The sequence below is a fragment of the Rhinoderma darwinii genome, chromosome 6, assembly GCF_050947455.1.
Source record: "Rhinoderma darwinii isolate aRhiDar2 chromosome 6, aRhiDar2.hap1, whole genome shotgun sequence".
NCBI lineage: Eukaryota > Metazoa > Chordata > Amphibia > Anura > Rhinodermatidae > Rhinoderma > Rhinoderma darwinii.
Genome location: NC_134692.1, coordinates 45,109,598 through 45,224,321, shown reverse-complemented (window position 1 = coordinate 45,224,321; position 114,724 = coordinate 45,109,598). Strand labels below are relative to the sequence as shown.

Sequence of the window (114,724 nt, the reverse complement as noted above, 5' to 3'; positions counted from 1 at the left end):
CCTTCCTTTCTCTGTCTTCTTGAATTTCATATCCCTGTCAAATCACGTAGTATCACTCAACTTATTTGCAGTTTTAACTTGAAATCTAATTTCCATTAAAGGGTTTTTTCCAAGGGTTTTTGCTCGACCGCAATGAAAAGGACATTGAGTGGAGTGGCGGTCGAGCAGGCGCACTGTCGTTCCATTCAAAGTCCATGGAATGATGGAAACAGCCGATTACAGCACTCGGCTGTTTCCATCATTCTCATAGACAGTGGATCTGGAGGTTCGGGACACCTGTTCTAACAATCGGTGGTGGTCCCAGCGGTGGAGCCCCCAGCGATCAGAAAATTATCACCTATCCTAAAGGTATATATACACACAAATTATTTTTTGCCACAATTTTTGCAATTGCAGCAAAAGTGTGATAGATTTCGAAATATTGTCACGGTTTTGCTTTGGTTACAAAGACTGCGGTAAAAACCATGACAAAAAACATGAAAATAAAACCGACTCTAAATACACCCTAAGGCCTTATTCACACAAACGTATTTTACGTCTGTGAGCTATCTGCTTAAATAACTGACAGCACATTGACCAATGCACTTCAATGGGAGTATTCATATATCCGTGTTTTTCACAGATCTTGTGTCCATTGCGAGAAACTCATTGCATGTCCTATTCTGTTTTGTTTTTGCAGACCAAACTTAAAGTCTATGGGTGCATAATATGAAAAAACAGCACATGAACGACATCCGTGTGCGGTCTGTTCTTCCCACATCAGTTGGTAAAGAAAAGTGAAACCAAGAAGTGCTTGCAGAGGAGAAACACAATCGAGAAAGACGGATGACACACAGATACCACACTGATGCCACATGTACAGTCATATGTATGAAAAAAGGCCAGTTTTTGCAGACGCAAATTGGACAGGCAAATTGGACACTTGTGTGAATAAGGCCTTAGAGCAGATTTGCGGCAGTGTGTTAGAGCTGTTGTCCTGCCCTTGATCTGGACCAAATAGCTACATTTCAGAGGTTTTAAAGGCTATGTACACTTCTGAAAACCTTTTTTTTTATTATTATTATAAAAATGTGTATCAGTGTGTTTGGTTCAACTTTCTAATTACTTTTTATTAGAAAATATTTTTACTTTTTGAGATACATCTGCTTTGTATCCTTTATACCAGGGGTGGGGAACCTTTTTTCTGCCAAGGGCAATTTGGATCTTTATAACATCATTCGCGGGCCATACAAAATTATTGACTTAAAAATTTGCCTCCAATATTTGGTCAAACATTTAATCAACTCGCCCCCTAATGTGATGGCTGGAACTGCTTCTCTTTGGTGAGGCGTGTGATGTTAGCCGGCATTGATGATGTTGCTGCTGCCTCGGTCAGTCTGGAGTGCAGTCGACTCTTTGGTAAGTTTTGAAAAGAACACCGAGCAGTAAGTTTTTCCGACTTACTTAAAGGGGTTTTCCCATCAGGGACATTTATGACATATCCACAGGATATGTAAAAAATGTCAGATAAATGCGGGTCCCACCTCTGGGACACGCACCTATCTCTAGAACGGGGCCCCCTTAACCCCGTTCTACCTCTCTGTGTTCCGGCTGATTTCTGACCATGAAGAAGAAAACAGCTGTCTCGATGAGCTGCGTTGTTTTCATAACTCCCATAGTAGGGAATGGCAGTTATGGAAACAGCGTAGCATGCAACTTACGCTGTTTCTGTAACTATTATTCAGCACTACGGGACTTACGGAAACAGCATAGCTCAGCAAGCTAAACTGTTTTCTTCTTCATGGTGGGAAATCCCAAGCTTCATCCACAATGCAAAGAGGTAGAACGGGGTTTAGAGGGCCCCATTCTAGAGATAGATCTGGGACCCAGAGGTGGAACCCACATCTATCTGACATTTGTGACATATCCTGTGGATATATCATAAATGCCCTTGATGAAAAAAAAAAACTTTAAGTCACCTGACCTCATTTCGAGTGAGTAGGGTGGGTGAACGGAGCCAAGGAGGGAATGACACAGCCTCTTGTATATAGCGCCATACAGCCCAACTGTAGAGAGCGTCATACAGCCCCCCAGTAGATAGCGCCATACAGCCCCCTTCCTGTATATAGCACCATACAGCCCCCCTGTAGATAGCACCATACATAGCTCCATGTATGTAGCACCATACAGCCCCCTGTAGATAGCGTCATACAGCCGCCTCCCTGTATATAGCACCATACAGCCCCCCTGTAGATAGCGTCATACAGCCCTCCTGTAGATAGCGCCATAGAGCCCCCTCCCTGTATACAGCACCATACAGCCCCCCTGTAGATAGCGCCATACAGCCCCCCTGTAGTTAGCACCATACACAGCCCCCTGTATATAGCACCATAGAGCGACCCTGTAGATAGCGCCATACAGCCCCCTTCCTGTATAAAGCGCCATACAGCCCCCGTGTAGATAGTGTCACACGGCCCCCTCCCTGTATATAGCGCCATACAGCCCCTGTAGATAGCATCATACAGCCCCCTGTAGATAGCGCCATGCAGCCGCCTCCCTGTATATAGCGCCATGCAGCCCCCTGTAGATAACATCATACAGCCCCCTCCCTGTATATAGCACCATACAGCCCCCTGTATATAGCACCATACAGCGACCCTGTAGATAGCGCCATACAGCCCCCTTCCTGCATAAAGCGCCATACAGCCCCCGTGTAGATAGTGTCACACGGCCCCCTCCCTGTATATAGCGCCATATAGCCCCTGTAGATAGCATCATACAGCCCCCTGTAGATAGCGCCATGCAGCCGCCTCCCTGTATATAGCGCCATACAGCCCCCTGTAGATAACGTCATACAGCCTCCTCCCTGTATATAGCACCATACAGCCCCCCTGTAGATAGCGCCATACAGCTCCATCACTGTATATAGCACCATACAGCCCCACCTGTATATAGCACCATACAGCCCTCCTGTATATAGCACCATACAGCTCCCTGTATATAGCACCATACATCCCCCCTGTATATAGCGCGATACAGCCCCCCTTTATATAGCGCCATACAGCCCCCTGTATATAGCACCTTACAGCACCCTGTATGTGTCACCATACAGCCCCCTGTATATCGCACCATACAACCACCCTATATATAGCACCATACAGCCCCCTGTATATAGCACCATACAGCCCCCTGTATATAGCACCATACAGCCCCCTGTATATAGCACCATACAGCCCCCCTGTATATAGCACCATACAGCCCCCCTGTATATAGCACCATACAGCCCCCCTGCATATAGCACCATACAGCCCCCCTGTATATAGCACCACACAGCCCCCCCAGCTCTGCCGTAGTGTTTAGTGGCGTCGCACTGTAGCAGACATAGCGGCTGCTAGCAGAGCCTCCGGCCATTGGGAGGTCCGTGGGCCACGGCACTGGCCCCCTCATGCCGCGGACCCCGTAGCAGCCGCTATTGCTGCTACAGCGGTAGTTACGCCACAGGTGGTCGTTAAGGGGTTAACATTTAAATCCTGGTGTTTATAGCATGCTGCTGACACAGATATCATAGACGTGATGTCACTCATTGTTTTGCATATATATAATTGCTAATAATAGTGGCACAAATCTTGGTGTTTTCAAGTTATATAGCACCGTTATGCTTCAGTCTGTGACCAAGTTTTTTCATTTAAAGAAACATAAAAAATCCAACAGTGCAATCAATCAAGGCATTTTCAATTTGCGATGAATTTATTCAGAACAAATCTTATCTGATGGCAGGTTTGACCAAATTGGACCAGAAATGAATTTTCGGACATTTGCTCATCTCCAGCCAAAGCCCATTTTCTTATTATGTCAAGAAACCATTTTTTTCCTTTGTTTAATCCTTTGCCTCAATATAGTTTGATATAGAGATTGATATTAATAAGACGGGGCACATGAGGTTGTGCTCATGTTTACTCGCCAAATATTTTGAGTGGTGACAGATCAAGATTTCGTTCATGTAATTTGTAATCCACGTGGCCACAGATCTTGTCCTTTCCCATGAACAATGAACATTTAGGTTTAATGGGAACATGTCGCTAGATTTTAGGTCACTTAACCACCAGCATGTTGTTATACTAAACATGTTTCTCTCAAAACTGTCTGTTTTAGCATTTGGTCTAAAAACAAGTCACAATACAGCGTGCACTGCATGTAAATTACCAGAAAAAAATCTTGAGATGAGCTCAACGGCTACCTGCACATGCTCAGATGAAGTCAACAAGGCCAGTACACCTGGACTAATCTCAGGACTCATCTCTGGTCATTTACGTACAGCACACATCGTATTATAACTTAAAATGCTAACACGGACAGTTTTGAGCTGGCATGATTAGGGCGCTATTTCCCAGCAGAATAATGACATGCTGGTGGTTTAGTGCCTCAAAATCTAGTGACAGATTCCCTTTAAACATAAATGTTCATTGTTCATGGGAGAGGACAATATCTGCGGCCAGATCCATTATAGATAACACTTCTTCAACATACACCATTCAGTCATAACATTAAAACTACTGACAGGTGAAGTCAATAACATTGATTATCTTTTTACAATGGCGCCTTTTAAGGGGTGGTATAAATTAGGCAGCAAGTGATCCGTCAGTTATTGAAGTTATTAGGGGGAATTTGGAAACGTCTATTCTTCCAGCACAGTGAACACAGTGAAGAAAAAAAAAAAAAAACGATGCCAGAATCGCTGTTTTTTTGTCCCCCCCTCCCAAAACATAGAATAAAAAGTGATCAAAAAGTCGCATCTACCCCAAAATAGTACCAATAAAAACTACAACCCGTCCCGCAAAAAAACAAGCCCTTACACAGCTTTTTTGACTGAAAAATAAAAAAGTTATGGCTCCTAGAATATGGTGACAGAAAATAAATTATTTTTAAAAAATTTGATTTTATTGTGCAAAACATAAAAAAAACCTATTATACATATGATATCACCGTAATCTTATCGACCTGCAGAAGAAAGTAAAAATTACATTTATAGCACACGGTGAATACTGTAGAAAAAAATAAAAAACCTTATCAGAATTGCTGGTTTTTGGTCACCTTGCTTGCCAAAAATGTGAATAAAAGTGATAAAAAAAAATAATAAAAAATCGCATGTACCCCAAAACGGTACCAAAGAAAACCACAGATTGTCCTGTGACAAATAAGCCCTAGCACAGCTCCGTTGGAGAAAAAATAAAGTTATGGCTCTCAGAATATGACGACGCAAAAGGTCCAGAGTGTGTTTCAAAGCGGATAAGATGGGGCACCATTTATCAGTCCGACACAGGGCACACATCTGTGGATTATTATTTATTTACTGCATTATTATACCACCTTATTATGATCTGATGTACTCTGCAGAGCTTACATATACTCTGATGTACTCTGACCAGCTTATACATGCCCTCACATCATAAATTAAAATTCCAGTAAAACGACTACCAAGCAAAATCTCCAAAAGCCTAATAGCGCTCCCTCCACTCTGAACACTACAGTGTGCCCAAACAGCAGTTTACATCCACATATATGGCATCGCTATACCCGAGATCAGGACCGGCCTTAGGGGTATGTGACCTGTGTGAGTGCACAGGGCGCTGCACCCTACCAGCCTGTAGGGGGCGCCACTGGGCTCTGCAATTTCCTCTGCTCCTCGTTACACACACGGAGTAAACAGTAGCCGATGAGCAAGTGAAGAGGAAGATCTGCCCACAGCCCCTCCTGCAAGAAGCCTGTGATCCTGTCTGCAAGGGGTAGATGGTAAATGTGTGTGCGTGTGCGTGTGTGTGTGTGTGTGTGTATGTGTGTGTGTGTATGTGTGTGTATGTGTGTGTGTATGTGTGTGTGTGTGTAAAATAAAGATATCTGTGCAGCCCCTTATCTACTCTGCTGCCCCTTATCTACTTTGCTACCCCCTAAATACTCTGCTGCCCCTATATACTCTGCTGCCCCTATATACTCTGCTGCCCCTATATACTCTGCTATCCCTTATACAGGGGCGTAGCTAGGTGGGCAGGCGGGACATGTGCCCCGGGCGCTGCTACAAGGGAAGGAAGGGGGGGCGCCGACCAGGAGAGTGGAGGCATGTGCCCTCCGGGCCGGTACCCCTATAGACATTTAGTGCCATGGGCAGTGCATGGGACAGGAGTGGGAGCTGTGTAAATGTAATGCACAATGTTCTCCTGCACAGGCAGAGTGTGTGTGCTCCTGGCGGCTGCATTATACATCACATGTGACGTAATATAATGCAGCCGGCCATACACTCTGCCTGTGAGGAGAACACCATTGAAGTGTTCAGCCCCAGCTAGCAGACAGGCAGATAGGATGGAGGAAGAGAGGGCTGGGGAGGAGCGGTCTTACACACAACTCTCCTCCTGCCTGCAACGTGTGACCCCTCATAACATGAAGATCCCTCCACAGAGCTCCAGACTGATAAGTACAGCTGCTTATGTGCAAGTAGGGGGAGGGGTTTGTGTGTACATACAGTGTGCGTGTATATATACAGTGTGTGTGTGTATATATATATATATATATATATATATGCACAGTGTGTGTGTATGTATACAGTGTGTGTATGTGTGTGTGTGTATATATATATATATATATATACAGTGTGTGTGTATATGCGCAGTGTGTGTGTGTGTGTGTGTGTGTGTGTGTGTGTACAGTGTGTGCGTATATACAGTGTGTGTGTATACAGTGTATGTGTGTATATACAGTGTGTGTGTGTGTGTGTGTGGGGGTGGGTGGGTGTGTGTGTGGAGGTGTGTGTGTGTGTATATATATATATATACACAGTGTGTGTATACAGTGTGTTTATATACAGTGTGTGTGTATACAGAGTGTATGTATATACAGTGTGTGCGTGTGTAGGTGTGTGTGTGTGTGTGTGTGTAGGTGTGTGTGTGTGGAGGTGTGTGTGTGTGTGTGGAGGTGTGTGTGTGTGTGCGTGTGTGTGTGTGTGTGTGTGTGTGTGTGTGTGTGTGTGGAGGTGTGTGTGTGTGGAGGTATGTGTGTGGAGGTGTTTGTGTGTGTGTGTGTGTGTTTATAAATAGTTTTTGTGTGGGAGGGGGGATTTTACTGTAAATATTATGTGTGGGGTGAGGGGATTCAGTATAAATTGTTTTAGTGGGGAAAAAGGATTTGACTGTATGGCCTTATGCACACGTCAGCCGTTGTACTGCTGCTAATGACGGTTCCGTGACTCACGGATCTCACACGGATGGCTTCCATGTGCAGTCCGTTGTTTCACGGACCAAATCAATGCAAGGACCTGCCCTATTTTTGAGGGAATGGCGGCATGGTTCCGTTAAAATAACGAAAGTGTGCTTAGCCCCTTTGAAATGAATGTGTCAGGGTGCTATCAGTTCAAACAACGGATAGCCCCCTGATGAAAAAAACTGAAGTGGGCATGAGGCCTAAGGCCTCAAGCACATGTCCGTTGCCATTTATATGGCTGCATATCACGGATCCGCAAAACAAGGACCGCACATAGAACTATACTGCTTGTAAAATGTACAAATGGCTACATTAAAATAAAAGTTAAAAAAAAAGTTACACCTCATTGATTGGTTGAGAAAACAAACATGGTGAGTGGAAGGAATATGTCGGGAAAGAGTTTGGAGGATGCACCAGGCTGAATCTTTGCCCCGGGTGCAGGAGAACCTAGCTACGCCTCTGCCTTATATACTCTGCTGCCCCTATATACTCTGCTGTACCTTATATACTCTACTGCCCCTTATATACTCTGCTGCCCCTTATATACTCTGCTGCCCCTATAGACTCTGCTGTCCCCCATATACTCTGCTGTCCCCCATATACTCTGCTGTCCCTTATATACTCTGCTGTCCCTTATATACTCTGCTGCCCCTATATACTCTGCTGTCCCCTATATACTCGACCTCTCCTTATATATAGTTTACTACCCCTTAGGGGATTAACTCATGGAAATAATCTTTTTAAAGTGTATCTCCAGTTTGTAGGTGCATTGCATAATATATATATATATATACTACCGTTCAAAAGTTTAGGGTCACTTAGAAATTTCCTTATTTTTGAAAGAAAAGCACAGTTTTTTCAATGACGATAACATTAAATTAATCAGAAATACACTCTATACATTGTTAATGTGCTAAATTACTATTCTAGCTACAAACGTCTGGTTTTTAATGCAATATCTACATAGGTGTATAGAGGCCCATTTCCAGCAACCATCACTCCAGTGTTCTAATGGTACATTGTGTTTGCTAACTGTGTTAGAAGGCTAATGAATGATTAGAAAACACTAAAACCCTTGAGCAATTATGTTAGCACCGCTGTAAACAGTTTTGCTGTTTAGAGGAGCTATAAAACTGACCTTCCTTTGAGCTAGTTGAGAATCTGGAGCATTACATTTGTGGGTTCGATTAAACTCTCCAAATGGCTAGAAAAAGAGAGCTTTCATGTGAAACTTGAGTCTATTCTTGTTCTTAGGAATGAAGGCTATTCCATGCGAGAAATTGCCAAGGAACTGAAGATTTCCTACAACGGTGTGTACTACTCCCTTCAGTGGACAGCACAAACAGGCTCTAACCAGAGTAGAAAGAGAAGTGGGAGGCCCCGCTGCACAACTGAGCAACAAGACAAGTACATTAGAGTCTCTAGTTTGAGAAATAGACGCCTCACAGGTCCTCAACTGGCAGCTTCATTAAATAGTACCCGCAAAACGCCAGTACCAACGTCTACAGTGAAGAGGCGACTCCGGGATGCTGGCCTTCAGGGCAGAGTAGCAAAGAAAAAGCCATATCTGAGACTGGCTAATAAAAGGAAAAGATTAATATGGGCAAAAGCACACAGACATTGGTCAGAGGAAGATTGGAAAAAAGTGTTATGGACAGACGAATCGAAGTTTGAGGTGTTTGGATCACACAAGAACATTCGTGAGACGCAGAACAACTGAAAAGATGCTGGAAGAGTACCTGACGCCATCTGTCAAGCATGGTGGAGGTAATGTGATGGTCTGGGGTTGCTTTGGTGCTGGTAAAGTGGGAGATTTGTACAAGGTAAAAGGGATTTTGAATAAGTAAGGCTATCACTCCATTTTGCGACGTCATGCCATACCCTATGGACAGCGCTTGATTGGAGCCAATTTCATCCTACAACAGGACAATGACCCAAAGCACACCTCTAAATTATGCAACAACTATTTATGGAAGAAGCAGGCAGCTGGTATTCTATCTGCAATGGAGTGGCCAGCGCAGTCACCAGATCTCAACCCCATAGAGCTGTTGTGGGAGCAGCTTGACCGTATGGTACGCAAGAAGTGCCCATCAAGCCAATCCAACTTGTGGGAGGGGCTTCTGGAAACATGGGGTGAAATTTATCCCGATTACCTCAGCAAATTAACAGCTAGAATGCCAAAGGTCTGCAATGCTGTAATTGCTGCAAAGGGAGCATTCTTTGACGAAAGCAAAGTTTGATGGAGAAAATTATTATTTCAAATAAAAATCATTATTTCTAACCTTGTCAATGTCTTGACTATATTTTCTAGTCATTTTGCAACTCATTTGATAAATATAAGTGTGAGTTTTCATGGAAAACACAAAATTGTCTGGGTGACCCCAAACTTTTGAACGGTAGTGTTTATATATATATATATATATATATATATAGTGTTTCTGTGTGTGCTTACATGTGCCTGTGTGGGTATAGTTCTCAGAGTGTATTATCTCTGGTGTTACATAGGACTGCAGGTAACATCTACTACATTATCTGTACTCATAGGTATCACTGTGTTATCTATAGTGTTACATAGAACTGCTGGTAACACCTACTACATTATCTGTACTGTGTATATATGTTCCTGTGTAGGTATACATGGTCTGTATGTGAATGTGTCTATGTGCTTGTATATATGTGCTTTTTATGTATTTGTATATGTTTCTGTCTGTGTATTTATGTGCCTGTATGTGTCTGTATATATAAATGTGTCTGTATGTATGTGTCTATATATGTGGTTAATTTTTGTTTTTTGGAGGGTGGCAACAGAGAGTCCCACACAGGGCGCCATCCAACCTAAGGCCAGCCCTGCCCGGGATAACCCGCTTAACAGTTTATGAGATATTTGTCTTCAGTGGCACAAACTGGGCACAACATATTGTGCACTAAAATGGCATATGAGTGGAAAATGTTCACTTTGTACCATCTGCTGAGCGTCCATTTCTAATGGAAAAATACCTGTGATGTAAAAATGCTCACTACGCTCCTTAAAATGACTTAAGGGGTGTAGTTTCCAAAGCAGGGATCACTACTTGGGGGTTTGTTTTACTTTTTGACCTCAGAGCCCTGCAATTGTGGGCTAATGCTGTGAAAATCACCATAATAGGCCTCAAATGCGCATGGTGCTTTTCACTTCTGAGCCCTGTCATGTATCCAGGGAAATTATAATTGCCTTGAGTAGTGTAGTTTCCAAAATGGGGTCACTTCTTGAGGGCTTCCGCTGTACTCTGGTACCTCAGGGGTTTTGCAAATGCGACATGGCGCCTAAAAACCAATCCAGCAAAATCTGCATTCAAAATTGCGCTCCTGCCTTTCTGAGCCCCGCCATGTGTCCAAACAGCAGTTTATGACCACATGTGGGGTATTTCCATACTCAGGAGAAATTGCTTCACAAGTGTTGGGGTGCTTTTTCTCCTTTATTCCTTGTCAAAATAAAAAAATTCAATATTTTAGTGGAAAAAATGTTGATGTTCATTTTCACGGCCTAATTCCAATAAATTCTGCAGAGGACCTGTGGGTTCTGAATGCTCACTATACCCCAAGAAGGATTCCTTAAGGGGTATAGTTTCTGAAATGGGGTCACTTTTCGGGAGTTTCTACTGTTTTGACCCTTCAGGAGCTTTGCAAATGCGACATGACACCCGAAAACCATTCCAGCTAAATTTGAACTCCAAAAGCCAAATGGTGCTCCTTCTCTTCTGAGCCCTGCCGTGTGTCCAAATAGAAGTTTAAGGGTATGCGCACACACACTAATTAAGTCCGTAATGGACGGACGTATTTCGGCCGCAAGTACCGGACCGAACACAGTGCAGGGAGCCGGGCTCCTAGCATCATACTTATGTACGATGCTAGAAGTCCCTGCCTCGCTGCAGGACAACTGTCTCGTACTGAAAACATGATTACAGTACGGGACAGTAGTTCCACGGAGAGGCAGGGACTCCTAGCATCGTACATAAGTATGATGCTAGGAGCCCGGCTCCCTGCACTGTGTTCGGTCCGGGTCTACCGGCCGAAATACGTTCCGTACATTACGGACGTAACATGGTCGTGTGAACCCAGCCTAAGACCACATACGGGGTATTGCAGTAATCGGGAGAAATAGCTTTTTCAAATGTTGGGGTGCTTCTTCTCCTTTATTTCTTGTAAAAATTGAAAATTTCCAAGGCTTTATCGGAAAAAAATTCGATTTTCAATTTCTATTTCCGCTAAATTCAGCAAAAAATAAAAATGCTATACCCTTTGATAAATTCCTTCAGGGTGTAGTTTCCCAAATGGGGTCACTTCTGGGGGGTTTCCATTGATTTGGTCCCTCAGGGGCTCTGCAAATGTGACATTTCCCCCAAAAACCATTCCAGCAAAAATTGAGCTCCAAAGGCCAAATGGTGGTCCTTCACTTCTTAGCTCTACCGTGCGTCCAAACAGCAGTTTATGACCACATATGGTGTATTGCCGTAATTGGGAGAACTTGCTTTTCAGGGTGCTTTTTCTCCTTTATGCCTTGTAAAAATTTAAAATTTCTACGTTTTATTGGTAGAAATGTAAATGTTCATTTTCACTACCTAATTCCACAAAATGTATCAAAAAACCTGTGGGTTCAAAATGCTCACTATACCCCTGTACAAACTGTCATGAGAAAACAATCTCACAATCGCTTGAAATAATAAAATCATTCCAAAGTTATTACCACTTAAAGTTATACATGTCAGATTAGAAAAATTTGGCCTGGTCCATAAGGCCAAAACAGGCTGTGTCCATAAGGAATTAAAATGGGAATATCCCCCTAATCGTAAAATTGTTTAGTGTTACAAGTTGCCAGAGTCCAGAGGAAGAAATCCACGGCTAATGTGTTTCAGCACTAGAAATTAGTGTGAAAGGTAATTGTTAATTAAGGGTATCACATTTTTTTATTTATTTGTTTTTGCTAATATCAATGCAATCATCCAAAAAAACTAATAATATGAGACGAAAATTATAACATTCAGAAAACTTGCATGGAACATGGGTGACTGCTAATTTCTGGTCCAAGGATTCTCAACTGCGATGTTTCGTCTTTAAAGGTTTCATCATTTGTAAGATCTTAGCCAGAGGGGTAACTTGGATCTCCTGGGCCTCAATGCAAAATCTGTGACACGGCTCCTACCTACCATGTGCCATTTATAATACGGTTTTATTTATAGGGCAAAGGAAAGTTTGGGCCTATTCAGGCAGCAGCACCTGAGTGCAACAACTACCTCTGCACACTCTATAGCTAAATCCCTAATCTCAGCCACTTAACATTTTTTACGCTTAGATTTTTTGTGATTCTTATTGTAATGGATTTGTTATGATAGTGTGTGCTATTATTTATGCATCTTGCTTGTATTTCTGTTACTGCAAATTACTTTTTGGCATTATTTTGGAACTCGAAAGTATGTAGTATATGTAGTCTGAGATAAAAGCTGTTTTTAAGAAACCAATTTGTGGGACTTCTTCCAACTCCTTTTATAAATAACCCCATACACACGGCTCTAATCAATTGAGTGACCACTACAGGGCTAATGTACCGTAGAATTACACATTGACGATTCAAATGAATTGGTAACCACATGATAAATTACAGGACTGTGTCTACCACAGTCAGAGCTGCTCTTATTTACCAGCTTTTTGCTCTGGATAATAAAGGGGGTCCTCAGAAGAGGACTCTCCTCAATGAGGTTCATATGCCCTAATAGGTCTCATGAATAATGGCTATCTTGACAAAAGGTTCCAACCCCTAGGTTTTGACCTCCTGTCACGATCCTGGGGTATGTGGACCCACTAGGCCGCTCCACCGAAGCGAAGTGGCAGCCGGCCAAACAACAGTATATGCAAATGTCTTTAGCACAAGAGTATCTGTGGGAGTCCAGACAAACACAACAACAGGATAAAGGATACGGGTACACTGGGAGCAGGATACAACTAAGGGACTATTTGCAATGCGAACATGGGTAGACAACAACAACGCTCAGACAAGGAGTTGAAGGGCAGAGCCCTTTTTATAGTCCAGGGTGATCTGGGGACAATTAGACAACTTTTTGCATGTGTGCGTGCTGGCTGTTGAGGGCCGCACCTTAGAGGGCCCTTCAGAAAAGAACGGCCTCGTGTGCTGGCATCTCCGAGGTGGGAGCCACTGGCAAGAAGACAGAGTTCTGCAGTTGCGGCCGTCGAATGGTAAGGGACGAAGGCAGCCCGCGACCTTCTTACTGCTAACACAAAAAGTTTGAAGGGTTGTCCAACATTGATGTAAATGCTGATCAAAATTCTAAGAAACCGTTGTTATTTTTTTGCCTAAGGAGATTATGAGAGGTGTACGCAGAACCTGTAGTATTTTTTGAAAAATACGTTTTACTGAAGTGCCAAAACTTGTTCCATCATCCTTGAACTGTATGTGTGACAGCATATATAAATAGGAAGCAGGTGCATCAAGATGCTTATGTTATTCGCAGGGGATTTTCTGGCAGTTGACAAGGTAAGAGATACTTACAGCTATTGATTTTAGGCATGTGAAGTTGACCTTTCTAGTTTCTTTTCAGACAAACAATAAGACTTTAGCTGGTAAGTGAACATTTTTTTATTTATTTTTATATTATGATATATTTGTGCTTGATCAGTTAAAATTGGTCCATAAATAGGGAAATATTTGAATCAATGTGAGGTAAATTACATTGTTTTCCTGATAATTTCCGTTGTACACTTACACTTTTTTTGTGCAATAGCTGCTTTGTCGTTAGGAAGAGGAGCTTTACACAAGGACATCAAAAATGCCCTTAAAGAGTCTCTGTCACCAGTTTATAACTGCCCTATCTCCTAATCTAATAGGCGCTTTAACCCCTTAATGACCAGCCTATATTAGACCTTAATGACCAAGCTATTTTTGATGTTTTTCCATCGTCGCATTCCAAGAGCTATAACTTTTTTATTTTTGTGTCGACATAGCTGTATAAGGTCTTGTTTTTTGCGGGACAAGTTGCATTTTTTAATAGCACCATTTCGTGGTACATATAACTTATTGATTAACTTTTATTAACTTTTTTTTGGGGGGGGGAAACAAAAAAAACGGACATTTCGCCACTCTCTTTTGCTTACAAAATCTACGCCGTTTACCGTGTGGTATAAATAACACAATAACTTTATTCAGCGGGTTGTCACAATTCCAGCGATACCAAATTTGATAGATTTTGTATGTTTTACTACTTTTACACAGTAAACACTTTTTTTTCAAAATTATTTGTTTTTGTTTCTCCGTATTTGAAGAGCCATAACTTTCTTATTTTTCTGCCGATACAGTTGTATGAGGGCTATTTGTTTGCGGGACGACTTGTAGTTTTTATTGGTACCATTTTGGAGTAGATGCGACTTTTTGATCAGTTTTTATCAATTATTTTTTTTTAAGGCAGGATTCACAGAAAACAGCAATTTTTCCATTGTTTTTTATTTTATTTTTTACGGCGTTCACCGTGCGGGTTAAATAATGTAATAGCTTTATAGTCTGGGTCGTTACGGACGCGTAAATACCAAATATGTGTAACGTTTTGACTTTATTTTGTTTTTTAAAAAATAAGGCATTTTGTAAAGGGAAAAAGTGGATTTGTAATTTTTAAAAATATATATTTTTTATTAACTTTATTAAACTTTTTTTTAACGTTTTTACTAGTCCTACTAGGGGACTTTAATATGCGATCCTCCGATTGCTTTTATAATACACTGTATTGCGGTGTATTACTGCTTGTCCGTTTAAAAACGGACAGGCATCTGCTAGGCCATGCCTCTGGATCTTATCGGAGGGTGTCGGTGGGAGAGAGAGGTAGCTCCCACCCTCTCTCCAAAACAACTCAGATGCAGCGCTCGCTATTGAGCGCCGCATCTGAGGGGTTAAACGGGTGAGATCGATACGGATATCGATCTCACCCGTTCGAGCAGGGATGCCCCCAGCCCTCAGCTACCTCTGGTAGCTGAGAGCAGGGAGATTTAATGGCTCCCTGCTCTGTTTATTTATTCTGATGCAGCGCCGTGAAAAGGTGTATGCATCAGAATAAAGCCAATCAGTGCCCGCCGTGAAAGGCGTATTGGCGATCACTAACGGGTTAATGTAGATAACAGCAGATGTTTTTTTTTGTTTTTTTAAAGTTTCTTTTTTACCAAGTTATGATAATTTTTTGTTTTATGCTAATTTGTTCTAAATGCCCAACTGGGTGTTCTTTTACTTTTCACCAAGTGGGCGTTGTAAAGAAATGTGTATGACGCTGACCAATCAGCATCATACACTTATCTTCATTCATGCCCAGCTTGTTTCACAGCTCAGCGTGATCTCGCGAGATCACGCTGTGACGGGACTTCCTCCCGCAGGTCCATCACCGGAGCAACGGAAGACATCGCCTCCAGGCATGCCAGGACATTTATCCAAATCTGCAGTGGCTGGAGGCGATGTCTGTTCAGTCTTCCATGGCTCTGGTGAAGGACCTGTGAAGGATTGGTCAGTGTCATACACTATTCTTTACGATGCCCACTCCACTGGGTGAAAAGTAAGAAAACGCCCGGTTGGGCATTTAGAACGAATTAGAATAAAACTAAAAATGATCATAACTTGGTCAAAAATAAACATTTAAAAAAATAAAATAAAAATTGTTATCTACATTAAAGCACCTATTATATTAGGTAGGAGATAGTGCAGTTATAAATTGGTGACAGAGCCTCTTTAAAGTATAAAGGAATTGGGAGCTGAGAGTGACCACTATACTATATAACTGTAGTTTGGGGAGGGGTGTTTACTTACCAGGCTATTTATCAATTCTAGTTGACAAAGAACTGACATAGAAAGCACCTCTTGTACTACACCACCCAACCATTCAATGTGTCCAGTAAGCACAACAGTACAAGTTCCCCTTTCTGAACTCCAGATTGTGGGACTACAGAGCTGTATTCTCAGTGCCCACTACCTTAACCCCCTATATCTTGTGGATACCCTTGTTTAAAGTAAAATAACCTCATTATAATTCTAAATGCCGTTTTCACTCTGGCCACTGAGCCTCATAATAGACTGACACTTCCTGTTCTGTAGAGATCACTTCTCAGCAGTCATCTCATTATCATCACAGGCATGATTACAATGAAAGGTAATACCTATATATAGATTACACAAAATTCACCATTAATAGGTGATGGACACAGTTTCCCTCCTATCGCTTCCTGCACAACACAGTTCACAGAGCAAGCCATGAACACTCTCCTATAGAACTCAGTGGGTCAGCCCTATACTAATGTTTCTTTTGGCCCATGTTGCTACTGTAAAGCATATCTCTAAATGCTGTTAGCAGCAGCTTGGGCAAGATGGCTGCCCTATAATCATGTGCAGAAAATAGAATTAACAAAAATATGCCAAAAAAAATATTAGAATACGTATCACTATCTGGTTTTAATTAGTAAAATATATCGCTATCTGGCATTAACACATTGCATTACCTAGATTTATTAAAGTTTATTGCCACCTCAAACTTAGTACAGTTGTGTAGAAAAATTTGTTGCTTAGGTGAGGGTGTATTTACGGAGTTATTTTTCGATGCTGTTTTTACAAAATTGGTGTAGTTATGCCGCAATTACAAAAATTCCGGCCAGAATTGTGAGTAACAACAATTTATGTTAACACAACCGATGTTCAAATCGTGGGGATGGTGAAGCCCTTTAAGGCACCACAGGGGGAGGTAGCCCCAGGGCAATTGCCCCCTTTGCCATCCCTATAATCCAGGCCTGCTTATTTGCCTTCCAGTACCTTTGTGCCCTTTGCTTGCCTCAAAATGTCAACTTAAATTAGGTGTCAAAGTATTGGGATTATACATAGCAGGAATTTAAAAAAAATGGTCATTTTGGTAAACCATCTAATTTATGTTTTAAAAAAGGAACCATCCTTACATTGTGAAAATATTCTTCAAAAGATATTCACCATGCCTGTCCAACTATTCAAGAAGATGACATTTTCTTCAGTATATCAAAAGTATATGATCCCAGTCTCCAATGAAATCATCAATATGGTTTTATCCTATGTGAAAGTAAAAGTAAGTATAATGATGAAGTATGCTACTGAGTGATTTATTCCAATCCTATTTATATGTGAAGCTTATATTGGAGCTGTCAAATCTCCTGGCATTTTTGTTTTAGTAAATTCCCCGTAAAATCACATTTCTGGGGCATCTTTTGTTAGAACTCTGCACTGTGAATGAATTGACAAGTGGAAAATACCATTCTCGCTATGCTCCTATGTTTCCAGATCTTCTATTCATTTTTATGGGAGTTACAAAAATCGCTGGCACGGCGAGCTCAGCTGTTTCCGTAATCACACTTACCTCTCCATCCATTCTGTGCCCGGATGCGTGGCCAGCGGCTGTCTCACCAAGCGGGACACCCATTCTGAAAATTGGTGTGGGTCCCAGAGTTGGGACCAACATCTCTCAAACATTTATAACATATCCTGCGGAGATGCTCTGACAGAGAGGCTCCGAATTCTAGCACGTAGAGTAGATACCCCTTTATGACTTCCATACAGGCCCTGCCCTACGGATGTACGACTTCTCCTTCAAGCTGGCTAGGGTAGGAAGTTGGTACAGTTGTCCACCATTCTATCCTCTGCTCCTGTCCATATGCATGAGACAGGATTAGAGGCAGCAAACCATAAACTCCAGCAAGAGCAACCAGTGAGGAGAGAATCTCTGCCCACAGCCACCCTGTGCAAACCTGTGGGAGGAGGTAAGTGCCTACTGGGGAAGCTGTTTTGCCTATATGTGTGTGTGTGTGTGTGTGTGTGTGTATATATGTGTTTGTGAGTGTATATATGCAGGGCCAGCTCCAGGTTTATGTGGGCCCTTGGGTGACACAGACTTAATAGGCCCCTTTACGGGGGAATCAACAGTGGCAGTAAAATGGCAGAAAATGGCACTTTGTGCCCTCATATAGACGTTAGGCTCTGTTTATGCCCCATATAGAAGTTAGGCCCCCAGTTTTTACCCCCATAAATTTAGTGCCCTCTGTAGATAGTGCCACACAGCCCTCCTCCCTATTCGTGACACACAGCCCCCCTCCCAGGTAGTGCCACACAGCCCCCTCCCAGGTAGTGCCACATAGCCCCCCTCCCAGATAGTGCCACACAGCCCCGCTCGCAGGTAGTGCCACACAGCCCCCACCTCCCAGGCAGTGCCACACAGCCCCCCACCTCCCAGGTAGTGCCACACAGCCCCCCCCCTCCCAGTAGGTGCCATGCAGCCCCCACCTCCCAGGTAGTGTCACACAGCCCCTCCTCTCAGGTAGTGCTAAATAGCCCCCCTCCCTGGTGGTGCCACACATCCTCCCTCCCTGTAGGTAGCGCCTTTGGGGTTCCCTCTAGGAGTGGGCCGATGCTCTGTCTAGGGATTCCTCTTCAGGAGGAACCCCTGACGCCACTGTCCATATATGGACAGTGTTGTCTGGGGCAACCCCGAAGCCATAGTCCTGGGCAGAACACCACAAACACTCTGCCTGGGACACTGCTCTGCTCCTCACAACACTGTGCATATAAGTACAGTTTTGTCAGGGGCTTCCCCAGAGACAGAGTCCCGGAGCAGAGCCACTTTTAGCGCTCTGCCTGGGACTCCTTTTCTTCCTCTGACATCACTGTCCATATATGGACAGGGATGCTTAATAGAAAAACAAAAAGAGAGAGAACAGCGCTCCTCTAAGATAATACCTTAGGGGATATTCTGTGGAAAAGATAGGTGAATCTGGTTTGACTCACCTGATGGAGTTGTGTGGGTTCGTCGGCACAACTCATCTTTGGAGCAGATCGGTATGCTGTCCTACTATTTTCAGCACTCTCAGCAAGCTTCCGGAGTTGACCCTCGGTATATGGCTCCGTAGATGGAGATTTCCCCCGTGGTCCAATGATATGTAGACAGTGTGAAAAATACTCCTTTGTGGGGCGCTCTCGTGCAAGATTCTTAAATAATCCACCATAGGTATTCAAAATTTTTTTGATTTATTCGCATACATACATAAAAAAATACTGGTGCTACGCGTTTCAACCCCGAACTGAGGTCTTCATCAGGCATGTAAAGAACTTTTGCTACAACTGGACTTAAATACCTGGCTGAACCCAGTAGTCAACGCCCGGTCTGATTGACAGGGGTCAGAGTTCGTTGGGAGTGTTATAATACAGGTACTTTCAACCTCTTCAAAATGTGTTACTGAACACCATAAAATTGTGTTACTGCTTTATTTCTATACTGAAACGTATATTTTTCTTTCCTAGTTTCTGTCAAAAGATGTTAAAAGTTTAAAACATCGCTATATCTAGTTTGTTGCGATTTTCTGCTTTCACTTGTTTTTGTTTTGATTTCCCATGGCTACGTCTGTCTTATATCCATTGCCAATTGGCTATTTAGCTTTCCCACGCCTACCTCACTACTAGGCTAGTAGCTGGTAGGCTATTGTATATTATTCTTATACTAGAGTGTTTCCTTTTAGTTCCTAGATTTCTGTTAAAAAATTATAAAAGATTAAAACATCGCTGTGTGTAGTGTTATTACGATTTTGTACTTTCACTTGTTTGTGTTTTGATTTCCCACGCCTGGAGTGTATCCTTTTATTTCCTAGGATCCTGTCAAAAAATGTTTAAAAGATTAAATCATCACTATGTGTGGTTTGTTACAATTTTCTACTTTTACATATGTATGTTTTGGTTTCTCACGGCTACGTCAGTGTTAGATCTGTTGCCTATTGGCTGTTTAGCTTTCCCACGTCTACGTCAGTGTTAGGCTGGTCACTGATAGGCTGTTGTATTTAACTTGTTGCTGATTGGATGTAAACATTTATGGTTCTTGTTTATTGCCTGAAGAGGAATTTAACGTTTATTCTGCGGTAATCTAGTGGAATCAGAGCTAAAGTTGGATGTACCTCGGATATTATTTGCCTCCATATATCACATCTTCGTCAATAGCTGGAATACAATTTAATAGAACTCGGTTGTCTTTCAAATTCCCCTGTTTATTTTTGTCAATATTTTTCGAGGATCTGTCGCTTTGAAACCGATTGGATAACAGTGGAAAAAAAAAACAGGGTAGGAGGAATCCACCACCTCATAACAGAATGTGTGTAATCCAAACTGCGCTCGGGTACACGTGACGGCAAACGGTAGCAATTATCGAAGAACAAGAAAAAACTGTGATCGAGCGCTAAATAATTTTAAAAGGAAGCGAAGTTCCAATTAGGCACAACTGTTATTGCAAATCACCCCTATATATTATGGAATTTTTAAACAACCAATATTGAAATAAAATTGGAACTTCGCTTTCTCTTGGATCACAGTTTTTTCTTGTTCTTCGATAACAGTGGACAGCTGTATTTGTTTAAACTGTTTCTAAGTTCTTATTTTGAGCATTGGGGATAAGGGTTTCAAACGTAAAGGTCCAATAGGATTCACGTTTGTTTAGCACCGCAGATCTGTTTTGTACACTAGGATCAATTTGTTCAATTGGTGAAATTTTAAGGTTTGTAAAGTTGCATTGATGATTGTATAATAGGTGTCTGTTTTAGGAACCAGTTTTTGGTATTAAAACGGTGCCCATTTAGCCTGCATCGTAAAGATTGTGTGGTTCTTTCTATGTACTGAATTCCGCACTCACATTTGATTAGATATATAACAAAATTTGAACCGCAATTCATGAATGATTTAATTATAAAGACTTTTGGTCACATTTGATGAGACACTTTTGCTCCCTGCATTGATATTTAGACAATATAGGCAGTTTTTATTTTTTTGCTGCATTTGTATATGCCCACTAGTTTGGGAAATAGACTGGGGATAGTGGAAGTAGGTATATTTCTTAGTTTGCTTGGCGCTAATATATTTTTAATAGTTCTTCCTTGGCTAAATGTTATCCCTGGTTTCGATGGGATTAATTTGCAGAGAATCGGATCACTTAGAAGGATGACCCAGTGTTTGTTTAATGAACCACTAATGATGTTATTGTCCGAGTTGTAGGTTGTGAGAAAATTGCTGGAGTACTTATTCCTTGATTCTGTTTTTTGTTTAGATTTATTTAAAAATGTTTCTTTTGGACACACTTCCTGTGAAATATTTAGATTATTCTGGTAGGCTTTTTTTAATGAGGTTTGCCGGATAGCCTTTTTCCCTAAATCTTTCACTCAGAATTTTTGATTGTTCTATATAAGATCTGGCAGAGGAGCAGTTTTTCCTGATCCTTCTATATTGGATGTTTGGGATGTTTGTGGTTCATTTTTTATAATGCGCGCTTTTGAAATTTAAAAAGTTATTTGTATCGACCTCTTTAAAATGAGTTCTGGTTGTGAACTCATAGTTGGTGCGGCCTATCTCTAAATCTAAAAACACAATGCTGTTCTTAGATGGGGTATACAATTCACACCGATTATATCTATTACTGTTTAGGATATTTACAAATTGCGCAGCCTCATCTATGACCATACAAAGACAGGGATGTCAGGGGCTTCCCCAGAGATGGAGTCCCGGAGCAGAGACGCTTGTAGCGCTCTGCATGGGACTCCTTCTCTCCCTCTGACATCACTGTCCATATATGGACAGTCAGGGCCGGCCTTAGGATAGATGGCACCCCATGCAAAATGATCTTTCAGCGCCCCACCCCAATGATAAAAAAAAAAATGCCCCATAAATTTTTTTAATGTCCCTTTAGTGCCCCCATACAGTATAATAATAATATTTAACAATATAATATATTACAACCCCTTCAAGGACATAGTATTTTGTTCTCTAATTGTGCCCACAGTATTATGCCCCCTGCAGTACCCCTACACAGTATAATGTCCACTTAGTGGCTCCCACACAATATAGTGCCCCCTGTAGATTTTTCCATACAGCCTCCCTGTAGACAGTACCATAATCCCCCACCTCCTTGTAGATCATGCCATACATTCCCCCCCACCTTCCCCTTGTAGACAGTGCCCCCAAACAAAAACAAAAATTGTACTCACCAAAGCCCCATTCCCACGACGGGATCCTTGCGTGGGCCGGCGTGATCCTGTAGCCTAGTACAGAGTTTCCCAACCTTTTCGGACTCGAGGTAGCACTGGAAGAATAACATTTTCTCAGGGCACCCCTACCAAATTTTTGTTGGAGAAAGACAGAATACGGCTAAAAACAAGCACTAAACTCGTAGGGTATGTTCACACCGCGTTTTTTGTAAGGTAAAAAAAAAATCTGCCTGAATTTTTAAGCAGATTTTGTATTGACAGCGTTGTTTGACCTTTTTTTTTTTTGCGTTTTTTCTTAAGCCGTTGAAGCTAATGCAAAAGACGCAGGCAAAAAAGCACCAAACGAGCGCAGCAGTTATTTTCTTCCTCCTATTCATTTCAATTGGAGGTCAGAGGCGGAAACCACTTGAAGACCATCAGCCCCCCACTCACAGCAAAATAATCATCAGCCCCCCACTCTCAGTAATATGACCATCTACCCCCACTCACAGTAAAATGACCATCAGCCCCCCACTCACAGTAAAATGACCATCAGCCTGCTACTCACAGTAAAATGACCATCAGCCCACCACTCACAGATTCCCCATGTAGCTAGTGCCACACAGCCCCTTGTAGATAGTGCCACACAGCCCCTTGTAGGTAGTGCCACAAAGCCCCCTTTTAGGTAGTGCCACAAAGCCCCCTTTTAGGTAGTGCCACACAGCCCCCTTTTAGGTAGTGCCACACAGCCCAGAGCCCCCTTTGTAGATAGCAACCCACCCTTCCTGTAGATAGCGCCACTGTAGCTCCCTGAAGGAGCGGAATCCTCGTGTGGCCAGGGATTCCACTCCTGGAGCGCTCCCCTTGATTTCTCTGTCCATATATGGACAGTGACATCATGGGAAACACCTGAAGCGGAATCCCTGTCCACAGCGACATAGTGTTGCTGACACTATGGACAGAGACATCATTGGCTTCTCCTGGAGTGGAATCCCTGGTCACAGCATCTGCAACGCTGTGGACGGGGATTCCGCTTCAGGAGTTTCCCCTGATGTCACTATCCATATATGGAGATCAAGAAACCTATAAGCACTCCAAATGATTGTGTAGATTCCCAAGAAGAATTATTTAATTTTTTATTTTTTATTATTTGTTCATTCCATAAGGTTCAGTATGTACAGAAACAGAGGAAATTAAATGCAAGCGATAGGTATTAGACGTTTCGGCCCAACCAGGGCCTTTCTCACATTCGCTGCAACTAGAAACAAAAGTACAAAATAACATATAACAATTTGTATTGGACTGAGAAAGAAAAATAAAAAATAATATGTATATAAATTCAAGCATTCAAATACATTTAAATATAAAATCATACATTAGAACAATATAGTGATATACATGGTATTCTGTATAAGCAGTGAGGTATATACCATTTAAATCTGACCATTTCAATGATAATCCAGTATGTTAGACAGTCATCTCCTAAAGTAGAGTATACAGATGCAAACAAGGGGGATAGGGCCTACAAAAAATAGATGCTGCTCTATACGTTATGATACATAGTATAGGTATAGTAGAAATATATAGTAGGAGAGGTATTATGGAAATACCTCTCTAGACCATACCATAAAATACCGGTGTGGAAATGACTGGTGAACAATAATATAGGTATAAGGATATAAGGAAAGAAAAACAGGAATCAACAAACAGTAAATGAAGTAATCTGTTATCATAGTATCGGAATAGAGTAGTATCGTACCTGCATATGGTCAAGAAAGAGGGTGTAGTGTATAAATGGCGTCTGCATATGGATCTAATGTTTCAAAGTGAAGGGATATAGGGAAAGAAAAGGAGCGATAAATAAACAATAACCGAAGTAAGCTGTTTGTCATAGTGTCGGAATAGAGTAATATCATACCTGTATATGAGCAAGAAAGAAGATGTAAGGTATAGTTGGCGTCTGCCAGACGCTCCAGAGTGTGGAAAAAATCACCAATGCGTCTGTTTTTAAAGAGCCTGTCTCGAAACCGGATATCCGGTACTTGGCACGCAAATAAATATCGGTGCATGCGCAATATGGGGGATAGTGTCCCCTAGTGGAACGCAAGCCATCCTTGTTGTTATGACGCCCAGTGAAGTTGATAATGACGTATATGAATCTAATGCTTCTGTAAGTAAAACATATGATGCAGTGTCCGATATATGTTTAATGTTGGCTAAATACCGATCCAGCGATCGTACTAGTGGATGTGTGTATTTACGACATTTTCAAGTTAGTGTGTTATAAAAATGAATGAGTGAGCACGTCAGGAACAACGGGCTAAAGATAAATTTTGCGTAATATATTGGAGGTATCTATATATATATATACATCAAATATATGGATAAATTATGTACTATAAAATGAAAGAGAAGGCTATGTATTGGTCAATGACATATCTGTAATTTGTTGTCAAAAATAATGAAGGATATGAAAGTCAATTGCGACAGAAAACAGATAAAGCAAGTCAAAAAGAGATAACAAAGAAGGAAGGGGAAACAGAGACAAAGAATGGGTGAACCGGTTTTATGGTACCTGTATCTGGTCGTCAGTTCAATTTAGCGTGCCTGGGAAAAAAATAAATAAATAAATGGTGTTAACAACATGGATCACTGCACAAAAATAAATGATAATGTCAACATAATAAATACTGTGTCTCCAGTGCCTGGTAGGAAGATACCTGGCCTTGTCAGAGACTGCATTTGTGTATATATTTGTGTGTGTGTGTGTGTGTGTGTGTGTAAGTATATATCACACTTGTCAACTCTACCGAAATGTTCGGGAGGCTCACGGAAAAGAAGAAGCCCCAGTCAAAACTTCCACCTGTCCTGGTGCCCTGTAATTCTTCTCTCTGGAGCACGGCCAGTATATTTCTCTTGGAGTCAAGCGCTGAATCAATCTGCATCCTCAAGACTAAGGGTATGTGCACACGCTAGCTACCTTTTACGTCTGAAAAGACAGACTGTTTTCAGGAGAAAACAGCTGCGTCGTTTCAGACGTAAAAGCTCCTCCTCGCATTATGCGAGGCGTCTTTGACGCTCGTAAATCTTGAGCTGCTCTTCATTGACTTCAATGAAGAACGCCTCAAATTACGTTGCAAAGAAGTGTCCTGCACTTCTTTGACGAGGCAGTCAATTTACGCGTCGTCGTTTGACAGCTGTCAAACGACGACGCGTAAAATGACAGGTCGTCTGCACAGTACATCGGCAAACCCATTCAAATGAATGGGCAGATGTTTGCCGACGTATTGTAGCCCTATTTTCAGACGTAGAATGAGGCATTATACGCCTCGTTTATGTCTGAAAATAGGTCGTGTGAACCCAGCCTAAAGCAAGATTGGCCTGAACAGTTCACCTGTAACTGACAGTACAGAGGAGAACAAGCGTCTTCTTGAAAAACGGGGAGTAGAAAGAACTCGTCCTTCTCAGTAACTAATGTGAGTTCAATGCCAATTAACCTAATTAGCCTTTGCATTGGCTTTTGAAACACTGGTGATGCGAGTATCAAACAGCTCAAGGGCTGGTGACAGAACCTGGCATGCCTGTGTTTTAAGTTTGTGAGTTGAAGGTCTTTAAAGTGCACTGCCATTATATATATATATATATATATATATATATATATATATATATATATATATATATATATATATATACAGTACATAATATAGTACATAATATAGTACATAATATAGTACATTTTATAGTACATAATTTATCCATATATTAGATGTATATATATAGATACCTCCAATATATACCATATATATATATATATATATATATATATATATATATATATATATATATATATATTAGAGATGAGCGAACCGGGACGACCGCAAGTCACCACCCCGCACAAGATCCGCACGCTCATCTCCTGAAATACTCTGTGCTGCTGTGAACTCTGCTCTTACCATTACGTGGTGACTTGCCAATCATATGAAGGTGTTATTGAGGACAGGAGTGGAGGAGAGGTAACAGACTGAGAGCCACGTAATGGTAAGAGCAGAGTTCACAGCAGCACTGAATCTGCACACTCCTCTCCTGAAATACTCTGTGCTGCCTTAAACTCTGTGGACAGGTCAGGATCCTGTTTCTTTTAAATGCTGCACTGTAGCGCAGCCTTATATAGTGGATCGAGCGGGTTCCCCAGCAGCACTTAAAAGAAACAGGATCCTGACCTGTCCACAGAGTTTAAGGCAGCGCAGCACAGAGTATTTCAGGAGAGGAGCGTGTGATTGGCTGCAGAGGCCGGTGCAGCCTGTGATTGGCTGCAGAGGCCGCTGCAGCCTGTGATTGGCTGCAGAGGCGGTCACGTGGGATGAAGAGTCATCCCTGGAGGCCGGCCTTCTGACGTCATCCTGACGTGCGTGACCGCCACTACAGCCTGTGATTGGCTGCAGCGGCGACATGAATGAAACGTCATCGCTGGAGGCCGGACAGGAGGAATGTAAGTATGAACGTAATTTTTTTTTATTTTTTTTATTACATTCAAATTGTATTTTCCGTGCGCCGAGCATATACTGTCAAGGTTGCTGAAAGAGTTAGTGCAGTCCATTAACTCTTTCAGCACCCTGGACAGTACCATGCTCGGCGCACGGAAATTACAGGTTCGGTCAGAACTAGTTCGGTCCGAATCGAACTTTTTCGTGAAATTCGGCGAACTAGCTGAACCGAACTTTTCATAAGTTCGCTCATCTCTAATAAATATATATATATATATATATATATATGAGAAGTTGCCCTTGTGCTGTTTGATGCTCGCATCACCAGTGTTTTAAAAGTAAATGCAAATGCAGTGGTTAATTAGCATTGCACTCACATTAGTTACTGAGAAGGGCGAGTTATTCTGCTCCCCGTTTTCCAAGAAGACGCTTGTTCTCCTCTGCGCTGTCAGTTACGGGTGAACTGTTCAGGCCAATCTTGCTTTAATCTAGAGGATGCAGATTCATTCAGCGCTTGACTCCAAGAGAAATATACTGGCCATGCTCCAGAGAGAATAATTTTATATATATATATATATATATATATATATATATATATATATATATATATATATATATACATACACACACTACCAATCAAAAGTTTAGGGTCACTTAGAAATTTCCTTATTTTTGAAAGAAAAGCACAGTTTTTTCAATGAAGATAACATTAAATTAATCAGAAATACACTCTATACATTTGGTTTTTAATGCAATATCTACATAGGTGTATAGAGGCCCATTTCCAGCAACCATCACTTCAGTGTTCTAATGGTACATTGTGTTTGCTAACTGTGTTAGAAGGCTAATGGATGATTAGAAAACATTTGAAAACCCTTGTGCAATTATGTTAGCACCGCTGTAAACAGTTTTGCTGTTTAGAGGAGCTATAAAACTGACCTTCCTTTGAGATAGTTGAGAATCCGGAGCATTACATTTGTGGGTTCGATTAAACTCTCCAAATGGCTAGAAAAAGAGAGCTTTCATGTGAAACTCGACAGTCTATTCTTGTTCTTAGAAATGAAGGCTAGTCCATGCGAGAAATTGCCAAGAAACTGAAGATTTCCTACAACGGTGTGTATTACTCCCTTCAGAGGACAGCACAAACAGGCTCTAACCAGAGTAGAAAGAGAAGTGGGAGGCCCCGCTGCACAACTGAGCAACAAGACAAGTACATTAGAATCTCTAGTTTGAGAAATAGACGCCTCACAGGTCCTCAACTGGCAGCTTCATTAAATAGTACCCGCAAAACGCCAGTGTCAACGTCTACAGTGAAGAGGCAACTCCAGGATGCTGGCCTTCAGGGCAGAGTGGCAAAGAAAAAGCCATATCTGAGACTGGCTAATAAAAGGAAAAGATTAATATGGGCAAAAGCATACAGACATTGGACAGAGGAAGATTGGAAAAAAGTGTTATGGACAGATGAATCGAAGTTTGAGGTGTTTGGATCACACAGAAGAACATTTGTGAGACGCAGAACAACTGAAAAGATGCTGGAAGAGTGCCTGACGCCATCTGTCAACGATGGTGGAGGTAATGTGATGGTCTGGGGTTGCTTTGGTGCTGGTAAAGTGGGAGATTTGTACAAAGTAAAAGGGATTTTGAATAAGGAAGGATATCACTCCATTTTGCAACGCCATGCCCTACCCTGTGGACAGCGCTTGATTGGAGCCAATTTCATCCTACAACAGGACAGTGACCCAAAGCACATCTCTAAATTGTGCAAGAACTATTAAGGGAAGAAGCAGGCAGCTGGTATTCTATCTGTAATGGAGTGGCCAGCGCAGTCACCAGATCTCAACCCCATAGAGCTGTTGTGGGAGCAGCTTGACTGTATGGTACGCAAGAAGTGCCCATCAAGCCAATCCAACCTGGACGCATGGGGTGAAATTTCTCCCGATTACCCCAACAAATTAACAGCTAGAATGTCAAAGATCTGCAATGCTGTAATTGCTGCAAATGGAGCATTCTTTGACGAAAGCAAAGTTTGAAGGAGAAAATTATTATTTCAAATAATAATCAATTTCTAACTTTGTCAATGTCTTGACCATATTTTCTAGTCATTTTGCAACTCATTTGATAAATATAAGTGTGAGTTTTCATGGAAAACACAAAATTGTCTGGGTGACCCCAAACTTTTGAACGGTAGTGTATATATATATATATATATATATATATATATATATATATATATATAAAATTTATCTGTGGGAGGAGGGAACATTTTCTCTGACCCCGGCAATGTCAGTCCTGGTAAAGCCGGCAAGTCATTCTGGCGCTGCAGAAATCTCCCTGAAGAGAACGCTCCCCAATCAGACCCCTGTAATACTCTGTTGGAACTCAACATGCAAGCTACGGGTAGGAACACATTAGGTGTAAACACTGTGGATTTTCCACAATGGATTTCAAATCTCATCCACACACAGCGGAATAAATCTGCTGAAAAAAACATTCAGAAATTGACCTTTGTTTTTTCAATCTGCAGCATGTCAATATATGCTATTCTGTTGCGGGTTTTCCCCAGTGGATTCAATGGGAGGTAAATCCCACAACAAAGAGCCATTTGTTGAGACATTTTCAGCAGAAACACTGGGATTCCCCAGCAAAAATGTAAATAGTTTATACTTACCCCGGGCATAGTCCTAGCAATCCGTTCCTCTGTTCTTAGCGTAGCTTTACCTCCTGGGATGACGTTTCATCCCATGTGACTGATGCAGCCAATCAAAGGCTGCAGCGGTAACACAGACTAGAGCGTTATCCCAGGTGGCTGGGCTACTCTCAGAAGAGAGGAACGTGTCGCTAGGACAATGCCTGGAGTAAGTATAAACTTTTTTTGTATTGCTGCAGGATATCTGCAGCAGACGTGCCGCCCCAAAAACTGGCCCACAATGTAGTGCATTTTTTCGGATGGAATTCCCTGCGATTACCAGGATGAATATGACTAATAAGATTGTGTGCTAATCACTGGCATGCTTGAGGAAGTTTGTAAACTAATAGGAGTGTGATTGGTATATTAAAACTCAACCCTGCTTAAAACCGAATGATTCAAGTTCAACAGAAGATATCCCCAACATCACACTCTCCTATGTCATATTCCCATTTTAGGGAGGCTGATATAGGGGGAAATGTTTGGTGACCTTTCATATATGGACAGTGAAATCATGGCCTACTCCAAGAGCAGAATCCCCGGCCAGAGCATTGCCGAGCTCTGGCCAGGGATTCCGCTCCTAGAGGGAGCCTCTGACATCACTGTAGTGATGTCAGGGGCTCTCTCCAGGAGCGGATTCCCCTGCTACAGTGCTGCCAGCACTCTGGCTGGGGATTTCGCTCCTGGAGAAGCCACTGGCGTCACTACCTATATACGGGCAGTGACACCAGGGGCTACTCCTAGAGCGGAATCCCCAGACAGAGCATCGGCAGCACTCTGGCAGGGGAATCCACTCCAGCAGGAGCCTCTGACGTCACTGTCCATATATTGACAGTGACGTCATAGGCGCCTCTTGGAGCGGAATCCCCGGCCACAGTGTGGACTATACTCTGGCTGGGGATCCCACTCCTATAGAGAGCCCCAATAGCACGATCTACAATGGGGGGTAGCGCTACCTACAAGGGGTTGTAGCACGATCTACAATGGCACTATATGGGCACTATCTACAGAGGATACTGTGGCGCTATCTACATGGGCACTGTGACATTTTATATGTGGGCACTAGCACTAGGGGCAGCTAAGGGAACATTATACTGTATGGCGGCAGCTAAGGCAGCATTATACTGTATGGGGGCTGCTATAGGGAATTATACTGTATGGTCGCATCTAAGGAGACATGATACTGTATGGTGGCAGCTATGGGGGCATTATACTGTATGGGGTGTTATGCTGCATGGCGGAAGCTATATGGGCATTATACTGTTTTTTTAAAACTCCTTTATACCTTGTGCCAACAGAGCAGTACACAACAAACTTATCACATCAAAGACACAACACGCTGTAGATATACAGTATGGGGGCATTTGTAGGGGCATTATACTGTATGGGGGCATCTGTGTGGGTACTACTGTATGGGGCACCTGTGTGGGCATTATACTGTGTGGGGCATCTGTGTGGGCATTATACTGTATGGGGGCATCTATGGGGCATTATACTGTATGGGTGAATTTGTGTGGGCATTATACTGTATGGGTGCATCTGTGTGGGCATTAAACTCTATGGGGCAATTGTGTGGGCATTCTACTGTATTGGGACTCTGTGTGGACTTAATACTGTATGGGGGTAACTGTATTGGGCAACTGTGTGGGCATTATACTGTATGGGGCATCTGTGTGAGCATCTGTGTTGGCTTTATACTGTATGGGGCATCTTTGGGGGCATTATACTGTGTTTGGGGTTCTATGGTGCATTATACTGTGAAGAGGCACTATGGGAACATAATACTGTGTCGGCTGAACCAGGTGCATATGGGCAGGCATTGGGCAGGGTTAGAGGCGTGGCTTAAAACGGTAAAAAATTATCCCTTTTTGCGATACTTGGGAAGTATGGGTAAAGTATGAGGAGATATTCAGATTTTTGTGCCATATCAATCCAGTTTATGGCTTTCTAGGAAATATTTTTATAAAGTGACCAACCCCTTTAAAGATGCTCATGTATGTCAATTCTTCAGAAATGTGCCCCAATGTTTTAAGTGAAGGTACAAAGTGGGCAAAAAAATAAACAAATCAAATTTTATTGTATACACCTGCTATTTACAACCACCCGTATAATAAACATACTGTATTTGGAATGAATTTTGGCTTTGCTAAATGTATTCTGACTTTTTCACTAGACAAATGGGCAGCCTCTTGAAATGGCGGTGGATGTTGGCTGTGGGACTGGACGTTACACTTTGCCTCTAGCTCCTCACTTTAAAAATGTCCTGGGAACAGACATCAGTGATTCCCAAATACATGTGGCTAAACAATATAATTCAGCACACAATGTGTCATACATGTGAGTATTATTTACTGTATCAATTCTGCTGATATAATGAGTGGACTAGATGGCATCAATTACACTGGCAATTATCTCTCTTCTGTTTATAGGGTCGCCCCGGCTGAGAAGTTACCCCTGAAAGATGCTTGTGTGGACCTGGTAAATGCTGGTCTGGCTGCTCATTGGTTCACAGTAGATAAGTTTGTCAATGAGGCAGCTCGAGTGCTGAAGACAAATGGTTGCTTGGCTGTACATGCTTTCTATCCAGCCACTGAGATTGAATACAAGGAATTGTCAGGTGATCTGACCGCATTAATGATAGAGGTAACACTCAGATAATAATTTTATGCAATGTAGATAGAACTGCAAAAGAGAAATCTTACTACCATTTCCAGTTTCTATTTGATACCCACTTCCTCTGAACTACTGTCCAACAATGGCAAAGCTATATTTTTCATAGTGTGATTGGTATTTGTTATATTAGTTATTTCGGTGGAACCAGAGGACCGTAGTTTGCTTCTATTTGAACAATTTCAGACTAAGGTAAATTGGTCCTATGAAAAATATGTGCATATCCACTTTTAACCCCTCAAAGGACACAGCCTGTTTTGGCCTTAAGGACAGAGAATTTTTTTCAAATATAACATGTCACTTTATGTGGTAATAACTTAGGAATACTTTTATGTATCCAATCGATTCTGAGATTGTTTTCTCGTGACACATTGTACTTTATGTTAGTGGTAAAATTTGGTCAATATATTCAGTGTTTATTTGTGGAAAAACACCAAAATTCTGGAGAATTTGCAAAAATCTGCGTTTTTCTAAATTTAAATGTATTTGCTTGGAAGTCAGATCGTAATATCATACAAAATAGTTACCAGTTAACATTTACCACATGTCTACTTTATGTTGGCATCGTTTTTTAAAAGTCCTTTTATTTTTCTAGGACGTTACAAGGCTTATAACTTTAGCAGCAATTTCTCACGTTTTCAAGAAAATTTCAAAAGGCTATTTTTTCAGTTCTGAAGTGGCTTTGAGGGCCTTATATATTAGAAAGTCCCCATAAATCACCCCATTTTAAAAACTGCACCCGTCAAAGTATTCAAAACAGCATTCAGAAAGTTTCTTAACCCCTTAGGCGTTTTACAGGAATTAAAGCAAAGTAGGGGTGACATTTACAATTTAAATTTTGTTTTTGCCAAAATTAATTTGTAATACATGTTTTTCTGTAATACAGAAGGTTTTTCCAGGTTAAAGTACTCAATATTTATTGCCCAGATTCTGCCGTTTTTAGAAATATTCCTCATGTGGCCCTAGTGTCCTAATGGACTGAAGCACAGGCCTCAGAAGCAAAGAAGCACCTAGAGGATTTTGGGGCCACCTTTTTTTTTAAAGAATATATTTTAGGTACCATGTCAGGTTTGAAGAGGTCTTGTGGTGCCAAAACAGTGGGAACCCCCAAAAAGTGACCCCATTTTAGAAACTACACTTAAGAAATTTGTCTAGGGGTATAGTTAGCATTTGACCCAACAGGTTTTTTGCAAAACCTATTGGAATTAGTCTGTAATTAGTCTGAATACACATCCCGTCCTGGCTGGAGGTGATGCCTATTCATTGTCAGGACACTTGATTAACATTAATGTGTGTGTATGTGGCTGCACATCGTGTTCTAGTAAGAACACGATGCTGCTGTGTAAGTGAATAGGGAGAAGTGTATGATGCTGATTGGTCAGCGTCATACACTTCACTCCACAACTTGGTCAAAAAGTAAAATAAGCCCAGTTGGGCATTAAGAGACTCATTAGCATAAAGCTAAAATAGGCCATAACTCCGTAAAAAAATGATCGTTTTTCTAAATAAAAAAACACTGCTGTAATCAACATTACAGCGCCGATCACATTATGAACAAGATAGGGCACTTATAATGTGGTGACAAAGCCTCTTTAAGGGGTTAATTGTAATCTTTGTTATTATTATTATTATGCACACAGGACATTCCATGAATAAGATTAACCCCTTTCCGCTTTGGTCACTTCTTGACAGAGCCTCATTTTTCAAATCTGACATGTTTCACTTTGTGGTAATAACTTCGGAATGCTTTTACCTTTCCAAGCGATTCTGAATTTTTTTTCTCGTGACACATTGAACTTTATGTTACTGCCAAAATTTGCTCGATACATTCAGTATTTAATTGTGAAAAACGCAAATTTAGCGAAAAATTGCAAAAATTTTCATTTTTCTAACTTTGAATGTATCTGCTTGTAAGACAGGCAGTTGTACCACACAAACTTGTTGCTAATTAACATCCCCATATGTCTACTTTAGATTGGCATAATTTTTTGCACATCCTTTTATTTTTCTAGGTTGTTACAAGGCTTAGAACTTTAGCAGCAATTTCTCACGTTTTCAAGAAAATTTCAAAAGGCTATTATTATAGGGGCCAGTTCAGTTGTGAAGTGGTTTTGAGGGCCTTATATATTAGAAACCCTCAATAAATCACCCATTTGAAAAACTGCACCCCTCAAAGTATTCAAAACAGCATTTATAAAGTTTCTTAACCCTATAGACGTTTCACAGGAATTAAAGCAAAGTAGAGATGAAATGTACAAATGTCATATTTTTTTTTTAATCAGAAATTCATTTTTAATCCATATGTGGTAATGTGGTAATAAACTGCTATTTGGGCACATAGTAGGGCTCAGAAGCGAAGGAGAGCCATTTGGCTTTTGGACTGCAGATTTTGCTGGATTGGTTTCTCTCCGCTATGTCGCATTTGTAAAGCCCCTGTGGGACCAAAACAGTGGAAACTCTCCAGAAGTGACCCCATTTTGGAAACCACACCCCTCAAGGTATTCACCTAGGTGTGTAGTGAGCATGTTAACCCCGTAGGTGTTTTGCAGAAATTAGTGTGCGCTCGATGTTGCAGAGTGAAAATTAGATTTTTTTCTATAGATATGCCAATATGTGGTGCCCAGCTTGTGCCACCATAACAAGACAGCTCTCTAATTATTATACTGTTTCCCGGTATTAAAATCACCCTACATGTGGCCCTAATCTTTTGTCTGGACATTTGACAGGGCTTAGGAGTGAAAGAGTACGATGCGAAGTTGAGGCCTAATTTGCAGATTTACAAAGTATTGGTTCACAATCGTAGAGGCTCTGATGTGAAATGATAAAAGAAACCCCTGAGAAGTGACCCCATTTTGGAAACTGCAGCCGTCAAGGCATTTATTAAGGGGTGTAGTGAGCATTTTCACCCCACAGGTCTTTTCCATAAATGATTGCGCTGCGGATGGTGCAAAGTAAGAATTTTAATTTTACTAGATATGCCATTTCAGTGGCAAATATGTCTTGTCCAGCTTGTGCCACTCGAGACACACACCCCATGGTTCTCCCGGGTATGGCGATACCATAATTGTGGAAATAAACAGGTGTTTTTGAGCACACTGTAGGGTTCAGAAGGGAGGGAGCGCCATTTGGCTTTTGGAGTGTGGATTTTGCTTGGTAGTAGTATTGTTTGGAGTTTTACTGGTATTTAATTTTATATTGTGGGGGTAAATGTAAGCTGGGCAGAGTACATCAGGGGCATACTCCGGGGGTATAATAATTGGGTATAAAATAACAATAAAATAATCCATAGATGTGTGTTACGCTGTGAAGCAATCCTTTATTCGCAGGTCAATGTCACACTAAGAAATGCTGTTGTTTCTTATCCCCCTTTTGGTCCACACTCCGCACCTTTGCAGTTTGGGGAATTTTTCTGGGACTGTGTTTTGGTATAATACGGGAACCCTCGCTTCCAGCAGATATGTTTGGGCCCTACCCTTCCTGGTTCCCTAATTTTAGGGCCCTGATAAATAACCTCTTGAAACAGAAGAAATGTTCCACTCGGGCCTGCACAACTACATATTTTTTTTATTTCCTGACTTATTGGAGCCTTAACTAAATTTTATTTTTTCATAGACTTAGTAGTATGAGGGCTGTTTTTTTGCGGGACGAGCATTAGTTATTATTGGTACCTTTTTGGGGTACATGCAACTTTTTGATCACTTTTTATCCTATTTTTTGGGAAGCAAGGTGATAAAAAAACATCAATTCTGGCATAATTATATTTTTTTATATACAGCATTCACCATGCTTTATAAATTACATGTTATCTTTACTCCGCGGGTCAGTACGATTCCTTCAAATAGTTTTTATTAAAGTTTCACACACATATACAAAAACTTGTCGGATAAACCCGCATTATCACACAACATTGGTACATTGCAAATGAATAGAAAATGCCAATGACATTGATGTCGTACCATATAATCTATGTAATCATATATTCCTTACAGAGGATGTATATGCTGTTCTACAGATGATGATAATGCAAGCATATAAAATATTACACAAACAACAAACAAACCAAACAAACAACAGTGATTGCAGAATTAATATTATGGATAATAACAATATTAATATGAATATGAATAATCCGACATATTTGATCTATCTTGCCCCAACAGGCTTTATGTAATTACTACCTCTCTGAGCAAAGATGACATTTTGTCCATGTTATCCAGTATTTCTCAAAGGATGAAATTTAAAAATTGCCATAAGCTATAGCCCTTTCATAAGCATATGATGTGTTTATAGCCGAGATTAGTTCGGAGAACGGAGGGGTTTCTACTTGTTTCCAATAACGTGTTAGGACCAGTTTTGCCATAACTAAGACTTTACAAAACAACCTCCTATGAACAACAGGTACCTTATCTAATTCCAAGAATAAGAGAATTCGCTGTGGATTAGGTAAAACCAACATAGAAAACATGTCAGACATTAAAGTAATCACCTCAGACCAGTATTTCTTAATAACAGGACATTCCCATAAAACATGTATGAGTGAACCCTCCCTACCACAATTACGCCAGCATAATGGGGATACGTTTGGAAACATAGAGTGTAGACGATCTGACGTGTAATACCAACGCAGATATGTCTTGGTCGCAGCTTCTACATGTGAAACGCATCTGAATGAGATATGCATCCACTTAAAGGCTAAGGTCCATTGGTGGTCTGCGAACGTTGTTCCCATCGAACAATCGGTCCAGTTTTCTGGAACTCCGAGGGGGAGGAAATGGAGTTATATATATATTTCAAACCCTTCTTCCCATTATTAAATCCACTCAATACTGTGAGATTCCCGTGGTAATTAAGATCTGCGTGGCTATGCATAAAGTGTTTTATTCTAAGGTATGTAAATACCTCTCTCTGAGAAATATCGAAAGCAGACCATAACTGTGCAAAGCTTACTATTTTGTTTTCTTGGAAAAGCTGGTCAGATGTGTCCAAACCTCATGTTTTCCACCCCTGAAGATTCATATGAGGTATAGAAAGTTCCAAAAATTCTAGTGGGAGATAAGACCTAGATATTGGTAGGCGTTGTGATGCATGAAAGTGTAAGTATGACCAACATGTCAAGGTGGTTCTGGTGAGGGGGGAAATTTCAATTGGGAGTGGTATATCCCAAAGTCATATGAAGAGAAGGGATTTCAAACTGCCTGATCCCAAGTAAGATGATTCTGTATATTAACCCAATGTTTCGAGTTGTCTTCCTTCCACCACGCTTGTGCCTGTGCTGCCACTGAAGCAACATAATACCCAAATATATTGGGGGCCCCAGGCCACCTGCGCCTTGTTCCTTAGTGAGTATATGAGGTGCGACTCGCGGTTTCTTTTTATCCCAAATGAAGTTCATCATAATACGAATACGTTGAATGCGAGAGAAATAAGATTTGGGAATATTTATGTGGAGAGTTCCAAACAGATATAATAATTTCGGTAGTTGACTCGGTGAGAGTTTAGATAAAGGAATGTCGTTTAAAAAATTCCTGATGTTATTTACAGTTGGTTGGGCTGTGAAGGGATCCCTTTTGATGTTATATAAGGCTTCGTAAAAATCCTTAAATTGATTAGCAATATCCACCGGATGGGAAATTTGTGCACGAGTGTTCGGGTCTATGAGATATGGAATTCTAGATTTTTGGTGATGATGTTTTAGTCGGGCTGCTAGTAATTTACCCGCTTTATTATTTTGAGAGTAATATCTCGTTTTAGTTTTGCGCAAATTTTTTTCATAATCAGAGAGCATGCTCAACCGTAATTCCTGGCGCAAATTATGTCAACTAGTGGCTTGTGTAGCGGAGGGGGCTGTTTTATTTAACGTTTCCATTGCATGGATTTGTTCCGTTAGCTTCGTGATGGTATTTAGACGTCGTTTTTTGGCGATGTGTCCCATACGTATCAAGGATCCCCTTATGAACGCCTTATGAGCATTCCAAAGCGAGTTGATATGAATACCCATCATTAATTTCAAAGTATTCCCCCAGGTCTCTAATTATATCCTGTTTAAATTTAGAGTGGGACAGTAAAAATGGATTACATCTCCACATGAAAGCGGGCTTAGAGTTATGATGTTCTTTTAGGGATAGAGTTATAGCCGCATGGTCAGACCATTTGATAGTTTCTATGGTAGAGTTTTCCATAAGAAGTAATAATTCTTTATCTATGAGAAACATGTCAATTCTGGAGTAACAATTGTGTGGGCAAGAAAAAAAAGGAAAAATCCTTCTCCGTACCATGTTGAACCCTCCAACTATCATATAATTCCTTATTCCATATCAGTTTCCTCAAGGAAGATTGGTCGAGTCTATTACTAGATATGGAATCCAAGGATGTATTCATTACCATGTTAAAATCCCCGCATAGTAGCAGTTTACCTTCTTTAAATTTATCTATAACCCTGAACAATTTATGGAAGAAATGCATTTGACGTGTGTTAGGTGCATATAATGCCACTAAGGTGTATTTGACATTATTAATTAAACATACCAGCAAGATATATCGTCCATTGGGATCCATGTGTACTCGTATCTGTTGAAACGCTACTGAATTTTTAATAGCCAGCATGACCCCCCTGGACTTGGTCTTATAATGAGATTGATAGACATGTGGGAAAGTGTGACATTTGATGCGATGAGCATCCTTGGAGATGACATAAGTCTCCTGAGCACAGAAAACATCGCATGCTAAGGCTTTGGCCTCTGCCCACATAAAACTACGTTTCTGAGGAGTATTGAGGCCCTTGACATTTAGGGATGTAAGTTTAAGAACCATGGCTTAAAGCAAAAATCGTGTTCTCAGTTGCTAGTACTTCCCCTATACCACAATATATGTACAAATGAACCAAATATTTCCATAATGAGACTGTGGGAACCAACGTAATAAATGCAAACGTATACATTACATGTGCAAGCACTGGCGTAGCTATAGGGGTCGCAGCGGTCGCAATTGCGACCGGGCCCCGAAGCCAGGGGGGCCCACGGCCCCCCGCACCACATCAATAAAAAGTTACTATAGTAACTCGGGCCGCGGGCCCCTGTTACTATAGTAACATACTTTACTTACCTTCCTGGTTCCGGATCGCAGCGGAGGTCCTGACGTCAAGCGCAGTGCGCAGCGCATGACGTCACAGCGCTATGCGGCGCGCACAGCATCGAGACGACAGAACTCCCGCCGCGGCCGAAGAGGAAGGTAAGGTTAGCCCTGACTGGCGGGGTCCGACTCCCGGGACCCGCCAATCAGCTGTTTTGAAGGGGCCGCATCACTCTTACGAGAGCTGCTCCCCTTCATTCCTGTCACTTCATTCCGGTCACACTGTGAATCCGTGTCGGCGATTCACAGTGTGAGCGAGTAGTGAAATGAAGGAGAAGCAGCTCTCGTAGGAGTGCTGCGGCCCCTTCAAAACAGCTGATTTGCGGGTCCCGGGCGACACATCAGCTATTGATGGCCTATCCTGTGGATAGGCCATCAGTGTTTAGGGACTGCACAACCCCTAAGCCTACGATGTATCAGGCTTAGGGGGCCCATGAGACAGGATCACAGATTGTGTGATCCTGTCTGCTCTGGCCATGTATCTAAGCCAAAAACATGGTAGGCTTAGATACATGGCCCATGCGTGATCCTGTCTGCTGGACCCTGTATCTAAGCCTACCACACTGTAGGTTTAGATACAGGGCCCCAGCACACAGTAATCTTATACTGTATAAGATTACTGTCTGCTGGACCCTGTATCTAAGCCTACGTTGTGGTAGGCTTAGATACAGGGTCCCACAGACAGTATCACACATGGGCCCTGTATCTAAGCCTAACACATGTGTTACTAATCATTTTTTGTGTGTTTTCTTACAGGTTCAGTCGTTGGACTACGGCGGATTCCAGGACTTCGATGACAGCTTTTTTTTAATTATCAATAAAATGGTTAATGAGGGCTGTGTGGGTTTTTTTTATTTCAATAAAATATTTTTTCTATGTCTTTGTGTTTTTTTTTAAACTATATTACTACCGCCTTAGTAATGGCCGCCGGCTGATTGACAGCATCCATTGCTAAGGCGGGGCTTAGTGTTAGCCGATGCAGAGGCAAACACTAACTCACATTATTACCACAGTACCCACCGCCACCAGGGGTGCTGGGAAGAGCCGGGTACGATCCAGTACCTGACCATCTGTAGTGATGGTCGGGCACTGGGGTGGCCGCAGGCTGGTATTATTAGGAGGGGAAAGGCCAAAAACAGTGGCCCTTCCTACCCTGGTGATGCCAGGCTGCTGCTGCTTTATTGTCTCTGGCTGGTTATGAAAAATGGGGGGGACCCCACGTCATTTAAAAAAAAAATAATAATTATTGGAAAGCACGATGTCGGGTCCCCCCCAATTTTCATAACCAGCCAGATACAACACAGCAGCAGTAGGCAGCATTACAAGGGTGGGAAGGGCCACTGTTTTTGGCCTTCCCCAGCCTAATACTACCAGCCTGCGGCCACCCCGGTGCCTGCCCGTCACTACAGATGGTCGGGTACTGGTTCGTACCTGGCTCTTCCCAGTACTCCTGGTGGCGGTGGGTACCGGGGTAATAATGGGGGTTAGTGTTGGCCTCTGCACCTGCTAACATTAAGCCCCGCCTTAGTAATGGAGGTTGTCAATCAGCCAGCGGCCACTACTAAGGCGGTGATAATAAAGTTTAAAAAGATACAAGCTCATAGAAAAAATATTTTATTGAAATAAAAAAACACAACCCTCATTAACCATTTTATTGAGAATTAAAAAAACACCGTCATTATGTTAGCACCGCTGTAAACAGTTTTGCTGTTTAGAGGAGCTATAAAACTGACCTTCCTTTGAGATAGTTGAGAATCCGGAGCATTACATTTGTGGGTTCGATTAAACTCTCCAAATGGCTAGAAAAAGAGAGCTTTCATGTGAAACTCGACAGTCTATTCTTGTTCTTAGAAATGAAGGCTAGTCCATGCGAGAAATTGCCAAGAAACTGAAGATTTCCTACAACGGTGTGTATTACTCCCTTCAGAGGACAGCACAAACAGGCTCTAACCAGAGTAGAAAGAGAAGTGGGAGGCCCCGCTGCACAACTGAGCAACAAGACAAGTACATTAGAATCTCTAGTTTGAGAAATAGACGCCTCACAGGTCCTCAACTGGCAGCTTCATTAAATAGTACCCGCAAAACGCCAGTGTCAACGTCTACAGTGAAGAGGCAACTCCAGGATGCTGGCCTTCAGGGCAGAGTGGCAAAGAAAAAGCCATATCTGAGACTGGCTAATAAAAGGAAAAGATTAATATGGGCAAAAGCATACAGACATTGGACAGAGGAAGATTGGAAAAAAGTGTTATGGACAGATGAATCGAAGTTTGAGGTGTTTGGATCACACAGAAGAACATTTGTGAGACGCAGAACAACTGAAAAGATGCTGGAAGAGTGCCTGACGCCATCTGTCAACGATGGTGGAGGTAATGTGATGGTCTGGGGTTGCTTTGGTGCTGGTAAAGTGGGAGATTTGTACAAAGTAAAAGGGATTTTGAATAAGGAAGGATATCACTCCATTTTGCAACGCCATGCCCTACCCTGTGGACAGCGCTTGATTGGAGCCAATTTCATCCTACAACAGGACAGTGACCCAAAGCACATCTCTAAATTGTGCAAGAACTATTAAGGGAAGAAGCAGGCAGCTGGTATTCTATCTGTAATGGAGTGGCCAGCGCAGTCACCAGATCTCAACCCCATAGAGCTGTTGTGGGAGCAGCTTGACTGTATGGTACGCAAGAAGTGCCCATCAAGCCAATCCAACCTGGACGCATGGGGTGAAATTTCTCCCGATTACCCCAACAAATTAACAGCTAGAATGTCAAAGATCTGCAATGCTGTAATTGCTGCAAATGGAGCATTCTTTGACGAAAGCAAAGTTTGAAGGAGAAAATTATTATTTCAAATAATAATCAATTTCTAACTTTGTCAATGTCTTGACCATATTTTCTAGTCATTTTGCAACTCATTTGATAAATATAAGTGTGAGTTTTCATGGAAAACACAAAATTGTCTGGGTGACCCCAAACTTTTGAACGGTAGTGTATATATATATATATATATATATATATATATATATATATATATATATATATATATATAAAATTTATCTGTGGGAGGAGGGAACATTTTCTCTGACCCCGGCAATGTCAGTCCTGGTAAAGCCGGCAAGTCATTCTGGCGCTGCAGAAATCTCCCTGAAGAGAACGCTCCCCAATCAGACCCCTGTAATACTCTGTTGGAACTCAACATGCAAGCTACGGGTAGGAACACATTAGGTGTAAACACTGTGGATTTTCCACAATGGATTTCAAATCTCATCCACACACAGCGGAATAAATCTGCTGAAAAAAACATTCAGAAATTGACCTTTGTTTTTTCAATCTGCAGCATGTCAATATATGCTATTCTGTTGCGGGTTTTCCCCAGTGGATTCAATGGGAGGTAAATCCCACAACAAAGAGCCATTTGTTGAGACATTTTCAGCAGAAACACTGGGATTCCCCAGCAAAAATGTAAATAGTTTATACTTACCCCGGGCATAGTCCTAGCAATCCGTTCCTCTGTTCTTAGCGTAGCTTTACCTCCTGGGATGACGTTTCATCCCATGTGACTGATGCAGCCAATCAAAGGCTGCAGCGGTAACACAGACTAGAGCGTTATCCCAGGTGGCTGGGCTACTCTCAGAAGAGAGGAACGTGTCGCTAGGACAATGCCTGGAGTAAGTATAAACTTTTTTTGTATTGCTGCAGGATATCTGCAGCAGACGTGCCGCCCCAAAAACTGGCCCACAATGTAGTGCATTTTTTCGGATGGAATTCCCTGCGATTACCAGGATGAATATGACTAATAAGATTGTGTGCTAATCACTGGCATGCTTGAGGAAGTTTGTAAACTAATAGGAGTGTGATTGGTATATTAAAACTCAACCCTGCTTAAAACCGAATGATTCAAGTTCAACAGAAGATATCCCCAACATCACACTCTCCTATGTCATATTCCCATTTTAGGGAGGCTGATATAGGGGGAAATGTTTGGTGACCTTTCATATATGGACAGTGAAATCATGGCCTACTCCAAGAGCAGAATCCCCGGCCAGAGCATTGCCGAGCTCTGGCCAGGGATTCCGCTCCTAGAGGGAGCCTCTGACATCACTGTAGTGATGTCAGGGGCTCTCTCCAGGAGCGGATTCCCCTGCTACAGTGCTGCCAGCACTCTGGCTGGGGATTTCGCTCCTGGAGAAGCCACTGGCGTCACTACCTATATACGGGCAGTGACACCAGGGGCTACTCCTAGAGCGGAATCCCCAGACAGAGCATCGGCAGCACTCTGGCAGGGGAATCCACTCCAGCAGGAGCCTCTGACGTCACTGTCCATATATTGACAGTGACGTCATAGGCGCCTCTTGGAGCGGAATCCCCGGCCACAGTGTGGACTATACTCTGGCTGGGGATCCCACTCCTATAGAGAGCCCCAATAGCACGATCTACAATGGGGGGTAGCGCTACCTACAAGGGGTTGTAGCACGATCTACAATGGCACTATATGGGCACTATCTACAGAGGATACTGTGGCGCTATCTACATGGGCACTGTGACATTTTATATGTGGGCACTAGCACTAGGGGCAGCTAAGGGAACATTATACTGTATGGCGGCAGCTAAGGCAGCATTATACTGTATGGGGGCTGCTATAGGGAATTATACTGTATGGTCGCATCTAAGGAGACATGATACTGTATGGTGGCAGCTATGGGGGCATTATACTGTATGGGGTGTTATGCTGCATGGCGGAAGCTATATGGGCATTATACTGTTTTTTTAAAACTCCTTTATACCTTGTGCCAACAGAGCAGTACACAACAAACTTATCACATCAAAGACACAACACGCTGTAGATATACAGTATGGGGGCATTTGTAGGGGCATTATACTGTATGGGGGCATCTGTGTGGGTACTACTGTATGGGGCACCTGTGTGGGCATTATACTGTGTGGGGCATCTGTGTGGGCATTATACTGTATGGGGGCATCTATGGGGCATTATACTGTATGGGTGAATTTGTGTGGGCATTATACTGTATGGGTGCATCTGTGTGGGCATTAAACTCTATGGGGCAATTGTGTGGGCATTCTACTGTATTGGGACTCTGTGTGGACTTAATACTGTATGGGGGTAACTGTATTGGGCAACTGTGTGGGCATTATACTGTATGGGGCATCTGTGTGAGCATCTGTGTTGGCTTTATACTGTATGGGGCATCTTTGGGGGCATTATACTGTGTTTGGGGTTCTATGGTGCATTATACTGTGAAGAGGCACTATGGGAACATAATACTGTGTCGGCTGAACCAGGTGCATATGGGCAGGCATTGGGCAGGGTTAGAGGCGTGGCTTAAAACGGTAAAAAATTATCCCTTTTTGCGATACTTGGGAAGTATGGGTAAAGTATGAGGAGATATTCAGATTTTTGTGCCATATCAATCCAGTTTATGGCTTTCTAGGAAATATTTTTATAAAGTGACCAACCCCTTTAAAGATGCTCATGTATGTCAATTCTTCAGAAATGTGCCCCAATGTTTTAAGTGAAGGTACAAAGTGGGCAAAAAAATAAACAAATCAAATTTTATTGTATACACCTGCTATTTACAACCACCCGTATAATAAACATACTGTATTTGGAATGAATTTTGGCTTTGCTAAATGTATTCTGACTTTTTCACTAGACAAATGGGCAGCCTCTTGAAATGGCGGTGGATGTTGGCTGTGGGACTGGACGTTACACTTTGCCTCTAGCTCCTCACTTTAAAAATGTCCTGGGAACAGACATCAGTGATTCCCAAATACATGTGGCTAAACAATATAATTCAGCACACAATGTGTCATACATGTGAGTATTATTTACTGTATCAATTCTGCTGATATAATGAGTGGACTAGATGGCATCAATTACACTGGCAATTATCTCTCTTCTGTTTATAGGGTCGCCCCGGCTGAGAAGTTACCCCTGAAAGATGCTTGTGTGGACCTGGTAAATGCTGGTCTGGCTGCTCATTGGTTCACAGTAGATAAGTTTGTCAATGAGGCAGCTCGAGTGCTGAAGACAAATGGTTGCTTGGCTGTACATGCTTTCTATCCAGCCACTGAGATTGAATACAAGGAATTGTCAGGTGATCTGACCGCATTAATGATAGAGGTAACACTCAGATAATAATTTTATGCAATGTAGATAGAACTGCAAAAGAGAAATCTTACTACCATTTCCAGTTTCTATTTGATACCCACTTCCTCTGAACTACTGTCCAACAATGGCAAAGCTATATTTTTCATAGTGTGATTGGTATTTGTTATATTAGTTATTTCGGTGGAACCAGAGGACCGTAGTTTGCTTCTATTTGAACAATTTCAGACTAAGGTAAATTGGTCCTATGAAAAATATGTGCATATCCACTTTTAACCCCTCAAAGGACACAGCCTGTTTTGGCCTTAAGGACAGAGAATTTTTTTCAAATATAACATGTCACTTTATGTGGTAATAACTTAGGAATACTTTTATGTATCCAATCGATTCTGAGATTGTTTTCTCGTGACACATTGTACTTTATGTTAGTGGTAAAATTTGGTCAATATATTCAGTGTTTATTTGTGGAAAAACACCAAAATTCTGGAGAATTTGCAAAAATCTGCGTTTTTCTAAATTTAAATGTATTTGCTTGGAAGTCAGATCGTAATATCATACAAAATAGTTACCAGTTAACATTTACCACATGTCTACTTTATGTTGGCATCGTTTTTTAAAAGTCCTTTTATTTTTCTAGGACGTTACAAGGCTTATAACTTTAGCAGCAATTTCTCACGTTTTCAAGAAAATTTCAAAAGGCTATTTTTTCAGTTCTGAAGTGGCTTTGAGGGCCTTATATATTAGAAAGTCCCCATAAATCACCCCATTTTAAAAACTGCACCCGTCAAAGTATTCAAAACAGCATTCAGAAAGTTTCTTAACCCCTTAGGCGTTTTACAGGAATTAAAGCAAAGTAGGGGTGACATTTACAATTTAAATTTTGTTTTTGCCAAAATTAATTTGTAATACATGTTTTTCTGTAATACAGAAGGTTTTTCCAGGTTAAAGTACTCAATATTTATTGCCCAGATTCTGCCGTTTTTAGAAATATTCCTCATGTGGCCCTAGTGTCCTAATGGACTGAAGCACAGGCCTCAGAAGCAAAGAAGCACCTAGAGGATTTTGGGGCCACCTTTTTTTTTAAAGAATATATTTTAGGTACCATGTCAGGTTTGAAGAGGTCTTGTGGTGCCAAAACAGTGGGAACCCCCAAAAAGTGACCCCATTTTAGAAACTACACTTAAGAAATTTGTCTAGGGGTATAGTTAGCATTTGACCCAACAGGTTTTTTGCAAAACCTATTGGAATTAGTCTGTAATTAGTCTGAATACACATCCCGTCCTGGCTGGAGGTGATGCCTATTCATTGTCAGGACACTTGATTAACATTAATGTGTGTGTATGTGGCTGCACATCGTGTTCTAGTAAGAACACGATGCTGCTGTGTAAGTGAATAGGGAGAAGTGTATGATGCTGATTGGTCAGCGTCATACACTTCACTCCACAACTTGGTCAAAAAGTAAAATAAGCCCAGTTGGGCATTAAGAGACTCATTAGCATAAAGCTAAAATAGGCCATAACTCCGTAAAAAAATGATCGTTTTTCTAAATAAAAAAACACTGCTGTAATCAACATTACAGCGCCGATCACATTATGAACAAGATAGGGCACTTATAATGTGGTGACAAAGCCTCTTTAAGGGGTTAATTGTAATCTTTGTTATTATTATTATTATGCACACAGGACATTCCATGAATAAGATTAACCCCTTTCCGCTTTGGTCACTTCTTGACAGAGCCTCATTTTTCAAATCTGACATGTTTCACTTTGTGGTAATAACTTCGGAATGCTTTTACCTTTCCAAGCGATTCTGAATTTTTTTTCTCGTGACACATTGAACTTTATGTTACTGCCAAAATTTGCTCGATACATTCAGTATTTAATTGTGAAAAACGCAAATTTAGCGAAAAATTGCAAAAATTTTCATTTTTCTAACTTTGAATGTATCTGCTTGTAAGACAGGCAGTTGTACCACACAAACTTGTTGCTAATTAACATCCCCATATGTCTACTTTAGATTGGCATAATTTTTTGCACATCCTTTTATTTTTCTAGGTTGTTACAAGGCTTAGAACTTTAGCAGCAATTTCTCACGTTTTCAAGAAAATTTCAAAAGGCTATTATTATAGGGGCCAGTTCAGTTGTGAAGTGGTTTTGAGGGCCTTATATATTAGAAACCCTCAATAAATCACCCATTTGAAAAACTGCACCCCTCAAAGTATTCAAAACAGCATTTATAAAGTTTCTTAACCCTATAGACGTTTCACAGGAATTAAAGCAAAGTAGAGATGAAATGTACAAATGTCATATTTTTTTTTTAATCAGAAATTCATTTTTAATCCATATGTGGTAATGTGGTAATAAACTGCTATTTGGGCACATAGTAGGGCTCAGAAGCGAAGGAGAGCCATTTGGCTTTTGGACTGCAGATTTTGCTGGATTGGTTTCTCTCCGCTATGTCGCATTTGTAAAGCCCCTGTGGGACCAAAACAGTGGAAACTCTCCAGAAGTGACCCCATTTTGGAAACCACACCCCTCAAGGTATTCACCTAGGTGTGTAGTGAGCATGTTAACCCCGTAGGTGTTTTGCAGAAATTAGTGTGCGCTCGATGTTGCAGAGTGAAAATTAGATTTTTTTCTATAGATATGCCAATATGTGGTGCCCAGCTTGTGCCACCATAACAAGACAGCTCTCTAATTATTATACTGTTTCCCGGTATTAAAATCACCCTACATGTGGCCCTAATCTTTTGTCTGGACATTTGACAGGGCTTAGGAGTGAAAGAGTACGATGCGAAGTTGAGGCCTAATTTGCAGATTTACAAAGTATTGGTTCACAATCGTAGAGGCTCTGATGTGAAATGATAAAAGAAACCCCTGAGAAGTGACCCCATTTTGGAAACTGCAGCCGTCAAGGCATTTATTAAGGGGTGTAGTGAGCATTTTCACCCCACAGGTCTTTTCCATAAATGATTGCGCTGCGGATGGTGCAAAGTAAGAATTTTAATTTTACTAGATATGCCATTTCAGTGGCAAATATGTCTTGTCCAGCTTGTGCCACTCGAGACACACACCCCATGGTTCTCCCGGGTATGGCGATACCATAATTGTGGAAATAAACAGGTGTTTTTGAGCACACTGTAGGGTTCAGAAGGGAGGGAGCGCCATTTGGCTTTTGGAGTGTGGATTTTGCTTGGTAGTAGTATTGTTTGGAGTTTTACTGGTATTTAATTTTATATTGTGGGGGTAAATGTAAGCTGGGCAGAGTACATCAGGGGCATACTCCGGGGGTATAATAATTGGGTATAAAATAACAATAAAATAATCCATAGATGTGTGTTACGCTGTGAAGCAATCCTTTATTCGCAGGTCAATGTCACACTAAGAAATGCTGTTGTTTCTTATCCCCCTTTTGGTCCACACTCCGCACCTTTGCAGTTTGGGGAATTTTTCTGGGACTGTGTTTTGGTATAATACGGGAACCCTCGCTTCCAGCAGATATGTTTGGGCCCTACCCTTCCTGGTTCCCTAATTTTAGGGCCCTGATAAATAACCTCTTGAAACAGAAGAAATGTTCCACTCGGGCCTGCACAACTACATATTTTTTTTATTTCCTGACTTATTGGAGCCTTAACTAAATTTTATTTTTTCATAGACTTAGTAGTATGAGGGCTGTTTTTTTGCGGGACGAGCATTAGTTATTATTGGTACCTTTTTGGGGTACATGCAACTTTTTGATCACTTTTTATCCTATTTTTTGGGAAGCAAGGTGATAAAAAAACATCAATTCTGGCATAATTATATTTTTTTATATACAGCATTCACCATGCTTTATAAATTACATGTTATCTTTACTCCGCGGGTCAGTACGATTCCTTCAAATAGTTTTTATTAAAGTTTCACACACATATACAAAAACTTGTCGGATAAACCCGCATTATCACACAACATTGGTACATTGCAAATGAATAGAAAATGCCAATGACATTGATGTCGTACCATATAATCTATGTAATCATATATTCCTTACAGAGGATGTATATGCTGTTCTACAGATGATGATAATGCAAGCATATAAAATATTACACAAACAACAAACAAACCAAACAAACAACAGTGATTGCAGAATTAATATTATGGATAATAACAATATTAATATGAATATGAATAATCCGACATATTTGATCTATCTTGCCCCAACAGGCTTTATGTAATTACTACCTCTCTGAGCAAAGATGACATTTTGTCCATGTTATCCAGTATTTCTCAAAGGATGAAATTTAAAAATTGCCATAAGCTATAGCCCTTTCATAAGCATATGATGTGTTTATAGCCGAGATTAGTTCGGAGAACGGAGGGGTTTCTACTTGTTTCCAATAACGTGTTAGGACCAGTTTTGCCATAACTAAGACTTTACAAAACAACCTCCTATGAACAACAGGTACCTTATCTAATTCCAAGAATAAGAGAATTCGCTGTGGATTAGGTAAAACCAACATAGAAAACATGTCAGACATTAAAGTAATCACCTCAGACCAGTATTTCTTAATAACAGGACATTCCCATAAAACATGTATGAGTGAACCCTCCCTACCACAATTACGCCAGCATAATGGGGATACGTTTGGAAACATAGAGTGTAGACGATCTGACGTGTAATACCAACGCAGATATGTCTTGGTCGCAGCTTCTACATGTGAAACGCATCTGAATGAGATATGCATCCACTTAAAGGCTAAGGTCCATTGGTGGTCTGCGAACGTTGTTCCCATCGAACAATCGGTCCAGTTTTCTGGAACTCCGAGGGGGAGGAAATGGAGTTATATATATATTTCAAACCCTTCTTCCCATTATTAAATCCACTCAATACTGTGAGATTCCCGTGGTAATTAAGATCTGCGTGGCTATGCATAAAGTGTTTTATTCTAAGGTATGTAAATACCTCTCTCTGAGAAATATCGAAAGCAGACCATAACTGTGCAAAGCTTACTATTTTGTTTTCTTGGAAAAGCTGGTCAGATGTGTCCAAACCTCATGTTTTCCACCCCTGAAGATTCATATGAGGTATAGAAAGTTCCAAAAATTCTAGTGGGAGATAAGACCTAGATATTGGTAGGCGTTGTGATGCATGAAAGTGTAAGTATGACCAACATGTCAAGGTGGTTCTGGTGAGGGGGGAAATTTCAATTGGGAGTGGTATATCCCAAAGTCATATGAAGAGAAGGGATTTCAAACTGCCTGATCCCAAGTAAGATGATTCTGTATATTAACCCAATGTTTCGAGTTGTCTTCCTTCCACCACGCTTGTGCCTGTGCTGCCACTGAAGCAACATAATACCCAAATATATTGGGGGCCCCAGGCCACCTGCGCCTTGTTCCTTAGTGAGTATATGAGGTGCGACTCGCGGTTTCTTTTTATCCCAAATGAAGTTCATCATAATACGAATACGTTGAATGCGAGAGAAATAAGATTTGGGAATATTTATGTGGAGAGTTCCAAACAGATATAATAATTTCGGTAGTTGACTCGGTGAGAGTTTAGATAAAGGAATGTCGTTTAAAAAATTCCTGATGTTATTTACAGTTGGTTGGGCTGTGAAGGGATCCCTTTTGATGTTATATAAGGCTTCGTAAAAATCCTTAAATTGATTAGCAATATCCACCGGATGGGAAATTTGTGCACGAGTGTTCGGGTCTATGAGATATGGAATTCTAGATTTTTGGTGATGATGTTTTAGTCGGGCTGCTAGTAATTTACCCGCTTTATTATTTTGAGAGTAATATCTCGTTTTAGTTTTGCGCAAATTTTTTTCATAATCAGAGAGCATGCTCAACCGTAATTCCTGGCGCAAATTATGTCAACTAGTGGCTTGTGTAGCGGAGGGGGCTGTTTTATTTAACGTTTCCATTGCATGGATTTGTTCCGTTAGCTTCGTGATGGTATTTAGACGTCGTTTTTTGGCGATGTGTCCCATACGTATCAAGGATCCCCTTATGAACGCCTTATGAGCATTCCAAAGCGAGTTGATATGAATACCCATCATTAATTTCAAAGTATTCCCCCAGGTCTCTAATTATATCCTGTTTAAATTTAGAGTGGGACAGTAAAAATGGATTACATCTCCACATGAAAGCGGGCTTAGAGTTATGATGTTCTTTTAGGGATAGAGTTATAGCCGCATGGTCAGACCATTTGATAGTTTCTATGGTAGAGTTTTCCATAAGAAGTAATAATTCTTTATCTATGAGAAACATGTCAATTCTGGAGTAACAATTGTGTGGGCAAGAAAAAAAAGGAAAAATCCTTCTCCGTACCATGTTGAACCCTCCAACTATCATATAATTCCTTATTCCATATCAGTTTCCTCAAGGAAGATTGGTCGAGTCTATTACTAGATATGGAATCCAAGGATGTATTCATTACCATGTTAAAATCCCCGCATAGTAGCAGTTTACCTTCTTTAAATTTATCTATAACCCTGAACAATTTATGGAAGAAATGCATTTGACGTGTGTTAGGTGCATATAATGCCACTAAGGTGTATTTGACATTATTAATTAAACATACCAGCAAGATATATCGTCCATTGGGATCCATGTGTACTCGTATCTGTTGAAACGCTACTGAATTTTTAATAGCCAGCATGACCCCCCTGGACTTGGTCTTATAATGAGATTGATAGACATGTGGGAAAGTGTGACATTTGATGCGATGAGCATCCTTGGAGATGACATAAGTCTCCTGAGCACAGAAAACATCGCATGCTAAGGCTTTGGCCTCTGCCCACATAAAACTACGTTTCTGAGGAGTATTGAGGCCCTTGACATTTAGGGATGTAAGTTTAAGAACCATGGCTTAAAGCAAAAATCGTGTTCTCAGTTGCTAGTACTTCCCCTATACCACAATATATGTACAAATGAACCAAATATTTCCATAATGAGACTGTGGGAACCAACGTAATAAATGCAAACGTATACATTACATGTGCAAGCACTGGCGTAGCTATAGGGGTCGCAGCGGTCGCAATTGCGACCGGGCCCCGAAGCCAGGGGGGCCCACGGCCCCCCGCACCACATCAATAAAAAGTTACTATAGTAACTCGGGCCGCGGGCCCCTGTTACTATAGTAACATACTTTACTTACCTTCCTGGTTCCGGATCGCAGCGGAGGTCCTGACGTCAAGCGCAGTGCGCAGCGCATGACGTCACAGCGCTATGCGGCGCGCACAGCATCGAGACGACAGAACTCCCGCCGCGGCCGAAGAGGAAGGTAAGGTTAGCCCTGACTGGCGGGGTCCGACTCCCGGGACCCGCCAATCAGCTGTTTTGAAGGGGCCGCATCACTCTTACGAGAGCTGCTCCCCTTCATTCCTGTCACTTCATTCCGGTCACACTGTGAATCCGTGTCGGCGATTCACAGTGTGAGCGAGTAGTGAAATGAAGGAGAAGCAGCTCTCGTAGGAGTGCTGCGGCCCCTTCAAAACAGCTGATTTGCGGGTCCCGGGCGACACATCAGCTATTGATGGCCTATCCTGTGGATAGGCCATCAGTGTTTAGGGACTGCACAACCCCTAAGCCTACGATGTATCAGGCTTAGGGGGCCCATGAGACAGGATCACAGATTGTGTGATCCTGTCTGCTCTGGCCATGTATCTAAGCCAAAAACATGGTAGGCTTAGATACATGGCCCATGCGTGATCCTGTCTGCTGGACCCTGTATCTAAGCCTACCACACTGTAGGTTTAGATACAGGGCCCCAGCACACAGTAATCTTATACTGTATAAGATTACTGTCTGCTGGACCCTGTATCTAAGCCTACGTTGTGGTAGGCTTAGATACAGGGTCCCACAGACAGTATCACACATGGGCCCTGTATCTAAGCCTAACACATGTGTTACTAATCATTTTTTGTGTGTTTTCTTACAGGTTCAGTCGTTGGACTACGGCGGATTCCAGGACTTCGATGACAGCTTTTTTTTAATTATCAATAAAATGGTTAATGAGGGCTGTGTGGGTTTTTTTTATTTCAATAAAATATTTTTTCTATGTCTTTGTGTTTTTTTTTAAACTATATTACTACCGCCTTAGTAATGGCCGCCGGCTGATTGACAGCATCCATTGCTAAGGCGGGGCTTAGTGTTAGCCGATGCAGAGGCAAACACTAACTCACATTATTACCACAGTACCCACCGCCACCAGGGGTGCTGGGAAGAGCCGGGTACGATCCAGTACCTGACCATCTGTAGTGATGGTCGGGCACTGGGGTGGCCGCAGGCTGGTATTATTAGGAGGGGAAAGGCCAAAAACAGTGGCCCTTCCTACCCTGGTGATGCCAGGCTGCTGCTGCTTTATTGTCTCTGGCTGGTTATGAAAAATGGGGGGGACCCCACGTCATTTAAAAAAAAAATAATAATTATTGGAAAGCACGATGTCGGGTCCCCCCCAATTTTCATAACCAGCCAGATACAACACAGCAGCAGTAGGCAGCATTACAAGGGTGGGAAGGGCCACTGTTTTTGGCCTTCCCCAGCCTAATACTACCAGCCTGCGGCCACCCCGGTGCCTGCCCGTCACTACAGATGGTCGGGTACTGGTTCGTACCTGGCTCTTCCCAGTACTCCTGGTGGCGGTGGGTACCGGGGTAATAATGGGGGTTAGTGTTGGCCTCTGCACCTGCTAACATTAAGCCCCGCCTTAGTAATGGAGGTTGTCAATCAGCCAGCGGCCACTACTAAGGCGGTGATAATAAAGTTTAAAAAGATACAAGCTCATAGAAAAAATATTTTATTGAAATAAAAAAACACAACCCTCATTAACCATTTTATTGAGAATTAAAAAAACACCGTCATTGAAGTCCTCGAATCCGAAGTCCAACAACCGAACCTGTAAAAAAAACACAAACACACAAAAATAATCAGTAACACATAAAGAAGCAAAATAATTATTCTTACCTATCCTGGGTCCAGCGCTGGAGCCGCAACGTCAGCGAGCTGGGCCCTGTATCTAATCCTATCACGTGTGATACGGTCTGCTGAGCCCTGTATCTAATCCTATCATGTGTGATACTGTCTGCTGGGCCCTGTATCTAATTGTATCTTGTGTGATACTGTCTGCTGGGCCCTATATCTAATCCGATCATGTGTGATACTGTCTGCTTAGCCACTGTATCTAATCCTATCATGTGTGGTACTGTCTGCTGAGCCACTGTATCTAATCCTATCATGTGTAGTACTGTCTGCTGAGCCACTGTATCTAATCCTATCATGTGTGATACTGTCTGCTGGGCTACTGTATCTAATCCTATCATGTGTGATACTGCCTTCTGAGCCACTGTATCTAATCCTATCATGTGTGGTACTGTCTGCTGAGCCACTGTATCTAATCCTATCATGTGTGATACTGTCTGCTGGGCTACTGTATCTAATCCTATCATGTGTGATACTGCCTTCTGAGCCACTGTATCTAATCCTATCATGTGTGATACTGTCTGCTTGGCCCTGTATCTAATCCTATCATGTGTGATACTGTCTGCTGAGCTGTGTATCTAATCCTATCATGTGTGGTACTGTCTGCTGAGGCACTGTATCTAATCCTATCATGTGTGGTACTGTCTGCTGAGCCACTGTATCTAATCCTATCATGTGTGATACTGTCTGCTCAGCCACTGTATCTAATCCTATCATGTGTGGTACTGTCTGCTCAGCCACTGTATCTAATCCTATCATGTGTGATACTGTCTGCTCAGCCACTGTATCTAATCCTATCATGTGTGGTACTGTCTGCTGAGCTGTGTATCTAATCCTATCATGTGTGATACTGTCTGCTGAGCCAATGTATCTAATCCTATCCATAGTTTATAGGGTCGTAGTGCTATAGATATGCTATGCTGTCTCATATACACACTTTTTTTTGGGCGGACACATATGTATTGGGGCTATTCCCCTGACATTTTAAGCCCTGAGGGTATGTTCACACGGCAGCGTCTGTTACGGCTGAAATTACGGTGCTGTTTTCAGGAGAAAACAGCTCCGTAATTTCAGCGGTAAAGGCATGTGCAGGCGTCTTTCGATGCGTCCATTACGGCTCCATGGAAAACTGCTCCATTTACGTCTGAAGAAGTGACAGGCACTTCTTTGACGCGGGTGTCTTTTTTACGCGCCGCCTTTTGACAGCGGCGCGTAAAAAAAAATGACCGTCGGCACAGAACATCGTAAAACCCATTCAAATGAATGGGCAGATGTTTGCCAACGTTTTTGAGCCGCATTTTCGGACATAATTCAATGCTAAAACGCCAGAATTACGTCCGTAAATAGGGTGTGTGAACCCAGCCTTAGTGACGCCCCCGGCTGCTAGTGCTGCATTGTTGGGTCACTTAGGAGACCCAGTGATGCAGCTGAAAGCTGCGGACCGTCGGCCATGAGAAGTTTGCGGAGGGGGGGGCCCAGTAAGAATTTTTGCATCGGGGCCCATGAGCCTTTAGCTACGCCCCTGTGTGCAAGCAATAGGGATGTACTCCAGGTAATGAGGATATAGCAGTTTATGCCAGGTAGTAGGAGCTGTAGAAGTCCAAAGAGAAGATCATGTCGGATCTTATAATTATAGCTTAGGTCTGCAAAGCAAAAAACAATATAACAGCAATAACTGTATAACAAGCAGATATGGGGGGAAAAAGTCAGATTGAAGTTGAACCAAGATGGATGCCTTATGCACAAACGAATTTCCGGTCACCTCAATTTACGGAGTCGTGTGTCCATCAGCGATGTGTGGATCTGTGCCGAGACACCTTATACCATTCTTCCGTCAGATGTTGTGGAGGGTTACCCATCGGTTTAGTTGGGTGTTTAATCGCGATATTCCACCGGCGTAAAATATCAGTACCTTCCTCCAGTGATCTAATAACATGCATAACATTCTGGCATTTAACCAACATCTTGACTGGGAATCCCCATCTATAGAGGATCTGATGTTCACCGAGTGCCAGTGTGATTAGGGTCAGTTGTCTACGCAGTTGTCTACGCAGTTGTAGCGTCGCTGCTGAAAGGTCGGCGAAGACAGAGATCATTCTGAATTGCTGCGGGATCAATTCCTTCTTTTTAGTTGCTTCCATCAGCTTTTCCTTGATATGGAAGAAGTGTATGCACGCCAATACATCCCTAGGTATATCTGCAGCAAGATGTTTCGGTCTAGGTATACGGTGTATACGATCTATAAACAGGTCACTCAGTGAGCAGTCTGGTATCATGCTTTTAAGAAAGTGTTGCGCAAAATTGTTAAGGTCTTGCAGTAGAATATCTTCAGGTATCCCCCGAAGCTTGACGTTATTGCGTCTCGACCTATCCTCCAGGTCAGCCATTTTAGCTTTAATTTGAGTAACATCATCAGCCAGGCCATAGTGAGCGTCCACCATCTCATTATTGGAGGAAGTGACTTCCCCCATTTTATTTTCCACGTGAAGGACTCTTTGTTCTATTTCTTGTATTGAAGCAGATAATGGATGAATAAGGCTTGCTAAGCTAGTGTGCAGAGAGTGATGTAATGCCTGCAACATGTTTCTCATCATCTCTACGGTGACTGGAACTGTAGATGAGGGTAAGTGTCCCAAGAAATCAGGGGTCTCTACCAGGGATATTGTATTGTAAGTTGGAGAGTTTCCTACCTTGTCCAAGAGGTCTCCCGACCTGTGTTGTCGCTGCTGCAGGCGTTCTGGGCTCCCGGCCAGGGGAGAAGATGGCGCCGATACCACAGCGCCACGTGGAGTGAGGCGCTGCGGGCCCACTGCTCCCGTGTCTCCGTGCACATCCGCCTCTTGCTGCCTAGGGCTCCTGGTCATGAATCCTAGTCCCGGATTCACTGCCGGTTCAGAGCTGCATCTTGTACACGTGGGGATCTCCTGTCTCCGACCCTGAGAGTGTTCTGGCGGCACCTCAGATGCTGATGAACCCGCGTCTTCCGCGGGGGTAGAAGTCCATCAATTTCGCCGGTCTTGCCACCGACCTCTTTCTCCTTGGCATCTCAGAAGTGATTAGAGGTACTTAGGATAGCTGATTAGGCTGTGTGTGAGGTCTTACTGTCACTTTGTTGGCGTTGGGGTGCAGGAGCTCACCGTTCAGACATCCATCTTCTTCAACAGCCAGGCCATGCCCCCTTATAGCACTTTTTTATGTTTTACAACTTTTTGCACAATAAAATTACTTTTGTAAAAAGAATGTATTTTTCCTATCTCCATGTTGTGAGAACCATAACTTTTTAATATTTTAGTCGACGGAGCTGTATGAGGGCTTGTTTTTTGCGAGACGATCTATAGTTTTTATAGGTACCATATTTGGATACATGCAATTTTTTTGATCACTTTATATTCCAATTTTCGTAGGGCAAAGTGACCAAAAAACAGAAATTCTGGCATTGATTTTTACGGTTTTTGTTTTTGCGCCATTCACCGCGGGGAATAAATAACATAATATTTTTATAGTTCAGGCCGTTACAGATGTGGCGATACCAAATGTGTATAGTTTATATATTTTTTTCAATAATAAAAGGACTCGATCATGGAAAAAGGGCGATTGTGTTTTATTACTTGAAACTTTTATTAGATTTTTTACAACTTTTTTTTACACTTTTCCTTAGTTTCGCTAGGGGACTTAAAGGTCCAACTGTCAGATTTTTTTTTCTAATACATTGCACTGTCTATGTAGTGCAATGTATTAAATCTGTCTGTCATTCACTGACAGAAAGCCAATTAGGCCTCGCCTACAGGCGTGGCCTGATCGGCCTCCGTAATGTCAGAGCAGGAGGCCATTGTTAGGTCTCCTATTGCCATAGCAGCCATTGGCAGCCCTGCGATTGCAAGGCAGAGCTGCCAATCTGCTACCAACCTCTAAGATGCAGCGATCGTTTTCGATCGCTGCATCTAAGGGGTTAATTGCAGGAATTGGAGCTAGCTCAGCTTCCTGCCATTACAGTTGGATGTCAGCTGTGACATACAGCGGACATCCACTGCCATCTTGCCAGCGGCTACAGAAGCCTTTAAGCCTCTGGGCGGGCTCTGAAATGCTTCCGTACTAGGCATACCGGGAGGTTTGTGTTAGGCCTCCGGTTGTCTTTGCAGCCACCGGCATCCCGGCAATTTCATTGCTGGTGTGCTGATGAGCTGCAAACCGCCTAAATGCAGCGATTGCTTTTGACCGTTGCATTTGAGGGGTAAATGGCGGGGATAAGAGCAAACTTCGGTCCTAGCCATTACCCCAATAACATGCAGCTGACACGGATGGTGGCACCGACTCAGCTTCTGAGCCGGTGTCCACCATTTGTCATATGGATACGGCAAAATGCGGGAAGCACTAGCTTTCCATGACGTATCCATATGACAAATGTCGGGAAAAAGTTAATAGGTTATTTGTGAATCCACTCATAAGAAATAAACTCTAGTGTCAAGCACTTAGCTCCAAAGATAGATCCAAATAAGGTTGTCTTGTATTGTAGCTTTGGGGACCTGAATTAGTGTCAGAGCTTTGACCTACTACAGGATGGAGGGCCCCGTACAACCCTGATCAAAAACATAATTTTATATATTATTTTTTTTTGTTAAAATGAATAAAAACTAATTATTTTTATTTTGCAGGTGTGGGATACTTTGTTCCTGCATGTTGATAAAACCACAGATCACATGCTTTGTCAGTACCAAAATATATATGAGGCTGTACCTCTAAAAGACAAGAAATGGTAAATTCTTACTTCTACTAAATTCTGTTGCTTACTTTTTAGATATGCCTTCTGAACTGCCATAATATATTGCTCTGTTGTAACAGAACAAGAAGAATTCTAAAAGGCACTTTAGTCAAGAATGAAAATAAGAAAATATCATGTAATGCAAAATCACTATCCATATGCAAAGCAAAGTACGATATGTGTAAAGATATCAAATATTTTACACAGACCAATGATCGGGTCAATGAGCTTTCATACGAAGGTTCGTTCCTGATCATTGCCCTGTGTAAAGAGGGCAAAGTTCAGCAAATGAACGAGCAAATGTTCATTTATCGGCTAATCGCATTATCTATGCACCCAAAAAATAGGTTGCTAGTCAGCAGCACATCTCCTTGTGTAAAAGGTGTTTGTAAAAAATATGCCATTACCTAGAAGTTGCACTGCTAAAAGGGTCATAAGGTCACACAATAAATGTTAACATAAGATTGATTTATGTTCATGTTGAAACTTAAATTCAGCGACAAAAAACATGGGACTTATGTAACAAATACAATATGCTATGTGACATGATTGCAGTAATTTTCTTGTGGTATTCCTACTTCCGCTCCAAATGATGTCATCATGTATGCATCTGCCCATCAAATGGCATCACTTCAAGTCTTATTTTCCAAAAAGTCTAGTCACAATAATTCAAAAAAGATTGGCATAGGAGTATGGGCATGGAAGATAACAAGATGGGAATTGTCGTCGCGCCCCCCCCCCCCCCCATGAAGCCAGAAAAAGTTATGCAAGAGAACTCCCAGTCTTGGCCTAAGTTGTCAGGATGGATACGAAGTGGAGAATGGAATGCAGATAAGTAGAAAAGAGGTGGTAATGTCCATAGAGTGAGGAGTTTTGTTTAATTAGTAATGGAAGCAGTAATTAGACTTTAAAGGCTATGTAAACCTTTTAAAGGCAAGTTTTTTAAATAATGTCTGTCAGTGTGATTAGTGCAACTTTTTAAATAGATCTTATTAAAAATGTTTACTTTTTTTTAGATAAGATCTGTATTCTCTATACAGACCAGCTGTATCTTTCGCTAAATCCTGCTCCAGTCAGGTCCGTGGGACTGACTGGTTCAGTGAAAGCGGGTCCTGTGTATACATAACTTAGATGTGATAGATTACGGATGAATCCTGCATGTCAGAGACCCCAGGAACTGCTGACACTGAACCCGTTAGGTCCACGAGACTGACAGATTCCAGTCATAGCGAACAATACAGCTGCTCTGTATAGAGAATACAGAGCAGCTGTATCTCAAAGTAAAAACTATTTTTAATAAAAAAAATATTTAGAAAGTTGCACTAATCACACTGACTATTAACAAAAAACATTGCCTTTCAAGGGTGTACATAGCCCAACTCCTTTCTGTACATTAACAGCGATGGCTGGATGCACTTTCCCACACATCACCGTAAATTTACTGTTCGTGGATAGAGCAGGCTGTGCCTGCACCATCAGCAGCGGGTGTCCGCTGCATCTCCGAGAACTCTGATTCCAGCCTTTTAGCTCCTTAGATGCAGTGGTCTATAGCGACTTCGGCACGAAAGTGAAAATATGAAAACTGGCCGTGCCGGGAAGTGGTTAATAATTACTATGTGCCTTTGTGCTGCTTAAACTTTGATGTCAAAGGACAGAAATTATACTGAAATATCCCATTTTGTACACTTTGTCCGATTTAATTATACTGCAAGCACATACCTTCTATTACAGGATCACAGATATACCAGTCACAATTCAGATGTCCATTCCTGAAATTATTGGATTTATCCAGTCAGTTTATATGTGTCAGGTATTTATAGAGAAAGATGTGGAAAGAGCAGAACACTTTCTTTTACAGACTGAAAAAAGGTACAGTATAAATTCTAGTCTTTCACAATAAATATAAGCTTTTTTTTTAACAAAGTATTTGCTTATATATGGAATAAACATTTATTTGCCTGCCTATGCCATTTTATTGGTTACGTAGAATATCATTTATTTCGTTTTCCCATGTTCATATGGGTTTCTTCTAGGTAGACCGACAAATAAATGAAATTGCTAGCTCTACTGAGGAAGGAATGTGTGTACATTAATATGAGTGAGCTATATAAAAGAAAAATATGTAATATTTCACCAGGGGCTGGGAAATATTAAATGTATAATATAGACTCCTAAGATTGAAAAATCTCTCGCTCCTCTCCTCTTTCTCCCTCAGCCCAAGAACATTGAAGAGACAGACTAGTCAAACTAGGTATTAACTGCTACGTTAAGTTACGCTAGACCCACAGGGACATTACAAGAATACTATCTCAAACTCCGAAACCACCATACTCCATGTAAAATTGTGTAATACATGTAGAAAGTCGGCAAAGTGAGCGTACTTGGCGAGGGAAGGAGGAGAAATTTTCAGTTTCCCGGGCGTTTGCCTATGTAAACATACAGTAAAATCATCCAAGTGTTTAAAGTGGTTTATAACATATCCACAGGATATGTGTGCTGCGGCTGAATGAGGGGAAATTCGACCATGAAAAAGGTTATATGGTCGCGACTTATTTAAACAGTGTAGCTCGCTGAGCTACGCTGTTTCCGTAAGTCCCATAGAACTAAATGGTAGTTACGGAAACAGCGTAGCTCGCAAACTACGCTGCTTCCGTAACTGCCATTCACTACTACAAGTTAACGTAACTCACGACCATATAACATTTTTCATGGTCTAAATTCACCTCATTCAGCTGCAACACACAGCGGCTGAATGGGATTTAGGGGGCCCCGTTCTAGAGATAGGTGCGGGTCCCAGAGGTGGGACTTGCATCTATCTGACCAATCCTGTGGATATGTCATAAATGTCTCTCATTGGAAAACCCATTTAATGTTATGTGCTAAATAACTTGTAAATAAAAATAGAAAAAAGTCAGTAGAAAGTATAAAAATCACATAACTCTTATAATGCATTAACCTTCTTTTACAGATTCCGAGAGATACTTGGAGAGAAGGCGGACTCTGCCCGGCTGACTGCACATATGAAACACTACTGTGTCCTGGCTTGCAAACAATAAGATGGAGAACTGCTGAATTCGTGTATATATACATATATTAAGCCTTATTTTGTTTATATTATACTTAAAGGCTATGTACACCTTTTGAGGGTAATTTTTTTTTAATATATATAGTTCACATTTTTGTTGTGTTTATGTGATTCATATATGTGGGGTTAGTGACTGCCTCCATTTTTGTTCTTGCACTCTTCCCATTCTGCCCTGGGTGATTTTAATTAGTTTAATGCTGGTTCCTACCATCCCCAGCGATAGAGATAGAGATATATATATATATATATATATATATATATATATATATGTAGGCTTAGTCCCAGTTCTGGGTGTATGTGCAGGTTAGGTCCCCACCTTACAGAGGTCGCCTTGTCGTGGCAGGTGGGCAAACACTTTTTGATCAAAATGTGCACTAAGAACCTCCCTATTTGTAAGTAGATTTAGCAGTAATGCATATTTATTTATATTTAAGAGGCTCTGTCACCAGATTTTGCAACCCCTATCTGCTATTGCAACAGATAGGCGCTGCAATGTAGATTACAGTAACGTTTTTATTTTTAAAAAACGAGCATTTTTGGCCAAGTTATGACCATTTTTGTAGTTATGCAAATGAGGCTTGCAAAAGTCCATGTGGGTGTGTTGAAAAGTAAAAGTCCAAGTGGGCGTGTATTAGGTGCGTACATCGGGGCGTTTTTAATACTTTCACTAGCTGGGCGCTCTGAAGAGAAGTAACATCCTCTTCTCTTCAGAACGCCCAGCTTCTGACAGTGCAGATCTGTGACGTCACTCACAGGTCCTGCATCGTGACGGCCACATCGGCACCAGAGGCTACAGTTGATTCTGCAGCAGCATCAGCGTTTGTAGGTAAGATCGAGTTACCTGCAAACCCTGATGCTGCTGCAGAATCAACTGTAGCCTCTGGTGCCGATGTGGCCGTCACGATGCAGGCCCTGTGAGTGATGTCACAGATCTGCACTGTCAGAAGCTGGGCGTTCTGAAGAGAAGAGGATGTTACTTCTCTTCAGAGCGCCCAGCTAGTGAAAGTATTAAAAACGCCCCGATGTACGCACATAATACACGCCCACTTGGACTTTTACTTTTAAACACACCCACTTGGACTTTTGCAAGCCTCATTTGCATAACTACAAAAATGGTCATAACTTGGCCAAAAATGCTCGTTTTTAAAAAATAAAAACGTTACTGTAATCTACATTGCAGCGCCTATCTGCTGCAATAGCAGATAGGGGTTGCAAAATCTGGTGACAGAGCCTCTTTAGTGGCTTAGGTGGAATTAGTGTTCAGTGTGCGGTCGCCATTTCTTTGTCTGATTATATATATATATATATATATATATATATATATATTGTAAGGGGGCAGCCCACCGGATTGCTGTCTCCTGGGGTAGACAGGCACTTTTGGCACAGTAAGAACAGACTACAGTCCAGTCACAGTGTGGTACTACTGGCCTCAGCCCGTTTTATTAGGTAAAAAAGCTTTAGCAGAAAACAAATGAATACATAAAGCAAATCCTAGGCCGTCTGGCCACTAACTAACCATGCAGTTCCTAACTACAAATAGCTGAGCCTAGAGCTCAAACTCTCAAACACAACACCACAGTTACTTTACTCACATCCAGCTTTCCCAGGAGAGAGAGACTGAACTCTGCCTCTGTTTAAAGCACACCTCAGCTGTGCAGGTAATTAGCCACAATGCAATACCTGAAGTGGCTATTGGAATAGGAACCCTCCCAACTCTCCCTATTCCAACAACCAGGCCCTATTCCAACAACCAGGCCCTATTACACAGGTTTTCCAGAAAACCCTTGAGCAAGGAAAACACATTTTCCTTCTAGCTCAATTCCCTGGCTGTTTTAACCCCTTCCCGCAAAGCGCCGTATATGTACGGCGCAGTGATGGTGCGGGCTCAGAAGCAGAGCCGGCTCCATCACCGCGGGGTGACAGCTGTATTATACAGCTGGCACCCTCCTGTAACTGCCAGGACCGGAGCTATTCTCCGATCTGGCAGATTAACCCCTCAGATGCTGCGCTCAATAGAGGTTTTCACCCGATCGGCAACCCAGTGATGCAATCGCTGGGTTGCTGTGGCAATCGGACGCCAGAAAATGGCGTCCGAGTCTGCCTTGTACGGGAGCCGATGAGGACCCGCCTGCGGCGGAGTCCTCATAGGCTTGCTGTCAGTGAATAACAGACAGCGCTAATACACTGCACTACGTATGTAGTGCAGTGTATTAGAGTAGCGATCGGGGCATCAGGCCCTCATGTCCCCTAGTGGGACAAGTAAAAAAAGTAAAAAAAAGTAAATAAAAATGTGGTAAAACAATAAAAACACACACATTTCAAATAAAAATAAAGCTAAACTGACTTTTTCCCATAGTAAGTCTTTTATTATGGGAAAAACCGTAAAAATAAAAAAAACTATACATAATTGGTATCGCCGCGTCCGTAACGACCCAAACTACAAAACTATTATGTAATTTATCCCGCACGGTGAACGTGGTAAAAAAAAAACATGAAAAACAACGCCAGAATCTTTGTTTTTAGGTCACATCTCCTTCCAAAAAATGCTATAAAAAGTGATCAAAAAGTCACATTTACTCCAAAATAGTACTAATAAAAAACGACAATCCGTGCCGCAAAAAATAATCCCTGACACCGCTTTGTGCACGCAAAAATAATAAAGTTATGGGTCTTAGAATGTCGACACAGAAAACAAATGATTTTATAAAAAAAGTGATTTTATTGTGCAAAAGCTGCAATACATAAAAAAAACTATATAAATTTGGTATTGCCGTAATCGTATCGACCCGCAGAATAAAGCTAACATGTAATTTAGGGCACACTGTGGATGCCGATAAAAAAAACAATAAAAAACTATTCCAGAATTGCTTGTTTTTGGTAATTTCCTTTACCAAAAAATGAAATAAAAAGTGATCAAAAAGTCGTATGTGTTCTAAAATGGTACCAATAAAATCTACAGCCCGTCTCGCAAAAAACAAGCCCGCACACCGCTCAATCAACTGAAAAATAAAAAAGTTATGGCACTAGTAATGCGGTGATGAAAAAACATCTCAATGCGCAGGCCGGAGGGGAACATTCCTTCAGTTTCAGGGCCCTAGTATTTAGGAACTAGGAAAGGGAATGGACATGGCACATCCGCTGGAAGCGAGGGCGCCCGTATTATACCAGCGCAAAACTTTCCCATTAATATTTCCCAAACTACGAAGGACAAAAAGTCCCCAAAAGGTGCAAAGCGTTACAAAAGGGGGATAAGAAAGAAAACCGTTTATCAGTGTGACACCGGCCTGCGCATAATGGACCGCTTCACAGCATAGCACACATCTATGGATAATTGTATTATTTACCCCATTATTATACCCTCTTATTATGCCCTGATGTACTCCGCACAGATTACATATGCCACCACATTATAAACGGAAATACCAGCAAAACCCTAAACAGAACTATTACCAAGCAAAATCCATGCTCAAAATCTCGGGCTTTCCCTTCTTAGCCCTACAGTGTGCCCAAACAGCAATTTATGGCCACAAGTAAGGTATTACCATACCCGGGAGAACCCGCTTAACAATTTATGGGGTAAGATTCTCTAGGGGCACAACATATTGTGCGATGAATAGGCAGATCAGTGGAGAAATTGCAATTTTCACTTTGCACAATCCACGGCGTATTCATTTCTGAAAAACACCTGTGGAGTCTAAATTCTGAATACACCCCTAGATAAATGCCTTTAGGGGTGTAGTTTCTAAAACGGGGTCACTTTTGTTTGGTACATCAGGGGTTTTGCAAATGCAACATGGCGTCCGCAAACCATTCCAGGAAAATCTACGCTCCAAAAGATAAATACCGCTCCTTTTCTTCTGAATGCTCCCATATATGTAAACAGCTGATTATAACCACATATGGGGTGTTACCGTACTCGGGAGAAATTACTTTACAAATGTTGGGGTGCTTTTTCTTCTCTATTCCTTGTAAAAATGAAAAATGTGTATCTAAAACGACATCTTGTTGGAAAAAAAAAAATATTTTTCATTTTCATGGCTTAATTCTAATTAATTCAGCAAAAAACCTTTGGGATCAAAATTTTCACTATACCCCTAGATGATTCCTCAGGGGGTGCAGTTTCCCAAATGGAGTCACTTTTGGGGTGTTTCCACTGTACTAGTACTACAGGGGCTCAGCAAATATGACATGACACCCAGAAACCATTCCAAAATCCAAATGGTGCTCCTTCCATTCTGAGCCCTACCGTGTGTCCAAACAGCCGTTTATTACCACATGTGGGGTATTGTTTTACTCGGGAGAAATTTCTTTACAAATTTTATGGTGCTTTTTCTCCTTTAGTCCTTGTGGAAATGAAAAAAAATTAGCTAAACCTACATTTTATTTGAAAAAATGTAGATTTTCATTTTCACAGCCTACTTGCAAAAATTTCTGCAAAAAACCTGTGGGGTCAAAATGCTCTCTATACCCCTAGATAATTTCCTCAAGGGGTATAGTTTCCAAAATGGGGTCACTTGTTGGGGGTTTCCACTGTTTTGTCACCTCTGGGGCTTTGCAAATGTGACATGGCCTCCACAAACCATTCCTGCTAAATTTGAGCTCCAAGAGCCAAATGGCGCTCTTTCCCTTCTAAGCCCTGCCGTGTGTCCAAACAACCGTTTATTACCACATGTGGGGTATTGTTTTACTCGGGAGAAATTGCTCTACAAATGTTGTGGTGCTTTTTCTACTTTAGTTCTCTTGGAAATGAAAAAAAATTAGCTAAACCTACATTTTATTTGAAAAAATGTAGATTTTCATTTTCATGACATAGTTCCAAAAATGTTTGCAAAAAAACTGGCCGGTCAAAATGCTTGCTACACCCCTAGATAAATTCCTCGAGGGGTATAGTTTCCAAAATGGGGTCACTTGTTGGGGGTTTCCACTGTTTTGTCACCTCAGGGGCTTTGCAAATGCGACATGGCCTCCGCAAACCATTCCTGCTAAATTTGAGCTCCAAGAGCCAAATGGCGCACTTTCCATTCTAAGCCTTGCCGTGTGTCCAAACAACCGTTTATTACCACATGTGGGGTATTGTTCTACTCGGGAGAAATTGCTCTACAAATGTTGTGGTGCTTTTTCTACTTTAGTTCTTTTGGAAATGAAAAAAAATTAGCTAAACCTACATTTCATTTGAAAAAAATTTAGATTTTCATTTTCATGGCCTAGTTCCAAAAATGTTTGCAAAAAAACTGGCTGGTCAAAATGCTTGCTACACCCCTAGATAAATTCCTCGAGGGGTGTAGTTTCCCAAATGGGGTCACTTTTGGGGGGTTTCCACTGTTTTAGTTCCACTAGACATGTTCAAAGCTGACATGGTGCCTAAAATATATTCTAATAAAAAGGAGGCCCAAAATCCACTAGGTGCTCCTTTGCTTCTGAGGCCGGTGCTTCAGTCCAGTAGCACACTAGGGCCATATGTGGGATATTTCCTAAAACTGCAGAACCTGGGCAATAAATATTGAGTTGCATTTCTTGGGTAAAACATTCTGTGGTACAAAAAAAATGGATTCAAAATTAATTTCTGGAAAAAAATAATGAACTTTGTAAATTTCACCTCTACTTTGCCTTAATTCCTGCGCAATGTCTAAAGGGTTAAGAAACTTTCTAAATGCTATTTTGAATACTTTGAGGGGTGCAGTTTATAAAATGGGGTGACTTATTGGGGGTTTCTAATATCTAAGGACCTCAAAGCCACTTCACAACTGAACTGGCCCCTGTAAAAATAGCATTTTGAAATTTTCTTGAAAATGTGAGAAATTGCTGCTAAAGTTCTAAGCCTTGTAACGTCCTAGAAAAATAAAATCATGATCAAAAAACGATGCCAATCTAAAGTAGACATATGGGGGATGTTAGTTAGCAACATTTTTGTGTGGTATAACTGCCTTACAAGCAGATACATTTAAATTGAGAAAAATGCGAATTTTTGCAATTTTTCGCTAAATTTTGGTGTTTTTCACAATTAAATACTGAATGTATCGGGGAAATTTTGCCAGTAACATAAAGTCCAATGTGTCACGAGAAAACAATCTCAGAATCGCTTGGATAGGTAAAAGCATTCCGGAGTTATTACCACATAAAGTGAAACATGTCAGATTTGAAAAATGAGGCTCTGTCAGGAAGGTCAAAAGCGGCCAAAGAGGGAAGGGGTTAAAATCTATATGACAGGAACCTGGGTGAGATGTACACTCCGTCCACTACTTTTGCCCTGGTCCTGCCACAATATATATATATATATATATATATATATATATAGAAGATCCAAACATAGGAGCAGCACTGTGTCAATAGCCAGAAACGGTTGGTGCTAGCTTCAAAATATCAAGGAGTGACGAGCTCCTCATGCATATATCCAAGAAAAAGAGACTGGAAGCAGCACTCAGCAAAAAAAATGTGAATTTATTCACCCAACACAGCAACGTTTCACTTCCTCCATGGAAGCATTTTCAAGCAATGAATGAAAACCACACATTGACATATATAGACAGAGCCACAGCCCAATTAACAGGTGTAATGAATCGTAGTAGTTATACAATGTATCAAAAAATACGATATATTATAAAAGTGTAGCAAAAAGTATAGTGCAGAAACATATGAGTCAATCACTGACATTTAGATGTAGATAATCACAACTGTATTAAGTGACATGTATGTGCATATAATAGTGAAAACATATTAATTACAGATTAATCAACAATCACAGTATGATACACAGAAGCTGGCACTCACCAATCTAGGTAAACAAGGACCATCTGTCCACGAGAAGTCAGTGAAAAAAGAAAAAAGAAAAAGAATTCCGGCGCCATAATCGCCATATTGCGCATGCCCCAACTCACACCGTCTATTGGCTGCTGCCAACACGTGCAAAACAAAGCACTATGACCCTGTACATCGCAGTCTGATTACAACATCATAGAGGGGCCGCAGTCCCGCGCAGGCGCAATGCGATAAAACGCTTTAGCCACGCCATAGTGAAAACTGGAAAACTTGCCAGTAATGCGATACCATTCTCGGGATGTATGCGCAGCAATGGCTGAAAAAGAACCCTGCACGGAGAGATATATATCACATCAGTATTCACAAAATATGTGGTAAGAATGTAGGTAGATAAAGATAGTAAATAACATCACAATGAAGTTTTATTAAAACCCAAAAGACAAGGTATCCCCCAAATGAATCAATCAAGGGAATACCGTCATATGAAGAATCTCGACATGCAAATATGTCAGATCCTCATCCCGGATACATTTTAGGTTACTTCGTGTTTCAAGTTATGAGAAAAAAAGAGCTTATTCCCCTATCAACTACCCCCCTATTAATTCTGGTACACAATATATATCATCCGTGCAGGTCAGCGCTGTAGCATCTTCTACACAGTAGAGACCTTTCTTGAAACTCTTGAACATTCTCGTAGGCAGAATAAAGTACAAAACATATAAAAGTAGCCTTCCTAATACCAGTTGGTAAGTGTCCTTCAGTGTTAATCTCAACATCTCAAAGTCTTCAATCTACAAGACAAAAGAGAATCAAATTAGTAAACACATTAAAATCAATTTATAATATAATTACTCCTATTCCATACATCAAAAATATAAAAATTTTTCAGAGTAACAACTAAATAATGAATGGTACCATCAGGCAAGAGAACCCCAGGGTCCACAAAAGTACATCAAACAAATGCCCTAAAGAGAGAAGGACAGACATCCAAAAATTTAACCACATCCAAAAATTCTAACTGTACACATACAATCAGCGTTTGAATACATTCAAAGGATAATCCATGTTAAGACCATTGGGATGAAGGGAGTTAAGTTTATGAATCCATTGAACCTCCCGTTGTTTGAGGACCAGTTCCCTATTGCCCCCACGTTTAAGGGGGGGAACCCTATCAACAATACAGAATCTAAGCTGTTGCACGCTATGTCCCAACTCTACGAAGTGTCTAGGTACAGGAAGTTCAACTTTCTTCGTCCGAATGCTAGATTTATGGTTATTCAGTCGCAACCTGCATTCAGTTGTAGTTTCACCCACATAAATCAGATTACACGGGCATTGTAAAATGTAAATGACAAAATCACTTCGACATGTGTAATGTGAAGTGATTCTGTACGCTCTACCAGTGGTGGGATGTATGAAAGAACTACCCTTTAACATGATAGCGCAACTGTCACACGACAGACAAGGGAAACACCCATGGCGTGTCACATCATGTAGTCCACCTCTAGCCCGACTGTTAACTGCACAGACATCTGTCTTCACAAGTTTATCCCTCAAGTTCCGAGGTCTTCTATATGAGAAGAGGGGGGGTGACTGAAATTCTACCACTCCATCATTTGTCTTGTAGATTGAAGACTTTGAGATGTTGAGATTAACACTGAAGGACACTTACCAACTGGTATTAGGAAGGCTACTTTTATATGTTTTGTACTTTATTCTGCCTACGAGAATGTTCAAGAGTTTCAAGAAAGGTCTCTACTGTGTAGAAGATGCTACAGCGCTGACCTGCACGGATGATATATATTGTGTACCAGAATTAATAGGGGGGTAGTTGATAGGGGAATAAGCTCTTTTTTTCTCATAACTTGAAACACGAAGTAACCTAAAATGTATCCGGGATGAGGATCTGACATATTTGCATGTCGAGATTCTTCATATGACGGTATTCCCTTGATTGATTCATTTGGGGGATACCTTGTCTTTTGGGTTTTAATAAAACTTCATTGTGATGTTATTTACTATCTTTATCTACCTACATTCTTACCACATATTTTGTGAATACTGATGTGATATATATCTCTCCGTGCAGGGTTCTTTTTCAGCCATTGCTGCGCATACATCCCGAGAATGGTATCGCATTACTGCCAAGTTTTCCAGTTTTCACTATGGCGTGGCTAAAGCGTTTTATCGCATTGCGCCTGCGCGGGACTGCGGCCCCTCTATGATGTTGTAATCAGACTGCGATGTACAGGGTCATAGTGCTTTGTTTTGCACGTGTTGGCAGCAGCCAATAGACGGTGTGAGTTGGGGCATGCGCAATATGGCGATTATGGCGCCGGAATTCTTTTTCTTTTTTCTTTTTTCACTGACTTCTCGTGGACAGATGGTCCTTGTTTACCTAGATTGGTGAGTGCCAGCTTCTGTGTATCATACTGTGATTGTTGATTAATCTGTAATTAATATGTTTTCACTATTATATGCACATACATGTCACTTAATACAGTTGTGATTATCTACATCTAAATGTCAGTGATTGACTCATATGTTTCTGCACTATACTTTTTGCTACACTTTTATAATATATCGTATTTTTTGATACATTGTATAACTACTACGATTCATTACACCTGTTAATTGGGCTGTGGCTCTGTCTATATATGTCAATGTGTGGTTTTCATTCATTGCTTGAAAATGCTTCCATGGAGGAAGTGAAACGTTGCTGTGTTGGGTGAATAAATTCACATTTTTTTTGCTGAGTGCTGCTTCCAGTCTCTTTTTCTTGGATATATGCATGAGGAGCTCGTCACTCCTTGATATTTTGAAGCTAGCACCAACCGTTTCTGGCTATTGACACAGTGCTGCTCCTATGTTTGGATCTTCTATATATTGTGTGACGAGGAGGCTTTAGCACGTGTATACTACAACATGGAGCCGACTGGGGCTCTGAATACTTCACCCAACCTTTTTTCCTACACCACAGAGGATGTGAACAGGATTTTGAATGGTTCATTGGGAGATGGGACCTTCCTGGGGATTCCAGCTAAGGTTGACATCAAACGATGCTTTGAATTTGAGTCAAGGAGATATATTAACCTGCGGCTACATCTGTCTATTTTGGGCGAATACTACAGGCACCAAATCATCCCACGTGGATTAAGATCTCATTTGAAGCCCAACCTGTTCCCAAATAACGTGGATTTCTGCATGAGCCTGGAGGGCTTATCCAACAAATATGCCTTGGATGTAATTCTACTCAACATTGAATTTCTTCAGAAGGAGATTGAGAAGTGTGGATTCAAGAAGGCTGAATTAGAGGAAAAATTACGGACGGTCATGGAAGGTGATGAACTTTCTGGTTATCAGGAGAAATTCCAAGGTATTCTACTAAAGTTTCAACGTGAACAGGAGGAGATAAAACGACATAAGTGGTTTCGTGACAGAGACGACTATGCTTCAGGCAAGATCTACAACTGGAAGAAGGAACAACCAATACAACAGAAGAGGCCCATTTGGAAGGACACAAAAGGAAGATTTCAAAGAAATAGGGACTCCCCTACGGTTGATTTTTTAGGGGAAGCAACCAGCGTACCAGAGCAAAGTCAGCTTGTACAAGGAGAGGTGGCAGAAAATACAGGCGGGGATGTAAGAAGCAAGAATATCAAACAGCTAAGATCGACGGCACAAGTGAAAAAGAGGTCTCCTGTGACCACCAATTAGTGGTAAATGTTTCTGATTATACTTTATCTGTTGATGAATTGTCGGTTTTGCATAAGGGGTTATCGTTCTGCCCTATTCAAAACATGGATTGGCTGCAACTTGATATTGACCTGAATAATTTTTTCAGGTCAGTCAGGATGAAGACTTGGTTTTCCCAACAGCCTATTCCGGTGATGAATAGTAATCCAGGGCCAGATATAGAACTATGCCTCAAACATTGGGGTTTGTCCAATAGGAGCAACTTCCAGCCCCCTGCATGTTTGCAGGTGGTTGAAACGTTTATTGCATCAGTGCTTAAAGATGTTTCAGAATTTAAACAGGAATGTTGCTCTGGTATATCTATGCATACCCGACACAATTTGTCCATTAAAGAGAAAGTAGCTTTGGATAAATTGGTCCGTAATGATGACCTCATTATTAAACCCGCGGATAAAGGGGGTGCGGTTGTCATTATGGACCGAACCCTGTACCTAAATGAAGTCTATAGACAACTCAATGATATAGAGGTCTATAGGAGAATCTCGATTGACCCTGTGAGGGACATTCAGAAACGTATTAGAGTACTGGTTGACAATGCTTTTGCTAATGATATGATTGACAGAGATCTGTATACTTACTTAACACCACTTTATCCAATAACACCCATACTATACTGTCTACCTAAAATACACAAGAGTATTACTAATCCCCCTGGGAGACCCATTGTTTCGGGCAGGGATTCGTTGCTCTGCCCTCTTGCAGTCTTTCTTGACAAGATTTTGAGGAAGTTCGCCGTGTCTGCTAGATCTTACATTAGGGACACGTCGGACTTCCTGAATAAAATCAGTGACATCAATGTTCCTAATGGGGCCCGGTTGGTCTCATTTGATGTGACTAGTTTATACACCTCTATCACTCATGTGAGGGGTATGAACAGTGTGGACAAAGCACTGAGAAACACTGAGTTCTCCGGTGAATGCAGGGAATTCCTGATGGGTCTCCTTGATATAGTTCTAACCTGTAACTATTTTCTCTTCAACAACGAGTTTTTTATGCAACTCCGTGGTACGGCTATGGGGTCAAATGTGGCCCCTACGTACGCCAACATTGTGATGGCGGACCTAGAGGAGACGTCGATCTATGTATCCCACCACTTTACCTCGGTACTTGGGTGGTGGCGTTACATAGATGACGTCTTCCTTATTTGGACGGGTGACCTGCTTGGTCTCAATGGGTTTTTTGAATATCTCAATGATATTGATTCTGATATTAAATTTACCATGGTAATGTCTGACACTAGTATCCAATTTTTAGACACTAGGGTTTATATTCAGGACTCCAAACTTATGACGGATCTGTATGTCAAGGAAACAGATTGTAATAACCTATTGAGTTTTAACAGTCACCACCCGAGGGGGATGATCAGGTCTCTACCATATAGCCAACTATTGAGGGTTAAACGGATAGTTGATGACCCTACATGCCTGGACCACAAACTGGACATGATGGTGGGTAAATTTCTGGACAGAGGTTACCCGGATAGACTTTTAAAAAAACATATCCAGAGAGTACAACAAACTGATAGGATCCAATTGAGACAGGATAGTAGGAGGGATCGACAGACTGCTGTCAGATTCCCTATGACCTCTACATTCAGTATCTATAGTTCTAATGTTGCAGGCATCATTAGGAGACATTGGAGGATTTTGTCCAATTACTATGATGGAGTGGTAGAATTTCAGTCACCCCCCCTCTTCTCATATAGAAGACCTCGGAACTTGAGGGATAAACTTGTGAAGACAGATGTCTGTGCAGTTAACAGTCGGGCTAGAGGTGGACTACATGATGTGACACGCCATGGGTGTTTCCCTTGTCTGTCGTGTGACAGTTGCGCTATCATGTTAAAGGGTAGTTCTTTCATACATCCCACCACTGGTAGAGCGTACAGAATCACTTCACATTACACATGTCGAAGTGATTTTGTCATTTACATTTTACAATGCCCGTGTAATCTGATTTATGTGGGTGAAACTACAACTGAATGCAGGTTGCGACTGAATAACCATAAATCTAGCATTCGGACGAAGAAAGTTGAACTTCCTGTACCTAGACACTTCGTAGAGTTGGGACATAGCGTGCAACAGCTTAGATTCTGTATTGTTGATAGGGTTCCCCCCCTTAAACGTGGGGGCAATAGGGAACTGGTCCTCAAACAACGGGAGGTTCAATGGATTCATAAACTTAACTCCCTTCATCCCAATGGTCTTAACATGGATTATCCTTTGAATGTATTCAAACGCTGATTGTATGTGTACAGTTAGAATTTTTGGATGTGGTTAAATTTTTGGATGTCTGTCCTTCTCTTTTTAGGGCATTTGTTTGATGTACTTTTGTGGACCCTGGGGTTCTCTTGCCTGATGGTACCATTCATTATTTAGTTGTTACTCTGAAAAATTTTTATATTTTTGATGTATGGAATAGGAGTAATTATATTATAAATTGATTTTAATGTGTTTACTAATTTGATTCTCTTTTGTCTTGTAGATTGAAGACTTTGAGATGTTGAGATTAACACTGAAGGACACTTACCAACTGGTATTAGGAAGGCTACTTTTATATGTTTTGTACTTTATTCTGCCTACGAGAATGTTCAAGAGTTTCAAGAAAGGTCTCTACTGTGTAGAAGATGCTACAGCGCTGACCTGCACGGATGATATATATTGTGTACCAGAATTAATAGGGGGGTAGTTGATAGGGGAATAAGCTCTTTTTTTCTCATAACTTGAAACACGAAGTAACCTAAAATGTATCCGGGATGAGGATCTGACATATTTGCATGTCGAGATTCTTCATATGACGGTATTCCCTTGATTGATTCATTTGGGGGATACCTTGTCTTTTGGGTTTTAATAAAACTTCATTGTGATGTTATTTACTATCTTTATCTACCTACATTCTTACCACATATTTTGTGAATACTGATGTGATATATATCTCTCCGTGCAGGGTTCTTTTTCAGCCATTGCTGCGCATACATCCCGAGAATGGTATCGCATTACTGGCAAGTTTTCCAGTTTTCACTATGGCGTGGCTAAAGCGTTTTATCGCATTGCGCCTGCGCGGGACTGCGGCCCCTCTATGATGTTGTAATCAGACTGCGATGTACAGGGTCATAGTGCTTTGTTTTGCACGTGTTGGCAGCAGCCAATAGACGGTGTGAGTTGGGGCATGCGCAATATGGCGATTATGGCGCCGGAATTCTTTTTCTTTTTTCTTTTTTCACTGACTTCTCGTGGACAGATGGTCCTTGTTTACCTAGATTGGTGAGTGCCAGCTTCTGTGTATCATACTGTGATTGTTGATTAATCTGTAATTAATATGTTTTCACTATTATATGCACATACATGTCACTTAATACAGTTGTGATTATCTACATCTAAATGTCAGTGATTGACTCATATGTTTCTGCACTATACTTTTTGCTACACTTTTATAATATATCGTATTTTTTGATACATTGTATAACTACTACGATTCATTACACCTGTTAATTGGGCTGTGGCTCTGTCTATATATGTCAATGTGTGGTTTTCATTCATTGCTTGAAAATGCTTCCATGGAGGAAGTGAAACGTTGCTGTGTTGGGTGAATAAATTCACATTTTTTTTGCTGAGTGCTGCTTCCAGTCTCTTTTTCTTGGATATATATATATATATACATACACAGGTCAGTCAGTTTGTTTGGTGTAACTTTTTAATTAGTCTTTATTAAAAATTTGTTTTCATTTTTGAGATACAGCTTCTCTGTGTTCTTTATACAAAGCAGCGGTATCGTTCGCTATTACCTGAATCCGTCAGTGTCAGCAGTTCCTGCATGTCTGACACACCGAATCCACCTGTAATCTATCACATCTGTTATGAACTTAGATGTGATGATTACAGATGAATCCTGCGTGTCAGAGACACGGAGGACCTGCTATCACTGAACTCATCAGTCCTGTGGACCTGACGGGAACATGATTTAGCTCTACATGCAGCTGCTCTATATAGAGAATAAAGAGCAGTTTTATCTTTAAAAGTAACACAAGTTATTAATAAAGACTAACTAAAAAAAAGTTGCACTAATCACAATGACCGTCCTGTTTATTTTTTTTTTAAAAATGCCCATTGAAGGTTCACATAGCCTTTAACAGAACCAACATGAGTAAATTGGAAATGTAATTCACCACTATAAATATACTTTCTTTCTACATTAATGCACATTACATATGGTGGCTTCAGTGCAGGGCAGGATCTGTCGATGGAGACCATTTTAATATTTTAGTTGGGGACCTCTCCCCATTTTATTTGAAGAAAGTAAACAGAGAGTATTTCTACACATACAATACAAAGAGGCCTACTGATATCGCTGACCTGTCAGGCTGGGTTCACACGACCTATTTTCAGACGTAAACGAGGCGTATTATGCCTCGTTCTACGTGTGAAAATAGGGCTACAATACGTCGGCAAACATCTGCCCATTCATTTGAATGGGTTTGCCGACGTATTGTGCAGACGACCTGTAATTTACGCGTCGTCGTTTGACAGCTGTCAAATGACGACGCGTAAATTGACTGCCTCGGCAAAGAAGTGCAGGGCACTTCTTTGCCACGTAATTTGAGCCGTTCTTCATTGAACTCAATGAAGAGCAGCTCAAGATATACGAGCGTCACAGACGCCTCGTATATTACGAGGAGGAGCATTTACGGCTGAAACGACGCAGCTGTTTTCTTCTGAAAACAGGCTGTCATTTCAGCCGTAAATGCCTGCTATCGTGTGAACATACCCTTACACTGAATCTTTGTAGGACCAAGCTGAGGGATAATTCTTGGCATTGCCTGTAGGTTGTAACTAGTAATTTGAACAAAATGAAAGGACAATATTTTGACAGCATTATGTTTTACGTTAATAAACTTTTATTTTAATGAATTTTTCCACAAGGCAATTACCCCATGTGTCCACACTATAATCCGACCCTAAAATAGCCCTGCAGCAGAGACAAGTAAGATTCCAAGAATGTATGCAGTGTTCATAGACTCTAATAGTCTTAAACAGGGACGCCATCATGGCAGCACTAGTTGTACTGCTGTCAGGGGCATAGACCAAATGAAAAAAAAGGGGCCCACCGCTAACTGCTGTCACCCAACTCCGGGGCCCCTCACATCTGGTGGTGTCACTAGCACTGAGGTGGGGGGGGGGGGGGGAGAGATGCTAGCGACAGCCACATTCTATTGTGTCTAGACGTAGATACAATTGAGTACTATAGGCTGCAGGCCACGTTAGGCCTGCTACCTATAAGGCACTGGGAAGTTGTGTGGCACTATGTACAAGGGGTGACTGTGTGGCACTATATAGAAGGAGGGTGCTATGTGGCACTATCTACTAAGAGGGGGCTGTGTATGTGACGCTATCTACAGGGGGCTGTGTCGTGGCTGGAATAAGTCGTCACAGTGGTCTGGGCCGGATGGAGAAAAAAAGGGAAAGTGAATGACTCTAATCAGAGAAGAGATCACCTGTGAGTCACTGGATATAAATGTGCTATAATCACTTGCAGAGATCTTGTGTAGGACCTGGTATCTACCACTATATGGTCACTACATGGTGGTAATAATTGTCTTTGTATAGTGGTTTTTATTCAGTATCAGTATAGGGTTATTATTCAGTCACTATGTGGTTATGGTGTGACGGTATTATTGAGTAACAGTCTGGGGGTATTATGCAGTCACTGTGGTTATGGTGTGGCGGAATTATTCACTAACAGTATGGGGGTATTATTCAGTCACTATGTGGTTATTGTGTGAAGGTATTATTCAGTAACTATGTGATTAAGGTGTGGCGGTATTATTCAGTAACAATATGGGGTGTTATTCATTTACTATGTGGTTATGGTGTGGCGGTATTAGTAACAGTATGGGGGTATTATTCAATCACTTTGTGGTTATGCTGTGGCGGTATTATTCAGTAACAGTAACAGTAGGGGGTTATTATTCAGTCACTATGTGGTTATGGTGCGGCAGTATTATTCAGTAACAATATGGGGGTATCATTCAGTCACTATGTGGTTATATTATGGCGGTATCATTCAGTAACAGTATGAGGGTATTATTTAGTCACTGTGGTTATGGTGTGGTGGTATTATTCAGTCACTGTGGTTAATATGGTGGTATCATTCAGTGACAGTATGAGGGTATTATTTAGTCACTGTGGTTATGGTGTGTTGGTATTATTCAGTAACAGTACAGGGGTTATTATTCAGTCACTGTGGTTATAGTGTGGCGGTATTATTCAGTAACAGTATGGGGGCATTATTCAGTCACTATGTTATTCAGTCACATACTGTTACTGAACTATGTGTTCAGTAACAGTATGCAGGCAAATATGTAATCTGGTAAAGTGGTATGATTTAATAACTGTATATGTATGTATGTATGTGTATATATATATATATGTATATGTATGTATGTATGTATGTATACATATATATATACACACATATATATATATATATATATATATATATATATATATACATATATATATATATACACTACCGTTCAAAAGTTTAGGGTTACTTAGAAATTTCCTTATTTTTTAAAGAAAAGCACAGTTTTTTTCAATGAAGATAACATTAAATTAATCAGAAATACACTCTATACATTGTTAATGTGCTAAATTACTATTCTAGCTGCAAACGTCTGTTTTTTAATGCAATATCTACATAGGTGTATAGAGGCCCATTTCCAGCAACCATCACTCCAGTGTTCTAATGGTACATTGTGTTTGCTAACTGTGTTAGAAGGCTAATGGATGATTAGAAAACACTTGAAAACCCTTGTGCAATTATGTTAGCACCGCTGTAAACTGTTTTGCTGTTTAGAGGAGCTATAAAACTGACCTTCCTTTGACCTAGTTGAGAATCTGGAGCATTACATTTGTGGATTCGATTAAACTCTCAAAATGGCTAGAAAAAGAGAGCTTTCATGTGAAACTCGACAGTCTATTCTTGTTCTTAGAAATGAAGGCTATTCCATGCGAGAAATTGCCAAGAAACTGAAGATTTCCTACAACGGTGTTTACTACTCCCTTCAGAGGACAGCACAAACAGGCTCTAACCAGAGTAGAAAGAGAAGTGGGAGGCCCCGCTGCACAACTGAGCAACAAGACAAGTACATTAGAGTCTCTAGTTTGAGAAATAGACGCCTCACAGGTCCTCAACTGGCAGCTTCATTAAATAGTACCCGCAAAACGCCAGTGCCAACGTCTACAGTGAAGAGGCGACTCCGGGATGCTGGCCTTCAGGGCTGAGTAGCAAAGAAAAAGCCATATCTGAGACTGGTTAATAAAAGGAAAAGATTAATATGGGCAAAAGCACACAGACATTGGACAGAGGAAGATTGGAAAAAAGTGTTATGGACAGACGAATCGAAGTTTGAGGTGTTTGGATCACACAGAAGAACATTTGTGAGACGCAGAACAACTGAAAAGATGCTGGAAGAGTGCCAGACGACATCTGTCAAGCATGGTGGTGGTAATGTGATGGTCTGGGGTTGCTTTGGTGCTGGTAAAGTGGGAGATTTGTACAAGGTAAAAGGGATTTTGAATAAGTAAGGCTATCACTCCATTTTGCAACGCCATGCCATACCCTGTGGACAGCGTTTGATTGGAGCCAATTTCATCCTACAACAGGACAATGACCCAAAGCACACCTCCAAATTATGCAAGAACTATTTAGGGAAGAAGCAGGCAGCTGGTATTCTATCTGTAATGGAGTGGCCAGCGCAGTCACCAGATCTCAACCCCATAGAGCTGTTGTGGGAGCAGCTTGACCGTATGGTACGCAAGAAGTGCCCATCAAGCCAATCCAACTTGTGGGATTATTTCAAATAAAAATCATTATTTCTAACCTTGTCAATGTCTTGACTATATTTTCTAGTCATTTTGCAACTCATTTGATAAATATAAGTGTGAGTTTTCATGGAAAACACAAAATTGTCTGGGTGACCCCAAACTTTTGAACGGTAGTGTATATAAATATATATATATATTTATACACATACACATACACATACACACACACACACACACACACACACACACACACACTGGAGACCCCCCCTCCTTCTTACTATATATTATATACAGGCTATAGACTCCCCTCCTCCTTGCCATATATTATATGCAGACTAGAGATTCCCCTTCACTATTACTATATATTATGGACAGTCAAGAGTCCCCACTGGGCAAAATTAAATGTGTGTCCCCACTTTGAGAATAGACAAATTGTGATGGCTAGAAGACTGGTTCAGAGCGTCTCCAAAATGGCAGGTCTTGTGGGGTGTTCCCGGTATGTAGTGGTTAGTACAGGGGCAGATCAAGGAGGGAAATCTATCGTGGGAAGGGAGAGTAACTCACGCTGCATCGAATTTCTCTATATTTGGTTAAAGAGACTCTGTCACCACTTTATATCCTACCTAATCTAATAGACGCTTTGATGTAGGTAACTACTACTTTTTGTTGTTTTTTTATAAACAGTTTATTATTGACCAAGTTATGAACATTTTTAGATTTATGCAATGGGTGTTGTATAGAAAAGTGTATGACGTTGACCAATCAGCACAATACACTTCTCTTCATTCCAGCCCCGCGTGATCTTGCGGGATCATGCTGTGACGTCACTTCCTCACGCAGGTTCTTCACCAGAGCGACGGAAGACTGAACATACATCGCCTCCAGCCATTTATCAGAATCTGCAACAGTATCACAGCGTGCAGATACGTATAGAGAAACCCCTGGAGCATAAATTTTTTACAGGTGTCCCCGACAGCAACGAGCATTTGAGACTTATTTCACAAAGCAGACATCACCTCTTGGCAACGAGCATTTGAGGGCATTACCGCCAGTACACATATCCCCTTGGCAACGAGCATTTCAGGGGTATTACCACCAGTACCCATACCCCCTTGGCAGCTAGCATTTCAGGACATTACCACCAGTACCCATACCCCCTTGGCAGCTAGCATTTCTGGGGCATTACCACCAGTACCCATACCCCCTTTGCAACGAACATTTCTGGGGCATTAACACCAGTACCCATATCCCCTTGGCAACAAGCATTTCAGGATATTACCACCAGTACCCATACCCCCTTGGCATCTAGCATTTCTGTGGCATTACCACCAGTACCCTTACGCCATTGGCAATGAGCATTTCAGGGCCATTACCACCAGTACCCATACCCCCTTGGCAACGAGCATTTCAGGGGCATTACCACCAGTAACCATATCCCCTTAATAATAATCTTTATTTATATAGCGCCAACATATTACGCAGCACTTTACAATTTAGAGGGAACATGAAACAAACAATATCAGACATTACATAGTGACAAAGTTAATTTACAATTCAAACCTGAGGAGTGAGGACCCTGCTCGCAAGAGCTTACAGTCTATGAGGAAATAAGGGAGACATAAAGTGTAACAGTGTTTGCTCTTTACAATAGTCCAGCCATTTTTATACACATGTGGTGGTACACATAAAGCTGCATGAGCCGGTCACCAGCCAGTATCCGTGTATGACGGACATGAAGAAAAGGAGTGTGAGGGAATCTTATTCTGATGACTAATCTAAAAGGAGGGCCATGGAAAGGAGACAGATTAGAGAATGTTATAGGCCTGTCTAAATAGTTGTGTTTTCAGGGCACTTTTGAAACTGTGGATATTGGGAATTAATCTGATAGTCTGGGGTAGCACATTCCAGCGGACTGGTGCAGCACGAGAAAAATCTTGGAGACGGGAGTGGGAGGTTCGGATTATGGAGGATTTTAATCTAAGGTTGTTAGCAGAACGTAGAGCCCGAGTAGGGTGGTAGACAGAGATGAGGGAGGAGATGTAAGGAGGTGCAGCACTGTGGAGAGCTTTGTGTGTGAGAGTAATAAATTTGAATTTTATTCGGAAGGGGATGGGCAACCAGTGCAGTGACTGGCACAGATTAGAGGCATTGGTGTAGCGGTTGGTCATAAATATGAGCTTGGCTGCTGCATTGAGGATAGACTGAGGAGGACAGAGTTTAGTGAGGGGAAGACCAACTAGTAATGAGTTACAGTAGTCAAGACGAGAGTGAATCAGAGCAACAATGAGAGTTTTGGCTGTTTCCTCCATAAGAAAAGGGCGGATTCTGGAGATGTTTTTGAGGTGAAAATGACAGTGATTGAATGTGAGGAGTAAAGGAAAGATCTGAGTCAAAAATAACCCAGAGACAGCGGGCGTGCTGCTTAGGAGTTATGATAGTGCCACACACACAGATGGAGACATCAGGTTTACGGAGGTTAGTAGATGGTGGGAACACAAGGAGCTCAATTTTAGTAAGGTTCAGTTTCAGATAGAGAGAGGATATGATGTTAGAGATAGCGGACAGGAGCAGGGGTGATGTCACGGGAAGAGGCGTATAATTGGGTGTCATCAGCGTAGAGATGGTACTAGAAGCCAAATCTGCTGATGGTTTGTCCAATAGGGGCTGTGTAGAGAGAAAAGAGGAGCGGACCTAGGACTGATCCCTGAGGAACCCTGATAGCAAGGGGAAGAGGAGAAGAAGTGGAACCAGCAAATGACACACTGAACGAAAGGCCAGAGAGATAGGAGGAAAAACAAGAGAGAGCAGCGTCCTTGAGGCCAATAGAGTGGAGCATGTTAAGTAGGAGTTTGTGGTCTACAGTCTCAAATGCTGCAGAGAGATCCAGAAGAATCAGGAGAGAGGATTGGCAATGAGCATTTCTGGGGCATTACCACCAGTACCCATACACCCTTGGCAAAGAGCATTTCTGGGGCATTACCACCAGTACCCATACACACTTGGCAATAAGCATTTCAGGGGCATTACCACCAGTACGCATACCCCCTTGGCAACGAGCATTTCAGGGGCAATACCACTAATACTCATACCCCCTTGGCAATGAGCAGAGTTCACAGCAGCACAGAATCTGCACGCTCCTCTCCTGAAATATTCTGTGCTGCTGTGAACTCTGCTCTTACCATTACGTAGCTCTCAGTCTGTTACCTCTCCTCCACTCCTGTCCTCAATAACACCTTCACATGATTGGCAAGTCACCACGTAATGGTAAGAGCAGAGTTCACTGCAGCACAGAGTATTTCAGGAGATGAAAGTGCGGATCTTGTGCGGGGTGCTGACTTGCCAATCATGTGAAGGTGTTATTGAGGACAGGAGTGGAGGAGAGGTAACAGACTGAGAGCTACGTAATGGTAAGAGCAGAGTTCACAGCAGCACAGAATATTTCAGGAGAGGAGTATGTGATTGGCTGCAGAGGCCGCTGCAGCCTGTGATTGGCTGCAGAGGCCGCGGCAGCCTGTGATTGGCTGCAGAGGCCGCGGCAGCCTGTGATTGGCTGCAGAGGCCGCGGCAGCCTGTGATTGGCTGCAGAGGCGGTTACGTGACGTGCGTGACCGCCACTACAGCCTGTGATTGGCTGCAGCGAGCGGCGACATGGATGAAACGTCATCGCTGGAGGCCGGACAGGAGGAATGTAAGTATGAACGTATTTTTTATTTTTTTATGTATTTTCTGCGCGCCGAGCATGGTACTGTCAAGGTTGCTGAAAGAGTTAGTGCAGCCCATTAACTCTTTCAGCACCCTGGACAGTACCATGCTCGGCGCACGGAAATTACAGGTTCGGTCAGAACTAGTTCGGTCCGAATCGAACTCTTTCGTGAAATTCGGCGAACTAGTCGAACCAAACTTTTCATAAGTTCGCTCATCTCTACTCAGGAGTTTGTTTTCCTAAGAATCCTTTTAGAGAAAATCGAACGGAAGATACTGATGAATGTGAAGACACTGAAAGATCGTTGAATTCCACTCAGTGTTTGTGCAACAACTGAGTTGCTATGCCAACTAATATAGAGAGTATTTGCAGCAAAGAAATCCCAAGTGTTGAACCATTTATGAACAATATTACAAGCATTACTGAGCATGATTACTTTCTACAATTCTGCAGGGACAGAGAACGTGTTCACATCTCCATTCGTGCCATTGGAGAAATTAGGCCACCGCCACTTGACAAGGATTTGAATCGGTATAATGAAGGGATATAAAAAAATCATTAAAATGCACTCAGTCCATATTATTTAATTTAACAATTTTTGGGGATTTATTAACAGTCTTTTAAGAAAAACAGCATATCAGGAATTTTCATCTGCCTGCATGCCGTTTGCCGTGTTTTTCCACTGCGTTTTTCGGTAGCGCCCATTGCGTGCCACGGGCAAAAACGCAGCAAAATACTCTCTCAGCCTCCCATTGATGGGAGGTCAGAGGCGTAAACGCCCGAAGATAGGGCATGTCGCTTCTTTTTACTGCGAGCGTCTTTTACCGCTCGCGGTAAGAAAACGCGTCCACGTCCCATTGAAATCAATGGGAGGCATTTTTGGCCGTTTTTTGGCGCGTTTTCCGATGTGTTTGGCGCGTTTTCCCCCTATTTTTTCCTACAAGTACAGCAAACACATAGGAAGAGTTACTAGTTCGTTTTTTTATTTATTTTATTCTTCTCTTCAAGCGAGGCAATTTCAATTGCAGGAAAAATAAATGTTGACTGTTACCTGTAGAAGGTCTTCTCTGAAAACATTGTAAGTCTAAAAATCTTACAAAGCTCTGAAACTTTATTGAAATAGAGTCCACTGCACAATATGGAAGAGGCTAACAAAATATTTCCACTGTAGAATCTTCCGGTTTTGGGCAGAGTATTCCAAAGCAGAGAATTATGTCCTTGTTTGCATCTTCCATGAATGATTAATGCACTTCCCTTTCTTTCCTTGACAATTTTGCTTACACTCGATATGTGAAGAAAAAAGGAGAGAGGGCGCTCTTCTAAGTAGATAACGTACTTTAAAAAGATAGATATGTACAAGTGAATTTTGATAGACTCACCTGATAGGGTTGTGCGAGATCGTCAGCACAACTCAACTTTATTGCTTGTCGGGGGAATTCACCCTGGTATCAACACACTGAGCTAGCCTCCGGAGCAGACCCTTGGTATGTAGCTCCAAGATTGTTTTTTTTTTTGCCGTGGACACAAAGAATCAGGAACATAGAAAAAAAATACTCCTTGTATCGGGCGCTCTTGTGTGGATAGTTCAGTAAATCCACAGAACCATCGGATGGAATAAAAACAATTTAACGGTGAACATACTAAAAACGATAAAAATAACTGCTGCAACGCCTTTCAACCTCCGATGGTTCTGTGGATTTACTGAACTATCTACACAAGAGGGCCCAACACAAGGAGTATTTTTTTCCATGTCCCTAATTTTGTTTACAGTGAAAGGACATCCATTCCATCTTTCTCTCTGCACTTCACTTTCCTGATTAGGACATCTAGACAACTTTCAAAAACGATTCATTTGTTCTGATTTACCATGGCTGTGGAATCTAGGCAATACAAAAAGGAAGTGTCACGGCTGTGGTCGCGGACCGCCGCCGTACTTTACCTTGCGACGGCCGCGACCACAGACCGTTGGCATCCCGCCAGTGTCTCCCTCCTAGTAGACGCCAGAACTCGTGGCCATCCAGCCCTGTCCTGTCAGTTTAGGTGCGTGCTCGGCGGCGGCCCTAAAGGGCCAGCGCGCGCACATGTTAAATTTCCCTTGTTAACCCATGATATTCCTGGACTATAAGAAGGGCTCTGCCCTTCCATTCTCTGTCTGAGCGTTGTTGTAGTTTTCCCATGTTTATATTGCAAATAGTCCCTTTGTGTTTTCCTGCTCCCAGTGTTCCCATGCCCTGCCTTCGATCTCCTGTATCCCGTTGTAATGACAGGGTAGGGAGACAGACAGGTGAGCCCTAATCTATACGCCACTCAGTCCCTGCCTACTTGCAACGACCCGTCCTAAGCGACGGGGTACAACTGGGTGACGGTCCCTACGCTCAGTAAGTGCAAGACAGACAAACAGACAAGGGTACACAGAAGCTAGGGAAACGGGGCAGCTGCCCACAGAGACACCGTGAGCAACAAGAGTAGTGAACGAGCCGAGTCTAACCAGGAGAGAACGAAGTACAAAACGCTGAGCAGAAGAGTGGTCAGAAAGCCAAGGTCAATAACAAGCAGAGGAGGAGTAGTACAAGCAGCAAGCCAGGAAACAAGCATAGAAGAATCACAGGCAAAGGAGGAACAGGAAAGGCAGGTATGATTAGACAGTGGCTGGGAGCTAGTTCCGTCTGGCCAGGCTGTGATAGGCTCTCCCACTCCTAAGCCTGCCATCCTGAGGGGTGGAAGATGGAGTCAGTCTCACAGACATAGGAGCAGGTGCAGACTGATTGCCCACGGTCGTCGACACAGAAGCTGTGTCTGGCAAATCCTTTACAGCACCCCCCTTTTATGAGGGGCCACCGGACCCTTTCTAGGTGGACCTGGTTTAATGGGGAAACGAAGGTGGAACCTCCTGAGCAATACCCCAGCGTGAACATCCCGGGCGGGTACCCAAGTCCTCTCCTCAGGCCCGTATCCTCTCCAATGGACCAGGTACTGGAGGGAGCCTTGCACCTTCCTGCTGTCCACAATCTTTGCCACCTCGAATTCTACCCCCTCAGGGGTGAGAACAGGGACCGGAGGTTTCCTCGAGGGAGCCAAGGACGGGGAGCAGCGTTTAAGGAGGAAGGCATGAAAGACGTCGTGCACTCGAAAAGACGGGGGCAAGTCCAGTCGGAAGGAGACAAGGTTAAGGACTTCAATGACCTTGTACGGCCCTATAAACCGGGGAGCAAACTTCTTGGACGGGACTTTAAGGCGCAAATTTTTAGAAGATAGCCACACCAGATCCCCGACCACAAACAAGGGGTTAGCAGAACGTCTTCTATCTGCCTGAGTCTTTTGTATGCTCTGGGACGCCTCTAGGTTCTTCTGAACCTGGGCCCAGCCTGTGCACAGTTCCTGATGAACGACATCTACCTCGGGATTGTTGGAACTACCAGGTGAAACGGAGGAGAACCGTGGATTAAACCCAAAATTATAGAAAAAGGGGGAGACCCCTGACGAGTTACTGACCCGGTTATTAAGGGAAAATTCGGCGAGGGGAATGAATGAGACCCAATCATGTTGACAGTCAGAGATAAAACACCTTAAATATTGTTCTAGAGACTGATTAGTCCTCTCCGTTTGGCCATTAGTTTCAGGATGGAAAGCTGAGGAGAAGGACAGATCAATCTCCAACTTTTTACAGAAGGCCCTCCAAAACAATGAAACAAATTGTACCCCTCTGTCAGAAACAATATTGACAGGAACCCCATGGAGACGCAGGATGTGTTTGACAAACAAGGTAGCTAACGTCTTAGTATTGGGTAGTTTCTTGAGGGGCACAAAGTGGCACATCTTACTGAAGCGGTCTACTATAACCCACACCACCGACTTGCCTTGAGATGGAGGCAAATCGGTGATAAAATCCATGGAGATATGGGTCCAAGGTCTCTGGGGAATTGGCAAAGAACATAGTAAGCCCGCTGGTCGGGACCTGGGAGTCTTGGACCTAGCACAAACCTCACAAGCGGCGACGTAGGCCTTAACGTCTTTAAGCAACCCAGGCCACCAGTAGTTTCTGGCAATGAGGTGCTTGGTACCCAGGATGCCTGGATGGCCAGATAGTGCAGAGTCATGATTTTCCCTATGTACCCTTAGCCGGAGTTGCAGGGGAACAAACAGCTTGTTCTCAGGAAGGTTCCCGGGAGCTGAACCTTGATCAGCCGCAATTTCGGAGACTAAATCAGAATCAATAGAGGAAATGATTATACCTGGAGGCAAAATACAAGCAGGATCTTCCTCCAAAGGAGGGCTGGCCATGAAGCTACGCGACAGTGCGTCAGGCTTAATATTTTTAGACCCAGCCCTATAGGTGACCAAAAAGTTGAATCTAGTAAAAAATAGCGCCCATCGAGCTTGTCTCGGGTTTATCCTCCGGGCAGATTCTAAGAAAACCAGATTCTTGTGGTCGGTAAGGACCGTTACCTGGTGCCTAGCCCCCTCCAGGAAGTGGCGCCACTCTTAAAATGCCCATTTAATGGCTAAGAGTTCGCGGTTGCCTATATCATAGTTACTCTCAGTGGGCGAAAACTTCCTGGAGAAGTAGGCACAGGGACGGAGATGGGTGAGGGACCTGGTATCCTGGGACAAGACAGCACCCACTCCCACCTCGGAGGCGTCAACCTCCACGATGAATGGCTCCATTTGGTTGGGCTGATCCAGCACTGGGGCCGAGATAAAGCACTTCTTAAGGACCTCAAAAGCCTGGACAGCCTCACGAGGCCAGTGGAGGAGATCAGCACCTTTGCGAGTGAGATCCGTAAGAGGCTTAGCGATGACCGAGAAGTTAGCAATAAATCTCCTGTAATAATTAGCGAATCCTGGGAAGCACTGTAACGCCTTCAGGGAGGCAGGTTGGACCCATTCCGCCACAGCCTGGACCTTGGCGGGGTCCATGCGGAATTCATGAGGAGTGAGGATTTAACTCAAAAATGGTATCTCTTACACCCCAAACACACATTTTTCGGTCTTAGCAAACAGTTTGTTTTCCCGAAGGACCTGGAGCACCTTCCTGACATGCTCAATGTGGGAGGACCAGTCCTTGGAAAACACAAGTATGTCATCAAGGTACACTACAAGAAATACCCCCAGATAGTCTCTTAAAATCTCATTTATGAAATTCTGGAAGACCGCGGGAGCATTACACAACCCAAAGGGCATGACGAGGTATTCGAAATGACCTTCGGGCGTGTTAAACGCAGTCTTCCACTCATCCCCCTCTTTGATGCGGATAAGGTTATAAGCCCCCCGTAGATCAAACTTAGAGAACCATTGGGCCCCCTGAACCTGATTGAAGAGATCAGGAATCAAAGGAAGGGGATACTGGTTCCTTACAGTGACCTTATTCAAGTTCCGGTAGTCAATGCACGGCCTAAGGCCACCACCCTTCTTCCCTACGAAGAAGAAGCCAGCACCTACCGGAGAAGTAGAGGGGCGAATGTAACCCCTTGGCCAGGCATTCCTGGATATACTCTCTCATGGCTTCACGTTCGGGACAAGAGAGATGTAATATCCTACACTTAGGGAGCTTAGCTCCTGGTACCAAATCGATTGCGCAATCGTATTCTCTATGAGGAGGCAACACTTTGGAGGCCTCTTTAGAGAAAACATCAGCGAAGTCCTAAACAAACTCAGGTAGAGTGTTCACCTCCTCAGGGAGAGAAATAGAATTAACAGAAAAACATGACGTCATGCATTCATTACCCCATTTGGTAAGATCCCCAGTATTCCAGTTAAACGTGGGATTATGCAACTGCAACCAGGGAAGGCCTAAAACCAAATCAGACGATAATCCCTGCATCACCAGTACAGAGCACTGCTCCAAATGCATGGAGCCAACAAGGAGTTCAAAAACAGGAGTATGCTGTGTAAAATAACCATTAGCAAGAGGAGTGGAGTCGATACCCACTACCGGGACAGGTTTAGGCAAATCAATCAATGGCATAGCTAGAGACATAGCAAATTCCACAGACATAATATTAGCAGAAGACCCTGAATCCACGAAGGCACTGCCGGTAGCAGACCTACCACCAAAAGAGACCTGAATGGGAAGCAAGATTTTATTAGGTTTCATCTTTACGGGAAATACATGTGCGCCCAAGTGACCTCCCCGATGATCACTTAGACGCGGAAGTTTTCCGGCTGCTTATTCTTACGCCTATGACAGTTGTTCACTTGATGCTTGTCATCCCCACAGTAAAAGCAGAGACCATTCTTCCTGCGGAACTCTCTACGTTGTTGGGGGGACACGGAGGCCCCGAGTTGCATAGGTACATCCGAGTCTTCCGTGGAATAACGAAGCAATGGAACCTCGGGAGTCAGAGGAGAAGGCACAAAAACGTTCAAGTCGTCGTTCCCTGAGGCGTCGGTCAAGCCGTACCGCTAAAGCCATAACCTGATCTAGGGAGTCAGCAGAGGGATAGCTAGCTAGCAGGTCTTTCAGGGCGTTCGACAGACCCAATCTAAACTGGCACCTCAAGGCAGGGTCATTCCTCCGAGAAGCTACACACCACTTCCTAAAGTCAGAACAATACTCCTCTACAGGTCTCTTACCCTGACGTAAGGTCACCAGCTGACTCTCGGCAAAGGCAGTCTTGTCAGTCTCGTCATAAATGAGCCCAAGAGCAGAAAAGATCAACGGAGGAAAGTTCAGGGGCGTCAGGAGCCAAGGAGAAGGCCCATTCTTGGGGCCCGTCCTGGAGGCGGGACATACAAGAATGGGCCTTCTCCTTGGCTCACCCGCTGGCTCTCAGAACCTGAGGAGTGGGGCTTTAAGCGAAAATAGAGCCTACAACTCTCCCGAATTGAGAAAAAAGTCTTCCGGTCCCCTGAGAACCGGTCAGGCAACTTGAGGTGGGGTTCAAAAGATGAGGTGGGGGGCACTACAAGGGAAGCATCACGCAGGTTGTCCCTCTGAGCCAGGGCCTGGACCTGTAGGGAGAGGCCCTGAATCTGCTGAGCCAGGGTCTCAAGGGGGTCCATAGATGTGTCAGGGACCAGGGTAGACTAGGTATATGGCCTGTGATTATGTAATGACAGGGTAGGGAGACAGACAGGTGAGCCCTAATCTACCTGCCACTCAGTCCCTGCCTACCTGCAACGACCCGTCCTAAGCGACGGGGTACAACTGGGCGACGGTCCCTACGCTCAGTAAGTGCAAGACAGACAAACAGACAAGGGTACACAGAAGCTAGGGAAACGGGGCAGCTGCCCACGGAGACACCGTGAGCAACAAGAGTAGTGAACGAGCCGAGTCAAACCAGGAGAGAACGAAGTACAAAGCGCTGAGCAGAAGAGTGGTCAGAAAGCCAAGGTCAATAACAAGCAGAGGATGAGTAGTACAAGCAGCAGCAGCAAGCCAGGAAACAAGCATAGAAGAATCACAGGCAAAGGAGGAACAGGAAAGGCAGGTATAAATAGACAGTGGGCGGGAGCTAGCTCCGTCTGGCCAGGCTGTGATAGGCTCTCCCACTCCTAAACCTGCCATCCTGAGTGGTGGAAGATGGAGTCAGTCTCACAGACATAGGAGCAGGTGCAGACTGATTGCCCAATGGGCGTCGACACAGAAGCTGTGTCTGGCAAATCCTTTACACCCGTGCTGTGTCTTGTTCCTAAGCCTGTTTAGCATTTGAGCCGTGCATTGCCTGCTGGAATACACCACGTCTGGTGTCAGCTGCCAAACCGGATACCATCCGCCATGTCTGGTGCAACCCGCCACATCTAGCCCCATCTGTGCCAGAGTATTTTGCTGCCGTCTGGTCTATCCCAGGTACCCTTGTGCTACACTCCTTCCATAGACTTTTGCATAGACTGTGTGTTGGTCAGCTGCCTCTTCACTAGAGCGGCCTAGTGGGTCCACATACCCCTAGATCGTGACAAAGAGGAGTCAACAATAGATCATTAATGGAGCGCATGGCAGAATTTTCCAAAGAGCATTCACTTACCAGGAATGAATTTTACGAGGCATCCTTCGAATTGTAAACTGTTCCATCATCCCCATCCACCACGTATGAAGGATGGTTGGACTCTTTTTCAGCACGATCAACTGTGAAAGGGAAAACACTTAGTCTTTGTTCACATCTGCGCTGGGGCACCGTTCCGTCGGAAAACAGAGCCCTGACAGACACAAACGGAAACCATAGGTCTCCTTTTCCATCACCATTGATTTCAATGGTGACGGATCCGGTGCCAATGGTTTCCATTTGTCTCAGTTGTGCAAGGGTTCCGTCATTTTGACAGAATTAATACCATAGTAGACTACGCTTTTGAATCTGTTAAAACGACAGAACCCTTGCACAACTGAGACAAACGGAAATCATTGGCACCAGATCTGTCAGCATTGAAATCATTGGTGATGGAAACAAAGACCTATGGTTTCCGTTTGTGTCTGTCAGGGCTCCGTTCCGACGGAAAGCTTAGACGTAACATCGAAACGGAGCCCTAGTTCAGATGTGAACAAAGCCTTACCATGTCAACCTCTACATCTTCGATTTCCATCACATTTTCAAGGTAAATTGAACACTTTGGATGGCAGAAGGAAATGGCTCCACAGTTTCTCTAAATTCCTTTGAAAAAGCTGCAGCCTGATGGAAATGAAATGGAGTGGAATGTAATATGTTTGGTGTTTCTTGTGGCAGAACAATACTACGATAAATGCTTTTCTGGTGTTCTTCAAAGGAAAGGATGTCAGAATTTTCAAGAGTGAATTCTTTCTGCGTCTCCACATCTCTGACTGATTGAGCCAATAATAATTTGTGTTTCTGAAGTACGGTTTTCTATAGAAGTTGAATTGGATGCATATGGTATTGAGCAGGATGTAGTTGTGTTGTTGTCAATACTTGTGAGGGCTACTAACACAAAATCTGTATTTGGATTTTTAGCTGGAGCTGTTCTTCCTCTCTTTGTAACCTTCCTCGATAAATATTGATTAACAATTGTTGTTGAATTTGATGCAGTTTGAAATAAGTTTGAAACAGTATTTTGATGAAGAATCCGACCAGTTACATTAACAATAAAACTCATCTGTAAAATGAAGAGAACAAAGTCTACACTGGCATTTTCTTTTTTGTTCCCCAATATCATTTGCGCTAGGAACCTCTATATTTTGAAATTGTTGGCCCATATGTTGAGGCTATTCTCTAATCCTGTCTGAGGAATTCAGGAAGCAGTGCAATTTTATTTCATGTTCGCTGTGAAAACATCCTCGTGTAAAAGAGCAATCAGAAACCCAGCTTGTACGTATCCTTGCAAAATTTGTAAATTATTAATATAATAAAATACATAATTAGTCTCTGCAAAGCAATTCTGATAAAAGTAATAGAAACCAAAAATAACTCACCTTTAACTTGTAGAATGTTCAACGTGAACAAAAACTTTAACTGTTGAACTTGAAGAAATACCATTGCAACGGCAAATGGGAACCTTGAACTTTTCCTTGAAAAACTCAAATGCAAACGTCCTTCTCCTTCCACCATAGAACCTGTACAGGTCACTTACCTGAAATCTACTTACCAATGGACTAAATCTGATAAACCAAATACAGCTTCAAAAAAAGTAAAAAATAGAATTATCCCATTTAATATTTAAAAATCTCAAAATTCAAATATATTTTTTTTACATTTTTAGAAATTCAGAGAAGAAATGCCCCTAGAATGGTCATATGGGTACTGGTGTTAATGCCCCTAATATGCTTTTTGTCAAGGGGGTATGGGTGCTGGTGGTAATTCCCCAGAAATGCTATTTGCCAAGGGGGTATGGCTACTGGTGGTTATGCCCCAGAAATGCTAGTTGCCAAGGTGGTATGGTAATGCCCCTAATATGCTTTTTGGCAAGGGGGCATGGGTACTGGTGGTAATGCCCCTGAAACGCTCGTTGCCAAGGGGGTATGGGTACTGGTGGTAATGGCCTCAAATGTTCATTGGAAAGGGGTACGTTGGCTCCGTGAAATAAGTCTCAAATGCTCGTTGCCTTCGGGGACACCTGCAAAAAAAATGTATGCCCGTCTCTATGGGGATTTCTATAGATACATGCACGCTGTGATGCTGCTGCAGATTCTGATAAATGTCCTGGCATGGCTGTAGGCAGTCTGTTCAGTCTTCCGTCACTCCGATGAAGAGCCTGCGGGATGAAGTGATGTCACAGCGTGATCTCGCGAGATCACCCTGTGTTGAGAAATCAAGCTGGGCTGGAATGAAGAGAAGTGTATGACGCTGATTGGTTAGCGTCATACACTTTTCTGTACAATGCCCACTTAGCGAATAGAAAAAAAACGCCCAGTTGGACATTTCGAAAAAATTTGCATAAATCAAAAAATTTTCATAACCTGGTCAATAATAAACGTATTTAAAAAAAAAACCAAAAAAAAAACAGTAGTTATCTACATCAAAGCGCCTTTTAGATTAGGTAGGAGATAGAGAAGTTATAAACTGGTGACAGAGCCTATAAACTGGTCGCCACTCCATTAAATATGTAAACCACACCATCAACACGAGGAGGAAAATAAAAGTGGAATATAGAAACGTTTTCAGTCTGGGATAACAGTACGCTACCCAGAGTTCGCACTACATATTTTCAATCATCGTAAAAATACCCCTTAACATTTTTTAGGCAAAGAGGAGTACTTTGTGGTAATTCAAATGAATAAAAAGTAGAGATACGTGGTGTTAAAAACTCGCTATTTATGCAGAGAAGAATTACTATAAATTAGAACAACACATTCATACATGAATAGCGAGAAGTGTTTAGTGTAGAATATAAAATAGGTTTAGAATTAACAAGTGTGAAACCCTACTTGTCTTAAAGCACAAAACCTGTCACTCAGATCAGGGCAGAGACCATGCGAACAGAAGAAGTCCACACAATATCAGTTCAAATACTGAACTGGAACAGTGGGGCAACTTTCACATGTCAGTAGTTTGGTCAGTATTTGGAAGTCAAAGCAGGAGTGGAAAATAAACAAACAGAAAAATATAATGGAAAGAAATTTACCTCTTTACGTGTTTTGGACCCACACCTAATTTTGGCACCTATGTACATACTAATGTAAAATACTGCCGTGTGAAAGAGACCTGAGACTTGTCAAATTATGTATATGTCCCACCCAAGACATCTAGTACTATTTAAAAGAGTTCTCATAATCGATATTTATCACCTATCCACAGGATAGGTGATAAATATCTGATCGGTGGGGGTCCGATCACTGCCATATAAGTGGTTGTCATCCAGGAGACCTGGAATGTGTACCTTAGCTATGCTACAACCAGCTACTTGGAGATATATTGTTTAAACTTGTAATATGTTTTATTGCAAAAATAAATGGCAGTTAAGAAAACAGCACGGGACATTAAAGTGTGTGTGGTTCAGACCACCCACCACCCAAAGAACCGAGGAAGGAGGAAACATTCAGAGCCACCTGTTTACATGACACTGAATGCTTCCATACCTAATAAGTTTATCTGTCAAGCCGTAGCAAGACACCAAGTTGTATGGTATTGCCCTAATTGTGAAACCTGTCATTTCTTGAATCTTCAGGTGTGTACCGTACGTAATGTAGCAAAGCCACTTGTTACTAGACATGTATACTGAATGCCAAATGAACGGTGAATGGAACATGGTGTCCTGATTCAGGGGATCTGATCAGAATGCATTATGCTAAAACATAACTCAGCAAGTTTAATGTTCAAAAGAAGGGAATTGGCAAAGATATTTTTAACTTGTGAACACAAATTGCTGTCATAAGCTTCTTTAACCCCTTAGCGACCAGCCGATTTTTTTCCATTGTCATGTTGAAAGAGCTCTAACTTATATTTTTCCGAGCTGTATAAGGACTTCTTTTTTGAGGGACACGTTGTATTTTTTAATAGAACCATTTTGGGATACATATAATTTATTGATTAACTTTTATTAACTTTTTTTGGGGGGGGGGGAATAGGAAAAATAAAATGTTGCCATACTTTTCTGCATCTTAAATTTGCACCTTTTACCATGTGGTATAAATAACATAACTTTATTCAGCGGGTCGTTACAATTGCGGCGATACCAAATTTATATACTGCTTTTACACAGTAAAAACACTTTTTTCAAAAATTTGTTTTTGTGTGGCCATATTTTAAGAGCAGTAACTTTTTTATGCTTCTGTTGACATAACTGTATGACGGCTTTTCTTTGCAGGATGACTTGTAGGTTTTATCAGTACCATTTGAGTACATATGACTTTTTGATTACTTTATCAAATTTTTTTGAAGGCAGGATGAACAGAAAACAGCAATTCTGCCATTGTTTTTTGTTTTGTTTTTTGTTTTGTTTTTTACGGCGTTCACCGTGCAGGTTAAATAATGTAATTGTTTTATAGTTGGGAACGTTACAGACACAGCAATACCAAAATGTGTAACTATTTTTCTTGTTTTTTTTTTTTATAATAAAGCATTTTGTAAGGGGAAAAAGTGGGTTTTTAGGATTTTTATTTATTTTAAGATATATATTAAACTTTTTTGTTAACTTTTTTTTAGTCCCACTATGGGGCTTTATGATCCACTATGTGCTCCTTTGCATCTGAGGCCCATATTTCAGTCACTCAAAGTCACTTCAGAACTGAACTGGTCCCTAAAAAAATAGGTTTTGGAAATTTTCTTGAAAATGTGAGAAGTTGCTGCTAAAGTAAGGCTCCTAACGCCCTAGAAAAGTAAAAGGATGTTCAAAAAACGATGCAAACATAAAGTAGACATAAGGGAAATGTTAGCTAGTAACTATTTTTTGTGGTATAACTATCGGTCTTACAAACAGATACATTTAAATTTATAAAAATGCAAATTTTTGCAAATTTTCTCAAAATGTTTGTGTTTTTATTACAAATAAATACAGAATTTATTGACCAAGCAGGTCCCGAGGAGGAAGTAGATAGAGGTGTACATGTTGGGTCTCAGGAGCGTGCCCCAGGAGCGGAGAGAAGAACCTTCTGCAGCAGAATATAGCAAGACCCTCTTTTGAAGCACAAAACTGAAGTGTCCTCTTTAACCCCTTAAGGACGCAGCATAGTTTTGGCCTTAACCCCTTCCCGCCGGATCACGTATATATACGTCATTAAAATCGGTGGCTTACCGCCTTTTCACGTAAATATACGTCATGGAGATGAAGCTGGCTCAGGAGCTGAGCCAGCGACATCACCACCGGGTGACAGCTGTATGTTACAGCTGGCACCCTAAGGTATCGGCCAGGACCGGAGCTAGCATCCGATCCGACCGATTAACCCCTCACATGCTGCGTTCAATAGAGATCGCAGCATGTGAGGAGTTTATAGCCACCGGCACCCCAGCAACGTGATCACTGGGTTGCCGGTGGCTGCAAAGGCGATTGGAGGGCTTATGCTTACCTCCCGATCAGCCTGTAACGGAATCCTCCTATGCCCCGTCGTCGGCGGGGCCCAGGAGGCTTCCGGTAACATCGGCAAGATGGCGCCGGCTCAGCTTCCGGCTCAGAAGCTGAGCCGGCGTCATCAGCAGTGGGTGTCCGCTGTATGTTACAGCGGACACCCCGATCTATCGCCAGGAACCGGAGCTAGCTCCGATTCCTGGCATTAACCCCTTCGATGCAGCGATCCATTGTGATCGCTGCATCCTAGAGGTTTGTAGAAAATCGGCAGCCTTGCCATGCGATGGCAAGGCTGGCGACTGCTACCATGGCAACAGGAGCCCTAACAATGGACTCCTGTCTGCCATTACGTAAGCTGATTAGGCCCCGCCCAGAGGCGGAGCCTAATCGGCTTGCTGTCAGTGAACAACTGACAGTTCCAATACATTGCACTACATAGGTAGTGCAATGTATTAGAACATCAAACAAATAGTTGGACATTCAAGTCCCCTAGTGGGACTAAAGAAAAGTGTAAAAAAAAGTGTAAAAAAAGTAAAAATAAAAGTTGGAAAACATACAATAAAAGTTTCAAATAATAACACAAAACACAATCGCCCTTTTTCCCTTATAAGTCATTTATTATTGAAAAAAATAATAAAGCCATACATATTTGGTATCGCAGCGATCGTAACGACCTGAACTATAAAAATATTATGTTATTTATTCCGCACAGTGAACGCCGTAAAAAAAAACCTCAAAAACACTGCCATAATTACTGTTTTTTTGGTCACTGTCTTCCAAAAATTTAAATAAAAAGTGATCAAAAAGTCGCATGTATCCAAAAATGGTACCGATAAAATCTATACCTCGTCTCGCAAAAAAAACAAGCCCTCACACAGCTCCATCGACGAAAAAATGTAAAAGTTATGGCTCTCACAACTTGGCGACAGAAAAAATACATTCTCTTTCCAAAAGTAATTTTATTGTGCAAAAAGTTATAAAAAAGTTCTATAAATTTGGTATCGCCGGAATCGTACTGACCCGCAGAATAAAGGTAACATGTAGTTTATAACGTACGGTGAACGGTGTATATAAAAAAAAAAGTGGCACAAGCTGGGCATGACATTTGACACTGAATTGGCATATCTAGGGAAACTATTTAATTTGTACCTTCCGCAGCGCAATCATTTATGGAAAAGACACGTGGGGTGAAAATGCTCACTACACCTCTTAATAAATGCCTTGAGGGGTGCAGTTTCCAAAATGGGGTCACTTCTCAGGGGTTTCTTTTATTATTTCACATCAAAGCCTCTGCAATTGTGAACCAATACTTTATAAGTCGCCAAATTAGGCCTCAATTTTACATGGTACTCTTTCACTCCTGAGCCCTGTCGAATGTCCAGGCAAAAGATTAGGGCCACATGTAGGGTGATTCTAAAACAGGGAAACACCGCATAATAATTGAGAGCTGTCTTGTTATGGTGGCACAAGCCGGGCACCACATATTGGCATATCTAAGGAAAAATTCCCATTTTCATTCTCCCACATCGTGTGCACACGAATTTCTGCAAAACACCTGTGGGGTTAACATGCTCACTACACCCCTAGGTGAATACCTTGAGGGTGTTGTTTCCAAAATGGCGTCACTTCTGGGGGGGATCCACTGTTTTGGTCCCACATGGACTTTGCAAATGCAACATAGCGACCAGAAACCAAATGCAGCAAAATCTGTACACCAAAAGCAAATGGCGCTCCTTCCCTTCTGAGCCCTGCCGTGTGCCCAAACAGCATTTTACGACCACGTGTGGGGTATTGCCGTACTCCAGAGAAGTTGCTTTACAAGCGTTGGGGTTCTTTTTTTCCTTTATTTGTTGAGAAAATTAAAAATTTGGAGCTAAAGCTACGTCTTATTGAAGAAAAAGGATTTTTTTTATTTTCACTGCCCAATTCTAATAAAATCTATGAAACACCTGTGGGGGCAAAATGCTCACTACACCCCTAGATGGATTCCTCAAGGGGTGTAGTTTTCTCAATGGAGTCACTTTTTTGGCGTTTTCACTGTTTTGGTACCTCAGGGGCTTTGCAAATGCGACATGGCCTCCACAAACCATTCCTGCTAAATTTGAGCTCCAAAAGCCAAATGGCGCTCTTTCCCTTCTAAGCTCCGCCGTGTGTCCAAACATCCGTTTATAACCACATGTGGGGTATTGTTTTACTCGGGAGAAATTGCTTTACAAATGTTGTGGTGCTTTTTCTCCTTTAGTCCTCGTGGAAATTAGAAAAAATTAGCTAAACCTACATAATCTTTGAAAGAATGACGATTTTTATTTTCACGGCCTACTTCCAATAATTTCTGCAAAAAACCTGCGGGGTCAAAATGCTCACTATAGCCCTAGATAATTTCCTCAAGGGGTGTAGTTTCCAAAATGGGGTCACTTTTGGTGGATTTCCACTGTTTTGGCACCGAAAGAGCCCTTGAAACCTGACATGGAGCCTAAAATATTTTCTAATAAAAAGGAGGCCCAAAATCCACTGGGTGCTCCTTTGCTTCTGAGGCCGGTGCTTCAGTCCATTACCACACTAGGGCCACATGTGGGATATTTCTAAAAACTGCAGAATCTGGGCAATAAATATTGAGTTGCATTTCTCTGGTAAAAACTTCTGTGTTACAAAAAAAATAGAATAAAAATGAATTTCTGCAAAAAAAAAATGAAATTTGAAAATTTCACCTCTACGTTGCTTTAATTCCTGTGAAACGTTTAAAGGGTTAAGAAACTTTCTAAATGCTGTTTTGAATACTTTGAGGGGTGAAGATTTTAAAATGGGGTGACTTTTTGGCGGTTTCTAATATATAAGGCCCTAAAAGCCGCTTCACAACTGAACTGGCCCCTGTAAAAATAGCCTTTTGAAATTTTCTTGAAAATGTGAGAAATTGCTGCTAAAGTTCTAAGCCTTGTAACGTCCTAGAAAAATAAAAGGATGTTCAAAAAACGATGCCAATCTAAAGTAGACATATGGGGGATGTTAATTAGCAACAATTTTGTGTGGTATAACTGCCTGTCTTACAAGCAGATACATTTACATTTAGAAAAATGCAAATTTTTGCAATTTTTCACCAAATTTTGGTGTTTTTCACTGGTAAATATTGAATTTATCGACCACATTTTTCCACTATCATAAAGTCCAATGTGTCACGAGAAAACAATCTCAGAATCACTTTGATAGGTAAAAGCGTTCCGGAGTTATTACCACATAAAGTGAAATATGTCAGATTTGAAAAAATGGGTCTGGTCCTGAAGGCCAAAATGAGCTTGGTCCTGAAGGGGTTAAAGAGGCTCTGTCACCAGATTTTGCAACCCCTATCTCCTATTGCAGCAGATCGGCGCTGCAATGTAGATAAGAGTAACGTTTTGTTTTGTTTTTTAAAATGAGCATTTTTGGCCAAGTTATGACCATTTTTATATTTATCGACTTACCTGCAAACGCCGATGCTGCTGCAGAATCAAATGTAGCCTCTGGTGCCGATGTGTCCTCGCTCGTCCGACACGATGCAGGACCTGGGGCAGGAAGTGAGTGACGTCACAGCGTGATCTCTCGAGAACACGCTGTGTCTGTGCACTGCCAGAAGCTGGGCGTTGTGAAGAGAAGTGGATGATGCGGATTCGTCAGCATCATACACTTCTATTCACAACGCCCAGCTAGTAAAAGAAGTAAAAACGCCCAGATGTACATACACAATACACGCCCAGTTGTACTTTAACTTTAAACACGCCCAGTTGTACTTTAGAAAGCCTCATTTGCATAAATATAAAAATGGTCATAACTTGGCCAAAAATGCTCGTTTAAAAAAAAAAAAAAAGTTACTCTTATCTACATTGCAGCACCGATCTTCTGCAATATGAAATAGGGGTTGCAAAATCTGGTGACAGAGCCTCTTTAAGGCTCAGAGCCCATTTTTCAAATCTGACATATTTCACTTTATGTGGTAATAACGTCGGAATGCTTAAACCTACCCAAGAGATTCTGAGATTGTTTTCTCGTGACACATTGGGCTTCATGTTCATGGTAAAATTTGGTCGATATATTCAGAGTTTATTGGTGAAAATTTGCAAAATGTAGAGAAAATTTCGAAAAAATTGCATTTTTCAGAATTTAAATGCATCTGCTTGTAAAACAGACGGTTATACCACCCAAAATAGTTACTAGTTCACATTTCCCATATGTTTACTTTAGATTGGCATCGTTTTTTGAACATTCTTTTATTTTTCTTGGACGTTACAAGGCTTAGAACATAAACAGCAATTTCTCATATTTTTAAGAAAATGTCAAAAGCCTTTTTTTTAAGGTACCTCTTCAGTTCTGAAGTGGCTTTGAGGGGCATATGTATTAGAAACCCTGATAAAACACCCCATTTTAAAAACTAGACCCCTCAAAGTATTCAAAACAGCATTTAGAACGTTTTTTAACCCTTCAGGCTTTTCACAGGAAATAAAGCAAAGTGGAGGTGAAATTTGCAAATTTCATTTTTCTTGCTGAATTTCAATTTTATTCATTTTTTTTTCTGTAACACAGAAGGTTTTACCAGAAAAACACTACTAAATATGTATTGTTCAGATTCTGCAGTTTTTAGAAATGTCCCACATGTGGCTCTACTGCGCTCGTGGAATAAAACACAAGCCCTAGAAGCAAAGAAGCACCTAGTGCATTTTCAGTCCTCTTTTTTATTAGAATATATTTTAGGCCGCATGCCAGGTTTGAAGAGGTGTTGAGGTGCCAAAACAGTAGGAATCCCCCAATAGTGACCCCATTTTGGAAATGAAACCCCTCAAGGAATTCATTTATGGTTGTTGTTACCATTTTGACCGCACAGTTTTTTCACAGCACGTATTTGAATTGGGCTGTGACATTAAAAAAATGAAATTTTTTCCAATAAGATGTAATTTGTGATCAAAATTTCTTATTTTCACAGGGAACAAAATACCCCATTTTGTTGCCCAATTTATCCTGAGTGCAGCAATACCCCATTTGTGGCGATAAACTGCCGTTTCGGCCCATGGGAGGCCTCAGAAGGGAAGGAGTGCTGTGTGTTCTTTGGAGTACAGATTTTTCTGGTTTGGTTTTTGGGTGCCATGTCACATTTGCAGAGCCCCAGAGGTATCAAAACAATGGAAACCCACCAGAAGTGACCCCATTTTGGAAACTACACCCCTCAAGGAATTCATTTATGGTTGTTGTTAGCATTTTGACTGCACAGTTTTTTCACAGTACCCTATTTCAATTGGGCTGTGACATTAAAAAAATGACATTTTTTCCAATAAGGTGTAATTTTTTATCAAAATTTCTTATTTTCACAGGGAACAAAATACTCCATTTTGTTGCCCAATTTATCCTGAGTGCAGCAATACCCCATTTGTGGCGATAAACTGCCGTTTCGGCCCATGGGAGGCCTCAGAAGGGAAGGAGCGCTGTGTGTTCTTTAAAGTACAGATTTTGCTGGTTTGGTTTTGCGGTGCCATGTCACATTTGCAGAGCCCCAGAGGTATCAAAGCAATGGAAACCCACCAGAAGTGACCCCATTTTGGAAACTACACCCCTCAAGGAATTCATTTATGGGTAATGTGACCATTTTGACCCCATAGTTTTTTCACAGAACTTATTTGAATTGGGCTGGGAATGAAAACAAAATTATTTTTTTCAAATAATATGTAGTTTTGGCTAAAAATATCTTATTTTCACAAGAAACAAAATACCCCATTCTGTTGCGCAATTTGTTCTGAGTGCCGCAATACCCCATTTGTGGTGAAAAACTGCCGTTTGGGCCCATGGGAGGGCTCAGAAGGAAAGGACCACCATTTGGCCTACTGGGGATTTTCTAGTGCGAAGTCATGTATGCAGAAGCACCTGAGGTACCAGTACAGTTGAAACCCGCAAGAAGTGACCCCGTTTTAAAAACTACACCCTTAAGGCATTCAACTAGAGGTGTAGTGAGCATTTTGACCGGAGACCTACACCCCATAAACTGTAATGTGGGTTCTCCCGGGTATGGCAATACCCTACATGTGGCTGTTATCAGCTGTCTGGGCACACAGCAGGGCTCAGAGGGGAAAGACGAGGGGGGATAAGCTGTGCGGAGTGCATCAGGGTAAGTAAAATTGGGGTAAATTATAAACCAAGGGATGTATGATAAATTTTAAAACACTCTTTCATACAGAGCTCTGGTTATTCGGGACACGTGTCACATTGATATATTGTGTCATCCCTTATCGTCCTTATAGCAGACTTTGCACCTCTTTTGACTTTTTCCCTTCTTGCCAGTTTGGGGAACTTCTCCTGGAAAGTGTTGCCGCCCTGGTACGATGCGTGTGGCCCCGCTTCCAGAAGTACTGGGTGCCCCCCCTTCTTGGTCCCTAAAGATTAGGTTCTTGATAATCACCTTTTGAAATTCCAGGAAAGTTCCCGTCTGGCCTGCACATCGACGTAGCATGTACGCATTGTACAAAGCCATTTGTATGATGTGCCCGGCCAGCTTCTTATACCACACCGCATGGCGCTGTAGGGCTTCAGGATTTGATCTGACAAGTCCATCCCTCCCATGTACCTATTGTAGTCCAGGATGCAGTCTGGTTTGGGGGTGGCCTTTCCTTCATATATCCTAAACCTGTAGGTATACCCTGATGCACTCTCGCACAGCTTATACATCTTCACGCCATACCTTGCCCTCTTACCCGGCAGGTACTCGCGGAATTGAACCCTCCCTTTAAAATGTACCAGGGACTCATCAATAGAAATACACTTCTCGGGGTTGTATGCTTGGGAAAACCGGGCACTGAAACGGTCTAATAGGGGTCTCCGTTTATACAAACCTGGGGTCATCTCGGGGTGGGCACGGCTCATTATCAATATAATGTAAGAAGCAAAGTATTGCCTCATTTATTTATTTTTTTAGGTTCCAGTTCAGTTCTGAAGTTGCTTTGAGGGGCCCATATATTAGAAACCCCTATCAAACACCCCATTTTAGAAACTAGACCCCTCAAAGTATTCACAACAGCATTTAGAAAGTTTATGAACCCTTTAGGTGTTTCACAGAAATTTAGAGCAAAGTAGAGGTTTTACAGAGTAGATTTACATTTTGTTTTTTGTCAGAAAATCCTCTTTATACCATTTTTTTTATAACACAAAAGGATTTATCAGAGAAACGCAACTTAATACTTATTGCCCAGATTCTGCAGTTTTGAGAAATATCCCACATGTGGCCTTAGTGCGGTAATGGACTGAAGGAGCGGCCTCAGAAGCAAAGGAGCACCTAGTGGATTTTGAGGCCTCTTTTTTATTAGGCACCATGTCCGGTTTGAAGAGGTCTTGTGGTGCCAAAACTTTGGAAACCCCCCAAAAGTGACCCCAATTTGGAAACTAGACCCCTTGAGGAATCCATAGTAGTTTATTTGGGGTGCATGCGGCTTTTTGATCAGTTTTTATTCTATTTTTAGGTGGCGTGGTGACTAAAAAACAGCAATTATACTATTGTTTTTTTATTTTATTTTTTTTACAGCGTTCACCGTTCGCTATAAATGACATATTCACTTTATTCTGCAGGGTGACACGATTACGGCGATAGCATATGTTTATAGTTTTTTTTAATGTCTTATGGCGTTTGCACAATAAAATACGTTTTGTAAAAAATTATTTACTTTTTGTGTTACCTTATTCTAAGCGCCAGAACTTTTTTATTTTTCCATCAATAAAGCCGTGCGTAACGAACTGTAGTTTCGATCAGGACCATTTTTAGGTACATGCGACTTTTTTGATCTCTTTTTATTCCATTTTCTGGGAATTGTGATTGTGGTACGGTTTATTATTATTTTCTTTTACGGCGTTCACCGTGCGGGATAAATAACGAAATAATTTTGTAGTTCAGGCCGTTACGGATGCGGCGATACCAATTATGTATAGTTTATTTGTTTGTTTATATATTTTTATTAATAATAAAGGACTGATAAGGGAAAAGGGGGGATTTTTACTTTTAATACTTTTAAAACTTTTATTTTCTTATTTTTACACATCTTTTTTTTACTTTTTTTTTACTTTATTACTTTGTCCCACTAGGGGACATGAGGGCAGGAGGCCCTGATCGCTATTCTAATACACTGCACTACATGCGTAGTGCAGTGTATTAGAACTGTCAGCTACTCACTGACAGCAAGCATAGTGGGTCCTGACATTGTCAGGACCCACTAGGCTTCCGTCTATGGCATAGCCGGACGCCATTGTTTGGTGTCCGGTTGCCATAGTCACCATCGCCGGCCGCTATCGTGTAGCAGGCCGGCGATGGCAGCTTAACCCCTAAAAAGCCGCAATCTCTATAGAACGCGGCTTTTAAGGGGTTAATCAGTGGGGACACAGTGATCGGTCCCCGCTGTAGGAGCTATGACAGCTGCTGTACGAGACAGCAGCTGTCACAGCTCCTGTATGTGTCGGGAGGACGGCCGAAACGGCCGTTACTCCCGAGACGTGCTATTAGGTCATGGAGCGCGAACGATACAGCTGCCATGACCTAATAGTACGTCCAGGAGCGGGAAGGGGTTAAGAAATATCCTTGTAATGGGAAGCCGTGTAATGTGGAGCAAGTTATTACCCCCCCCCCCCAAATGGAGAGTTAAAATGTGGCAATGTTAATGTGTGAGTTTGTGTGAAACAACTGTAATTATTTTAAACAGTTGTTTAAACAGACAGTGTGAATTCCATAAAAGGACTTTGATTAAGCCCTGTGTGTGTGCCACCTCGTGGGCTAGGACCGTTCTCGGCGTTGTTGCGCAGTTAGCATGCAACATGCACCTTGCACATATGCAGACGAGGTAGTTGGGATTCGTGAAAGGTAGTGGAACAGCGGCCACAGTGACCCATGGAGGCGCAGGGCATTCTGCCTACAAAGTGACTGGTTCACCCTGGAGATACTAAATACTTAGCAGGACAAGCTGTGTGGTAGAGGGTAGCCCCACAGTGACTTATAGTGGCCTGATTGGGACAGGCTGCGGTGCCTGCAGTGGGCCTCCTGCATAGTTTAAGATCCCTGACCCAGGGTTGAAGACCGCTCTGTTAGTTGTGCAATTTGTTTCAAATAAATCGGTTGGAATTGCAATACTCTGTAGTGTAGTAAATGTGCACGCGTCCCTACATCCTAATCGCATGGAATCCTTATGTGCTCTTTATGTGCTTCTTTCTAATCTGTACTACTGCGCATATGCCGATTAGGATGTAGCGATGCGCATGCGTTCACTACACTACGGAGCCAGGCGTGAACTCGCCTAGTACACAGCCTGGTCCGTTTCAAAGGAATCAGGGGGGGGGGGGTTGAACTGGGGAATGACGAGAGAGCATTTTGGAACAACGGTGATACCCTGGTTGCTCCAAAATGCTCATTTACATAAATGTAAAAAGCTTTTTCTCTTCAAAGGAGGCACTCTGTGGAAAGACAAAATACATGTCAGAATCAGGTTAGCCTAATCTATAATAGCCTGTTGGTAGTTCAATACGGACATCTGGTGACAGACTCCCTTTAAAGCAGAGGTGGGGAACCTTTTTTCTGCCAAGGGCCATTTGGATATTCATAACATCATCAAGCTGGTTTGCTGACACCATACGACCATTACAGATGCTGTGAAGTGCCAAAACACTGAACACCCCCAAAATATTTTTTTTAGGAAATTAGACCCCCCAAGGTATTCATATAGTGACATATAAGAAATTTTAGCCCTATCTATATATGTATAGCGTGCATGGCAACTAATGAAAGTGAATGTGGTTGCGGTAAGTTTACCAGACTAAGCTATTTTGGCCATGGGACCAGTATCGTAGCCAAAGTCGTCGTGTAGCCCCAGTCAAGAACAATACTATATATCAATATATATGAGACAGATAGATATGAGATAGATATGAGAGAGAGATAGATATGAGAGAGATATAGATATGAGAGAGATATAGATATGAGAGAGATATATATGAGAGATAGATAGATAGATAGATAGATAGATAGATAGATAGATAGATAGATAGATAGATAGATAGATAGATATTACAAAGAGAGATGATTATAATATCTTTAGTATATCTATCCAAATTGCGTTTTTTTTAACTTGTTTTTTTGTTTTGTTATACAAATAAAGATTATTATTATTTCTATCTACCTACCTATCTCTTTATCTATATCTTTCATAATAAATAAATTTCAAATGTTGGCAACTATGATATCAATATAAATGAGATACACAAATAGATAGACAGAAATCTATTTATTGAAGGGGAAAGAAAAAAAAAAGTGTGTGTTTTATTACTATTTATTATTCTCCCTCCCTGACCGCCTGCCAGGCGAAGTTACAGGGGAGGGGGGGGGGGTGTCGCGAGGTTGGGGGCCATGAGAGCCGCAAGAGGGGGTGCCGCTGCAGAGTTAATTGCGGACCGCTCAGACGTTTATAGTCTATGGGCGGTTCGCAAGTGGTTAAAGGGGTTTTCCCATCAGGGACATTTATGACATATCCACAGGATATCTCATAAATGTCAGATAGATGTGGGTCCCACCACTGGGACGCGCATCTATCTCTAGATCGGAACCCCCTAAACCCAGTTCTACCTCTCTGTGTTCCTGCTGATTTCCGGCCATGAAGAAGGAAACAGCGTAGCTCTCTGTTTTCTTCTTCATGGTCGGAAATCACAAGCTTCAGCCACAACACAAAGAGGTAGAACGGTGTTTAGGGGCCCCATTCTAGAGATACATCTGGGACCCATAGGTGGGACCCGCATCTATCGGAAATTTATGACATATCCTGTGGATATATCATAATTTTCCCTGATGAAAAAAAAAACTTTAAGTCACCTGGATCTCACTTCGAGTAAGTAGGGCGGGCGGACAAAGCCAAGGAGGGAATGACATGGCTGCAGCGGCGGTCAGAATGAGGTGACCAGACTGGGCCACTCTTGGGCCGGCACAGTCCAGTCACCAGACCTCACTGACCCACTCTTGGGCGGGCACGCACCGATCTCACTCAGACCGCCGCCATACTTGGAGCATGCATGGGAGCATGGCCCAAAAATGTGGGTGGTCTGCTGAAACTGGCCGTGCCCACAATCGCGGGCCATGATTACAGGCACGGCCGTGTGCGTTGGGCCTTAGCGAACATTTTGATCAAACTGTATAAACCCACTTGCCACTTCATGGCAATCTCTTTCAAGTGAGTCCCTACTCTACCAAGTGTAGTATCCCATGACAACCAATCTCACTGCAACACAGCACCTGCAGAGGAAGAAACCCAGAAGACCAACAGCACCCATGCTGCCAGTCTAAGCCACCTTGGCTCTGGACTACGTTCCCCCACAGATACAGCACCACAACAACAAAAGACTACCACACAAAGCCACACACAAAAAAAAAAAATGAACAAGCTCACCTTTCCTTATAGTCTCAGCTGCCAGCTGAGAACAATTAGGTAAGAACACTTTTTGTGCAGTTTTCTGCTGTTAAAAACACCCAGGCCAAATGGGGGTGGAGTGCTGGTACCAGGTAAAAAAAAAAAAAGGGACAGACTATATATATATCTACAAGTGAGAAAAGACAACCTAGACTGCACATCAACTTGCTATACTCAGCAAAATATAGTCATTAAGATTATTGCATTCCTCACAAGGTAAGGAATATGGAAACTACTGTTCTGTACATTCAAGGAGCGGTTGATAAATATATTACTTATTACAATTATATATGCACCTCAATCTATCTTTTTTAATTTCATTTTTATGGTTTGATAATATTCTTGAATTAACACGAGTGTTAAAAGTTACTTCATTATGGTATATCAAATTACTGAGTGTTATTCTAGTCAGTGTATGTATGTATGTATATATATATATATATATATATATATATATGTTATTATTTTTTTTGATAAAACTTATGGCTGATGTACAAGAAATTTTTAAAACGTCTCACCTTAATAAGTTATTAACCCCTTAATGACAGGCCTATTTTTAAACCTGAATGACAGCAATATTTTAAGTTTTTACCATAGTCTCCATCAAAGAGCTATATAACTTTATTTTTATGTTGACTTAGCTGTATAAGGATTTATTTTTTCTGGGACCAGTTGTATTTTTTAATAGCACCATTTTGGGGTACGTATAATTTATTTAACTTTTTTGGGGTAATAGAAAAAAAAACCAGCAATTTTGCCACTTTTTTTGCATCCTTAATTTATGTTGCTTACTGTTTGGTATAAATAACATAATAACTTTTAGCTATTTTTATTCAGCGGGTCGTTATGATTCATGTTTTACTACTTTTACACAGTAAAACTGTTTTTTCTAAATTATTTGTTATTGTGTCTCCATATTTGAAGAGCAATAACATTTATTTTTCTGCAGATGCAGCTATACGAGGGCTTTTTTTTGTGGCACGACTTTTAGTTTTCATCGACACCATTTTGGAGTACACGTGACATTTTGATCACATTTTGTCATATTCTTTTGCAGACACGATGCACAGAAAACAGCGATTCTGGCATTGTTTCTTATTTAATTTTTACAGCGTTCGCCTAACGGGTTAAATAACATAAGGGTTTTATAGTTGGGGTCATTACGGACGCAGCGATCCAAAAAATATGTGTAACTTTTTTGTTAAGTTTTTTTTTCATAATAAAGCATTTTGTAAGGGGATAAAGTGGCTTGTGTTTGTTTGTTTTTTCCCTTTGGGGTATTTATTTATTTAACTTCTCCTGATGACTGCAGAGTTTCCTGTTGAGAAATCTTTGCCCCTCGATTCTGCAGCCATTTTCTGCGTCTATAGGAACACAAAAATTCAGAAACTTAACACTCTAAATAGTTTTATACCCCAGACCAAACCCCTAAGCAAATTATCGACCCCAGGCCCATACATTAACTCAGACCAATAAATTCAGTCCCCAAGGGGTAACGAAACTTTTAAAAACCTTTTGTCGTGTCATAGTGATATGTCAGAAGTTTTGATCGGTGGGGGTCCAAGCACTAAGACCCCACCGATCACTAAAACAAAGCGGCAGAAGCGCTCGGGTGAGTACTGTTCCACTTAATTTCTGATTGTCTTTCCACGGAGCGGTTTATGGACTCATAGACTTTCTATTGAGCCTGTACACCGCTTGCTCGGCTATCAGAGGAAGAACAATCAGAAACATCGTTTTAGCGATCGGTGGGGGTCTCAGTGCTCGGATCCCCACCGATCAGAACTTTTGACATGTCACTATGACATGTCAATTTTTTTAAAGGTTTAGTTACCCTTTAGGCAGTCTGATACCCCCCTTGCCGTGAAATAACTCCTGAGGGTTATATGGGGGATTATACTGCAAGGGGGGGGGGGTCAGTGCGTCTGACAGGGAAGTGTTCTATGGGAGGGTCTGAGCGCCTGACTCTTATGGCTCTGGGGGAAGGGGTTATCCCCCCATAGAGACCTCAGCAGTCAGTCAGACACTCTGACCCCCCCTTGCAGTTTAATAACTACTGAGGGCTCTGTGTGTGTGTGTGTGGGGGGGGGGGGTTATACTGCAAGGGGGTTTCAGTGTATCTGACTGACTGCAGAGGGCTCTATGGGTGAGAAATAATTTATACGCACACTTACACTAGATACACTATATAGACCTATATTTTACACACTATAAACAATACACACACACACACACAATACAGAATTACACTATATACACACACCACACACAATATAGACTTACACTATATACACTATGCACACACACACACACCACAAACTATACAGACTTACACCATATACACTATACACAACACACACTATATAGACTTACACCATATATACACAAACACTATATATATATATATATATATATATACACACACACATACACACACACACACACACTTAACAGAGCCTCTTCCTCTGCGGTGCTTGTGCTCTGGCAGCCTCCAGGACCTTAATTATGTGACTGTGATGTCACTACAGGTCCTTCACCTCCTACTTGCAGTCTTGGCATTATCAAGCAGATGCTGGAGGTGTAAACAGGAGGGACAGTGCACATCAGCATAGAGGAGTAGACTGTCAGCGAGACTCCAGCACCTGCCCATCACTATGTCTGACAGTCTGCTCTCTACAGCTGATGTGCTGTGCCACCCGCCCCCTGTTCCCTGGCCTAGCTCGCCCCTACAAAAGACTCCCCCTGCACCGCCCCCCCACCTCTTCATCTGCAGGTGAGACTGATGACAGCTAGAATGTGGCCGGCAGCAGCCCTTTAAGGTTTTTTGAGGTTATGTGCGGTTCAGGCGGCCATGGCCCCCAGGGAGCTTTGGGCCCGGGCGGCCGCCCGAACCGCCCATATGAGGATCCGCCACTGCTCCTCCTCCTCCATTCCATCGTCCGTTGTCCATAACGGAATGTCTGGGCAGGAAACCACTATATGCACCCAGTAATCTGCTTGCGTGCCAATTGAACTCCTACCTGGCCAAGCTGCTGTCAGTGCAGTCACTGCCCTAGGAATTAGTGGATTCCACTGCCTTTAGGAAACTGATGGAGGATACCCATTCGCCTTTATTTCTCAAAGAAAGCCATCCCTGCCTTATCCTCTCACATGGTGTAGGTATCCTTGCTAGAGGATACCTAGCCGCCACGATTTCTCAAAGAAAGCCATCTCTGCCTTGGACTCTCACATAGCGGAGACATGGGCGCTCCAGCTACGGACAGTGTTAGGACGGCTTGCGCTGTGTTCCCTCCCGTGAGAACACACACAGGGTGCGCACACAGGGTTCTGCAGCGCTCTCTGTTTGTGTGTTCTCACGGGTGGGAACATAGCGCAAGCCGCCCTGACACTGTCCATAGCTGATTGGACAGTGTCAGAGCAAAAGGATAATACCCCCTTGCCATTTAGTTAGATAGAAATGCCCCATTGACAGTTCAGGGGCTTATTTACATATCAGGCACCAAATATAATGGCACCAAAATGTAAATAACGGAGGAAGTTCGAAAAATAATTTCAAGTGAGACAGTGTTTGTAAAGCCCTGCCAATTACATGCTGCACATGTATGGGATGGTGAAATGTTCTTTTTAAGTGGCAGATTATGGTGACTCACTGTGATTTTTGAAGTGACGCCAGGAGACACAGCCCGGCCGCCATTTCTGTTTGTATGTTACTATGACACTTACACTGCTTTTGGCATAGTAACATACAAATGTAGGGATGCAACCAGTGTAGGTATGCTGCGTGTCTCACTTTGGGCGGTTCTTAGTTGATAAAAGGCAACTGTTCGCATCTGATGGGTCAGTATGCGGGCTGCAGGCCTATAGAGCAGTGAAGTGCTGATTCAGTCAGCTAGCACAAAATTGAGAGACCCTGAGGCATGAGAGGGTCCATTAATGTTTAGTCAAGTTGGCAGGGAGACAAGGCAGTTTGCTAAACGGCAGGTGGAGTTGCCAGCAAACCCCCACACGATAAAGATGGCAGAAGACCGGGGAAAGAAAAGGCCTAGAGACAAGAGGACCTATCCGTGTATAAGGGAGGAGTTTAATGCTCTGTCCAAGAAGCCAAGTGGACTTGGAGAGAAACCATTGCCACCATTTTTTGCATAATGTCTTAAAGAGACTGTGTCACGATCTGTGGGTATGTGGACCCACTAGGCCGCACCACTGTAGCGGGGTAGCAGCTGGCCAAACAGTACCATGTCAATATAAAGTCCGAGCACAAGGGTACCTGTAATAGTCCAGACAGTAGCAACAGCACAGATGGGACTTTGGTGGCAGGTGATGCAAAACGTTGTAGATAACACCAGATGTGGACGGCCACATGTGCTTGCATCTTCGGGGAGGAAGACGTCGGCAGGATGAATGGGGTCTGCGACCACGGCCGTTGCACTGTGCCTCTCAGTTGGAGAAGTTGTTTATACCCACTCGTGACTGCAAGAAACTGTTTTGCATCAAATTGAGCCTACTGTCATTAACTGTGACTAAAACCTTCCTGCCTTGCAGAGCTTGGCTTACAAGTACACCAGTACACTACGTATATCTTAACCTTCACGCTGAAGTCATTTTTCGGATTTTCACTTTCTTTTTTTCCTCCCCACCTTCTAAAGCTATAACTTTTTTTTATTTCTCCGTCGATATAGCCGCATGAGGGCTTGTTTTTTGCGGGACGAGTTGTAGATTGTCTCGACACCGTTTATTGTACCATTTAATGTAGTGGAAAACTGGAAAGAAATTCTATATGGGGTAGAATAAAAAAAAAACTATTCTTCAATCTTTTGGGGGGTTTAGTTATTATGGCATTAACCGTGCGGTAAAAGCTGCATGTTAACATTTTTCTGCAGATCAATACGATTACGGCGATACCAAATTTATATTTTTTAATGTTTCACTACTTATAAAGGGAAAAAATGGTTGTTAAAAATAAAATTTGTGTCACCATATTCTGAGAGCCATAACTCTTTTTTTTTCCGGCGATTGAGCGTCATGAGGGCTTATTTTTTGCAGGGATAGTTGCAGTTTATATTTGTTCCGTTTTGGGATACGTGTGACTTTTTTGATCACTTTCTATTCCATTTTTTGTAAGAGATAAACTGACCAAAAATCAGTGATTCTGGTGTTTTTTACTTTGTTGTTTTTTACGGTGTTCACTGTGCGGGTTAAATAATGATATATTGTAATAGTTTGAATTTTTACGGACGCGGCAATACTAGTTATGTTAATAATTTTTTTTTTTTACATTGTGCTTGGGGGAAAATGGGAAAAGGGTTTTTAACACTTAATATTTTTTCTTTTTTTATATATTTTTTAAAAACTTTATTTTACTGTATTTACCTTTCTTTACTAGTTCCCCTTTGGGGCTTGAACCAGCGATCCAACTTATACGTCGTAAATACGAAACCCAAAAAACAAAAGGTGGATTTGCAGTTTTTTTCCCATTTCACCGCACAAAGAATTTTTTTACAGTTTCCCAGTACATTATATGGCACATTAAATAATGCAGTGAAAAACTACAACGCGTCCCACAAAAAACAAGCCCTTATACAGCTATGTCAATGGAAAAATATAAAAGTCATGGGTTTTGGATAGCGGGGAGGACAAAATTAAAATCCAAAAAATGGCTGCATCTCCAAGGGGTTAATGATATTTAAAGAGAACTTTTCACCTCCCCATA

At 41.9% G+C, this 114,724-nt stretch overlaps 1 protein-coding gene across 1 annotated transcript; it reads left to right on the top strand.

Annotated features, from left to right (window-relative positions):
* The first annotated feature begins 17,222 nt into the window (after nucleotides 1–17,222).
* On the top strand, nucleotides 17,223–62,120 carry LOC142656296 (uncharacterized). The gene is made up of 6 exons (XM_075831191.1): nucleotides 17,223–17,333; nucleotides 31,595–31,758; nucleotides 31,851–32,064; nucleotides 58,958–59,058; nucleotides 60,796–60,933; nucleotides 62,033–62,120. Exons 1-6 carry the CDS (start codon nucleotides 17,223–17,225, stop codon nucleotides 62,118–62,120), a joined length of 816 nt encoding a protein of 271 aa, XP_075687306.1.
* Nucleotides 62,121–114,724: the final 52,604 nt, after the last annotated feature.

Coding starts and splice junctions, on each gene's coding strand:
- LOC142656296 (XM_075831191.1), top strand. CDS start 17,223: ATGCCTGTCCAACTATTCAAGAAGATGACATTTTCTTCAGTATATCAA. Junction 32,065..58,957: donor TGACCGCATTAATGATAGAG/GTAACACTCAGA, acceptor TTTATTTTGCAG/GTGTGGGATACTTTGTTCCT. Junction 59,059..60,795: donor CCTCTAAAAGACAAGAAATG/GTAAATTCTTAC, acceptor CTTCTATTACAG/GATCACAGATATACCAGTCA.